Source organism: Lethenteron reissneri, chromosome 26 (genome assembly GCF_015708825.2).
Source record: "Lethenteron reissneri isolate LAM-NWPU_2019-01 chromosome 26, ASM1570882v1, whole genome shotgun sequence".
NCBI classification, from domain to species: Eukaryota; Metazoa; Chordata; class Hyperoartia; order Petromyzontiformes; family Petromyzontidae; genus Lethenteron; species Lethenteron reissneri.
The window spans coordinates 5,747,943-5,864,812 of record NC_083804.1 but is presented as its reverse complement, the minus strand read 5'-3'; the positions used below and the strand labels follow the sequence as shown (position 1 = coordinate 5,864,812).

Here is a 116,870-nt window from a genome sequence, read left to right as displayed (position 1 = left end):
TGATACTTACGTGATCGAACCCAAACGCCGTTGTTGCGATGAATAATATTGGTCGCGAAAGCCTACGTGTTAAACTCACTCCCAATCCAAATTGCGATTAATAACATCCAGACAATGTTACACATGATTAAAGCTTCATTAACAAATATATTTATGCTGCATAAGCAAATGCATTTGTTTGTATGTATGTCTGTCTGTCAGTCTGTCTATCTGTAAGCTTGATGGCCTGGCTCAGCAGTAAGTACTTTTCACTGTACACGGTCAAGTGAGAGATCAATCTGATAGGCAAAACCTGGTGACCTTTGACATTGAATCAGACCTCTGTACGACCTCTAGCCTGGGTCAAAGGCGCGGCGACCGCATGCTAATCGCAACGTTTGACGCACAAGCAATGTTTCATTTCGCGCAGCGAGTGAAGCCGCGTGCACAGCGTACACTGCTTAATTTCTCAAACAGAAGAGAAGGCAATATGTGGAAGGACAGGCGTGACAGATAGGATGCCAGATAGAGGGTGAGTCATGCACAGAAATAAAAACGTGGTTAAGCTGGAGGGAGTGGTGGGGGGGGGGGGGCGAGTGGAATATGAGATATGCAGAGAGAGAGAGATAGGTTTTCTTGAGGTTGAAAGAACGGCTTGAAGGCGATGGCGAGAAGGGTGCGATATCGAGGAGTTTGGGAAAGACAAAATAAGTTATATTATTCCTCCCCATATCTTCACACGGAGTCAAAGTCAACAGTGATTTCCTGAATTTCGATTTAAAGCTTTAGTGACTGCAGGGATTCATCTTCTTGGTTCTTTCGGTAAAGTCACGTAGAAGGGAAGTAATAAAATAATAAAAATAAAACATAATAAAATCATTATCACGACGTTTCGGCCACAACGCAAGCAGCCGTCCTCAGGTGAAGACCAGGTCTGTCGGGGAGACAGCGTCTGAATTAAACACCGCCACGCTGACAGACCTGGTCTTCACCTGAGGACGGCTGCTTGCGTTGTGGCCGAAACGTCGTGAGAATTATTTTATTATGTTTTATTTTTATTATTTTATTACTTCCCTTCTACGTGAATTTACCGAAAGAACCAAGAAAAATTGATTTCCTGCTCAAGCGATGAACGTCGTGGGGCTTCATCTCCTATCAATAGGCCTGAGCCAGTGATGGCAATTCTATATGCCTCGAGCGTGGGCGAGTCGATAGGTAGAACGACCGCTGTTGATTTCCCAACAATAGTGGTACTCACTCGTTTTATTGACCCGTGGATGGCTGATTGAATGAACCTTGCCCCCCGCCCCCCGCCCCCCGCCCCCCGCCCCCCGCCCCCCCCCTAACCGAGGTTTGAACTCGCAACTTTCAGACTCTGAACCGCTCGCTCTACCGCTGGAGACGCCTGGCCGGATGGAGAGGGCTAACAAAAATGCAAATGCGGAGGTGAACAAGAAGTCAGGCTATAAAATGCGAATTGTAGGACGGAATAAAACAGCGCCAAGACAAATAGAATGGGGATTCAAGGGAGAATTGCAGGAGCGAGGTGAGGAGAGAACCACGTGCGTGAGAAGGGAGAGAGAAGGAGGGGGGTTCATCGAGAGACAAGGAGAGAAATATGGAAGTGAACAATGAGATGGCAGACAAGCGTACACAAAGAAGACGGAGAGGAATAAGAACACAAATATAGATTAGAGAGACAAACGAGGAATGTGAAATGATTGCGGAGCTGACGGGTGTGATTCATGAACGTGGCAAATCCGCGATCAGCGGGACAAGTTCTGTCGCCGGACTAAACATATCCTACGGCCGCTATGCCGGCACATGAGCAACGTCCAGCTATAAACCCGGGCCCGGTGTGTGTGTATGTGGCGTGTGTATATATTTGTTTACATTTCTCCCATCTCACTACATCGATATGTCTCGTCAATATCTCTTCTGTCAATCGTCAACATTCGTGTTTGCCCAAACTCAACAGTCCTGCACACATGCGTGTCTCAGGAACGGAACCCGCTCGTAAGTCGAGGACTGCCTGTACATCACTCCCACTCTCATTTGCTCTGACACACACATGCACACGCCCAACATGTATATGTATTTTTTTTTATTTAAAGCTTTCGTGACTGCAGGGATTCATATTCTTGGTTCTTTCGGTAAAGTCACGTAAAAAGGAAATAATAAAATAAAAAGAATATAAACAATCAAAATTCTCACTTTTTTATTGTTTATTTTATTTTATTATTTCCCTTCTACGTGACTTTACCGAAAGAACCAAGAATATAAAATAAAAAAATATAAAACAATAAAAATTCTCACTTTTTTATTGTTTTATATTTGTATTATTTTATTATTTCCCTTCTACGTGACTTTACCGAAAGAACCAAGAATATGCATATGTATGTTGAACTTCTTTTGTACCGTACGTAGCCAACCGTGCTAATCGGAGGTGCGCGGTGGGAAGGACAACGAACTGAACACAAACATCATTGACGAGTTTCCCCTTGCGGTGCACACCACCGTTGTCCCAAATTAAAGCCGGCACAGAAAACCCCGCACTTGAAGCAAGCCGCTATTTCTTCTGATACGCACTCAATATGTGTACACACACACCGTCGAAAAGACTCTTGGGGAAAATGTTCTTCGCGAGCACCTATGAAGGCGCGGCGTGCCACGCGCCAAGGGGCTGGGTGACCAGCAGAACCACGGTGCTAAAATAAATGAAAGGAGTGAGCGAGTGAGTGAGCGAGAGAGTGAGCGAGAGAGTGAGCGAGAGGTGGGGGTTTACATAAAGCAAAGTAAAAAAAATATTACGAAATGATGAACGAAGCAAAGTGCCGACTACACCGAGCATCTTCTTGTTTCCACTGATCGTAAAAAAAGAAAGGAGTGAGGAGTTGTCGATCTGGCACGGGTGGTGCGCGCGCGCGTTCCATCCCAGGGGCGTGGGGAAGGAAATTGAGCGTGTTGTGACGTCACCATCTCGTTCATCGTCGTCATCTCTGACGTCACCACAACATCATGATCATAAGGGACGTCATTGACGACAGCACGTGGGACTGCATTCGATGGTTCTCTTAATCTAATTCTAGATTTGAAGCTTTCGTGACTGCAAGGATTCATATTCTTAAGTTTTTATCGGTAAAGTCACGTAGGTAAAAAAATTAATAAAAGTAATATAAAAATAAAAATCACGACGTTTCGGAGGCAACACAAGCTTCCGTCTTCAGGTAATCTAGGTAATCTTCAGGTAATCTCTTAATCTAGTCGACGAAAACGGTGTTCGTGTTAGAGGTGTGCAATTAAATCGCCTTCCCTCCCCAACCCACCGCGACTATTATGATGTCAACAAAGCAGTTAAATTAGTAAATATGTTCATTAACTACACGTCGACAATTTGTGGTAGTCGTCTGTGTATCGCTGCGGTCTCCATTGAGTTTACTAATTCATCTGAGTCTGCGTCTTCATTGACGACGAGTTATATTCGGCTCGTCATCCTCACGCGTTTGGGCCTTGGTTGGGTAGTGGTAGTAATAATAATAATAAGAACAACAACGTAAATTTGCAGAATATGTTTCGGTCACTAATTGCGTTCACGAAATTTTAGCCAGCGGTCTGATGATGTCTCTGACGTTAACATCGCCGCCGTAACATTTACGAACAACACAAATTAACAACCGTCTCCATTGATCCCACCGTGAACGATCAGACGTACGGAGCACGCACGACCCCATGAATATTGATGAACAACGGCTGCCGTGTCCCCATTGACCTCGCCGCTGACATATCGCGTGGCTCACACACACACACAGATAAAGATCCCCCGTATAGCCTTAACATAGTGTTGGGGCAAGTGCTGTTGGCGAGTAGCACCTATAAAGGCCGGCGCGGCACACGAGAGGGGATGGGTGGCCAGCATCCACGCCCGGCCGCCTTTGTCTTCCCAATGGCGATGCTTACCCATTGCCACCCGGTACTCATTTGAGGCTGAGTCTACCTAGGGGAGGCCCAGGGCCGGTTCAGAAAATTGTCAACGGTGATGGCCATGAGTGGGAATCGAACCCGGGTGGCCAGGTTCGTAGCGCAGCGCGCTAACCGCTGCGCCACCGCTCCCACACGCTACACTCACACCGCACGCCCTCTTTGTCAGTCCAATTCTGTCATTAAAATCTCCCGAGACCGAACCCAGAACCCCTCCTTGCTGCGAAGCGCAAGTGTTGTTCCGCCGCTTATTAAACGCAGCGTGTACACGTGTACTCGTCAACAACGCATTACAAACGCAGCATATTCAAGTGTTTTTTTTGATAAGTGAAGGCGTTTAAAACCTGTCGAGTGGATGTGTCATCGTATGATGTATCAACTGTTTTAATAACGCAACAAACGTAGCGCTTTGTTTAAAACGTCGTCGATAATTGAGGACACGTTCAACAAGTTTGGCGAATACGTTGCCGAAAATGTTTGTATCCACATAACGCCATCGAAGACGGGAGAGAGAGAGCACACACACACACAGAGCGTTATGCGTCTGCATTCGGAGGTGCTCAAGATAAGGCCGATATATCTACGCTGGTTTTGTGTCGCTATTCCAATTTCCCTGGTTGTGAAAATATGATAATGGTATATAAGAAAAATAAAGCAAGTTTTAAATTGAATAGGGGGAGGGAGGGAGGGGAGGGAGAGGGGGATCTTCAATGGTGAACTTGAAAGTGCTGTGAGTACTGTAGTACTGTAGACGTTTATCTGGCACTTTGGGGGCATGAGTTCGTCACGCAAACCACGAGAAGCAGACGAAATGTACTGCGGCACTACGAAGGGGCTGCCAAACCGCGGTGAAGATTTCCACGTGATGAGCCACTTTATCGAGCTATCATTTGTGATTGGCCAGATCGCTTCTGTAAAAGAAGCGAAGAGGTCAGTCGGCTTTATTTGTATATTTTAAGTTTTTTTTTATTTCCTATACTTTTCCCTCCTATCGTGTTTTTTGAATTTGTTGTAACGTTCTGACTTGCCTCTACTGGGCATCTGTGAAAAATAACTTTATATCGGATTCCTCCAGTATCAAAACACATTCTGATCCTGAACGATGAGGTGACACTTATTCATACTAATGCCCTTAATGCGACTCGCGTAATTATTTATTCTGTAATAAGTGGCTCAAGCTAAAGAGCTATTCACAATTACTCGATTCTGAGACACAACTGATTTTTAAAAAAATACAATTACATAATGGCCTATTTAGAGCCAAACCTGCCCACCCATTCACCTGGCAATGTGCGGACCTTTGTCAGTGCCGGATAAAGGCCCTACCCCATACCGTGTCGGTCATCGGGGTTGTTTTTACCACAGGTGCGATACTTAACCCCGCTGGACAGGTGAAAGGGGGACGCCTGGGCGGGTTCAGACATCACTCCCTCGCGACGTTAGCCTCGGCCAGGAGTCGAACCGCAGAATTGAAATGCGGTGTTTTTTCTGGAAGACTGCTGTTTTTTTCCTGGATTTTTCTGTTGCATGTAGTCACTTTAAGATGTTTCTTGTTCATGTTTTTTTTGTTGCGGTTGCACCCGAGTCAAGAGCCGCATGGCTCATGGTTATATACCTAATACATGAAACTGAAATTGGAAACTGAACCCTGGACAACCGAGTTCACAGCGCAGTGCCCTAAACACTTGCGCCACTGCGTTACTGCTCCACCCCTCCACTGCGTCACCGCCCCCCCCTCTCCACCCCTCCATCCCCATCAGATCATCACGTCTATTGTATCATGATATTAACGGGCCGCTTGTTGGAATGGAAACACACCCACGGTGTGACGCATAACTCAATTTACAAGCGTGTTCATGACTGTCGGCTCGAAGGCATGTGCCATTTATTGTAACCCCTTACCCACTCAACATCTGGCCTCGTGGTATATATATATATGTAACGACTCCAGGAGACACTGCTCTTTTCGTGGTTCTTTATTGACAACGCGTTCACTTGACAGCGAAGAGCCCGACTCCAGCAGCAGCCACCGAGCATCTCCTCTCGGCCCCTTCTATCCCAAGCGTGGCCATCTCCCCTTGGTCCTTGGCCACTCTCGAAACCTCTCGCTCGCTCTCGATCCTTTATCCGCACCTGTTCCCTTCTGTCACTTGGCCGCAGCACCCTATTCTCGATCCTTCTCGAAGTCCCCAGATCGTTCCCCTGTCTGTCCCTTAACCTGTCATTACCCCCTGTGGCCGCTAGTCTCCTGTACTGTCTTTACAGATATATGAGGGATGGGTTGCCACCTGTTCTGGTTTTTCCAGGATCGTCCTCTATTTGTTGAGGGTAGCTGTCCTGGGGAAATCTGTGAGCCTTCCCGGAACATTAAACATTGAAAGGCCAATGCTTTGTGCCAGCTATGTGCAATTCTACCCCCTTCTGGCATTGTGAGATATATCTCTTCTTGGTAATTATTGAGGACCATATATATGGAGGCACGAACCCATTTAGTGATTTGTGTTAGCAGCATGATGTTACAATCCATTCTCATCCATACTTTAATTTACTACATTCACGACTGGTGGCAAGCGTCCATGGAAAGGTGTGTGTGTGCATAGTTCGTACATTGAACAAACCTTCCTCAAAGAGCTTCCCTGTAAAATGTCTCAGCGCATTGCAACTTCAAAATGAATTTGCATTGCCTTACACTTGAAGCAATGTGATTAATCATGGCCCGCATCGCATCCTGAAAATGTATGTAATCCCAGACATGCAATGCAATTATACAACACAATTTGGATGTATAAAGCGTCTAAATGTGTCCGCGTGTCGAGACGCTCAACGGAAACAGTGAGCATATTTATTTCGTGACGCAGTCGTTTATAGGCAGAGGAAACAAGCGAGGAAGCCATCGAGTCCGCACTTGCACGGGGCCTGGGAGAGTCAACACGGGCGGCTGGGAGAAGCTCCACATTGTAGGGGGGCAGCACTGGAGGATGAGTGACCTCCCATTGGTCGAAGGTTGACTGGAGGCTTCGTGGAGACAATGTTGCCTTCCTGAGTGACGAATCTCTATCACACAGCCTAAAACATTGATTGGGCTTCTCTGGACTTTTAGGCGCTTTACCCGAAGGGAAAGGTTTGGTGTTAAATTCGCCACTTTCCGAACACTCAATCAGCACTGGCCGAGACCCTGGGTTCAAATCCGGATGACGTTCCACCCCTCGATTAAACCAAGACCATTGGATCTAATTGATGGTATCAACTCATCACCAGTAATCGACATCTACTGAATTACTGTTATAAACGAAAAATATTAATAAAATATATTTAACAATAGATATATTTAACAAAAAATATATATTTCACAATATAAATATTTAACAGATAAAAACAAATTTGATTCATCTAACACCATCGCTTGATTTTTTTTCTTAAACAAATAATACAGCAGTCCAGTATTGCTCACTTCGAGGGTTAAAAGTTGGTTCGACAGAGGCGATAACAAAAATAAAAATTGCTTTACGCCTTTGTGTCACGCAATAAATGCGGGATGGGAAATGGCAAAGCGGGATAGGTCACAGGAAGCAATGAGATACCCCCGTGACGTCAGTGAGCACAGCAACGCGTATCACCAACGCCGAGTCAACAAGCTCGAACACTGCACTGACCCCCGCATCACGCCCACTCAGATCCAGTGGCTTCACTCGCGCACAATATCCTCAGCCACGACAACTCCGCTGCTGGATAAGGAACCTCTCACCTCCTCACCAAGTCGTCGGCATCTCACGCGGTCCAAAGATGCAACGAATCCGCTGGCAACTGCGCGCAAGCACGTTCCATTGATCCGTCTCTGCAGTGGGCGTTCCCTCCGTTGAATGCACTCCACTCTTAGTCTCGACCACGGACCATGAAATGTAATCTGACGTACCCGTGCGGCACCCACCACACAGCCCGCTGAACCGTCGGTGGCTCTGTCTGCTCTACTGGTGCCATGTTCCGGAGCCCGCCTTGCCCGAGTCATCCGCGCTGTCGATCCCCTTGCCTCCCTTCAAGTCCAGGCTCAAGATCTTCAACTTCTCTGCTGCCTACGGCTGTCCGTTTATATGCACAGAATAAATGACTATGCATCCTTGACCCAGGATGTCCATGTTGCACAGTTGTTGTTGTTGTTATTTATTGTAGCATCTTCTTGGTTATTTCGGTAAAGTCACGTAGAATGGAAATAATAAAATAATAAAAAATAAAACATAATAAAATAATTGCGTTGTGGCCGAAACGTCGTGAGAATTATTTTATTATGTTTTATTTTTATTACTTTATTATTTCAATTCTACGTGACTTTACCGAAAGAACCAAGAAGATGAATCCCTGCAGTCACGAAAGCTTTAAATCCAAATTTATTGTAGCATCCTTAAGGCGCGGTTGTTCTTCCTCCTCGGCTGCTCCTGTTGCCTGTCAACCTTGCTCGGTCGTTCCTGCGATGGACTCAGAGGTTGACACATATATCCAACGTCTACCGCCGCGGCATTGAGTTTCTGTATAAATCCACATCGTAAGGCAACGGACTGCGTACACTTCAGAAACCGTGCCTCCATCCCAAGCGACATCTTACAAACGTTATCCTTACTCAATTAAGTGCATGAACTTTGCCAAGAGGGCGATGTTATGGAAAATTGGGCTGGTTTGATGTTGTCCGTGTTTGATGTGGGGGAGAACACCGGAGTGACCTGGAGAAATACCCCACGTGTTCATGGGGAAACCATTTCAACTCGAGTATACTCAGACTGAAATGAAGTAGACAGTTATTTGCTTGTAGTACAGCTTTGCATCTCAGGCTCCGTACACCAACTGATATTTATTGCAGGAATGCGTTGCGACAGTTTAGGGATTAATTTTACAAAGGAGCTGTCGGGGGCTAAGCTCCGGAAACATATATCTCCCTTCCCGGAGGTCCTGGGGGTTGGAGGTTGGGAGGCACAGACAATATTGGATGAGTATTCGATCCCTGCTACAGCTGTGATATAGTAGAACTCGCCAATGGTCCTGACCATGACCTGCTATCGAACCCGGATTTTAAGGTTTAGTAGTGAAGTGTATTAACCATCCAGACAAATCAACCTCAACTACTACAACCAAACTACAACCACCAATGCATTCATGCAGCCACTCCCAACCATTCGCTCGATCTAAATAAATAAAGCATCCAACATAAACCACCTCACTCCTTTACAATCGCACTAAATCATCTGTAACCACTCTAATCCACCCACCACCATCCACAACCACCAATTAAGCACTTACATACCTCGGCCATCCTATACCCCCTCCTCCCCCATCCAATCCAACTGCACAACCACCCACAAATGATCACATTTGCAAAAACCCAACCCAACCACTCGCAACCACTCGCAACCACTCGCAACCACTCGCAACCACTCGCAACCACTCGCAACCACTCGCAACCACTCGCAACCACTCGCAACCACTCGCAACCACTCGCAACCACTCGCAACCACTCGCAACCACTCGCAACCACTCGCAACCACTCCCCACAATGAGCCCAACAACCGCACGGCCACTTCCAGCACGGCTCTCTGCAACGCGCCCACTCCACCGCTGCGTGCGTCACCTCCTCCAGCCATCGCCACTCTCCGCCCTTCACTTTAGCTCGCTTTTCATCTCATGCGATTAGAATATTATTTTTACTCCTGCCAAACCGATACGGTGTCCTGTTGCGCGCCTATCTCGTCGCGATATCGCGGGCGCCCGCTCTCTATATAAGCGGCGTGGAGAGGGGTGGGGAGAGAGAGAGAGGCAGTCCAGATAGGCAGACGGCTGGAGGACGTTCATTCATTCAGCTGCTTGCTCCTGCGCTGATCCATTCCGTGATTCATTCGTGCAGCTAAGAACGTTCACCCATTCACTCAGTCGTTCACTGGTTGATTTGCCCCGTGCGTATAATAGCTGAAACAGCCTCTCCAACTTGGTAAGAGCCGTGTTTCCGTTAGGTGAAAGGGTACACCGAAGAACGCACATTTACGCACTCGCTCATTCAGCCCTTCATTGATTGATTCATTCACAACACCTGTGAACACGGTTCTGCCTGGTAGGATTGGGTTTAACGCTCGTCTTCTCAGGTTTCGCATTAAGAACATTCGTTCTCACTCACGACTTGTAAATACTCCTGGAAGGAGTAATCAGTTAATTAGGTCGTTTACAATTAGCTTCGAGATTTGCAGCAATCGTACGATCAATCTGTCCAGCTTTCTACAACCGGAGAACACAACGCAGCTCCACAATTCGGTTCGTTGACGCGAAGTTTTGCCCGCCTCTAAAGTGACAAACCAACTTGCATGCATCGGTCGATTTGCGTGCGTTTCGAATTGATCGTTACGAGCACACCGATGAGTTCCGTCAATTCGTTAACTTCCGACGTCTATTTTAATTAACACACACACACGCGCGCGCGCGCCGCGCTTCAATTTATAACCCATCGCTCAATTCGCTCGATCTCTCAAAAACCTTCCGGGCGATTTTTCACCTTCGCTCCAAAAAAATGTTCCTGGACCAAGTCCTCTGCTGCAACACGCTGGGCCGTCTTTGCTCCTTCCTGCCGCTCTGCGACGCCTCTTCCCGCAAGGAGCTCGGCTCCAGCGGGTCTCGTCAACGTCGGTGCGGAGGCGAGACCCTTCGCGGGTCACCATGGAGGTGTCAGCAACAGCAGCAGCAGCAGCAGCGGCAGCCGAACGGTGTCTGCAGCTCTGGCCCCGTGAGCAGTGGACCCCACTACTCCTCGGCGCCCCAGGGTGACGCGGACACAACGGGAGCCCTCGCTAGGACCTTGGCTATGATCGAGGTAAACGTGGCGGCGAGGCGATGTCGGGGAGAGTCGGGCTGTTTTGCCTGGCCGGTTCAGCGGCAGTCCGAGACGATTTGAGTTTGCGCGGAATGCATTCAACGGGTATTCGTCGGTCTCTCCGCATCAAATAATTAATGTTTGAGCCAATCGGTACTAGAGGGGTTTCAAGCCAACACCCCCGCGAGCGTGTTTAAAGAATAAAAACTCTGCTTGAGTTTCCCACCATTTGGGTCTCATCAGCTCATCAGCAGGAGCCAGACTTGCTGAAAAGTTGTCCTGATGCTGGGTCACTAGAGGTCATTGGTAAGGATACTGCGTCTGAACCACGGTGGCTCTGTTCAAAGCTAAAACACTAAATCAACATTGTGTTGTAACCATTCATTCCCACCACCGGCAAAGGTTGCAATGCGCGCGGGAAACTGACACAAGTCATAGCCGCTAAATGATCGACCGTGATAATTATTATTTTTTTCTCTCTCTCTAATCATGGATGCACCTCGAGCCTAAGTCCCGATCTGACGATGCATATACGCGGAGCGCACCAACCCGTTCGGAATTTTGCCCAGCAATCATCGACTAGGGAGGGTCGTGACGAGCGAAATCCGGCACGCGGTGTCAATGCCATCGAGGCAAGATACCCAGCCGTGGCCTGAGCCGACCAATCAGCCTCCGGTCAGTCTCACGCGCGCACACACCACCATCCTACACGTGTCGGTGGTGTGTGTGTGTGCCCGCAAGTGCAGTGGTTCATGTGGCACGTGGTGCGGCGTGTGGTGTCGTGTGGCTGCCGTGTGGTGTGGCTGGCGTGTGGTGTGGCATGGTGTGGTGTGTCATGATGTGTGGTGTGGCATGGCGTGTCGTTTGGCGTGGTGTGGCATGTTACGTGGCGTGTCGTGAGGTGTGGCACGGCGTGTGGTGTGGCATGGCGTGTGGTGTGGCGTGGAGTGGCATGTTGCATGGCGCGGTGTGTCGCGTGAGTGGCGTGTGGAGTGGTGTGGTGCGACATCTGGTATGGCCTCGCTTATGGTGTGGTGTCCCCATGCTGCGGTGTGTCGTGCTCACCCGCCCCACCCCCCCCCCCCCCCGCTCTGCAGGCCAATGAAGTGAAGGGAGTTCGCCTGCGCTGGCGAGGCTCAGAGCCGCTCATCGAGTTCTGCCTGGATCTTCAAGGGGAGGTCTCCGAGGCTGAGGCGGTGTCTGCAGGAGTCGAGGAAGCTCCCGGCGGCGGCCAGGAGGCCCGGGCGACGATCGAGGGAGCGGCAGAGTCGTGTGGAGCACTCAACCCGCTCGTGCCATTCCCGACGCACATTTTCCACCTGGAGGAGGTGTTCGCTGCGGTGCGGTGGGACGACGTCTCGTCTTCGGAAGTGAGTCTCGTCGCAGGCTCAATGTCGTCCGCGTCTGAGCCGGAGTTTTTTTTGTGCGTGTGTGTTATCCCAGCACACCACATCCACTGTCATTGTCATCGCCGCGGCTGTGGTTTCTAGTCACTGCGCCGAGCTCAGTTTAGCCGCAACTCAGAAAATCATCGGTGAGAAAATGCATCTCGTAGATTCGTGCAATGACATTCATGGGAATATACCAAATGAAGCGGATCGGTCTTGCTCTCGGGTTTTACCATTTAGTATTTAATTCACACGCGTAAAAAAAAAACACACTAGGTTTTGTTGGGAATTAAACAAACCACAAAATAAACATTATACCTATACGATTGAGATGGATTGGCGTCTATTAGCGAGCGTTAAATGCCCGTGTCAAATCCAGTGTACCACCACCACCACCACCGGGTTAGAATCCGAGCAATAACCAACAGTTCATCAGGGATCCTCACGTGCGACTGCTCAAACAATCCGTCACGTGACACACGTGGCCTCTCGTCACATCATTTGACTCATCTCGCCATAAATGATCAGAGTAATGAACACATTGACACCGCTCTTCGTGGTCTATGGCCAGAGGTGCCTGTCCATGGAGCTACTCAAGATGCATCGTTTTGAAAAAGCTCTGCAGTGACCAGTGTCTTTATTTCGTACGGGGGGAGGAGGGGTGGGGGTAGTTTCTCGGTAACGTTTCTGTGCTAATGTCGAGGTTGGTGAGTGAAACATTTGACAGCTCCAGGAGTAAATCTCTGAAGCGCAGCCAGCGAATGATCTCGGCGGGCAGTGACGTATTACGATACATTCAGTATTTATTTATTGGTTCGGCCACAGGGTAGTTTAATGGCAACATTCTTGTCATTATCCCTCCACCATCCATTACGATTGACACGTTAATTTAGTATTACTATTATTATTATTCATTCGTGGAAATGCATTGATCAAATGCTTACCAACACATCTCTTCGCCACCGTTGCAGGCTTTAAAGATTTTTCACGACTGGGTGTAACACCACGCCGCATTTCCTGCGTGACAGAGCGATGCAGTGGCAGATGCTAACAGTTCCAGCCGAGGCTCGAGTAACACGATTGACGTTTCGTCGGTGGTGAGATTAAAACATTAATTCTCAAACATTTTTGCAGAGAGACAAATTAGAAATGAGTCTCTAAGTGCAATTATCTGACATAAGCGAATTCGCGTGAGAATTCATGAGCAGGAGCCAAGATCACGTGTGCACTTTATCCTTTGTATATATTAATTTACCCGTGGATACAAATAACAATTTAAAAGCATTTTACCGCGTCATTTAGTGGATGATTCAATTATTTATTTTACAAAAAATGTACATGGGCATAACACCGCTTCAGATTAACACGACCCGCTGATGTCGGCCATTGCCGGGAAGTTAACTTAGGTGGCAGTGCTTATAGCGCAGCGCGCTAATCACTGCGCCTCCGCTCCACCCCACCGCATCTCCACTAGAGATTCCAAAAGCGATTTTGACTACCATCGACAGCCCCTAAACGCCTGTCCAGCGATGGTATAAAAGGACATGCCTGGGTCAATAAAGCCAAGTATTACATCATGTTGAAATTCCCTGCTGTGGCAGAATAACAGGAAACATTGTGCTTTTATGGGATTCCATTTGCTTCAATCTGCACGAGGTGGGGGGGGGGGGGGTTATGCAAGCTTCTCAGCATGCCTCGTGGAAAGCAGCTATCAAATGGATTATTTCACACACACACACACACTGACGAAAAACCCTACATCACACCCCGCAGTCACGAGCCCACCTCCATCTCCGCTTTCCCTAACACAAAGCCAATAGAGAGTTCCCGTGTAGAGCCAACACAGACTGCAAGTGTCATTTAGCAAGCACCGATGAAGGTCTGCACGGCACACGAGAGGCCAACATCACGCCCATCCGCCTTTGTCTACCCAGTGATCATGTTTTCATACAGCACCAGGTACTCATTAAAAGCCGACTCAGTCCAATGACTTATTTGAGATATTTGCTGGTCTTATCGGCCACGGCCGGGAGTCGAACTCGGGTTGCTGGATTCGTAGTGCGGTGCGTTAACTACGACTCCACCATCGCTTCACATATCCCCACAAAGATCACCCATATAGCTGGGGGCAAGTGCTGTTAGCGAGCACCTACGAAGGCCCGGGGCATGGCACACGAGGGGGTGGGTGGCCAGCACCACGTCCGGCCGCCTTTGTCTCTCCGGTGACGATGTTTACACATCGCACAAGGATACTCATTTGAGGCTGAGTCGATCTAGGGGATGCCCCGGACCAGTGTAGATAATCGTCACTGGTGTTGACCGTTCGTAGCGCTACACTACGCATAAACACACAAACACAAACACGTGCCTCCCTGCACCGCAAACAAAAAGTATAATCTCGATTTTCCTTGTTTTTTCTCCAGGATTTTTGCTCCGAACTTGATGAAGGCAGGAGGGCGTACTTCTCTGAGCTCGCTCTTCAATACAAATAGTAAGTCACCGCGTATACAGGTACCGCAGTACAAACAAAAAAAACACACAACACCGGTAATGCTGTAAACAACCTTCATGAAGTAGATTAACTCGCTAAGTGTGGTCGTCCTGCGGGATTGAATGTCACCGATTCTATCATGCACTTTGGGTTGGCCCACGGGGGCTCGAGAACAATTAGGGTTCGTGGGCCATCTGTGCGAGCGATTATTTTGTTTTCACCGACCACAAATAGAACACTCGTTTCGCGTCAATTGGTCAATCATCCCAATGCCGATTCTTCCAGAAACAGTCAATATTGGATAAAGGATTGAGTATAATTACGCTATTTCCTGAAGCTAGTGTCCATATGGCTAATGATGTGGACTCCACCCCAAAGCGGCGTTCTTCTTTGCAAGGGGCGCGCGGGCCACTGAGGACCCCTGGTGGCCTTTAGTGCGGCCCCGACAATACACAACACGTGACAACACTCCTCAATCGTGCTGCTGGCAAACCCCAATGGTTTCAAAATATGCGGCAGCCCTCCTCACACTGATGATGTCTTGTCGGCAACAGTGGCCCCCCTCTGAAAATTAGTGAAGAACACTGCCCTAAGGTGTCATCTTCCAAACAATAAACTTTAATTGGGTTCAGAGCTTAATTTAAGCCAGGACCTGTCCAGGGTTGAGCTTCGGAAAATACCTCCCATCCCCTCCCCCGGGAACTTCAGTACTGCTTAAGCTATGAACTCTTTGAAATACAATATATGGTGAGTGGTGATGAAGCCGACTGGGGGCCTTAAGCCTCAGTTCTGGTTTGCTACCATCACGTGACTACATATTCTCAAAAACGATACAATCCAATAATATCACAGTTAATTCTAGATTTGAAGCTTTCGTGACTGCAAGGATTTTTAGGTTTTAATACCCTCTACGGGGAGGAATTTCACCTATCTGTTCGTGATTTTTATTTTATTTTTATTTTACTTTTATTAATTTAAATGTTTTTACCTACGTGACTTTACCGAAAAAACCTAAGAATCCTTGCAGTCACGAAAGCTTCAAATATTAGCACCAACCCAGTTAATATCGCACAACCCAGTCCACTCCATCAGTGTCAATTCTTCATCTCTCCTCGTTCTCCTCCGGCCCTACCCTTGCAGCCGCGAGCCGGCGCCCGCGCTGCAGTACTCGGCACGGGAGAGCGCCGCGTGGCGGAGCGCCCTGGAGGCGGCCCTGCGGAGTGCCCCCGGGGCAGAGCCGGAGCTCCGCGCGGCCCTGGAGGAGCTCACGGTCACCGCCTACTGCGCGAGCGAGGTTCCGCAGGCGAGCCACGTGTCGCAGCTGCTGCACGGTGAGCGAGGCGTGCCGTGCCAAGCCGAGCCGTGCCGAGCCGAGCTGAGCCGTGCCGAGCTGAGCCGTGCCGTGCCATGTCGAGCCGTGCCGAGCCGAGCCGTGCCGTGCCGTGCTTGCGCGCGACGGCCATGGCCAATCTCACAACGAGTACTGCCCCACAATGAAGGATGAACACATCATCGTCATCGTTATTATTATTATTATTTGTTTAGGTGGTGATGCTGCTGCTACGTTGGCAGTGGTGATAAAGCACTCGCAACAACAACAAACACACAAACTTCGATTTAAAGCTTTCGTGACTGCAGGGATTCATATTCTTGGTTCTTTCGGTAAAGTCACGTAGAAGGGAAATAATATAGTTTTATTTTATTTATTTTATTATTTACCTTCTACGTGACTTTACCGAAAGAACCAAGAATATGAGACACGCAAACCCCCAGTACCCAATAATACTATTGTTGCCCTGTAACTGCGTTTTGTGTTTAGTTTGCTGTCCTTCCCCAGCACATTCGCTTACTAGGGTTGGCTACGTGCTGTGCGAAAGAAGTTCAACAGCATACAACATAAAAAAAATTATATGTATATAATAGGTGACCTTTACAGGTGATGTTTAAGTTTCAGGTTTAGTTTGTTTTAACCTGGAGTGAAATCAAAAGGCCAGGTGAGGTTCATTTACAAGAGTGAGTGTGTGAATGAGTGGGTTAGATGATGAGTGAGTGATTTCAAGTTCAATATTGTTTAACCAATTGAAAACTACAGGAGACCAGGATATAGAATCATTTGCAAGAGTGACCTGGGTCAACCTGAACTAAGCATTTTTGTATTTTAGCAGGTAGTGTCCACTGAGCTATGTAGCCCTTTTTCAGAAGCGACCTGGCCACAAATGACAGCTCAACGAAGTTGGCTTATCACGTGGAAATGTATAGCAGCCAAATACTCTGAGCGCGTGTTGTTGATTCTAAATGTGGAGGGGATAATCGGAGCACCCTGAGAAAAATCCACGCGCCCACAGGGAGAGAGACACGCAAACTCCAAATATACAGCAGGCGCCAGGGTCGGGATCAGGATCGAACCCACGACTTCCTGCATACCAGGCGAGGTAGTTAACATCTCCTAGCCACCGTGATGATGATGAGAGAGAGAGACACGCAAACTCCAAATATACAGCAGGCGTCAGGGTCGGGATCAGGATCGAACCCACGACCTCCCGTATACCTGGCGAGGCAGTTAACATCTCGCCACAGGGTTAACCAAAGTTACCAAGGCAAGAAAACAAAGAAACAAAGGAAGCAGAAAAGAAATCGAAACAAAAAAAATCAACAATGCATTTAATTATCATAGCGTTTTCCCACACGCAAAGCACTGCGCAGTAAAATATCAACAGCGACGAATCTGACGTTGACGAGCCCCAACCCTGTCTCTCTCCCTCTCTGTCTATCCGCAGGTCACACCGGCTTCTCTCTGTGGCCCGTGCCGGGCACTCCGCCCGCCCGCGCCCTCCTCTCGGCCCTGGCCTTCCGCGTGCTGCCCTGCTCCCTCCACGCGTGTCCCGGACAGCGTCGCGCACCCAGCGCACCGCACGTACGGCGGAGTGAGACGAAACCGCACGCATGCACGCGGAGATAATCATGGGGGGGGGGGGGGGGCGGGGGAAGAATAACTAGTGACGTGCGTGGTATTCGCTCGCTCTCGTAAAGAGAAAGAGAGAGAACGACTCGGACGCGCAAGAGGGAAGAACCACAGACAAGCAGGAAGGCGTTGAGCTGGCGCCAACGATTGCCCAGGCTCTGCGGTCCTCTATGCAGCCAATTAATGGGCGTTTACATGTGGGAGAAAACTGGAATACCTGGAGGGTTTACCACGTGGGTTTGCCATATGCGCGAGGGAGAAACACTCTATCCCATACTGTACTCTATTGCCTTCTCCTGGCGAGCCACGGTATAGGACCTCGACGCCAATGGAAAAGAGTTTGGTAACGGAGGTCCCATGATGAAGGAGTTTGGTAACGGAGGCCCCATGATGAAAGAGAGTTTGATAACATTTGTCCAATCCACCAACCGTCGCCTCCGCAGTGCTGGATTACAGACGTCCGCCACCACACCTGTGTGTGTGTGTGTTTCTCAGAGTGTGACTGACCGTTTACATGCCAGTGTGTGTGTGTGTTTCTCAGAATGTGGCTGACCGTTTACATGGCAGTGTGTGTGTGTGCATGACTGTCATAGCATATGTGTCGGTGTGTATTATACAGATGCTTATCTTTGTGTGTGTGTCTTTACGTATGTGCATGAATGTCGATTTACATGTATGCACGGGCGTCAATGTGTCTGCATGTTAGATTATGGTTCAGCCTCTGACAAAAATCACCTGGGATGTGCCCAATGTTTTGTCACATCTCTGTAGCTAAGCAGGGATGTTGTGCCTGGATAGTTCTTTGGTTGGGTGACCACGACACACGCTCGGCTGTCACGAGCCGTGGTAGTCCGTAGAGGGCAGTGCGGAAAAGTCCATTGTTGTACTGCACTTCTATCCGCCCACCACCTATGGTGCCCACCTACAACCCACGGTGACCGGCGTGGTGAAGTATGATCAATCTATAGTATGGAATGAATGGTGACTCACATTCGTGCAAAAAAACAAGTCGTTGAAGACTGCCGTGGGTCCGTGTTGCCAGCAGAGGGCGGTGCAGAAAAATACATCCGTTGATTTGTCAAAATGCTCCCACTCCGAATCTCCCTGCGTCCACCTCACCGCACTGACCAGCACGGTGAGGTGTGGTCAAGACAACCGCCACGGCGCGGTGAGGGCCTCGTAAGGCGGTTGATTGAACAGAAGGGCTGTTGCGTGTACATTTGGGGAGGCGTAATGCTGTCATCTATTGGTAGCAGATGGCCATTGCTGCCCTATGCTACCAATACCTCGACCTGAATGTCAACTGGTGCATGCATTTCCCTTGCTCTAGTTTGAAGATTATTAATGAAGTCTTGCACACCCTCTCCTATTGAAGCACACGAGGGATGGTTGTTATGGAATTGGTGCGTAGCTTGAGCCCTTGAGCCCAGCGCGTGGATGTGTTGGTCAGCCACGCTCTTTGCGTGCCGTGCCAGCCGTCATTGAACCCACAGGTTCTCGCTCGAAGCACTTGGCCCAACCAGCCTGTTAAAGGCGATATGGGGGTGGGGGGACGTTTGCCTTTGTTCGCGTGCGCACAGGGACGTGTGCGGACTTCTGCTCGGGCTCGTGCCGCTTCTCACGATCGGCCCAGTGGCGCGTGCCGTGCAGGACATGGGACTCGCCTCTCTGGGCTCCTCAAACGCCGACGTGCAGCTCCTCGCAAAGGTCACTTCCTCTCCACGGAACGCAATATCCACGTGCCTGAAACGGCCGCCACAATTCAAACTGTGTGTTCGATGGTCAAACAGAACAGTTCCTGAAGAAGCACGTGGAGCGAGACCTCAGGCGTCACGCCGCGTAACGCCAAGGCGCGTGGTAGCGACGTGGAACGGAACTGGCCCAGCTGCTTGCGGCTTCTACTCATAACGGATGGCGACGATTCGTTCCTGTAACGCGAGAAAAATAGTCTTTCGACCGGAGTTGAGAAGGGGCTCCTGACCTCCACGTGGGATTCGATACAATAGTTAAGGGAAGGAGAGGGGGGGGTCTCGATGATGAGGTGTGCGCGCAGCTCGTACACCGCAAACATTTCGTGCAAGAGCGTGCCTGTAAATCGTCAGAGAGAGTCAAACTGTCAAAATGCACATTGCATTGCCCGACTCCGAGAGCGATGTGAAAATCCTGGCAAGCATCGCTTCCCGAAATTTCCCCGTATGTACAATTACGCAATACGAGTTGGATTTATATAAGCGCCGTCTAAATGCGACCACACCTCAAAGACGGGTGTCTTTGCTCTATCGAGCGATGCGGTCAACCGCAGACGGAGGAAACAAAGTCTTGAGCCTCCACATGGCCGCTCCACTTTCAATCTCGCGAGGATATCCCGGCAGAAAAGTGAACTTCTTATTCCTGAATCCAGCCAGAGGCAGCCACTTCAACAAACAAAACAGCAACATGTTCCCACGACCACGCCGTCCGTTGCTTCAGGTCCCTGTATGGATAGTACAGAAAGTTTCTCCGGGGAGAAACGTCTGGACTATGCAATAGTTGGTTTGACTCACTGCAGCCACTCTCTCTCTCTCCATCGCTTCTCTCTCTCTCTGAGGGTGGCTTGGACAGATTGGGCCGTGCGAACTGAAGGATCGCTGCGAAGAAGCGACTCTTCTTCGCAGTCGCTCTTAAAACAAAGGGCTTATTATTAATTCTAGATTTGAAGCTTTCGTGACTGCAAGGATTCATATTCTTAGGTTTTTTTTCGGTAAAGTCACGTAGGTAAAACATTAAAATTCATAAAAGTAAAATAAAATAAAAATCACGACGTTTCTATTACTTGTTCGTGTTGGCGGGGTGATTGGCAACCGTGTAGTATTGCGTTGGTGGCCGAGGCTGGTGAGCCAGGTTGAGGGGTTGCGGGAGCGGCGCTGTGGACGTTTCGAGACGCCACCAGCGGATGAGCGAAGCGTCGGGCACTGCCGGGCGACGCTTTCCCACCGTTTGGCTTTGGTAGCCACGGTCGCTCGGTGGGGAGCTGCTTTTCATCAGTCGCAGGTGTAGTAGGTGGACCGCAAATGGCCAAGGTGGTATGTTAGAATTGCTACCGAATTAAACGTTACAGGAGGGAACAATGGGCATGTCACAAGTCGTCACAACTTCTCCATCTGTCACTCGGGTAGGTAACTTTGCTCGTTCCCCGAGTCGATGGCAACTGCATACCAGTTCTACACTTGCTAGTAGAGATAGTGGTATGATAGTGGTATGGTGATGATGGCTGTGGTGGTCACGGCTGTGATTCTAGTGGTAATTATGGTGATGTTTTATTTTCGTAATTATTTAAATTACAGAAAGTATGCGGCAAAATTGCATCTTGGGAACAAACATAAGGCGCTGCCACAGCAGTTAGACTACAGCGTGTAGGTCAAGAACGTGGATACGATGGCTCTCATTTACAGAGATTGATCATCTCGAGTTTCACTTGGGTCTTCAAAGTCATCAAGGTCAATAACTTCAGGCAGCCTATGCGCTTTAGAGCGTGGTGCCATGTATTGTAGTGCTGCTCAGTTTAAACTCACGATGATAATGCCATTTATTACTCAGTTATGTATTATTGACCATATTAAGTTTTAACTAGTGGCTTTCTAACACCTCTTCATTTCAGCGATGTTGTTTAACTGCAACTCTTGTGACAGTGAAGCTGATATATTTTCCATTTGATTGCGAGGTCAGAAAATGTAAAATTAAACTTCAGGATCTGCCCGTAGTTTAGTAAAGTATTATTAACTTGAATACTGAATTCAGTAGCAAATAAGACTGCCGTATACATTTGTAATTACAGGGCGTTTCTAGAGATGAAGTTGTTATTGACTGGCCTTGCCCAAGAAATATTAGGATTTTCATGTAAACTTGAATTTTTTAACTCTTCTGGGAAGTTTTTCACTGGCAAAATGATTTTAATTTAAAGCTTTCGTGACTGCAGGGATTCATATTCTTCGTTCTTTCGGTAAAGTCACGTAGAAGAGAAATAAAAATAACAAAAATAAATCCCTTCTATATGACTTTACCGAAAGAACCAAGAATATGGCAGAATTATGTCAAAAATTGCCAATAGCATAGCTGATTACTGACAACACAAATTAGTAGAAGGACACCCTGATTGGAAGTTCTTCCGATTGTTAGGGATTTTTAAAAATTGAATACGAGACACCGCAATCCTCATTATCCGCGTGCTGTACAACCGTTTTAGTGCAGATAAGAGGAGTAATGTAATTCCACCCCAACTTCACTGCGCAATAAGTGTAAGTCCACCCTTCGTGCAGTTGTCCCAATACGGTAGAGCATTAATACAGCATTCCCAGACTTCCCCGCACAAAGGCAAATTTGATCTCGATGGAATATGATCGTGTGAGTAACGAGCCCTGCGTTGTGCCCACGTTTCTCGCAGAGTTTCTACAGCGTGTGCGAGTTCGCACTCCGTCAGGCGGGTCTCCCCGTCTGCTCGGAACCCGGAGACCCTGTGGGTCCCCACGACGTCGCCATCACAAGCCTGGAAGACGCGCTGTCTCATGCGAGGTACATCATTGTCAACTCACGAACGGTGCACTTGGCCGATGGCCGGGCGCACCGTTTGGTCTTTTGATCTCGTCAGATCTCAGAAGCTAAGCAGGACCCGGAGCCTGTTTGGTGGATTGGATGGGCGAGAACTCTGTATAACGGGTTGCTATAGGCTGCTGCGGGGTTACGTGGTGGGCAGCAGAGGGCAGTGCAGCGTAGCAAAATCCATTGTTGTTACGCTACTTCTTTGCTCATCATCTTCACTAACTGACCAGCGCGGTGAAGTATGGTTAAATTACCCTCATCCAGCGGTGGATTGGCAGAAGGGCTGCTTGTGGGTGGGGAGCGGTGGCACGGTGGTTAGCGCACTGCTCTGTATACCTCGCAGCCTGAGTTCAACTCCCAGCCAAGGCGAACGTCAGCGGCGGAGTGCTCTCTAAAGCGGTTGTGCGCCCCACCCCCCATTACTACAGCAGCCCACACTGGCCCAGCGTGGTGAAGTATGGTCAAACAAGCCTCGCAACCGACAGCTTTGGGAGGCCTCCATCCAAGAACTAGCTCAACAAGGGCAGATGAAAAGGCTTCACAGCATGGTCAAAACTGCGGCATGTCATCGCAACACCGTGCTGTAGATTGCACAAGCAGGCAGGTCACCGTTTGTTTGCACACTTATTCCAATGAATACCTCTGCAATTCGCAGTGATTATCAATAGGCCGTTATTACGTGAAACTTACGTTTCCACGAAAGTGGCGAGCGTGCGTCGCCTCGCATTCGAATGTGAAAGTGAACCAGACCGTGCGTGCGCTTGCCCATCGCGTGGCCAAGTGGCGTGACGCTTTCACGTCAAATCTCACACCACTAGACGGACGTCGAGAGAGAGAGAGAGTATTGCCCTTTTAACGCCGTAGAGCCAGATTAGTATTTAGCCCTGACATTTTACGGCACAAAGAGGAGAGCGTCTACATTTGTTCTGCAGCAAAAAAAAAAAAGTTACCCAGAGTCTCTTGTTTTCCTATCACAGCTCGACCCATTGCCTAAAACTCTTCACGAAGGTCACCCGAGAATTTCACCTTCCAATGTCACGTCGCCTTTCAACGGTCATTCTGTTTCCAACGGGGACCGCTTTCGTCAATATTTGCTAATTTAGGCACGGGCAGCAGCTCGCACACAAAGGCAAAGGTCCCCCGCACAGCCCACGCACGCTCCCGGGTCAAGTGCTCTGCAGCGAGCACCTTTCATGGCCAGTGAGGCACGGGGGGGGGGGGGGTGGCACGCGCGCCGCCCGGGCCGTTGTTTTTTCACCCAGTGCTGTCGTTTAAACTGCACCAGGCAGTGAACTCGTTTAAGGCTGAGTCAACCTAGGGGAAGCCCAGGACCAGTTCAGATACGGGGCGAACTGATGTTAGCCAGGTCACCATGTTCACAAATACCACCTCCCGCCCCCCGGCACACAAATTGCTAGCACAGTATTCAAGTAATTTTAGCCACCCCTGCTTCATGCTGTTGTTGAAGTATCTGAGCTTTGTCCGCACGCGGTATTGCACCAGACGCGATCAAGACGAGCACGTATATAAAAGACTGCCCCCGTGTCAAAAAGCACTCGATTCACAATTAGAAGTTTGCAAGGTTCAAATCACCATTGTCATCGGCTATGATTAATCCACTGCTGGATGAAGGCTTCCCTGGGCCGTCGCCATCTCTCTCTCGCGATCGTGCGATACAACGATGCATCTTGGGCAAGCACGCGAGTTTGATTCCAGCTGCTCCATCGCTGCGTCGATCGTCCTCTCGGTGTGTTCCCTCCGTCTTGACCACCACCATCAACCCTCAGGGGGCCGATAAAAAATGAGTCCCACTTTGTGGGACGTCAACGTGGTTTTTGTTGTTGTTGTTGTTGTCAATAGAACGCAGCGATGTTCATTAGCCGGGCCGCTCGACAATTCCTGCATTTTACGGAACGGAGGTGTGGGCAAAGTTTGGCCGAATCAACTCCGTGCGCTGGAGTGGCTTCGTCCTCATATTTGAATTTGCGCGATTCTGCCGTTGAAATTCGATGAAGATGTTTGCACCTTTGTACGGCTCTGCCCTTGCTACACCGCAAATCCGTTCTCTTTGGCCTGTGGAAATAAAGAATTGCAGAATGCGGTTTGCTAATGGCGGAAGAGATCCGAAGTAAATTGGAATTCTTGAGTCTAGCGAGCCTTTCACACAAACGGTCATTGTGCCAAGGCGATGCGGGGCCGATAGACAAAGAGGCTTAACGAATCATGAGATGTGTAAGTGACGAAAAGCAACCGTAAAAATGTATAGCCTTGCATTGGAGATTGAGCCTATGAATTTAAATAGCATGCGAAGGTCAACGTGGCGAATTAAGAGACCCCCTTTGAAGGCCTGAGCAGAAAGAGACCTCATGAAGGTTAAAGCTTTAGGAATTAAAAAAAAAGAATCATTGTGACTTGCGCATTCACAACCATTCAACAGAGCTCATAGCATATGTCATACTCAAAAAATATGTCATACTCAGAAAATGCGCTTTCAAAAACCGGGACTTAGGGGGGGATCCATTGCTTTAACGGACTCTCACCCGATACAATTAAAGGGAACATTGCTGCTATCGGACAAAGAGGGTCGTTTTTGGAGGACGCAGTCAGGGTAGGTTTAGCCCACGTGTGCCGGCATCATCGTCCAAATTTACCAAATTTTACTGCCCGTATTCTCCGCATTACTCGAAGCACCCCCAACTTTTGCTCTACATTGCAACCCGGAGAATACGGTACGACTTGCAAATGACTGAACGGTAATCGGGAAAACCACAACGCAAACCTTGCTCCCCCGCCCCCCCAACTGGCAGACGAATATACACAGCTGCTGCCACTGGGGTGGAAGAAGGCTTTGGGGAGGGGGGGGGGGTCCCCTATGGCTGGACCCCAGCAGGGTAATAGAATGATGGAGATGAGCTGTGATTCTAGATTTGAAGCTTTCGTGACTGCAAGGATTCATACTCTTAGTTCTTTCGGTAAAGTCACGTCGGTAAAAAATGAAATAAAAATTAATAAAAGTAAAATAATAAAATCACGACGTTTCGGAGGCAACACAAGTCTCTGTCATCAGGTGGGACCGTCACAGCCAGATTTGCTGCATCAAGTGAGGCATTCAAGTGGCGACACCGTGACGACCGCTTTACCTTCGACGGCTTCTTCGCTGCCGTTGCTGTGTCCCGCAGTTGGCAGGCAGCGGAGTGCACGGCGCGGCGCGGCTGGGCCCTGCGCTATGAGCCGTACTCCCAGGGCGTGCGCACCCTGCGGGATCCGGCGAGTGTGGCCCAGGCTGTCGCCGACCTCCGTGACCGGCTCTACCCAGCCTACACGGCTCTCAACGAGCTCTCCGTGAGCGGGGCCGCGTGATGCTCCAAGTCTCAACTCGTCCGCCGTAGTGGGAGAATATTAAGGAGGTTTGTTGTTGTTGTTGGCGTTGGCGTTAGATTCGATGGACAAGCCTGATGAAAAAAGTGTTATGGCCTGCTAGCCATCAATAAAGTACTGGCTGGCTCAGAAATGATTACCTGGGACTAAACGATGACCAGTATGAAATTAAAGCTGTGATTCCAGATCGAGTCAGTATTAGGGTATGATGGTAAGGAATTATTTTAGGGATGGACGCGTGCCAAAGGGATATGTTTAGAGGAAACGGTAGGGTTAAGGGTAGGTACAGCATTTAAGTTTGAGTGATTGCGTGGTTAGAACTGGTTGCCTGGGTTTGGTTTCGGAGAGCGTCAATGTCGTGTTAGCGATCAGGGTTCATAAACCAATCATACTCTTGATTCATTCGGTAAAGTCACATAGGTAAAGAAAATAATAAATAAATAAAAAAAGATAAAAACTAAATAAATTAAATCACGACGTTTCGATTGCAACACAAGCAATCATTTATTGACGAAACGTCGTGATTTTATTTATTTATTTTTATCTTTCATTTTTATTTATTATTTTCTTTACCTACGTGACTTTACCGAAATAACCAAGAATATGGATCCTTGCAGTCACGAAAACTTCAAATCTAGAATGGACCAATCATAGGCAAGCAGTTTCCACTGTCAACAAATCTCAAGCGGGCAGCTTCGGTCCCTATCATCACCTTAGAGAGCCGTGCCAAGCCCGACTGCTAAGCCACCAAACCTACGACTGCGAGCACGTGCGTGCCACGTCGCTTAGGTATGCAAAGTAACGGTGAAGCATTTCAATGAGCCCGGTCCCAGAGAAAGACATGCTGCTCCCATCTGCTTCGTAGTACATAGTGGAACCGTATGCCAGAGGTAGGCGAATTCACGTATAAGTATTTTAACAACATGACTTTGAATCCACGTGTCCATGTATTCTAGCAACTAGATTCTAAAGCTTGGGGCACAAGCTGTTTGAAATTGCTCACAATCATATGTAATGTCTGACATAATATTGCCATTTGCACAACACTGCTATTATCACAGTGTCTTTGATGTTAACATTTCAGCGGATCAGATGGCACATCTTATTGCTCGTAAATTATTAAGGTGGCATATGCTGTGTTTTGGTACGCGTCTGTATAACACTATAACGATCAGGCATCGTCATTCACATTGTGCGAGCGACTGGAATATGATCCCGACCAGGATCAATGATCTCAGATTTCACAAGCACTGTAAGTTGATATCACTTGTATGGTTGTCATAAACACACACCCGAGTCCCATCTTAATGGTTCTTAATCAGCAAGCTTATCTTAGATTGAATATTAAACGAATTACTTGGCGATGTCGCATTGGAGGGCTATCGCCAGAAATGTTGCCCATTGTATATTTTTTCTCGCATGGCGGTGTTATTGACGAATGTGTGGAGTTGTATTTGATTGAACTGGAAGATGTGGCTGTATCGAAGAATGCTGAAAATCCCATGGACAGCCAAAACCACCAATACACAAGTTCTGCAAGATATGGGCACTGACAGGCAACTGCTGAAGACCATCATTAGCAGGAAGTGTTACTACCTAGGCCACATTGCCCGAAACGACCACAAATACCAGCTATTAAAGCAAATCCTGGAAGGAAAAATCGAAGGGAAAAAACGACCAGGACGGCCAAAAACGACATGGCTCAGTAGCATCAAAACATGGCTACAATTAACAACAGCAGCACAAACTCTACACGCCGTGCTAGACCGGGACCAATATCATCGTGAAGTCGCACACGCCGTTAGGCAGCACTCAAGAAGAAGAAGAACTGGGATACCATAATAGAGAGGGGTTTTTTTTGGGTTAGATCGCGTAAATATGAATGTGCCGCTAAACTTGCCACCACCACCCGACACAGCCAATTATTAAGGTGTATCACGTCAACAAAACATGACAATTGTTTATTGATACAGCAGCACACCGGAGTATTTGAGAGTAAACTCACAACATTTGCAATTTGAGCACGACATTTCGCCGGTAATTATAACAGCCAGCCTCATTAGGCGGCAGCCAGAACATGGAATACCATTGTTATTTTAGAACATGTTCAATGTGTGTGTCAGTATCCTGCCCTGTGCATCGCTGTACCCTTTTAAACACCCCGTTCCCGATTTTGTCTACAACGCTTCGTATGTCAAACTTGAAACAAAAACATGAATACAGACTCTTTAAAATCGCTTAACCCTAATCTGGTCATTTCTTTCCGAGCACTGTCGACATGCAATTGGAGTAAAATTAAAACGGGCAGAATATTTCCCCGGTTACGTTGTGAATTCCGGTTCACCAATGCATATGTGAGTCACATGGACATTAGTGCTCCTTCAAACTCGCGACGCAACATTACATTTGACCTTTAGGTAAATTTCAAGTGGTTTACGTAATGCATTGAAAACCCACCCTGACAACAATACATCTCTTGACCTGCACACAACTTCCTCCTACATAATGCACGATCCTACCCAACCACACAAAGCCTTCAACTACCTCCAACATACTCCATTCCCATGACACCTGTGAACTTAATTTTAGGAGCGTTCACCTCGAGACCCCACATTGTCCATCTCTGGCACTTACATTTGCCAAGAGCTACATTGCCTCGGCCATTGTCATGGCTGACAAACCCAAAGCATCTGCGTATTGTCAAATATGTCAAGTGCAAATAACCCAATGCCACAATGTCTGTGGTTTGCTGACTTGCCTGTTCATGCATCAACTGGTGACCAATGCTTTTCTGGCATCTCAGCAGCCAACGCCACGCATTGCTCCTCCTCATACTTTGTCACATTTGAGCTGTTTTGCTGACGTTGAAAAAATATATTTTACGTTCGTTTTTTCCCCACTTAAGAAATATCTTCCCGTTATAAATAACAATTTCTGCTACTACTTGATGTTTATCATTGATCTCGCCGAGTTTTTACAGTCTCGTCTTATTTGCTTGGAGAGAAAAGGCAGTCGCGGCAACTAGATCCTCTTCATCGCGATAACTTGTTGAGCGTGATGTGGTTCAGTGAAAGTGTCAAAACAGCTGGAAGTTTCTCGACTCTCAACCAAATCGCGTTTCACTTTCACGGAGACAAATCCCAACGGCAGCATCAGGCGCGACCATTGTACGTACACCTCTATGGCTTTTACCGTGAAGTCACTTCATTGCTTAAATAGTGAATTGTATAAGTCGGCAATTTGTTCACGTTCCACATTGAAGTGTTTGGCAGTATGCCGTAGCTTTTGTATTTACAACTAAAGTGAGACACCTTTTAAAGCCAATTCGCTGCATTAAAAAGGCCGCTTGACATTGGGGTTGTCACCTCCGAAGTCCAAACATCTCGGACGCGTCATGGGAAGAAGAATACCTATCTCGCGATGCCATGAGAGAGGCTGAACAACTACATGTGTATCAATGCTCAGTCGCAAGTGGGGTATTATGACCCCGTGGTAAACGACTCGCAGAAGATTTTCCCAGAGTGGCCACCTCAAAAAAATAGGACCAAGTCCTTTGAAACCCAGGACAGGCGTGTGACCCTTCGCCGCAATGAATTGCGTGTCAACATTTGCATAATTTAGCAAGCTTGTTGTATAACGGTGTTTGCGTGACATTTAGACGGGGGGGGGGAAGGGGTAGGAACGTGCAGCCGCTTTTGATGGCTCGTGTTAAAACTCGGCGACTCGGTGGCATTTAAGTGTTTGCCCGCGTGAAATTGTTATTCACACCGCTCCGTTTTTTTCCCCGTGCATAATGTGAATGCGACCGACCTCGCTACATCAATAAACAACGTTCATTAAAACGCACACGTCCATACGTTTGTCCTGCATTTACGCTCTCCTAAAAGGCTATTACTGTATAGGTGGTCATCGCTACTTGCGCGGAGAATGATGTTCCATCTCGCGAGTCAGACCTTGGCCGCCTCCCACAGCTGTCTGTGGGCACACCGCTAGGTGCAATAGAACCGTCGCCATTGGCTCAGACCACGTGCGTGTAAGAAGGGCTCGCGAGTGACGTCATCACATCTACCCCTCTACTTCAGGAACGGAACGGGAGGAGTTCTCCCACAAGTCTGGCTGTCCGCCGGACGATGCCGGTTGTGATTACTGGCGACACGTCGCACTCACCGGTGCGCTGTACTCGTAACGGATTGGCACGTTTTGTTTACGTGACAAACCTTACTAATTGGCTGTGTCGGGTGGTGGCGGATTTAACGGCATATTTATATTTACGCGATCTAACCCAAAAAAAAACTATTATGGATGTATGTACTGTATGTTGAACTTCTTTGCACCGTGTCGTGGTGGGGGGAGGACAATAAACGAAACGCAAAAAGCACTTTTGAAGATATTCGTTTGCAATGTAGCTCCGGTGGCTTCCAAATATCGGAAGGAAGATCGTTCCAGACGGCCGCAGAAGCGCGTCTGAAAGCGCGCGGCGCGGTGAGCACCGTTTCTGTTCGATGGCTAGCAGCTAAAAGTGCAAACCAGAATACTGCTGTGATGACAGTAGAGTCCACATGCGGTGTGAGTGGACTAGTGGCCACGGGAGGTAATGACAGGGGAGTCAGCTGTGAGTGCGAAGGGACTGGTGGCTACGGGAGGTAATGACAAGGGTGTCAGCTGTGAGTACGAAGGGACTGGTGGCTACGGGAATGTTCGAGAAGGGAGCGTGGTCAGGCGAGGGAAGAGGACGGTGGAGTCTGCCAGTGGAGCGAGCGTCCAGAGCCAGCGAGAAGTTTCGAGAAGGGGGGCGTGGTCTCGTGTCGGTATAAAAGGGGGAGATGTGCGGGAGACTCGGGGCTGTTGCAGTGGGGGTCTCCGCCTGATGTCAAGTGAACGTGTCTTCAACAAAGTGCCATCTCAAGAGAAGTGTATCAAGTCGTCATTACACTTTTATCCAACTCCCTATGCAGATCGCATCGTGCAGTGCACGTTGCACACGTGTCACCACGCTGCGGGTCCACTGCTGGATGAGGGCCTCCCCGTACGTCGTGGAGGTAATTTGACCTTAGTTCACCACGCTGTCTAGTGGCGGGTTGGTGGAGGTGGGGAGCATACATTGTAGAGTACAACATTAGACGCTTCTGCAACGTACTCTGCAGCAGAAGCCTATACATCACCTAAACTAAACTGAAACTATTTCAGAAACGACCTGGCCACAAATGATGAGCTCAACGAAGCGGCTTTTCGCGTGAAAATATATCTAAACGCACGTTGTTGATTCTAAATGTGGAGGGGAAAACCGGAGGGCCCGGGAGAAAATGTCACGCGACCACGGTGAGGGAAATGCGCAAACTCCAACTATACAGGCGTCAGGATCGGGATCTAACCCACGACTTCTTGTATAGCAGGCGAGGTAGTTAACATCTCATAGCCACCGTGGCGAGATGTTAACTGCCTGTATAGCAGGCGAGGTAGTTAACATCTCATAGCCACCGTGGCGACCTGCTGCGCTCAAGATAGCCGCACATCCAGGCGCTATCCAGGCTCAAGCCTACTCATGTGCAGCCACGGGAGTAGATTGTGAAAATCACAGAATCGCGTGGTCCTAGGGAGCCCTTCATCCAGCAGTGGATTGATTATGGTGGATGATGATGATGGTTATTGTGATAACACAGAGACAAAGATCCCCCGTATAGCCTTAACACACTGTTGGGACAAGTGCTGTTCGCGAGCACCTATGAAGGTCAGCACGGCACACGAGGGGGTGGGTGGTCAGCAAACCGCGCCCGGACGCCTTTGTCTCCCCAGTGGCGATGTTTACACACTGCACCCGGTACTTATTTGAGGCTGAGTCGAGGTAGGGGAGGCCCAGGACCAGTTCAGATAATCGTCACCGGTGTTGGCCAGTGAGCTGGAATCGAACCTCGGGTTCGCCAGGTTCGTAGCGCAGCGCAGCTAACCGCTACACTACCGCTCCCCCCCCCCCATTCATCGATATACACACGCACGCACACACGAATTGGAAGGAAGAGACTGCATTGACAGGATTCGTCTGGTTAAAAAATCTTGACGAGCAAGGGAGAGTGAATGACGATGCCGAACGTGGTCTGGGATGGGTGGGTGGGTGCGTGGATGGGTGAGTGGATGGATGGATGGGTGAATGGATGGGTGGGTGCGTGGGTGGGTGGATGGATGGGTGGATGGATGGGTGGATGGATGGGTGGGTGCGTGACTGGATGGGTGGGTGGGTGGATGTGTGGGTGCATGGGTGGGTGGGTGGATGTGTGGGTGGATGGGTGGGTGGGTGGATGGGCGGGTGGGTGGATGTGTGGGTGGATGGGTGGGTGGGTGGATGGGTGGGTGGATGGGTGGGTGGGTGGATGTGTGGGTGGATGGGTGGGTGGGTGGATGTGTGGGTGGATGGGTGGGTGGGTGGATGTGTGGGTGGATGGGTGGGTGGGTGGATGGGTGGGTGGGTGGATGTGTGGGTGGATGGGTGGGTGGGTGGATGGATGGGTGGGTGGATGGGTGGGTGGGTGGATGTGTGGGTGGGCCGGCGCGCCTCTTCAAGCGTCTCCTTCACAACCACCACAACAGTGGCAGCAATTGCCACGGCAACAGGCTCTATATATATAAATCCCTTATCTGCCAGCAAACAGAAGGACATTGGCTGCGTGGAAGAGGGAGGGGAGGGGAAAGTGAGAGAGAGAATGCAGCACGAGAAGGACAGAGTGAGAGTGTGTGTGTGAGAGAGAGAGAAGGAGGTTCAGTTTTTAAAAAATGCATGTCAACCGAGTGACGCAATTGAGCAACATCACATATATTAATGGCATTTAATCAAATGTATATTTTGTTCACACTTGTCGACGTGCAAAGGATTTCCTGGAGACCGAGGGGGTGGGGGGGTGTTTAAAATTGGGTTGCGTGGAACCGCTTGCAAAAATCAAAGAGTAATAATGAAACACTTTCACAACGAAACATCTGGCGTGGCAGCGGAGATCATCGTCGACAGGTTACGTATGCCGCGTGTCAATTTGAAAGTGGGTGATTAAAGGGCATCTTACCGTGTAGCGTCACGTACAGGGGTGGCAAACGTAGGGTTAATATATTTACGTTTACAAATCACGTACGGTTATTTCGTACATATATATTGTTTTACAAATTATAAAACGGACTTCCATGAACATGAATGCATGCATTAATTATCTTTTTAAAATAATTTAGGAATACAACAAAAAAACATTTTAGGTATCATTTTTGAACATCCATCAATTCCGCTTTGTCTCCATTCAGGGTTCTTGGTCGAGTTTTGATAAGGACGGATTTTAGATGACCCCACAGGAAAAATAAAAATAAATATTAATAATGATAATAGATACAATATTAACTTAAATAATAAACAATTAAAACTTTTAATGCCAGAGTTAAAATACATTGAATAACCCTTTGTGTCCTGACTTTTGGCCCACCCTGTCTATAGCCCTTTTGCATCACTGCTCGTGTTTATGAGGTCCAGGCTCAAGAAAGTCCTTTTATTATCCTCTGTACTATGACTCACTGCCTCTCAGCAAAGTCAATATGCCCATTGCTTTTGTGCAGAATCTTAAGATATGGTGGGATTTAGACGCTATGAAGAAATCCACATTGTATTGCAGCACTTGACTTGTGAAAAGTACAGCTTTAATGTCTAGCTTGGTAACCAGATTGCGTTTTTAAAAGAGTAAAAGCACCTTTATTTTCGTGATAAAAAAAGTAATGATGTGCGAGAAATATCACTTCAAAGGTTTTATATTAAATAGTTTAATTATTTTCTGAGCTAGACATCAAATGTCTAGCTTTGGCCCATTCGGGCCCTTCCCGTTTTGGCTACTGCATATCTCAACGAACTACATACACTGCATTTTTCCTTTCCGAAACAATATAAAATATAGAGGTGCAGCCCTGTAATTACTTGCTCACACCACCGCTGACAGAAGGGCCTCATCCAGAGGTTTTTTTTGGTGTTGCCTCCTCTTCCATGCTGGCCATGGCTTCAGCTGCTGCTCTGGGAGTGCCAAAAGGCGACCTCTAAATTGCTAATTCAGCGTGCTAACAATTGCACCGTGGCAATATCACTCTTAAACACTCTCCAGCTCATAAATTATACAAAATGTTATCAGTAAATGGATGAATTAGTCACACCGCATCACATTTATGTCACTGTAAACATTACAGAAAATTCTTCCGACTGAGTGATCAATCCGGATGCAGTCCAATTTGCTGGACATTTATGTAAATAAATACTCATCAGGCCACGCTCATTGCTTGTAGTAGTTGGTCCAATTTAAATGTTGGGTTTTAGGATTTAAGTGATCAATACCGAACGGAATCAATTATGTACCCTTACTGATTATCCTGGTATGGTTAACCTAAGTGGTGAGCTCTTTTCCTGCCACGTTGGCTAATGGTTCTCTAGTTGTGTATGAGTGGCTGGTAATATGTACGAGAAGCTCTGATGTGACAGGCCGCCTGTCCAAGCCTCCCCAGCGAACTAAGAGAATATAATGGGCCCCATTCTCACTCTTTGTGACATTCTACACCCACAGATGTGGAGGATTAATATAATTTTGCTTGGACCTCGGCAGAGCAGTGTGGTGCTGTAACGATGAGTGGTAACCATAGCCCGAAAACAGATGCAGACCGCATTGGAAGCCAGTCGTCGTAAAAAAAGACACACATACGCATTTAAAACCAACAATAAAAAGTAATTTAGAGTCTAACCCTTATTGTCATTGAAAAGAAAACAAGAACAACAATTTTAACATCCAAGGGTCAGCTTGCTAGATTTGTTTTGGAACTTTCCTCATAACAATATGGTGGCGCTCTGGGCACTGAAAGTTCGCATTCCAGTCAGGGGTTGTATTTAGCTGACCATTTCTCCAAGTTATAAATATGAATTTTTTTAAACCACTTTGTGTGAGGCCAATAATTGCCACCCTATGAGGATGCTGCCCCCTGCCAATGGAATTGAGAATCTCCAGCACTGGATCAAAAGCAGGGAGACACTGAGCTTCGTGTACTCTGGTGTGCAAACGTAAACACGATGTTGCATATGCTGCCCCTCTCCACTACTCTCCAACAATGGAACATTCCACATCCCATGCCTTGCCAGATCACATGAAGGGCATCCCTCGCAAGGTGACCACGGTAGTACATCCCTTGAATTTGTTTCGACTTGTAAGGTCTTGATCCTGTGAGACAGCCCAGACTCAGAGAGTGAAATAAGTAGCCACCTCTTGTGAGAGCCTTGGCTGATTTATCCTCTTGTGGAGATGTGAAGGACAATCCACAGCTTAAGATCAAGTAAAGCATCAAGTGGAAAGGAGATCCACAGAAAACTTCTGGGAATAGTGTGGTGATCCTGCATGACAGCATCACAGCCCCTCGGTACACAGGAGTGTGCTTTGCAAAGCTGGAAGAATGCCCTGATGCTCCCACTTTATGTGGAGGACTGTGCTGATTTGAGCAATGTATGGGGAATGTCTCGCCTTAATGTGTCGTGAAAGGTCATTGCAAAGGAATATCCAAGAGAATTACGTTAATGCCTTAAAGTCAAAACCAATGCAACACACTCGTTGACCTCTGTGTGACCCTATCCACGCAATCTCCCGACAATTCCCTACACACTTTGGACGCCACTCTTGTGATGCTTTCGTTTTTTTTCAAACCTTTGTTAATTTACTACGACTGTACGATGACCTCCCCATGCAATGTCGGATCGTGAGGGTCCATACTTCACCACGTTCGTCAATGTGGGTCGGTGAAGGGTGGGGAGAAAGGCGGGGGGTTCCCTAGGATTGTCTTGTACATCATTGGGACGTTTTCTCCCGATGCGTTCCATTCCTCGGGCAACTCCCTTTCGCCGAGACGACCAAAATCGCCTGCACCACGGCCGATCTCGTCAGATCTCTAAAGCTAAGCAATGTTGAGTCCGGGTGATGCTTGGATGGGCATCCACCGTGTAAAAGGCAGGCTGTGATAGGCTGCTTCGGGACCACGTGATGGAAAGCAGATGCCGCTGAAGCAAAATCCGTCGTTTTACTGGACTCCGTCGCCATAAACTGCACTCTCAGAAGGCCGCGTGGCTGATAGGATTTGTAAAAAACAACTCTTATGTGGATGTGGAGGAACCAATAAGTGAAGAAGGCAGATTGTAAGCCAATGTCGTTGGTTCGTACTGCCCGGGGTAGAACATTCAGAAAACTTGGTGTACATCCCGTCCATGTTCATTGACACTCTTCTGATGTTCATATTTTCGAGATATTTCAAACCACATTAGTTCCCCCCCCCTCCCCCGCATATAACATTGTCTATCAAACATCCTTTCTCAATTCTAGATTTGAAGCTTTCGTGACTGCAAGGATTCATACTCTTTGGTTTTTTCGGTAAAGTCACGTAGGTGAAAAATAAAATTAAATGAAAACAGCTAAATTAAATCACGACGTTTCGGGCGCAACACAAGCGTCCGTAATCAGGTGGGAAAGCATGGCCTACTGCTGATGCAACACATGGGAATTCCAATTCCCATGGGTTGCGCCCAAAACGTCTGATTTAATTTGGTTGTTTTCATTTATTTTATTGTATTTTTTACCTACGTGACTTTACCGAAAAAAACAATAAGTATGAATCCTTTCTCAAATATTGACAAAGGTGGTACTATGTGTTTTTTGTGTGTCTTGCATATTTACAATAAAAAAAATCAAATAAAGCAAAGCTTCAAACGTTGATGAAATCCACAGAGGTATACACACATTTATACAATTAACTGTGAATAACAGTCACCTTCACAACTTTATAACGAACAACAACAACCGCCACCGAGCGTTCCGTTTCTTTTCTTTTCAATTTATTGTTCGACGCGTTTGATATAGACAACATCGAGATGCACAGGACGAGAAGTTTGGCTGTTTTGGAATCGAGAGGGGTAAAGATCACAGCCCTACAGAAGTAGCGAGAGACATTGTCACGAGACACAACATTGTCAAGCACAGAATGGAGTTTGTTGTTGCGCGCACAATACAATACCCCCTTAGAGACAAACATACATTTTTCCAGTCACGGGTCTAACAAATTCCAATTCCCATGGATTCCTGCAAAGAGGGGTGTGCGATAAGCGCAGGGTTGGGTCCAGTGATGTTAGCGGTTTTACATTTCACATCATCGAGATGAACAATCACGACCTTACAGTAACGTGAGAGAGAAAAATATATATGTACATGTGCACATCGTTTCCAAGCCGCTGTTGTGATAATTCACCAAAGCAAATGAAACCCCGGGGGGGGGGGAATTTTACGTTCAAGTAATTAGCGTGTTTACCCTGCGTACTCCAATGTGTTCATAAAGCTTGCAACACCAAAAAAGTACCCTTCTCAAAAGCTATGGGTTCGTACGATGCATATATTAATGTACAGACAATATATATTATTTTTATTATTATACAGTCATGGCTGCATAATGTCCAACCCCTATGGGTTCCATGTAATAGTCTTCTGTTCATCACCGTGATAAACAAAACAACACCTCAGTTAAACATGAAAAATATGTGTATGTATATACAGCGTAACGTCATATATCTGACTTGCTGTAGACTGAGGAATGTCAGGCGGAGAAGCGAAAAGGTCGGATTGTTGTGAACATCTCGGTACATTGCTCAGCGTTCCGTATTGTTGTTCTGTGTTGATACGAGACGTTATCCTGCACATTTCAGAAACGTGCGTGTTGAGTATTTGGCTGCTTTTCATTTCCACACGATAAGCCACCTCGAGCTATTATCCATGGCCAGGTCGCTTCTGACAAAGAGCTGCATAGCTCGGTGGGCGTTAACCTGGTAAAATGGAAAAAAAAAGTTTCGATTTTAGTTTATGGGCTGCGTTCATTAACTGCAGCTGATTAGGCCCCGGGAGATTATGGGTGTGTCGAATATTGGCACGTGCGCGTTCAGGTGGCCATCGAAATCGCTCTCATGTCTGGTTACCGCTTTTAAACTATGATGGCAAGGGCCTTGAGCAGATGCGCTCTATAAATGCAAACGGAGACAAGTTATACTAACGGGTGGAGTTACGATTGCCCCGTTGTGGCTTTACTGTTGTTGTCCGGAGATACGTCGTCGTCGTCGTTGTTGTTACAAGTACCAGGCTGTCTTGACCGAGACTAACTTACCGCACAGTTTGTGAGCTAACCAGGAAGAAAATAGACAACAGGCGGTAAAAACTAAAAACTACAGAATGTATAATATCTGCACTCCAAGGTGTTCGTAAAGCCGTGCAACATTTCCCACGCAACTTTCGTCGCCATTTTTTGCCCGAAGTTTGGAATGAATGGCTGTGCCCAGTGGCTCGGTGGGTAGCTGTCTCGCAGGGGGCATAATGGTCAAAGTTTAGCGCGCCGATGGATTCAGCGCTCATAAAATATCTCTGGCTGACTTCAAGTTATAACTCAGTTCCCAAGTGCAGCGAGGTTCATGAAATATGACCACTCGGCAAGGCAGTTGTGCTGCATAGCCCCCCCATGCTTTCTTTGGTCGTACCGCACGTCATTCCGCGTGATGTCAGACGTTTTGCGCCACACGCTCTTTCAGGAACTGCGTTTACAAACCGTGAGAAACGTTGGACATCACGCCGAACAACAGCGTGCGGTAACAACCCCAAAAAACACATTGGAGAGCCATGTGCACAGAAATAAATTCTGTGCACAAACCATATGCGGCGATTGGTACGTCGCACACCACTGCAGCATTACTCAATGTTTATGATTAAGGTAAAACATATTTTTTTCAGAATTACAGCCTCGATTCTAGCGCGACTTGTATCTCCATAAATCTTTGACATTGAATCGACGAGGACCGTGGAAACATGAAAGCAGATTCACAAAAGTCACATGGCGCGTCGCTCGACCCCTCACTGCAGCGATGACAGTTAAACGTAATGGCACTCGAGTAATTTACAGCCTTCAGCAGCATCGCACCGGTACAATAGCTATATCCGACACGCACACACTAAACATCTGGACTCACCCCCCCCCCTCATCCCCACCCACAATCACACGTGAACAAAATAATCTATAAGCTATAATTAACCCTGCAGGAAAGAAGGCAGATAAACCAACGACCCAACAAAGCCACTTTGCCATTGCTTAGTTGAACCACATTCAGTGAAGATAAACAGCGGCCGCTTCGATAGATCTTCATTGTCACTCTCCCCTGGCGGAAAAGTGTTTTTTTTTAAAGAGACCTACTGCTGTTTGATATGCCGCTGTCCGATCCTCGGTACATACAGCTAACGAGAGTTGACATTCTTCACCCAATGCCCATTCTACAATTTAAACCTACCTGTATACTCTTAAAGTAATCATACATCACTCAACACATGGGCTGCTCTCCCCTCTTCCAGAAGTGTGAGATCTTCTCCTTCCCGTGATATGTCCTGGTGATTCTTGCACCTCAGAGGTGGCAACCCTTTTTGGGTGCCCGGATTCAAACCGAGGTTCCCAGCTGTGCCAAGTCGATGCTTTGACCGCTAAGCCTCCTGGTTACCTCTCCCGAGGGAACACTTTCTTTAAAATCAGGGGCGGCCCGTCCATATAGGCGAACTAGGCGATCGCCTAGGGTGCCAAATTACAAGTGGGGCTCCAAATTTGAGGAAATAAACATACAAAAAAATAGAAATAAAAAAACGACGTCATTTTTTCAATTCCCGTGCACGTACCGAGGGAAATTGATTGTATATAATTACATTCTGAACATTTCTGAGAATCTATTAATTGAACAGACGAACGTACAGACAAACCGAAAAATGATGCCTCTGTTTAAACAAGAAGAAATACGCTTAAAAAAAGAGACATTCAACGGAAAATAGGTGCGACGTGGCTTTTTTTTACCAGTCTACCAAAAACCTCGGGTTGGATCTGCCCTTGGGGTGTGGGGATGCGGGCGCCGATAGAGTGGTTCGCCCAGGGCGCCAGGCGCTGGCAGCAGCTTAGTCTAGGGCGGCCCCCTGCTTTTGGGTGCATCAAAGCACTCCTCCTTCTTCCTCCGAACCTTGGCGGTGTGACCGGAGAAACGACGTTAGGATGGACACCGACGACGCGGCTCCGAGCAGATTCTATAACGAGTGCATATATTTAGAACGCCCGAGTTTAAAGCGGTCCGACGAAGGTGCGTGTCTTGATCGAGGGAGCGTTTGTTCACGACGGGTTTCCTAGCGCAAACACGCAGCGTGCGCAGCGAAAACGATGCACAACAGCAGAGGGGTTCGCAGTGTCCCACGTGGGTCATCACGAATATCGACACGATATTATATCACCGGACGGGACACTCGTGGAACAAACATGTGCGTACGCCCACCACGTTTTGGGACTAAAACTTGCACTTTGCTCATGGAATATTTACGATCTATAGCGCAAGGATTGAACAGTGTCATCGTCTCAAATAAAAAAAATAAAAATTTAATTCGCAACGCGTGGCGGCTTCTACACACCTTATTTTCATTTTGTTTTGTGTGCCATCGCATTGCGAGTGACGCGGCTATAAATGAAGGCAAGTATACAGCATGTTCGTGTGCGCGGTGACGTGGCCGAGCGGGTTAGCGCGCTTGCCGCTGGTTTGCAGGGGTTCGCGGTTTCGAGCCCCACGGCCGCCCTGGTTAATACCGCGGGCGTATTAACTGTAACAATGCGCGTCCGCCAGTTTCACAGTGGGCGACAGAAAAAAGATCCCTTCGAAGGAGAGTAGGCCACGTGCGTTGGCATCAGGGTCCAAAGTTTGCCAAATAAAAAAAAGGCCCACAAATGGCTCCATTTGGTTAAACATCACAGCAACATTGCCCGCCCCCTCCCCCCAGTACGGAAAAACGTAGAAGACCCCCACCACGAAAAAGTATTGAGACTCATTGAGGCTTTCGTGGGCCAATGCATGGACAAACAAAAAGAGTTTCTCCGTTTTTGTACCTTTTAGATCTCGCATCATCTCGCCCCCCCCCCCCCCCCCCCGAGTTGAAAAGAGGCAAAACGAGTGTGGTTTGGTTCAGGAACAGTTGAGGGGAGATTGTCAGGCGGGATGGGAGAAGCGAGAAACACGCCGGGATTGTGTGCCGCTGCGATTGGCCGCACGGCGAAGCCGTTCACTAGCAGTGGGTAGAGCATGTCTAGCAATAGTGTGAAAAAGGCAAATAGTGTATAGTGCTTTTTAATTCGCCTGTAAATAACTACTAATCAGCTGTGGTCAGAATAGATATGTTGAGAACAGAAGCTTTAGCATGAAGGCTGCTATGGGGTCATCCTATCGATAGACGGTAGGCGGATATATAGTAATGCATATGGCTAGCAACAAAGCAGCTTGCTGTGTAACCTTTCTTTCTTGTTGCTACTTACTAGGCTGGAAACAGTTCTTCACCTATTGCTGAAGATCGATTGTGGGTAGCGTGCTCCTCTCGACACGGCCACGGTGTGGTTACGGAGCAATGTACCCGGAGGTTTAAACGAGAGCTCTTTGCGATCGCTGTCACAGTCTCACGGACGTTTGGCGTAGAAGACTCGTGTATGGCGTTTTTTCTGATGCATGTGAAATTGAACGCATGGATATGTGTGCGTGTGTGTGATGTGAGGAGCGGTGGTGTAGCGGTTAGCGCGCTGCACTACGAACCCGGCCACCCGAGTTCGATTCCCGCTCAGGGCCAACACCAGTGACGATTATCCGGTCCTGGGCCTCCCCTAGGTCGACTCAGCCTCAAATGAGGACCTGTTGTGGTGTGTAAAAACATCGCCACCGGGGAGACAAAGGCGGCCGGGCGTGGTGTTGGCCGCCCGCCTACCCCCTCGTGTGCCGTGCCGGCCTTCATAGGTGCTCGCTAACAGCACTTGCCCCAACAATCTGTTGCAGGCTACACGGGGATCTTTGTCTGGCTGCGCCGCTACCACCGGTGAAAGCAAAGAGCAACACAAATTGGTGGTGACAACTAGGCGAGGTCTGGTGACCCCCTCTGTTACCAGCACGAACACCTGAATCGTTGAAAGTTTTTTTCTGCACCAATCCCCTGTGACCCCCCCCCCCCCCTTCACTGCTCCCCCCTCATGGGGCCTTCCAAGAAAATTAAATGAAAAACTTCCTTGAAAATTATCAACGACACCTCGTCGCTTCGCAGACCTCAAGTGTAGCCCCCCTCATGACTTTCACAGACCCTTGACGATGCCCGCAACACTCTATCGTAATTGAGAAATTGCCATGTGAGATGCAGTACCCTGTTTAAAATGTATTCAAATACGTATATAAATGCGCTGTGCCACATCCTAAAGCTTTGATTATATTGATTATGGGTTCAGAAATCTGCGCGCCCATAATTGTTGCTACTCTAACTACGAATGAAGCGTCCTATGTAATCTGCTTTGATATTGTATTGTTATTTACAGCTTGCTTTCAATCCACTCCCCATACCTTGTCGGTCGTGGGGGTTGTTCGACCATACTTCACCACGCCCGTCGGGGCAGTCTGGTGTAGGAGCATTTCAGGACCGATTTCAGACATCATCCGTCACCGACGTTAGCCGTGGCCGGGAATCGAACTCGGGCGACTGGGACTCATAGGGCAGCATGCGAACCGATGCACCACCGCTCGCTCGATTGATCGACCATCCAGAGTCGATAAAACGAGCACGTCTTGGTTCAGGCTGCAGAACTTGGGCGCGGGGTAAGTCAGAAGTTATTGGCGCTGTGGTAAATGAAGAAATCACCATTCTCCAATGGCATTTTAATATCACTGGCTCAGGACAGCTTATGGAAGTTGCGCTATTGTTTCATGTGAACTTTGATGGTGGGGGGGGTTTCGTAAAATAATTCAAGTTGCGCGTCGAATGTGTCGCGGACAAACTTGCGCTAACTTGTTTAAGCTCTCTATTGACAATCTCATCCATCTCAGGGAGCGCTTTGTTTAATGACCCCCAGTTACCGGTGGTGATAGTCGTGGAGGAATTTTTTGATAGTGGAAGTCTGTGGGGGGTGGTGGGGGGGACTGGGAGGGAGAGGGGACAAGAGTATTATGCAATTTAGAATATTTATGTTCAAAAATAATTCAAAGTGATTTCCTGCTCAAAAAAGCACTGAGACCAGACCCATATCCCGCTGCTTATATCTCCCTGGTCCGGCAGTGGAAATTGCACATTGTCAGGGCATGGGCTGAGACGTTGCACAGGGCAACCACTGTTGACTTCCCCACAAAGTGGTTCTCAATTTTATCGTCCTCCGGAAGGGATTATGGCCGAGTCAACCCCCGAGCAGAGTTTGAGCAGGTCAGGTAGGTACTGATCAGAATGTTTTGTTCCATTTCTCTGTTTACTTACGGGGGGTCTGCCCCCCCCCAACCCCCGCCCAACTCCGGCCAGCCGCGACAAGCCGGCACTGCCATTTGACGCGCTCTAAACGGAGAGGTTAAAGGTTACCGTGGATCAGTACATGCGGGTGCTGGCCAATCAGAGGGGCCTTCCTCTGGCTGCCCCCCGTGCTTTGTCAGTAACCCCCCACCCCACCCCGGTCCTCCTGGTCGCACCTCGCAAGCTGTGGCCTCCAAGACCTCGCATCTCCTCCACTGATCTCTGGGCGCCTGTGAACAGAGGGGCACATACACACGTGTGATAATAATATTGTTTGGTTGATAAGGGGCCGTCCATAAATGACGTCACGCTATTTTTGGACGATTTTTGACCCCCCCCCCCCCTCGTCACACGGCGTCACAAAAAGTCAGACCCCCCTCAAATAAGACGTCACAAAGCTCTGCCCTCCCCCCCCCAAAACCATATTTCCATTTTGAAAATAAAACATGCATCAAATCGCTTTAAACTATTGTCATTGTAGTGCGTATTTAATGTGGCGCTGCACTCTGATGTTGTAGGAGAAAACATTTATTAAAAAGTCCATTTAATTAAGTAGAACGTGTTATCTATATTTATTCAAAGTTGCGCATTTTGATGTGACGTCACATTTCTCAAACCCCCCCCCCCCCCCTCGTCACACATCGTCACAAATGTCTGACCCCCCCCCCCCCCCCAGGTGCGTGACGTCATTTATGGACGGCCCCTAAACACTTCCAACAGGGAATGCTATATAATCCTTCGTGCTACCCGACTTTGGAATTCCATCCCATTGTCTCTTTGCCCAAGTATCCCACAGCCTTGTGCTTTGCGCCCACGCTCAACAACCGCGATTAACAAAACAAAACTCAGGACGAAGGAAACTCCTGGCAGGTGGGGCGAAACGTCGGACATCGTGCCCAACGATGCACGGGACGAGCCGAAAAAAAAATCGGGGAAAGGTCGTACTACGATCTCGCAATATCCGCAGAGGTGGAAAAGTCAAATATCAAAACCCTGACACATTGACAACCAAGGGAGGGCCTAACATTGATTGGATAGCGTGTTCACTTATGACGGGTTACATACCGCAACACTGTACGGGCGATGACAGCTCTGTCAACATGTCTGGGGAATGAGGCCATGGTACAAGGTGGAAGTGCTTACGAATCTGTAACCGATTCCTGAGTCGATCTCAAAAGAATCTTAAAACTATTTCCATCCTTTATGTTTCATTTATGTTTATCCCATTGAAGTACCCCAAGGTCAGTGCTTCAAATAATTTTAAAACTACAGGACTGAGGCTTCAAAAATTAACAATATTATTTTATCCATTTTAATGGCTTTTAAGACCGCAAACTGAAGTATTTTTTTGCTAAAAAATTTTTTTTCGTATATAGTGTATTGAACATGTACACACTTCCCCTCGCTCTGTGCGGGTTCAGTTTCTGCGATTTCGTGTATATATGCAGCCAACCTATGCCTACCCAAAATTCGCTAAATGCGCTATCCAATTCACTCCCCCCCCCGCCCCCCGTTCACTCACCGTGCGAGATTCCATCCGCCGGCGCCACGCCCCCCACAAAGTCCCCGACGGGCAGCAAGAGGCGGCGGGAGGACCTCGCTCTGCCCGGGCGTGTCGGGGACGTCACCGGCGACGGCGGCGTCTCCACGGACCTCCTCTCGTCAGCCTGCCCCGTGGTCTCATCGCCGCCGGGCGAGGCCGGTGCACGGACCGTCGTCGCTGGGGTGTGAATAAAAGGTAACCACGTGTTCCCCGCTCGTCAATCGGTCACATTGACCTTTGCTCTGGTTCGGTAAACAACAAAACGAATGTGAACAAATGACACTTAACACGTAGGCTTTCGCTACCAATATTATCTATGATAATGGAGAGGTTGTTATTTTTTTGGGTTAGATCGCGTAAATATAAATGTGTCGTTAAACCCGCCACCACCCGACAGCCAATTATGAAGGTTTTTTCACGAAAAAAAATCATGCCAATTCGTTACTAGTACAGCACACCGGTGTGTTGGAGAGTAAACATTGTAAATGTTGTGTGTTTACTCTCCAACACACCGGTGTGCTGAACTAGCAACGAATTCGCATGTTTTGTTTACGTGACAAACTTTACTAACTGGCCGAGTCGGGTGGTGGTGTGTTCACATTTATGTTTACACGATCTAACCACGAAAAAATACCTCTCATGGACAAATTACACTTGTATACCCGGGAGAGTCTCACTGAGTCTCAAGGCACTTTTTCGGGAGGGCCCTGCCAGTTTTTAACTGTTGCTGTGTGGAATTCCAATTGAGTAATGTTTCGGCATTGTGATGTCAAGGCCAATAACCCAGTTTAATTTTATGGGTTTTTTTGTATCTATGGGAGGAAACTGGAGAAACCCAGAGGAAACCCATGCCAAACGGGGGCAGAGAACATACAAACTCCACACAGAAAGAAAACCCAAGTCGAGAATCGAACCCAGGTGACTTCTTGTTGTTAGGCACGAGTATTACCATTCTTCCATCCTGCCACCTCTGAGGTGCAATAATCCAGGACGTATCATGTGAGCAAGAGTGGTGTCGTAGTAGTATTATTATGCTACTGACAAAAAACGGGTAGTTAAAATGCCTTGGGAAAACTTACGGATTTTTGGCAGGATGGCAACTGCCACAAACAAGTGTACGATCGTGGAATCTTGGGAAAACCAGGACTAGTGGCAGCCCCAGCCATGACTCGACCCACCTGCATCGGAGAATTTGACTCCATCCGCTCTGGGAGAGAATTCCGCCGTCGCCTTCCGGCACGCCGGGTTGACGAGCGTGGACGAGCCGGACTCCACGCCGCAGTAGACGTGCGCCAAGCTCGTCGAGTGGGCCACCGAGGGATGGTGGCGGCGATGACGATTGGCAGCCGCGGCAGGAGGAGGAGGAGGCGGTGACACGGCAGGAGGAGACAGCGCAGCGGCTGCAGCGACGTGAGGCCTCACCGCGACGTGCTTGTTCTTTTTCTTGGGCAGCTTCTGCTTGGCCATGGCGAGCGAGTAGTACATGCCGAAGTTGTTCACGATCACGGGCACCGGCATGGCGATGGTGAGGACGCCGGCGAGCGCGCACAGCGCTCCGACGAGCATTCCGGGCCACGTCTTGGGGTACATGTCCCCGTAGCCGAGCGTCGTCATGGTCACCACGGCCCACCAGAACCCGATGGGGATGCTCTTGAAGTGAGTGCTCTTGTCTTCGCCGCCGTGGGACGCAGCCGGAGCGGAACCGGCGCCCCCGTCGAGGTCGCCGCCTCCGAGGCGCTCGGCGTAGTAGATCATGGTGGCGAAGATGAGCACGCCCAGCGCCAGGAAGATGACGAGCAGCAGGAACTCGTTGGCGCTGGCGCGCAGGGTCTGGCCGAGGACGCGCAGGCCGACGACGTGACGCGTCAGCTTGAAGATGCGCAGGATGCGCACGAAGCGGACGACGCGCAGGAAGCCGAGGGCGTCGCGCGCCGCCTTGGACGACACGTGGCTGAGGGCCACCTCCAGGTAGAAGGGCCAGATGGCTACGAAGTCGATGATGTTGAGCGTGTTCTTGACGAAGTCGGCCTTGTCCGGGCATGACGCGATGCGCACCAGGAACTCGAAGGTGAACCACACGACGCACATGCCCTCGATGTACGTCAGCATCGGGTGCCGGTCGATGTAAATGTCCATGCCGCTGCTGGTAACGGTGGCGGTCGTCGTGGTGGTGGTGGTGGCGACAGCGGTGGTCGTGAGAGGGAAACCTGGAGAGAGGGTAACAATCTTGAGAAGAATGGCAGCTCAAATTTCGATTTAAAGCTTTCGTGACTGCAGGGATTCATCTTCTTGGTTCTTTCGGTAAAGTCACGTAGAAGGGAAGTAATAAAATAATAAAAATAAAACATAATAAAATAAAATAATATTAAATATTATTATGTTTTATTTTTATTATTTTATTACTTCCCTTCTACGTGACTTTACCGAAAGAACCAAGAAAATGGCAGCTCAGTCAACAGACAGGTTCAACTAATCGCGAGCTGCGTGACACTGAGAAGGACCCTAACGAGTTGCGGCGTTTTGAGTGTACGCTCGGGCAGGGATACCTTTGCTCTCTGAATATTTTCCTGGCACACCCCATTAGAGCCACAGCTCTCATGGGGTGTGTGCCAGGTGTGGAAAGATCTTCTGGGTCAATTGGCTTTTGTACTCGGGTAAATTTTTGACACTTAGTCGAGTGTGCATTTGTGCATTTTGCAACGTCAAAAGTTAGGTGCAATGTGAGTTGATATGGCCTAGACTGGGGTCGCATCCATGCCATATGCTGAGAGGAGAGTCTACATTTGTGTTTTTGTGCGGTTACTTTGGCGATTTTGACGCAGGTTTTAAACAATCCTAAATTGCAAGCTGATACAAGATTTTCCGTGAAAAGCCCATGCTGGTGTAAATTAATGCCTCTTGCAAACGCATGGGTATTTTTCACGTCTGTCATGTGTGTTGCAATAATACGAGTACTGTTAGTACTTTACGTGCTTTCTTCAGGTCTATTTACCATTTTGACTCTCACACTTTCATTCCATTTTTCGATTTAAAGCTTTGGTGACTGCAGGGATTCATCTTCTTGGTTCTTTCGGTAAAGTCAAGTAGAAGGGAAATAATAAAAATAAAACATAATAAAATAATTCTCACGACGGGTCTGTCGGAAAGACAGACCTGTTCTTCACCTGTCGGAAAGACAGACCTGTTCTTCACCTGAGGACGGCTGCTTGCGTTGTGGCCGAAACGTCGTGAGAATAATTTTATTATGTTTTATTTTTATTATTATATGATTTCCCTTCTACGTGACTTTACCGAAAGGACCAAGAAGACTTTCATTCCAATTTGTCCAAGCGAGGACATTTCGCGAGACGAAGTGTCCGTCCACAACCCTCGCGAGACAATGGCCTGCGGAAGTATACATTACAGAACTAATTCTGAAATCTGTACCGATGACCATTTTCATCCAGACAGTCGGCAGTGCACTTTGTTAGCCCGCTTGTACCACGTAAAGAGATGTTCTCCCCTTGACTGTCACACCCATATATTTGTTTTCATGCGCAGAGGTTAGCAATTTGCATTAAATCAAGTGAAAATCTTAATTTATACGTCACTGGGTTGTTTTGCCGTCATTGCTGACGGGGATTAAAACGACGAATTAAGCACACTTGAGAACCCTGTTTGTATACGGGAGGACAACTGGAATCAACCGAAGGCCCTCAGACTCAGTGTTCTAACCTCTGAGCCACGCGGTCACCTCTATCTTTTTTTTTTATTATGCAATTAAGGGTTCTCAATTGCGGCGTCAAGGGCCCGTTGCAATTTGTGAATAATCCTCTGAACCTTCAAGAAAAAAAAGCACCAGGATTCACAACATCGAGGCACCGCGTGTGACACTGGTGACCTGTTGCACAAATGAAATGCGTGAGTCAGAAAAAAAATACGAAATTTGCCAATTTGTCCCAATTTTGTTGTCGGTGTCATGTACAAAAGGCCCTATTATGATCGCTCTCTCTCTCTCTCTTAGAGCAATTGAACCCTCCGCGTTAGAGGCCGAACAGGATATGAGAGAACTACTTCTGAGGCCCTTTCGCGTGACCTCTATTCACACGAGAGGGGAGTACTTTCCCCACCCTGCTAGGGAGAGCGAAGTTTGCAATTACACCGAGAAATCATCGCTCCCCCCCCCCCCCCGACTGCCAAACCAATTCCCATTTTGCAGCCCACCTGCTGAGTCTACATTGTGCCACACAGGGACAGCTGCCACGGGGGGTGCCCTTTCAAATGTGTCGAGATGTGACGCGATATCAAAATCGCTCGCGTAAAGGAGAGGGATTCTTAAAAAAAACAACGAATCAATACCATGATAGTCAAACTGATACTTTCAATTATGAGAGCTGTGACGTAGGGAAATTGAGTGTAAAACCCAGACTTTGTGAATGTTTTTTTTTCTTTCCGTGCAGTCATCGGTGAGCAGATGAGACCTTTATACGTCGATTCATCCCACGGACGTATCGAATTAACGCACGTTCATCAACACCACTACGTCCATCAACAAAACTACCTTTAAATATATAATCGGCGACGTTTCAGGCAAAGGACCTTGTTAGTTGTCTCTTAGGTCATGTTCTTTGGGTCTGTCGTCATGATCATTGTGTTATGATCATTGTGTCATTATAAATATTCAGGGTACTGAGTTATGAAGAGGTGCAAAACGCGGCTCCTACAAAGGCCTTTTCATGAATGCGAACCCCATTTATTTTCACCCGTTAATGATCGATTAAGTGACACCTAATTATCACTCTCACCTTCCCCGAGGTGTGTGCACATGTCTTCGACAATGCTTAGGCCGTAGCGTGGGCGTCCTAGTTGTGTGGAGATAGCAGCTGCTGAGTTGGAGTTAAGATAAAGCACAGGTGGCGTGTTCCAAAAAAGTTAACATTGACTAAATACAATAAAAATGTCTGTTAGGGGATGGTGGTCACAACATGCAAACAGTAGATTGGTGCCACGCTGACGAGATGCTAACGACCTCGCCTGGTGCCTGGTATACAGGAGGTTGTGGGTTCGATTCCGACCCTGATGCCTGCTGCTGTATATTTGGAGTTTGCACGTGTCTCTCTCTCCCTGTGGTCGCGTGGATTTTTCTCCGGGTTTCCCCCTCCCCCACACATTAAGAATCAACACGCTTTTAGAGTATTTGGCTTCTATAAATGTTCACATGATAAGCCACTTCGCTGAACTGTCATTTTTGATGGCCAGGTCACTTCCGAAAAACAGCTATATAGCTGAGTGGGCCTTACCTGGTAAAATAAAATAAAAATTGTTTCGTTTTAGTTTACGCATACATCAGACGGATAACTGCAGGGAGATTCTGGATCCGACTGATGAATTAAAGAGAGACAACCACGCCCAGGATGGCGTGAAGAACAACTTATGTGCAGCAGTGAAACGGAAGAAAAACATCACCCGGAGCCTTGAAGGACTGGAGGAATTCATTCATCCAGGAGTGGGAAGACGACAACGTTCAGGGGCTCAAAACAGCTTCATCTCACGTTATGCTGCCTGTAGTTCTGATACCTTCTGATATCATATTATGTCATGCTTCCAGAAGGTTATATGATATCTCACGATATGCTGCCTGTAGGAGTTGTGATATTATTCCATGATGTGCTGTCTGTAGGAGCTCTGACATCATCTCACTATAAATTCTTAGAGTTAAATCAAAAACATTTTGTATAAAATGTAAACCCATGGCTTAAGAGCTCGAGCAGAATGCACGATGGGAGAAAAAAAAACACGTCGCATCTCCTCACTCATTCACATTCGCGTTTACGATGTATTTTAAGTTTGTTTAGCAATTATGGTGCCCCAATTTGGGGGTTTCTATGGACCCCCCCCCCTGCCACGCTACGTTTGGCGACTGTAGAAATTTCCGGTCGGACACATTTTTTTAAAATCCTTTATATCAAGTTTGCTTGCTTGCTTAGGACCGTGCAAATACTTCGGTCGTTTTTTTAACCCACTTCCCGTGATCCAATCGAGCTGACATTTTGCACACAGACTCGTTGTGCGTGACAATGCATTTTCGTGAAAAAATGTTTCCAAAATTTTACACGGTTTAGGGGAAAATAAATAAATATTTATTTTCCAATTGCTTAATGCTGCCAGACAATCATCTGACCCATAGGTGGCAGCCAGAGGACGAGAGGACTCTAGCCGCCCCGATGCCACGCATATTAAGGATTTATAGTGAAAAACTTTGTTTTTACGGGTTAATTTTTTTAATGTGAACAACCTCACCTTGTGGAGCTTGGATCACGCCCATCAGGGAGACGTTGGAGGAGGATGAAGAGGATGAGGAGGAGAGCGGGTGGTGAGTGGTGGTGGCATCTCCGTGCGGCCGGTGAACCACGATGTTGAACGACTCGTGTGTCTCCAGGCAGAACGTGGTGATGGAGACCATGATGAAAAAGAGCGACGCGAAGGCGATGAACTGGCGGAGGGGAGGAGACCAAGAACAGACGTTTCGCAACGCAAGTTTCAAGTTGATTTTGTTTAAGCATGTGACCACTCAAGAGGGCCAGGATGAGCCTCAACTATAACACATTACTCAACTGGACTATATATTTATTTATTTTACCAGGTAAGGCCCATTGAGCTACAGTACATACCTCTTTTTCAGAAGCAACCTGGTTGCCGCGAATGATGGCTCAACGAGTGGGCTTATCGCGTGCAAATTTTTACAGCAGCCAAATACTCTAAACGCGTGATGTTGATTGCTAAATGTGGAGGGGAAGCACCGGAGGACTCGGAGAAAAATCCACGCGACCACGGGGAGAGAGAGAGAGCCACGCAAACTCCAAATATACAGCAGCAGGCGTCAGGGTCGGGATTGGGATCGAACCAACGACCTCCTGTATACCAGGCGAGGTCGTTAACATCTCACCACAGTGGCGCCCACGTTTGCAAGACTCAGCTGGGTCATCAAAGTGATGGAAGCCAAATAAAAATAAAGTACAACAACGACGCAAACAGAAATCAGCGCAAAATCAACTATCATGATGAATCATTTGAACAAAATAAAACGTCGGTTTTCATAGCCAATGCGTTCATCCACATTTTATATTTGGACGTGGCCACGCAGTGGTTTTATGACAATATTATTGTCCGTAACCCTCCACCACCCGACAAGATTGTCGCCACGTTTACAAAGAGACGATTGTTGCTGGCAGTAGTAGCATTAATAAGCCGAATGAGAAGCTCAGAGCAGCTTGAGAGGGAGACGTCGTGGCATGTGGTGCCACAACGACGGGGCCGCTCTGCCGAACCAGGGAGCCGCCCGGCTTCCCCCACCGCACTGCCCCCCATCACCCGCCCCACATAAGCACACACCCGCACGCATTCCCCCCCCCCCCATAGAGCTGGAAGGGAAGGTCACCTGATCGACCGGTTTTTATCCGAGAGACCCTTATCGGGATTAATTCTCACGGTTTCCGGCGATCAGGGAATTGGATGACCTCCCCGTGCTACGTGGCACCGCGGCGCTGCGGCCGGCCTTAATATGGTAGGTCGTGGCGTGGGGCATTCGGCCACCGCGGTTGAGGCGCATTTCCCCCCACACACACTCCCACGGGTCGACGGGGCGAGCAGGGGAGGCACGGGACAGCATGAATAGCGGGGTCACAGGGGCTGTTGCGCATAGTCATGGAGGGTTGGGATAATTGCGCTTGAGCGCGCAGGCCCCATTGTTAGGGAGGGTAAGGGATTAAGTAGGATTTACGCCTTGCACGCGGCACACTGATTAGCATATCAACAGCACCCAGAACCGCCGTGCGCGTGCCAGAGGATCGCGAGCCCATTGTTTAGCGCAGCATCCCCTTGAAGGTAGGGAGGATAAATAGAGGGGCGCAGAGGGAAAATAGCTCTCTTACTCCAGCGCCAGGCGACCAGACGCAGCTCGAGCCAGCGACCCGGACGTCCGTGCGACGCACCGAGGCACGCGGTTAACACAAGGATCAGCGGACCGCCGTGGACACTTAACAGTGAGTAAGAAGGGGAATTAGAATCATAGCCGATAAATAGGGAATAGGTGCCGGTTTAGTGGAATAGGCCAGCCTCGTCGACTCACTAATTCAACATTAGTTATCAGGTAATAAATCATTAATAGCGAAGCGTGGTCTCGCGTGATCTTGTCGTGCAGTGTGAGCGTGTGGGAACGCGTGTGGTACTGTGTGTGCGTAAGCTCGCAGCGTGCGTAATCGGCGTCCCCCAGGTGCGCGATCATAGCGTAATCGGCTGCGCATTGTTGTACGGTTTATCTCGCGCGCACGGCGGCGGCGACTTTAGTCGTTGTGTCGGCGTGTGCCCCGCTTGCGTGTGCTCGTTACGTGTTATAAGTGTGAATGCGTGTAGTACGGTGTAGGCGTAAGCTCTCGTCGTGCGAAATCGGCGTACCCCAGGTGCGCGATTGTAACGTGAGCGGCCAGCGCGGCGCAGAGAAGCGCAAGAGTGAGTGCCGTACGGAGCTGTGTGTGTGGGTGTGCGCGTACGTAATTAACCATGCCTGCTACGCGGACCCGCGGTGGAGTGGAATCCTCGGGCGACGGCTCCCACCCCATGGGTGAGGAACTTAGCAGCGGTTCGCTTAGCAGCGGGGGGGCGATTGATGATGCTAGCCCGGCCGTTAACATTATCGAGGGAGGGATCTCGGGGGCTAGCGACCCCCACAAATTGGTGTCGGAAGCGGTACGGACCCCCGCGTTACCTCACGCTAAAATAAGACTAATATTTACCGGCCGGGGGGCCCCTTCGTGGAAGGCATTCGCCCGCAATCTCTTAGGGGCCAAGGAAATTAATGGATGGACGGACGCGCAGGCAGTACGTCAACTTAATATGAATCTTGATGGGCGGGCAGCCGATTTTGTAGAAGCGTTACCCGCGAGCGCACAGACACAGCTAGAGGAGCTGATGCGCCGACTCGATCAGCGGTTTGGCACGCGTGACGAGGAGGAAGCAAAATCGGCCTTAGAGGCGCGCCGGCGCCAACCTGGCGAAGATCTACGTGATTACGCCGAGGATGTGCGCGAGTTAACAAAGATCGCACGCCCGGGGTACGCAACTGATGTTATTGAGGAACTGGCCGCCGAGAAAATCCAGCGGTACCTGTCTCGCACGGCGTGGTGGCAGCCAGACATGAGCTGCCCACGTCTTCCCTTTAACGCCCTTGTCGAGCGCGCACGTAAGTGTGAAAGAATTCACAGCGAACGCGCGCAGCTCCGGGGGCTGGGACGAGAGCGCGCCATTGCGAGCCTGCTCTCGGAAGACGAGGAGGAGGAACAGGAGCTCGCGAGGACGGTAAGGGGCCGGGAAAGAGAGCCTCCAGTGTCCCGCGAGACAACCCCGGGATGGGTTGCCGGTATACAAACGGGTATAAAGGATGTCTCCGGCCAGGTAACCCAGATAGACAACAAGGTAACTCACGTAGGTGAGAGGGTAACCCAGGTACGCGAGGAAACGAATAAAAATATGACCCAACTGCAATCCTCCGTTGAGACCATCCGATCCGAGATGGGGGAACTAGACTCCACGGTAGGAGGGCTAACTGGAAGGATAGCGCGACTAGAAGCAGAGTATGAGCAGCAGCGCACTGGGGGAGGAGGGAGTGGGCAGAGAGCCCACTACGGAGCCGCCACCCCTCCCCGGGCATGTTACATGTGCGATCGCCGAGGGCATCTAGTGAGGGACTGTCCTCAGGTCGCCCGAGCTAGACAAGAGCTAAGGTCAAACACTAAGGCCCCCCTAGAGAGGGGACCACCGGGGGGTGAAATCGACGTAGCCCCGACACAAACAAGCTGTGAGAATAATGGCGAGCGAGTGATCTCCACACAGGTTCCAGCAACAACGCCCACAGAAACGGTGACTCCTGGCGACTGGCTGCGGGAGCTGGTGGCGGGGATCACGGGGGCCACGTCGCTGGTGGAAGGGGAGGTAAACGGAGTGCGTACCCGCATCCTACTGGACACGGGGGCGGTGGCCTCGCTCGTGAGCGCAGCGCACTGCAGCGCGATCGGGGTCGACGTGCGTCACCTGCAGGCCCCGGACCGCGCGCTGCACACGGCGAGCGGAGCCGGAATGGGGCTGCTGGGGAAAGCCACCCTAGAGGTCCGCATAGGCAGCCAGGTATGCACGCAGGAGTTCTACGTGTCGAGTGCGTTGTGTCACGAGTGTATCGCAGGCACCGACCTCCTAGAACGGTTGGGACTCAACGTGCAACCCCGCCAGCGATGCGCCACCATGGAGAGCAACGGCGAGCGGATACCGTTCCTGGGACGAGAACCAACGCGCCGCCGCTTTGCACCTGTGGCCGCTATCCTGGCGACGGCAGTCACCATCGGCCCGCTCACCGAGATGCTGGTGCCGGTGGCAACATCCCCCACCGACCCCGCGCTCCGACCATCAGGGGAGGTAATGCTAACTCCTCACCCGGAGTTGGCAAAACGGTATGGGGTTGTGGGATCCGCCACGTTGGTAAACGCAGATGGGGACCGATTGTTTATGCAGATGTTTAACCCCCACAATACCCCCGCGATACTGCGACGGCGCACCCCGATAGCCACAGTACACCCCCTGCACGCACGCCACTCTAACGACTCGGTGTTCGCACTCTGGGCTGAGGACCCCGGTCGTCCTGAGGGTGAGCAGGACCTGGCCTGGCGAGTCGGCCCGACTCCCCGAGCCGAGGTCGTTCCCCTGCTCGACGCGTTACATGTACCATGGGCGGACTTACCTAAGGGAGAGGCCGATCGGCTGCGCGAGTCACTGCGGGAGTATGCCGACGTGTTCAGCGAACACGACTCGGACGTGGGTCGGACCGACCTTGTTAAGCATCAAATTGACACCGGTGCAGCCCGACCCATCAAACTCCCTGCGTACCGAGTGGGCGCACCCGAACGCGCCCAAATCAAAGAGGCAGTTGGGGACATGCTTCGCGATAACATAATTCAGCCCTCGGCGAGCCCCTGGTCAGCCCCGGTGGTACTAGTAACGAAAAAGGATGGGTCAACCCGGTTCTGCGTCGATTACCGTAAACTAAACGCAGTCACGCTCGGCGATGCCTTCCCCATACCTCGCATCGACGACACCTTCGACAGTCTCGCAGGAGCGCGGTATTTTTCCACCCTCGATCTGGCATCCGGTTACTGGCAGGTGGAGATGACGGAGGAGGATCGGCCAAAAACAGCATTCACCACCCCGATGGGCCTGTTTGAGTTTCGAGTGTTGCCGTTCGGACTCACCAATGCGCCCGCGACGTTCCAGCGGCTGATGGAGTTGGTGATGCGGGGCTTGCATTGGGAACAGTGCCTGATTTACTTGGACGATGTGATAGTGTTCAGTAGATCTTTGTCTGAGCATTGGTCCAGGCTTCGAGAGGTGTTCCAGCGACTGCGAGCGGCTCATCTCAAGCTCAAGCCACGTAAGTGTTACATCGCACAACGCGAGGTGGGGTACCTCGGGCATCGCGTCAGCGAGGCAGGCGTGCACACCGATCCGGAGAAGGTACGCGCCGTAGTGGAGTGGCCACGGCCAAGGAATCTGACGGAGATCAGATCATTTTTGGGGCTTGCCACCTATTATCGTCGATTTGTAAAGGGATTCAGCGAGATTGCACGCCCCCTCACCCAACTCACTTCCCCTAAGCACCCCTATCAGTGGACGGGGGCCTGCCAGACGGCCTTCACCACTCTCAAAGACCACCTCACCCACGCCCCCACCCTTGCTTTCCCCGATTTTACCACCGATTTTATTTTGGACACCGACGCCTGCAGCAGCGGGCTGGGCGCGGTGTTGTCACAGGTACAGGATGGGACGGAACGAGTCATCGCGTACGCCAGCCGGACCTTGAGTGGGGCCGAGCTGAACTATTGCGTGACCCGCCAAGAGTTGTACGCCGTGATTTTCGCATGTAAGCAGTTCCGGCCGTATTTGTACGGCAGGAGATGTCGCGTACGCACTGACCATTATGCTCTGCAGTTTCTTCTTACATTCAAGGAGCCGCGGGGGCAGATGGCCCGGTGGTTGGCGCAGTTGCAGGAGTACAACCTGCAAATCGAGTATCGGGCTGGCCGGACGCATGCAAACGCGGACGCCTTGTCGAGGCGACCCACGGTGTACGCCGAGACGAGGGCGGAGGAGGCCTGCCCGTGTTTCACGGGGGGACGCTGCCGGCAGGCAACGGACCCCCGAGAGGCCGCGGCCACTGACCCCCCCCCAGCGAGGGAGAGTGCAGTGTGCGCCACAGAAACCCTCACAGGTGGCACTGAGGATCCCGTCGACCGCCCGGCAAGCGCGGGACCCGCGGCTCGGGACCCGATCGGACGGATCCAGGAGGACGTCGGCTGCGCCTTCCCGGGCCTAAACGACGAGCAGCTGAGACAGACCCAGCAGCGAGATCCGGATCTGGCGGCAGTGGAGGCGGCACTGCGGGAGGAAAAGAGCGCCCTACCAGGACCCTGGAGCGGTTTGTATGCCCGGTTGTGTGTGCGGAACGGAGTGGTACGGGAGTTAACCGAGGCCGGCCAGCCGGGGTGCATCTGTGTTCCTGCCCAGGTGCGACCCCAGCTGCTACGGCTGGTGCATGACCACCCACTCGGGGGCCACGATGGGGAACGACGCACTCGAGAGACCCTGCGTCGCCAGTATCTCTGGCCCAAATTGGCACAAGATGTGGCCGCCTGGGTGCAGGGCTGCCGGGCCTGTCAGCAGTGTGGGCAAAAGCCGGCGAGGTACCAGGTACCCCTGAGGCCGTTCCGAGTCAGTCGGACGAATCAGTTGGTCGGAATCGACCTGCAGGGGCCCTTTCCACGATCCCACCGGGGCAACCGATATATTCTCGTAGCGGTGGAATACTTCACCCGCTACCCCGTGGCGGTGGCTATCCCGGATAAAACAGCCCTTGTAGTGGCCCGGGCCTTCGTGGAAAACTACGTACTTAAGTGCGGGATCCCCGAACGAGTCATTACCGACCAGGGTAGTGAATTCGAGGCCGAACTATTTCAGGCGCTGTGCCGAGAGTTCGGGATCCAGAAGGACCGAACCACGGCGTATCACCCCCAGGCGAACGGGATGGTAGAGAGGATGAACCAGACTCTGGCCGGGAAGCTTAAACGCATGGCGGCCGCGAATCAACAGGACTGGGACGAACACCTTCCCTATGCCCTGTTCGCCTACACCACCGCCGTTCACACCTCTACAGGACAGACCCCGTTCCTAATGATGTTTGGTCGCGAGTCTCGCCTGCCCGCAGATCTGCTGTTCGGTGTTCCTCCGCCGCAACGGGAGGAAGGGAGCCACCCCGTGGAGCACTTGCTGGAGACCCTGCGAGGGGCCAGGGGCCGAGCCGGCCCGCACGGAGAGGCCGCGCACCAGCGGCAAGAGCAGGGCGCCCGACCCCGTATGGAGCCCCCCTTCTACACTGCGGGCTCCGAGGTGTGGCTGTACACTCCCCGCGTCGGTGCCGGACAGGTGGGGAAGCTGACCACCTACTGGCGAGGACCCTGGATTGTGAGACGGCAGATCTCACCATGGACGGTGCTGATTCAGGGAGGAGAGAGGGGCCGGGAGATGGTGGTCAACATCCGCCGACTGAAGCCGTGGCGAGCAGCCCCCGAGGGGGGGAGCCCCGCCGTCCAAGTACCCCGAAACCCCGGGGTCCCCCCACCCCCCGTGCCCGGGGGCCTCGCGCAGTACATGGGCCCCACGGAGCCCCGGGCTCCGAGGGGCCCCGGGCGGGGCCGGGGGCGACGAGGACGGCGACCCTTAAACCCCACCGCCTCTGAGTTTGTTCCCCAGCCCGCAGGTGCCAGAGGCCGAGGGGAGCCGTTGGAATGGAGGAGGAGACCACCGCCGGAGCCCCAGGAGACGGAGCCGCCACCCCCGAGGCCAGCCACAAGGGCCGGGCGAATCCCGCGGACCCCGCGGCGATACCTCGTGGGGGCAACCCAGGCGAGGTGCTCCAGTCAACCCGGGACGGGGACTGGCACCCCGGGGGGCTATGTGGTGCCACAACGACGGGGCCGCTCTGCCGAACCAGGGAGCCGCCCGGCTTCCCCCACCGCACTGCCCCCCATCACCCGCCCCACATAAGCACACACCCGCACGCATTCCCCCCCCCCCATAGAGCTGGAAGGGAAGGTCACCTGATCGACCGGTTTTTATCCGAGAGACCCTTATCGGGATTAATTCTCACGGTTTCCGGCGATCAGGGAATTGGATGACCTCCCCGTGCTACGTGGCACCGCGGCGCTGCGGCCGGCCTTAATATGGTAGGTCGTGGCGTGGGGCATTCGGCCACCGCGGTTGAGGCGCATTTCCCCCCACACACACTCCCACGGGTCGACGGGGCGAGCAGGGGAGGCACGGGACAGCATGAATAGCGGGGTCACAGGGGCTGTTGCGCATAGTCATGGAGGGTTGGGATAATTGCGCTTGAGCGCGCAGGCCCCATTGTTAGGGAGGGTAAGGGATTAAGTAGGATTTACGCCTTGCACGCGGCACACTGATTAGCATATCAACAGCACCCAGAACCGCCGTGCGCGTGCCAGAGGATCGCGAGCCCATTGTTTAGCGCAGCATCCCCTTGAAGGTAGGGAGGATAAATAGAGGGGCGCAGAGGGAAAATAGCTCTCTTACTCCAGCGCCAGGCGACCAGACGCAGCTCGAGCCAGCGACCCGGACGTCCGTGCGACGCACCGAGGCACGCGGTTAACACAAGGATCAGCGGACCGCCGTGGACACTTAACAGTGAGTAAGAAGGGGAATTAGAATCATAGCCGATAAATAGGGAATAGGTGCCGGTTTAGTGGAATAGGCCAGCCTCGTCGACTCACTAATTCAACATTAGTTATCAGGTAATAAATCATTAATAGCGAAGCGTGGTCTCGCGTGATCTTGTCGTGCAGTGTGAGCGTGTGGGAACGCGTGTGGTACTGTGTGTGCGTAAGCTCGCAGCGTGCGTAATCGGCGTCCCCCAGGTGCGCGATCATAGCGTAATCGGCTGCGCATTGTTGTACGGTTTATCTCGCGCGCACGGCGGCGGCGACTTTAGTCGTTGTGTCGGCGTGTGCCCCGCTTGCGTGTGCTCGTTACGTGTTATAAGTGTGAATGCGTGTAGTACGGTGTAGGCGTAAGCTCTCGTCGTGCGAAATCGGCGTACCCCAGGTGCGCGATTGTAACGTGAGCGGCCAGCGCGGCGCAGAGAAGCGCAAGAGTGAGTGCCGTACGGAGCTGTGTGTGTGGGTGTGCGCGTACGTAATTAACCATGCCTGCTACGCGGACCCGCGGTGGAGTGGAATCCTCGGGCGACGGCTCCCACCCCATGGGTGAGGAACTTAGCAGCGGTTCGCTTAGCAGCGGGGGGGCGATTGATGATGCTAGCCCGGCCGTTAACATTATCGAGGGAGGGATCTCGGGGGCTAGCGACCCCCACAGGCACGTTCGGGGTCAGTGCAGTCGCGACAAGTCCAAAGCCCCCGGTGGCGAGGAGCATCGTCGGTCATGAAGCTTGGCGGCGACTTGGGGAGGCACTCAACCATGGCTTGACTACGGCTGCTCCTGATGATGATGATGATGTATTATGTATCGCATATTGCATATTACATTCCTTGCCTATTGACTCTACATCCCCTCCCCACCTCGTCCATCATTCAACCACCCTGTCCACCCCCGATGGTGAAGATATTTTATTTTATTATTTTATTATCAGCATCATCATCATCATCGTCGTTGTGACACTGGTTCACCCAGGATAGCCTCGCTGTGTCTCAATACTATTTTTCACGAGGATCCGGCCACATTTTTCGCAGTAGGGGCGACGGAGAGGGGCGAGGTTACTGCGGTGTGCAATCCCAAATTGAGTAAATTTGCAGGTGGATCTTCAGCATTGGGATGTTTGGCGAATACCAATTGCAGCGGTTTGCGTGTGATACGGGAGAATGACGGGGGGCTAACGTGCAAACTCCACGCAGAAAGTCACCCGAGTTAGGAATCAAACCTCGGAACCTTCTCTCCGTGAGACACAAGCGACACCCTGTAGCCACCTCTACACCACCACCACCACCAAATATATAGAAAATCAATCTCCCCTACAATGATGACCACACGGCGCTCGGCGTAGTAAGAAATAAAAAAGCAAAAGAGGCCAACAAAACATGCCGCTTCCTTCCCTTCTCAGCCTTACCCTGGCAGCTCGTGACGAGTAGGGGTCCTCGAACAGCGCCCAGACCCTGCGCTGCCAAACTCCGCAGCAGCGAGCCTTGCCCCCTCTGCCCGAGCAAGGCGACGTGCACGCCGTGTCCTCAAGCCCATCGTCGACTCCTTCCCCGAGCGAGGCGCAGTTGTTGTGGTGATGCTGCTGCTGCTGTTGCTGCTGCTGTCCGCCGGCGCCGCCGTTCAGGTAAGGGCTCTCGAACTTGACGAGCGCCTCCTCGGCGTCGCGGTGATGCCGGTAACTCATCCAGCAGCACGCCTCGATGTCCGTCTCGTCGATGCCCCAGTAGGCGAGCTCCTCCTCGAACAGCGGGCCGCACACCTCGGCGGGGCAATGCAGCTTGCCCGTGCGGTAGTAGTTGAGGATGATGGCGAACACGATGGGGTGACGGTCGAAGAAGAACTCGCCCGTGTGCGGGTCGTAGTTGGGTCCGCCCGGAGCGCGCGAGTCGGCGAGTCGAGCGAGCCGCGTGCCCGGCAGGGTGCGCAGGGTGCCGCGGTAGGTCTCGTGGCGCGTGCCGCCCACGTTAATCACCACGCGCTTCTCGCACGGCGGCGACGGCGGCGGCGGCGGCTCGTGTTTCCTCATCATGGCGTGGCGCTTTAGACATGTCAGCGCTCGCCGGGCTGTCGTTGTGGTGGTGGTGGTGGTGGTGTTCGTTGGTGCTGGTGCTGCCGAAGTTGGGGTGTTAGGTTTAGTGCCGGGAGTGGTGATGGTGGTGGTTGGTTGGTGGTGAGCTATTGCTGCGAATGGAGATGGTGGTTGGGATTTTGGTGGTGGTGGTGGTGGTCGTGAGAACGAATTTGGTGGTGGCTGAAGCTTAAGTATGGCAGCGACTTCACAACACCACCAACAACTATCCCGTTTCACAAGGCAAACGTCGCCCCTACCCCCAAATCACGACCCACTTCCCCACCTCTGTCCCGCCTAACTCTACTCCCCTTTCGCCTTGCCTAGCATAGAGTCAACGCATCCGAGGCTTGACCCCGAGTCGCTACCCAAATCTCGCCAGCTCTCTTATTATTTACAAACTATCCCGATCACGCTGCACACAAGGATGAAGCCAGACCACCAGGTGCCCGTCTTCCTCTCGCTGCTAACCTCTGCTCTAATCTCTCCCCCCCCTCTCCTAAGTCATTTAATATTTCCTCCGTATATCGTGTGCTCCCCCCTCTCTCTCTCTCTTCATTCCATCTTAAGCTCCCATATACGGAAAAAAATAGTTCACCTTTAATCTCTCCAGCCAACGTTATACCTTCCGCTTTCTCCGCTCACTGCTATTCTAAAATTTCCTGGTCTCTGTTTCTCTTTCTTGCTCGTTCCTAATGCGCCTTACCTCTCTCTCTCTCTCTCTGCGCTGTCTTCTTGATTTCAGTCCACGTGTCCTCACTCCAAGCCCCTATTAATACCTCTGTGTCCCCGCCTCTCTTTCCTATCCCCTCCCTCCTTTTCGCCCTATTCTTGACCTCGCTCGCTTCACCCTTCCCCACCGACTCGCTCGTTGTGTCTCTCGGTGTGTTTTTTGTTGTTGTTGGTGGTGGTCGTTGCTATCTCGTATGTGGAAGTTCAACTCTGCCTGCCGCCAAGAGACGCACACAGGTAAACGGGGGAGTCACATTGCTCGTGAGTGTGAGCACGTGTGAGCATATACACACAGACACTGCACGGCACGAGGTGAGGCACGTGCGTTGTTGTTGTTGTTGTCTTTGTGTGTGTCCGTGGCTGTGCTTCTTTCGTGTGTGCGGGTCCACATGCGTGTGTCTGTGTGTCTGTTCGTGGTCTGTGTGCGTGTGTCTGCGTCTGTGTGCGTGTATCGTGTGTACTTGCGTGTCCGTGTGTCAGTATGTATATGTGTGTGCGGGTCTGTACGTATGCGCGTGCACTTTGTGCGTCAATGTATTGTGTCCGTGTGTCTGTGCCCGCTAGCAGCACTTGCCCAGCAAGCAGTTTGCCAGGCGAGCCTAGGGATCTTTGTCTCGATTCTCTGTCTCGGCGCGTCCGTGCGTCTCTTCGTGCGCGCGCGTGTCAGTGTCTATGCGTGTGCACGTGCGTCAGTGTGTCTCTGTGTGCGCGTGTGTCAGCGTGAGCCTACGTGTCTCTATGTGCGCGTGTCTCTCTCCATGTGCTGCGCGCGCGTGCGTGCTGCGCGTGCGTGTGATCTGCCTGTTGATCGCCCGCCTCTGGAGAGAAAGAAACCAGAAAAAAACACCCCCAATAGAGAAAACAGTGAACGCTTTCGATTGCCCTGTCCTGGTTATGGGGTTAAGGTTTGCGGGTTTTTTTGGAGAACCCCATTAAATAATTGCCCTTTTAAATAAAAATAGAAGAAACAATGATTATTAAGCCCCTAGTTTATCTTTCAATAGATATATTCTCCACATTGGCAAACCCATTACGAAATGAACATAAGAGCTCCACCTTCTGTTTTGTTTATGCACGCACACACATGCCAACATTCACGCGTAATATACATATATCCTCTGCATTTACCAGGATACGTTTATACCGTGTACACTACGTAATCATATACAGAATACACAATTCTTATATACACACCAATATGCATAAACGTACTCGCACACACAACACACATTTCTCAAAGCATTGTTGTGGATAGGCATACATAAATCAGCATAGTCTATGTACACGCACGTTCATATACACCCGTGTACATCTAAGAAGGCACCGATGAACATGAATACACACAAAGACTGCCCCCACCCCCTCAGCACACAGCCTTAAACAGACTGATGCGCAAGTGTTGTTAGCGAGCACCTATTAGACACGCACACACATGAAATCGCTCATCTTAACACATGCCCATGCACTCGGATATGAACACATACGTGACCATACACACACACACAACCACGCACACACAACCACTCACACACAACCACACACACACAAACACGCACACACAACCACACACACACAACAACACACACAGATACATTTACCAAACAAAACGAAATCCTAAATGTGCCACTATTCAGCTTCACGTACTATTGAGTCAAGTCTCCTACATACATGCGGTCTGTTTGTACGATGTCAACACCAACAACAACCGCATGCTCCCAAATACACAACAAAGCGCGAGCACTTGCATAAAACACCACACACACACACCTACCTAAAATAAATGTGCGTGTGAACACAAAGACAAAGATCCCCCGGTATAGCCTGCAACAGACTGTTCGGGCAAGTGCTGTTAGCGAGCACCTATAAAGGCCGGCACGGCACACGAGAAGGTGGGTGGCCAGAAACCACCCCCGGCTGCCTTTGTCTCCCCAGTGGCGATGTTTATACCCAGCACTAGGTACTCATTTGAGGCTGAGTCGACCTAGGGGAGGCCCAGGACCGGTTCAGATAAATCTGCCGTGAGCGTGAATCGAACTCGGGTCACCGGGTTCGTAGCACAGCGCAGCTAACCGCTACATCACCGCTCCCCACACACACAAACACAGCCTGTACCACACACACACACGGCATTACAAATTCTCACCTCGAGTTAGAAAACAAAAGCACCCAGCGACTCTCGCTCTCCTCTCTCTCTCTTGCCGCGTCTCTTGCCGCGTCTCCTGCCTTCCCCGATAGCCGACAGCACGGGAGTCTTATGAAGCTGGTGACTTGCTGCTGCTGCTGCTCCGGGCGACGCACGTTGGGAGGACTTGGTCACTTTATGATTTCAAATTTTTCATCTCTTCACCTCGGCGGCGGTGGCGGCTGCTGTCGCTGCGATGACACCGACCAGGGCGACGGCATCGTTGTGCGCTCTACCTCTGCGGTGGCTCCGAGTCTTTGAGTGCCATATCGATTTACGTTTGATTTGAAACCCTTATTTCTAATAGTAGCGTTGTTGTTGTTGTTATTGTGTCGCCGACGACGTATTCGCTGGGGCGGCTAGAGTGTGTGAGAGAGAGAGGAGAGAGAGGAGAGAGACCTGTGGCTGAGAGGACCACGAAGGGGAAATCTGAGCTGCTGCTGCTGCCGGGCTGCGCGTGATGTCACTTACACGCACGCGCGCGCGCGCACGTACATACAAATACAAAGACCCCCCCCCCCGCCTTCGGGAAAGCCTCAATAGACTGTGAGGTCGAGTGTTGTCAGCGAGCACCTGTTAAGGGCCAGCATGCACACAGGTGCGGTGAGTTGTTGCCACCACGACGCCGGGCCGCCTTTCTCTCCCCAACCCCCACGTTCCCGGGGCTGATGTTTGGACAACCGCAACAGGTACTCGTCTTGAGGTCGTGTTGACCTGGGGGAAGCCCAAGATCGGCTCTCATTTCGCTCGCGCGCACCTCCGATTCGCACGGGTTGGCTCTGTACGGTGCGAAAAAAGTGCAATTTACGTACATGTCAGCCGTGGGCGGGAATCGAACTTGTGTCGCCGGGTTTGTGACCGCAGCGCCACCGCTCCTCGTACCCACAAAGACAAAGGTCCCCCATATAGCCGTTAATAGACGGTTGGGGCAAGTGCTGTTAGCGAGCACCTATGAAGGACGGCACGGCACACGAGGGGGTGGGTGGCCACACATACACATACACGTGCTCGTATTCACACACACACACACACACGTGCGTGACCCGTGTGCGTGAGTGACCCAATACGAAAACATTTTAACCGCGAGGCCCAGCGCTTTCTTGCGTTCCGCCCACGCACGCCTCCTTTCATCACAATGGATGTATGTGCAATGAAGACGCGTTATTGCTCGAAACGTCGCCTATTGATTTTTTTCCCCATTTGACAGCAGTGTTATTGACGTTTTTGTTAATTGTTATTGTGTACCACTACTAACCCAGCAGCATCACCACATAATGCATTTTATCACAATAGCACTCATGTATGCGCATTGTATAATGACTTCATAATCGTCACCTCGTGGCTTGTACAGAATGCTGAGTAGATGTGAATAATTAAAACATATATAGCTTCAAGGTCATTAATGATCATTATCTACCATTGTAAACATATCACAATGCAAAGGATTGCCGGGAACATATATTAATGACTGCATCTATAGAGGAAGCAATGGTTGCTAGGAAACGCTTTTGCAGCTGACCGGATTACGATCATGATCATAAATAGTGAGTAGCTGTGGCAGCAGCTGTTTCGTACGCTACCCTCATCATGGTCACCGCAGCAGAAGAAACAGCAGCAGCAGCAACAACACCGCTGTCATCACATTCCGGCTCCAAACAGGTGGTGTTTATTATTATTATATAACGTATCGTGAGGTTTGGACGTGCCGTGAGTTGATTAAAACTTTGCCTCCTGCCGTCAGTGTGGACAGCGAGTCGCCGTTGCGTGATCGTCAGACGACGGCGCATTAACACTCCGTGGCGGAGTGTTCAGTGGCGAGGGAATCGAGCAGAGGGGTTGGGGAGAGAGTGGTCGCTCAGGTGCGTTTGAGACGGCTGCAGTGAGACGCACATTAACGGAGTCCACATGCAGAAACACGGATAAGCATCTAACTAACGGAGGACACATGCTTGCAGAGAGACTACATTCAGCACCACATGGACAGCGGTCTAGCCAAGGGAAGACTTCAGACTCGGGGTCCACATTCAGGCCCATGGACAACGACCTCACGAAAGGAAGACTTCAGGCTCAGAGTCCACATTCAGCACCATGGTGAAGTATGGTAAATGTACTCCCCATTACTGACACGGCATGAAGAGGCCGTCATCGAGCAGAGGATTGACAAAGGGTTGTAATTATTAATCGACTGTTCGGGTGGGGGGTGCGGCGTTTGTGTCTTTCACAGAGACGCAAACACAATACATCTCTTGGAGTCCAGATGAACTTCAGGAGCAAGAGTGCACACTGACACGAGCACTACACCCGGTGTGGGGCAGTGGTGTGACAGGGACTGCACGCTGGGCCCCTTTAGCCGACGAGAATGGGGCGGCTGAGCCTCGGTGAGAACCGGGGTGGAGGAGGAGGCACCTGGGAGCCCAGTGAGTTTCTCGTGGATAGAAATAGAGGAGAGAGAGGGAGGGAGGGAGAGAGAGAGAGCGACGCCCCCTTCGAAGCAGCACTCCAGACCAGATAATTGCCACAGCGGCCCAAGTGAAACCCTCGCTGACCCATAGACACCTGCAGGCACTTAGGTGGTCGGGGACAGCTACCGAGGGTGCCGGCCCCTCGCTTAATAATACATGGACATGCTGCTTGCGGGGCACAGGTACTGCGCGTGCCATGGGAACGATTAAAGTTGAATCTTTCAGTTACTTGGAGGCACGCAGAGATCAACGATAGCAGTAACTGTGCTTTAGTAAAATAATTTGAATTAGCAATAATTTTGGCTGCCAGAAAATAAGACCGCAGGAGCAGCTGATGAGCAATAAATGTTGGAAGAATTTGCACCGTTAGCCTTACTGGGCCATATCGGCTGGAACCAGGACACGTGGTCCACTTGCTTCTGGAGCGAATAGCTCACTAGTCAAAGTTCACCTGGCGGGCCACCTTCAGAAGCCGTTGTTACGTCATGGGCGTCAATACCGAAGAGAGGCGCGCAATCTATGGCATATCCCGCTCATCTTCTTGGTTCTTTCGGTAAAGTCACGTAGAAAGAAATTAATAAAATAATAAAAATAAAACATAATAAAATAATTCTCACGACGTTTCGGCCACAACGCAAGTAGCCGTCTTCAGGTGAAGACTAGGTGAAGAATAAGTCTGTCAAGGAGACAGAATCTGAGAATGATTTTATTTTGTTTTATTTTTATTATTTTATTAATTTATTTCTACGTGACTTTACTGAAAGAACCAAGAAGATGAATCCCTGCAGTCACGAAAGCTTTAAATCGAAATCTCCCGCTCAGTTAAACTTCAGGGCTGTGTTTTCGACAATATTTATACCGTACAGCTCGAATCAATACAGATTACATTATATCCCACTAGAGGGCAGCATTATTAAGATTTAATGCCTCCGTAAATAATATGACGGTTTTGAACCCAGACCTGCGAACGATTGTATCTAGAGGTTCTGAACGGTGTTGAATCCAAATGTTTATTTTAATAAAAAATACAGTATACATATACAGTATATACAGTATACGTATACTGTATTCAGTGGGTCGGTCAATGTATTTGGAGGAAGGTTTTAGGCTCGGCAGGGCAACCTAGAAGACAATCTTACAGGACAACAATCGAAAGAAACGCCTCCCACAAGCCCTGCCTCATATAACGAGAAGTCCCGCCCATTAATGACAAAGTCCCTCCCAGTAAAAAGGTAGCTCCACCCATTATAGAAAAGATTCACCAAGGGGCCATCCATTTAGTACGTACGCATGGAGGGGGGAGGGGGGGTTAACCAAAATGCGTACGCTTGCGTATGGGGGGGTCTACTAACAATGTACGTACGCATAGTAAACGTTGGGGGGTGAAGCCTCGATAATAATTTGTCTCCACCCACTATAGAGAAGCTCCACCCACTACGAAGAAGCTCCACCCACTACAGATAGCTCCACCCACTAGTCAGAAGCGCCACCCACTATAGTCAGAAGCTCCACCCACTATAGTCAGAAGCTCCACCCACTACGGAGAAGCTCCACCCACTACGAAGAAGCTCCACCCACTACGGATAAGCTCCACCCACTAGAGTCTGAAGCCCCACCCACTACGGAGAAGCTCCACCCACTAGAGTCAGAAGCCCCACCCACTACGGAGAAGCTCCACCCACACCCGTGAAATCCCAACCCAAACGAGGTCTTGCTGCAATGGTATAATAGGAATAACTTATTTAACAGTCTGATTACTATATTTCATTTGTTCAGATATACTGGCCATGCAATTACTGTTAGCGAGAACCTATTAAGGCTTGCATTGGCACATGAGGGGGTGATGTGGCCAGAACCACGCCCGGCTGCCTTTGTCTTCCCAGGATTGATGTTCACTCACCGCACCAACTGCTGTACTAGTTTATGGCTGAGTCGACCTAGGGAAGGCCAAAACCCGGCTCAGATAATCACCACTGATGTTAGCCGTGGCTGGGAATCGAATCACTACGCCACCACTCGCTTGAAGACAAAGACACAGACCCCCCGTATAGCCTTAACAGACTGTTGGGGCAAGTGCTGACTGCGAGCACCTATGAAGGTGAAGCACAGCGCAGGAGTTGGTGGGTGGCCACATCCGCGCCCGGCCCCCTGTGTCTCCCCAGGTGCACACGCGAACTCGTAAGCAAAAACTGCAAAACCAGTGCAGCTTCAAATCCTCCCAGCCTCCTTGCGCTCTCTCTCCCACCCGCGTGTGTCACCGTGTGCCCCACCACCCCACCCCCCATACCCCGCACTCCCTTGCACCGCCCTCGATCCCCATCGCGATAATTTCACCTCGAAATAATTCGGTTTATTTCAGCCATCTGCTCCATCCGGGACACATTGTTAAAAATAACAAAAACTTTTTTGGCGTATCTTTAAATGTAATTAATGACACCCCCGGTAAAACAACTGAAACATTGTGCGTTTTGTTGTTGTTGTTGTTTATTTGACACTTCGTTAAGGTTCTCAAATAGCGACGACAACGAGAGCTCGTGACTACGTGGGGTTACGTGACAGCCACCGACAAATGTACAACACGACAACGGAGAGGAGGAGGGGGTGGGGGGAGTGAACAATTTTAAATCGTAGATTTCGCGGCCTCCCCCAAATCGGTGTCACCACGAGCGAAGCGGTGGGGGCAGCAGTGGGGGGGCATGGGGGAGGTTTTTGGGGGGTTCAGTGACCTTGGAGACACGGCGACACGATGACGCACGGGGTCACCCAACAACACAGCTAGCGCGTGGGAAATTATAGGGTTGTGTTTGTTGTTGTTGTTGTGGTTGTTGTTGTTGGTCTCCAACGACTCGTCAAGGTCAGAGGTGTCCACAAAATCATCCGAGCAAGGACGCGACGCCATTCAACGACAACGAATGTCTCGCGCAAGTTGCCAGCGCCGATTCCTGGCAAGCGCGATCTCACCGAGTGGGACAAAATCCGGAGAGAACTTTGACGGACACACCTGTATCTAAGTGTGTGTCCGTTTGAGGATAGGTCATGATAACAATCTGCTCAACTAAACTCCACTTGCAACACACGCTACGAATGTGCACAACGCGCGTATGGATGCACTTGCAATTGGCTATGGCATTGTCCGGGCAAAAAAAAAACCGCACACAAGTGCGCCGGAAACGCACGCTCAAACACTCGGACGCAGACTTTTTATGGACAAGGACCCCCCCCCCCCCCCCCCCCCCCATATAGCCTTAACAGACTGTTGGGGCAAGTGCTGTCAACGAGTAGCACCTATTAAGGCCGGCACGGCACCCGAGGGGATGGGTGGCCAACACCACGCCCGACCGACCGCCTTTGTCTCCCCAGTGGCGATGTTTCCACAACGCACCAGGCACTCATTTGAGGCTGAGTCGACCTAGGGGAGGTCCGGGACAGGTTCGGATAATCGTCACTGGTGTTGGCCGTGAGCGGAAATCGAACTCGGGTCGCCGAGTTCGTAGTGCAGCGCAGCTAACCGCTACACTACCTCTCCACACACGTGTACACATACAGCAAACACATACACACACATACACACTGCAAGGTCAAGGTCATATCATTTCGAGCCAGCAGTGTTGCTAGATCGGGGAAAATGAAACCTCCAGAGAACAATAAACGGAAACGATCTCACAAATTGAGATGGAATAGCCTCCACCAGATGTTTGGGGAAAAAAACAATAGACTTCTGAGTCCTATTTATTAGAGTAGTTTTTTTTTTTTAATAAAGGTGACCACGAAGCAGATGGATTCATTTAACTTTGCCCGCATTGTGGGGGTGGGGGGGGAGAATTTTAAATGCTCATAATCCCAAAACGGGTTTTAAAAATCCAGTTTTGTTAAAATACCTCCAGACAATTGTAACACGTAAAAACGTTAACATTTCCTTAACGCAATCCTAAAATCCACCGATATCTTGCAGGTAAAACTTATTCGTCGCGTCGAATGATAGAGAATTACAAGCTCTGATTTTGAAACACTCATCTGGGATTTAAAACCTCCGTAAATGACAACACTGGTGTGAGACAGCTACCAGGACGCGTTATTGTGGACACAGTGACACGAGAGACGTAAAAACAGTATTTTTTTTTTTACATGACATCGAAAATGTTGAAAAAGGGGTCGCAACGAATATATAGGCGTGAATAAATAGGCAAAAACCCTGTGTAGGCTGAGAGATGCAGGAATTGCTGCAAGGAGAATTGGTGGAGAACAAGAGCATTGTGGTGTACATCGTGAGAGGCTACAAGGGAGAAACATTATATTTGTAGCGGGGAGGAGGGCAATTTACAGACAGGTCAGCGGTGTTCAAAACAGATCAGCGACGTTACTCTGCAGGCGGTTACCCCACACACGACCTCGGCATGATCCACCGTTCCGTGTCCCAAGTCGCGCTCTGCGTGCTGGCTGGGTCGTCATCTGCGATATCAATTCCATCTCTCTGCAGAGAAATGTACACGCACTGACACCCTACGTTATATTTCACTACCACCGGTGGACTCGGCTTCGATGTAACACTTGCTGACAAAAAACCAGAATCACGGAATCATCTAGTCGACGGGAATCTACTGACAAGAAAGTAAAGCGGTTATTTTAAGCCGGTTTTATACAGTGTGTGCGCAGCAGTAGGCTCGTTACGCGGCGCACCAGCTACCCATACATAATGTGACACCGAGTGGCGGCTATTTGTGTACAAGTCGCGTCTCTCCACAATTTTTACATCGACGGATCCGTCCCCAAAAGGAGCGATGCCATCCGCCGGCTGGCCAAACACGCGTGATCTCGGCTGCTCTTTGCCATAGCGCACAGCGACACTTTCTTCACCGGCATCAAATTTAGGCGGGCTTGCTCAAGAAGTCCAGCGCGGCTCTCCGTCGTGCACGCGGCCGCGTTGTTTCGACGCGCTGTCCCGACGTTTCGCTCCGCGTCCAGCACGAGGGAGGCTTGTCGACACCTTCGGCGGAAGAGGCGCTCTCCGAGCAACTTAAAACGCGCAACGGAAGAGAACACTTTAAATGTGTGCTTGGAAACGCGTCTAGAACAGCGGCTCTTGTGCACCTTTTACTGCACCCTTGCACCCCCTTTGATTCTCCATCGCTAAAACATGTATCACGTCTATAAGTACATCGGGTTTTGATGAAACAACGTAGTTGTGCTCACGTGCCCGTGCTCAATTCGCGTTTCGATGATTTGCCTTCTAAAGAAACCTGGCCACGTCTCGCTCCGCCAGAAAGAGCATCTCGCACCCCCAGGTTAAGAACCACTGTTCTAGAGCGACACGTACATTGCACTTGATGCTCTTTAAAGCGAAGTTCCGACCGATGACGAACAATTGTCTTCGCATTTGAACACAACCGTCGTTATATATTTTTTTGTCTTCTTCAATCTAAATAAACGTCTCCCCTTTATGTACAACTGTCGATTGTGCACTCTCATAACCGTGAGCATTTTGTGACGCGCCACCGCCAGCGCCTCGCCGCGACGCATGAGACGCCGTGCACGCCAAGACGCGCGCGGAACGTCAAAAGTCACCGGGGGGGGGGGGGGGGGGGGAGGCGAGTGTCCGGAGAAGACCCCGCACGTGCGCAACGAAAGGAGAACTCTCAAACTCAACGACACGCTCCACGCTTCTCGCACCTCGTTCGCGCCGAACGCAGGCGATCGCGCGAATCTCGTGGCACGGTTTTTGTTGGGTCCAGTTAAGCGTTGAGTTTGAGAAAATCCCCAAGACGGAGTGGCTTCATTGCAAACTGCTCGTAACGGAATAGTGTAAACGCATGACACGGTAATAAATTATAACAAATAAAAAAAAAACGTTCATATACGCCAGTGGCGGGTCCCATGGCTCCAGCTCATGCAGTAAGGTCACCTCGGGTTTTGAAATTGCGGGTGACACAAGGCCGTGATGGGCTCATTGAGAGAGTATATAGTCTTGGTGCTTTCGGTAAAGTCACGTAGATAAACAACTAAAATCTAAATTCAAAGCAAAAAACCCACGACGTTTCGATCGCAACACAATCGGGCGTCGTCACCTGATGATGACCGCTTGCGTTTCTATCGACGTGACTTTACCGAAAGAACCAAGAATATAAATTCCTGCAGTCACGAAAGTGTTAAGTCTAAATTCATTGAGAGAGTATTATGGGAAAGTGGAGGCAAGGCTTAATGGCACCAGTGTGGGTGCAGTTGGGCTGTTTCTAGACCCCTTCGCTGGGGAGGCTGTGCGGATTTTCTTGGCTGATAAAAAAAAAACCTGGGGCCTGGAGACACGCCAAGCGATATCGGTATGGGTGGATCGATGTGTGCGCAAGCATTGCATCGTGACAAATTGTGCTGCTTCCTCTTATGACTTCCCCCTCACCCGAATCCCACTTTCACGGAACCTCGGTTTCATTCACAAGAAAAAAAATAACAACAAATATGTCGAGGCAGATTTATGCTTGATCCATACCCCAAATACTGTAGGAAGGTATTTGGACCGCAGTCAGTTTCTAAGTCAGATTCTAAAGTCTACGTGGTTCGATCTCCAGCTCTTGCGGGATTCCGGAATAAAGCCAGGGTCGTGTTCCGAAACTCATTCGTGCTGCGTGCACGTGAGTCCAGTCCTGAGTAACATCTTGATACAGGCTCCCAAAGGTGTGGGTTTTGAATAACCATTAATACGGGATTTGGTCTCGTCACAAGTACTACAGGCGGTTTGAACTGCTACTTGACCGACTGTTGGTATTGTAAACACGGAAACAACATATTTAGGTGTCAGGCCTCATCGAACGAAACAAATCAATAGCTACAAGTGCTTTTTAAAATACAGTGCTGTATTTTACAAGCTTTAAAACAAATACATAGCATCCACTCGTATAGCATTCTGGCTGTGACAAGCAGAAGATTCGACCTCAGCATTTGTAAGGAATTGGCCCCATTTGAAGGTCAGCGATGGGTGCAGGGTTACGGTTAAATCGGCATGAAACCGAGGATACGTCAACATTTTTTGCCATGAAACATGGAACTAATCGTCCAAAAATGATTGGAGAGTCTCAACTAAACACGCGTTTATTTCCGTATGTTTTGTGCGTGTGTTATTCAACCGTGCGGTGTGTTGGTATTCTGAACGCACGCAGATATATACGGGGTGGGCAAAAATTGTGCGACTCACGGTGTGCGAAGTTGTGCTTAATACATCGCCCGATGCCCAGCGGGGGTGGGGGGTGGTTGGAATTTCTAAACAAAACAAACCACGATAGAGTTTTTTTTGGGTTAGATCACGTAAATATATAAATGTGTCGTTAAAACCCGCCACCACCCGACACAGCCAACATCCAACTAGTAAGGGTTGTCACGTAAACAGAACGTGCCAATTCGTCACTAGTACAGCACACCAAAAAAAACCCTCTATCATGGATGATATTGGTCGTGAAAGCCCACGACGTGTTAAACTAAACAAACAGAACCTTCAAAGAGCAAAATGAGTCAACGCAAGGAATGTGTCTCGTTAGATCCCATCCCCGACGCAGGTTGCAGACAAACATCATTCGACGACCGACCGGATGCCGAGGCTGACTACCGACGGGAAAGTCCCGTCCAGAGGTGCCCTGGGGGCCCTGCGTGTCCTGCGCAAGCCGACGTGAAACGACGCTTCACGCCCGCGTAACCGTGGAAGTTCTCAACTTTGGTTCATGGATGTGGGTGCACATGGAGCGTAAACATTTTCCAGGTTGCCGAGCCGAAAAAATGTTGTGCTATGCTTAGTTAAAAAATAATCCGCCCGTGCCGTGTGCATGTATGTTGAACCCATTTTGCACCGCATGTTGCAAAACATGCTAATGGGAGGTGCGACTTACGCTGCAGGTTATTACTTAATCACGATTCCTGTTTGTGCGATCCGGTGTTTTGATTTCTCACGGAGCTCAGTCGTTTTTTGGGTTTCATTTCTATTTGCTTCTTTGCTGTTCTTTCCTTTCCAGTAAATTGTTTTTGCTTTTATCATTCGGGTGACTCGGGTCGCTCTTCCATAATGAGACAATATGCTGGTCTCCGAGAGCCGTCACACGGTTAAGCAAAAATAAACGTGAAACTCCAAAACCTAAGCCGGAGAGACTCGGCTGATATTAAGCCCTGCTGTGCACACGTGGCATCACTGGGTACGGCTGTACAAGAGGTCACATGGGGTTTTGCAGCGGAGAAGAACTAAACAAAGTCTGCATTGAAAGGTGTGCGGAGATTGAATAACAAACGTGTGCTTTATTGGTTGATGAATGTAAAAGTTAATGTGTATCCTTTACTTAACACGTGTTCATATTTCTCTTGTTTTGCAATCTCTAGCATGTCACATGGAATGTCATCGGAAGAGCAGGCTGCACTCACTTCTCTGTCTCCTGCGTTATTTTGCTGTGCTTTAAAACAGTTAAAAATATGCGCTATGATTAGTTACATCAGAATTGCAGTCATCAATGCACCGCACTATGAACCGGGCGGCTTAAGCTCAATCCCCGGGGCACGGATAACATCGGTGGAAAGTTATATTTGTTCTTTTTCCTGGAACCTCCACTTGACTGACTCACCTTTAAATGGATAAATACATCGATCACGGAAACACGGGCGATGTCTCAACTGTCGTACGGACACTGGAAACACGCTGCGATGCTCATTTGCCAATAGAACACAAAAATCGAATCAAATCAAAAATAGAGAGAGAAAAAAAAACCTTTTAACCCACGAAACCTGAAAAAAACAACAAAAAAACCCTCTCCAACCCAAACCACCTTTAGCTGTCGGAGTTGAGAATATCCCCCAGTGCAAAAGACCGGCCATAACGGTTGCCGGGCGCGACCGTGTCCAAATCCGGCGAGAATCCTCCATCCTCCTCGTTTATCCTGCCGGACGGTGGCATCGACGGCTTGCGCGCCGGCGGGGCCGGGCGAGCCGGGCGCGCGGGGCGACCGGGGCGGGGCGGCACGGGCCGGCCGATAGATCCGGCCACCAAAGCCGCCGCCGCCCCGGTCGGGACGGCCAGCGAGGCCGGAGGCGGCGGGGGGGGCGGCGGCGGCGGCGTCAGCGCGGCCAGGGAAGCGGGGGTGTTGGTGTCCGCCTCTCCCTCCCTGCGCACGGTGACGGTGCCGACTCCCTGCTGGCTCTGCGCCTGCCGGTACCCACGGCTGTGCAGGAGGCTGGTGGAGTCGCGCTCCTCGAGGGGCGAGTTCTCTTCCAGGATCTTGCGGCGGCGGAAGGAGACGGAGGCGAGGCTGCTCGGGTCGGGCCGCCGCGCTCGGATCACCTGCACGAGGATCACCAGCGGCACGGGCAGCAGCGCCAGCACGATGAGGATGGAGAGCATCGCCAGCGCCCACGGCGGGTAAGGCAAGTACTCCTCCGTGGCCTGTGTGGGGCGAGAGCGGGGGCCGTGGGGAGCCACGGGGGGGCGGGGAGGGGGGCAGTGGGAGGATGATGCCAAGAAGTGGGAAGAGAGGGGGCAGATAATTTTGATGAGGGCTGGGTAAACAAACAAAAACATATGCACAAGTAACTACAACGAAGGAGTGTTTATCGAGTCCATATAATAATAATAATGCCATTTATTTACACAGAAAGACACACCGAGTTTCGTGACTTTGATCCCAATAATGATGTTTTCAGCATCTGGGAGCCAATTGCATTACCCATTGAACACCCGCACATATGCGGCGGTAACGCACAAAGCACTGCACAGATTACTTCATTAATCCACTGCTGCATTGCCATCTCGAGGCCACCTCGCAGCCCAACCCGGCGGTCTAATGGAATCGGCGACCCGAGTTCAATTCCCAGCCACAGATAATGTACATTTTATCATCGCTGATGAGGCAAGTTCAAGTTCACTTATTAGGTATAGCCCTGTGAGCCATTTGGCTTTTGAATCGGGTGCAACCGCAACAAACAAAAACATGAACAAAAAACATCTTAAAGTGAATATGTGACTAAGTGCAAACAGAAAATCCAAGAAAAGACACCAAAACATTGCAGAAAAAAAACCGTACACCAACGCTGTGTGCAAAAATCCCAGTGGGATGCAAGTCCAACAACAACAACAACCACAAGACAACTTAGATTAAGGCTATCAGTCTAACTCTGTACTACAACAAACAAACATGGCTAAACCAATACATAGAGGTGGCTGAGGATGGTGCGGGCCAGACCAACACCCGCGCCCGCTCCACCATATTTAACAGACGCTCGCCAACAGCTCTTGCCCCAACCGTCTCTCGAGAAGGCCGCGCGGCGGGACCTCGGTGCGTGTCGCACCGTTTCGCGGATCCATGCGTGATACCCAGGCGTCTGCATGCACATCTGGGTCACGCTGGCCACCAGCATGGCGATCATGGCGAGGGGCGAGAAGTAGCGCCACATGTAGTAGTATATGCGCGGAGGAGCGAACCCGATCATGTCCTTGATGTCGTCCATGAACCTGCGCGCCGCTCAGCACAAAACAGATGTTTGGTCTGCTTCCCCAGTTTTGTCGGTGCCACGGCATGAGACGAGAGACCCATGCAGAGTGGTCTCTGTGTGTGTGTGTGTGCGTGTTTGTTATTGTGTGGGGAGCGGTGGTGTAGCGGTTAGCGCGCTGCGCTATGAACCTGGCGACCCGGGTTCGATTCCCGCTCACGGCTAACACCAGTGACGATTATCTGAACCGGTCCTGGGCCTCCCCTAGGTCGACTCAGCCTTAAATGAGTACCTGGTGCGGTGTGTAAACATCGCCACTAGGGAGACAAAGGCGGTCGGGCGTGGTGCTGGCCACCCACCCCCTCGTGTACCGTTCCGGCCTTCATAGGTGCTCGCTACCAGCACTTGCCCCTACAGTCTGTTCAGGCTATACGGGGGATCTTTTGTTTGTTATTGTGTGTACGTGGGAGCGGTGGTGCAGTGGTTAGCACATTGCGCTCCGATTCCCGGCGACCCAAGTTCGATTCGTATGTCGATTGTCTGAACTGGTCCTGGGCCTCCCATAGGTCGATTCAGCCTCAAATGAGTACCTGGTGCAGTGTGTAAACATCGCCACTGGGGAGATAAACGCGATAGGGCGTGGCCCTGGCCACCCACCCCCTCGTGTGCCATACCTGTCAACCCCTTATCAGTGCCCTACCTTGTTACAGACCAATTCAGACCTTATTGGTCACCTAGTGCTCCTTATAAATCTCTACGTTCATTCTACAAAATACTATCACAAGGGAGAAACACAAACAAATAGACAAAAATTATGTTCCAAAACAAAAACCGTTTTACGTATTAATTTTGATAATTGGTGCCAATGATGATACTTATCATGTTACTGTCTGCGATCTTGCATGCTGATGCTGCTGTCTGCTTGATATGTGGATGCACACACTCACGTTGTAAATGTACACCAATAAACACAAAAAAAGCTGTCTCACGACTTTTTTTATTTGGCCGAGTGAATTTTTTTTGCCCGTATTGAAACGGCTGTACACCGTATGGACCTGAAAGCTCAATTTCCCTGTACACGAATACGGGCTATAAACCGTATGGGTTGACAGCTATGTGTGCCGTGCCGGCCTTCATAGATGCTCGCGATACAGCACTTGCCCCAACAGTCTGTCAAGGCTATACGGGGGGATCTTTGTCGCCGCGTGTGCACGCGCGTGTGTGTGCGCGCACGTGTGTGTGCACGCGTGTGTGTGTGCACGCGTGTGTGTGTGTGTGCGCACTTGTCAGTGCCGTATAGCCAGGCCACGGATGTGTTCTCCAGGATGACGACCACAGTGAGGGGCAGCGTGGCCGAGTAGTCGTCAAACATCGTGACGAAGTAGTTCCCCGAGCGCTGAACGAACACCAGCCCCACGAGGAACGACGCTGCACACGTCAGGACTGTGCGGTGGGGGCCGAGGGGTGGGGTGGGTGTGGGGGGCGGCGGGGGGGGGCAGAAGGGTTGGGGTGGTGGGGGTGAGAAAAAGAGACGAGTGGTCTCAAATTAAACTAGCCAAAGATAAAACCAACACGTGCTTCATTTCTAAACTAGTAAACTAAACAATTTTGTTGTTACCAGGTAAGGGCCGCTAGGCTATATGACTCTTTTTCAGAAGCGACCTGTGCCACAAATGATAGCCCAACGAAGTGGCTTATCGTCGTGTGGAAATTTATAGCAGCCAAAACCTCTAAACGTGTGATGTTGATTCTAAATGTGGAGGGAAAAACCGGAGGATCTGGTGAAAAATCCACGCGACCACGAGGAGACAGACATGAAAAATTCTAATACCTAGGGGATCAGGATCAGCTTCGAACCTACGACATCCTGTATACAGGCGAGGTAGTTAACATCTCACCACCATGGCGAGATGTTAGGGATTCTGCTGCCGAATTTGTGTTGGCACGCTACATACATCCCGCCTGATTTTGTCTCCTTGATTAAACACAATAATATTGATCGGATTATAGGAATACTAAACTTAATTTGGAGCTTTCGTGACTGCAGGAATTACTCTTTGGTTCTTTTGGTAAAGTCACGTATAAAGAGAAAATAATAAATTAAAATAAATTACATACTAGCATACGACGGGTCGCACCCAGGGCAGGTGGAATTGGCATCTGCATTCGAGCGTCACGAATTGATTAGCACCGAGATCTGGTTTACGGACATTGTGCTGAACTTCATCACAGAACGCAGTACGGTTTTAGTTTTTTGGTACGGACGTGTGGGCTGACTGAGAATCACACGCGTGTTTGGATCTGCGGGGACAAGGGGGCGGCAACCACCACCCCACTCCCCGCCTGCGCGCGTACGTGTGACGATCTCCTTGCGAATCTTGAAGGTGTCGACAATTGGCGTGACGAGACCCTCCATGGTGCCGAACATGGAGCCGAGGCCCAGACTGAGCAGCATCATGAAGAACATGAGCGACCAGAACGGAGACATGGGGAAGTGTGTTATGGCCTCCGTGAAGGCGATGAACGCCAGGCCCGTCCCCTGCACCGCCTGGCACACCACGCGAACAAGAGACGGACCGATGCACGTTTACCACAGAGCGCCACGCCAAACGAAGGCATGTCATGCCTCCATCACACGATGATGCTGTTATCATTCCATTAGAACCCCTCTTAATGACGGTAATTGGTTCCACGAAACCGGCCGTTAAGTGATTTGGTTAAGTGAGTAGATCTTTCCACTTCAAAGCACATGAGACAATGAATGTACACAATGACCTAACGCTCATGAATAGACGTCGTTGATTGGCTGAGGCCTGGTCAGACCACTTTGGAGCTTGCCGATTGGCCGAAATTGGCGGTCGCGTGCTCGTCGTAAGCCCGTCGTTAACAGGGAAGTGGTCGGTAAGCGAACACACGTGGCCAACCGTGCTAATTCGGAGGGAGGGAAGGACAACAAACTAAACACAAAAGCAGTTCTAAAGAAATGGAAATTACATCGAAGACCCAAAGCCTTCTCGGATGCCCTGTGTGCACGTGCGTGCATCCTTGCGCGAGGTGTGAATGAACGAATGCGTGCGTGCGTGCGTGTGTGCACGTGCCTTGTTGAGTTCGTCCTCCAGCAAGCAGGGCAGGAGCCCCAGGGCAGGGAAGTCGTCCTTGTGTACGATTTTCACCACGTCGTACACGCTCTTGTAGTCGTCCACCGAAGGCTTGCTGAGGTTCACGTAGCTTGGGATGAGCGTGATGCTCACGGAGCCCGAAGCCACGAGCGACATCATGTGGGCCCAGTTTCTGCGGAGAGGTGATGGGGAACGGTCGCGTGAATTCTTAACTCTGGGTAATTGTCACGATGATAAAGAAAAAAAAGCACAAATTCGGACAGAGTTGGGTATACTGCTCTCATTGCTGGAGTGGAGAATTCAGCGTCTACCCCCTTTGGTCACGTGATCCTTCCGTGGCAAACACGGATGAACTAAGGTCGCGCGATGTGAACCCAGGTGGCGCTTGACAAAATTCAACCTCAAGCAGTCAAGACGATTGATGATCCACCACTCACTGATTCAGTCAGTCAGTCGCCTCCTTTTCTCTCTTCTATCACTACCTCCGCCATGGTTACCGCTCCCATGAACGTCACTCATTGATTCCTCCACCCATTTTGAGGACCCAGATTTAACAGACTGACTGACCTTTGACAGACACCGTACGTAGCCAACCGGGCCTGTTTAGCCTCGTCCATAATGTAATCATCGATCACACTGCAAATCACAACACTTCTCTTGCTGATTTCTTTCCATGCACGGATCCACTTTGAAAATTCCCTCCCAGGTTTTTCTAACCTAGCTCAATTCAAGAAACGTACAGTTTTCATTGACTCTCGTCTACTGCACATTCATCAGTGATTCTGTTTGTCGCTGGCCACATGCCATTTTTCAGCCTTTGGGCCTGTGCTCAGAAAACCGTGATCATAAACTCGATTAGAAACTCAGCTAAACTATTTTTTATTTTACCAGGTAAGGCCCAATGACCTATATAGCTTTTTTTCAGAAGCAACCTGGCCACAAATGATGGCTCAACGAAGTAATTTATCACGTGGATATTTATAGCGGCCAAATACTCGAAATGCACGTTGATTGTAAATGTGGAGGGAAAAACCAAAGGACCCCGAGAAAAATCCACGCGACCACGGGGTGAGACATGTAAACTCCAAATTTACAGGCGTGAGGGAAAGGATCGGATCCATAACCTCCTGTATACCAAGCGACGTAGTCAACATCTCGCCACCTTGGCGCCCCTAGAAAAAAAGTTTTGCTGGCTGTCTGGCTGTCTGGCTGTCTGGCCGCATGGCCTGCGCATGGTGGTGACATCACCGCGTAGGTGTGACGACGCCATCCGCATCCGCATCCCACACCTCCCCGCAAAAAACACACCCTGCACCCCGGCCGTATTATCCCGTAGGAAATGCACGGGCAGCGCCAGTTACATATACATATATAAAAAAAACACAATAAAAACAACCCACAAAAAAAACGAAAGCACGACGCGTAAAAAGGAGCGCAAAACTAACGTAAAGGACGGTCAAACAAAAGAGAAGGGAGAGAGCGAGCGCCGCACTCGGTGACGCAGCTCTCGTTCATGACGTTGGCCTTGAAGCCGAGGATGGCGAACACCACGAGGGTGGCGAGCAGCGACGTCAGGAAATTGATGACGGACACGAGCACGGCGTCGAAGTGGCAGTTGTTGTCGCGCTTGTTGTACGACGAGAAGGCGATGACGCCGCCGAAGCCCAGGCCCAGCGCGAAGAACACCTGCGTGGCCGCCTCGCGCCACACCTGCGGCTCAGCCATCATCTCCAGCTGCCGGGAATTAGGGTCGCGATGAGCCCGGGGGTCAAGGGTCAAGAGGTAGGGGTTAGGGCATATTCAATTATGTGTATGCAGGTAATTCAGTTTTGATTTTCCAGCTCAAATGAGCATTTGGGGCGCCACAGTGGCGAGATGTTGACTACCTCGCCTGGTATACAGGAGGTTGTGAGTTCCTATCTCGATTCTGACCCGTGTATATTTGGAGTTTGCGTGTTCTCCCCGTGGTCGCGTGGATTTTTCTCCGGGTCCTCCGTTTTTTCCCTTCGCATTTAGAATCAACCCGCTGTTTACAGTATTTGGCTCCAAATAAAATTTCCACCCAATGATAATCCACTTCGTTGACATCTCCTTTGCGAGAGCCAGGGCCGCTTCTGAAAAAGAGCTGCATAGCTCAGTGGGCATTACCTGGTAAAATAAAACATATTTTTAATTCAAACATTTTTATTCAGGCGTTGCTCACCTCGTGTTTTACAGCCCTGAACAGTGGTGGAAAGTCCACATTCCTTTGACGGCTGCATGTCTCTGCCGAGGACCACGACTGCCGACTTCCTCACGAAGTGCTACTTGATAATTGGTTTTTTACCCTTCTATCTGGCAACAAAACTGACACCTTTTTTACGAGGAGTCATGTTTGCATAGACCACAATACCTGCAGTCATAATGCAAACAAAAAACATAACTCTGATAATGTGCACTGTCCTTAAAGTTGATTGGTCCACACCCGAGACAGCTTTCCTTAGAGCCTAGTCTCACATGGGTTGGACCAGATGACGCCAAAAGGCGCACAACTCAAAGACAATGCACCATCAGAGTATGAGAGCTCGGGGTAAGCATTTACACCATTGGAACCTCATTTGCCAGTAAAACTATATTTTTTTTACTGGCAAATGAGGTTCCAATGGTGGAAGTGCTACTTATTCTGTCGGCTCGTACATTGGGTTGACTCCCGAGTTAATCCCGCACAAGTGATCAGAATAAATACATTTGTATACATCATACGAGTATGACTCCCGAACAGTAATAATTTTACCAAGCAGAAAGCTTGGTAAAAAAAAGAAGCAATGCTCAGTAAAAACTACCTCAACTCCCCTATATGTAATTTCACATGTATTATTATTACCTGGGTTTACCCAGGCAAGCCCGACTGAGTCTCACGACTTTTTCCTGCTGCTGTGTGTAATCCCAAGTACGTAATTAACACGAAATTCATATTCATTGGGTCTATCGGTAAAGCCACGAAGATAGAAAAATAAAAAAAATAAAAAAATCTTTTTTTATTATTCTATCTACGTGGCTTTACCAAAAGACCCAAAGAATATGAATTCCTGCAGTCACGAAAGCTTTCAGTCAAGATCTACACGTAATTATTTTGCATTGGGATGTTTGGCCAATACAAGTTACATTTGTATCGTTTTCTTTTAGCTGTGGGAAGAAAGCGGGGAACTCAGAGGGAACCCATGCAGAGCAGAGGGAGAGAACACACACAAACGTCGCGCGAACAGGCGCCCAACCCGGGAATCGAACCCAGGCGCTGCTTGCTGTGAGTCCACAATTGTTACCACTGTGCCACCCTGCCATTGAAACAGACGTAGGTGAACGTATTTATATTAACAGGTATAGGTGAATAATAGCTTAACCAGACTTCACAATGCCCCCCCCCCCTCCCCTAGTCAAGCCTTTGCAGTGCCCTGCCTGCCCCGAGCTCTCCTTCAATACCCGTGCTCTGCGCCATGTGCACTGTGCATGTTCATTGGGGCACCAGTCCCGTAATTGCTTGCGTACAGGCTGTGTGCAGAACACAATGGTGACCACAATTCAGGTCTATATAGTGTCTAAAGACAACTGAAAAACAGAGTGGCATGTGCATGATGTCTACTTCAATATATATCGTGCATATGTTTTCTAGATAAGAGATGGTGGCTTTTTATACACTTGCTATAAAACAAAGACAAAGATCCCCCTTAGAGCCTTCACGGACTGTTGGGGCAAGTGCTGTTAGCAAGCACTTGCTATCCACACACACAAACGGGGTACTGGGCATCTCTCTCTCTGTGGAATCTCAATGTACCCTCTTGGTTGTTTATTTATACAATGGTTTCCAAAACGTCCGTGTATATATTCTTAGGTTTTTTCGGTAAAGTCACGTTCGTAAAAAATGTAAAATTAAAATTAATAAAAGTAAAATTAAAATAAAATCCCGACGTTTCGGATTGATACAGCAATCGTGCTGTGACGGTTCCACCTGAAGTCGGAAGCTTGTGTTGCCTCCGAAACGTCGTGATTTTTATTTTATTTTTATTTTACTTTTATTAATTTTCATTTAAATTTTTTTACCTACGTGACTTTACCGAAAAAACCTAAGAATATGAATCCTTGCAGTCACGAAAGCTTCAAATCTAGAATGAATGTCCGTGTATATGTTTTATAACGGTCTTGATTTGCGAGAGCTGGGATGACTGCTTCAGTTTCCATTTAATCGAATGCCATTTCATCATCAGTAAAAGCCTGTCCCTCGCTGTAATGCCGATCTGATTGACGGTACTTGATACACATTTGTCATTGCCTGGGCTCTGATTGATAGTGTGCATGCGGAGTCAATGCGGGAAAAATTATATTTCCTGAATCCATCTCGCTGGCTTGGTTGGCCCCGAGTCCAGCTGCTTAAGATTACACGCGGCCAATTTATATACGCGTGTGATCACGGCTAAAGGGTGTGTAATCCTTCTTCAAAGCAGTTCTATGTTCATTTGCACACTGGGGAATGATTGGGGAATCGTTCCGCAAGCATTTCTGTGCAAACATTAATGTGAAGACAGGTCAGCTAAATTTGTACCAACAGCCAGTCATGCATTCTACGGTGATTGTGCACTCTTATTTCACTTGGGCCGAGATTTTTTCACTTTTTATTTTCCCACGTAGGAGGGAAAACTGCGAAATGTTTGCGTCCGCGGGAATATAATTTTACAATCGAAATAATAATGATATACAGCCCTGTGCCAAAAGTGGGCACTGCCGAATATTGCATCTTGTTGAACTGTCAACAGAATTGGGAGGAATGCACGGTGATATAGCGAGACCCAGCGACGTGACAAATCGAGCAAACTCCATCACCTGACAGGCGACGCGGAAAAATGATGACAAGCAGTGAATGAATGGGTGGAGATTCTTATTCTTCACAGGAAATCATGTTTTTTTAAAGAATTAAAACATACTTCAAAGAGTTCCTCTACTAACACTGAAGCTCTCGCATCACGACAAGTTAAAGGCAATTAGAAAATGCACGCTCATCACAAGCTGTGAAGATGAAGGAGTGTGCTCTATGAAAACGGAGCGCACTTGCCCATCGGAGTCAGAATCCGAATCTTTATTTGACCATCACAGTTGGAGACTTCAGCGCCATGGCAGGTGAGAGATGGATCGACGATTTGTTCATTTGTGACGGGAGGACAAATGGAGTGAGACCAGACGCTATGATTTGCAGCTCATCCGGGTGATGGAAGTGCTCCTGAGAAGGGGATCAACGGCCCTGAGCTGTATCCCGAAATGCATGTGGCATTAGCTGCTACCTTTGCAAATTCACCAACACTAGCAAGGCTGGCAACAAGTTGTTAACTACTCCCGGGAGCTGCCTTCATTTGATATAAACTGTGCACGCATACACGGGGCCTATGTTTTTGTCTCACTCAATACTTCCAGAAATGTGTGATGTCACGTGTCACGTGATCGCACGTCACAGACATTTGTGCGTCCTTATTAAGAGGCAGTTTATCTCAATGGGCAAAGGAAATTAAACGTAAGTGCTGCCCCTGAGGATGTCGTGCTATCCCTAGGCACCCTCCACTGTTCACGTGTGTGTAAACAGTGGCGAGGACAACGCAGGGTGAGTTGGACAATGGCGCGTGTCAAAATCACTCCCAGAAAACGGTGACCCGGACTGTTCTGGACTGAACCGGAGCAATCCGTGTCATGTCTGATTGGCCTCTGGTGTAGGCCAATACGTTTCAAAGAAATTCTAGATTTGAAGCTTTCGTGACTGCAAGGATTTATACGCTTAGGTTTTTTCAGTAAAGTCACGTAGGTAAAAATAAATAATAAAATAAAAATAATAGAAATAATAATAGAAATTAAATTATTATTATTTGCCATGTATTATCAGCGCATGTTTGTTTGCATGTTCACCGCAAGTACGTGTGCTTAACGCAGACATGATTCCTTCCAAAAGGTGTCTATCTGGTGTTTAAACATCTTAACACCTGTTTTATTGCCAGAAAGGGTAAACACATATTCTGATCTTTCACACTTTGATCCTGGCAAAAAAACGGGCCCCACGATAATGTCGTCGTCACCTTGGGCATGAACATGTGGCGGATGCCGTCCATTGCCCCATCGAGTAAAAGTCCGCGCACCAGGAAGCAGAAGAGGACCAGGTACGGGAAGAGGGAGCTGAAGTACATGACCTGGCCGCGGCACACAGAGGGAACTCGCATGAGTGGCAGAGCAGCGTCGTCGACGCGAGGCGTTAGTGACGGCAAACGCTTTCCCTGTGTACGTTGAACCCCTTTCGCACCGCGCATAGCCAACCGTGCTAATCGGAGATGTGGAGGGGAGGGGGAGGACAACAAAACTAAACACAAAAAGAGCAGTTCGAATTAACAGCATTGTCACGTGTTGGTACGGTGCATAAGTAGCGAAGCAAGGGGCAGCGTTGCCAAGTTAAGCGGTTTTTGTTACGCGTTCTAGCAACTTGTTGGGTTTCCCACATGGTCATATTTTGCCAAAGCAACGAGCGACAAATCTAACGACTTTCTAGGACAAGGGCGTCATGCAGATTCAGGAGAGATTCAAGCAATCGGTTTCCTTGCCGACACTTGCGGTTGTACGGTAAACGGATAACTTAAAGAAACGGTAAATACAGACGACGCATTCCGCATCTATGACCCACATTCGACAGCTTTTGCTTCCTCGGGCACAATTCCACCAATACACTGGCCAGGTAAGAATAACGACATCTTTGTGAACGTGACAATCTTGTCATGTGGTGGAGGGATAAAGCCATACATTTTGCTACAGACCATGACCATGTGTTCTGGTCCAAAAACAAATATGTATGTTGAATTGGCTCTGAAATTTTTTTGTTTAACGCGTACACTTTAGCGACCAATATTATCCATAATTGAGGTTTATTGGATTAGATCGCGTAAATATAAATGTGTCGTTAAGCCCACCACCACCCGACACATCCAATTAGTAAGGTTTGTCACCTAAACAAAACGTGGCAATTCGTTACTAGTACGGCACACCGGTTGTGTGTTGGAGTAGTAAACCTACAACATTTACAATTCTAGTACCATATTGTTGTTTCTTTCGGTAAAGTCACGTAGAAGGGAAACAATAAAATAATATTGTTTAATATTTGTATTATTTTATTATTTCCCTTGTACGTGACTTTACCGAAAAACCAAGAATATGAATCCCTGCAGTCACGAAAGCTTTAAATCAAAATTCTAGTATTGTGACAGTTCGCCAGTAATGACAACAACCAGCATCATCAGGCGACAGCCAACAACTACTATTGTGGCTTTGTTTTTGTTACAAGAGCCCCACAGAAATGTTGCAGACCAAAGCCCAAACTCAGTGCCCCTGGGTTCTGGGAAGGGGAGAAGGTTGGGCTCACACTGCCCCACTCACGTAGGGGACTGCGAGTAGTGGGACCGTAGGTTTGTTTGTTTTGTACACGGGGGAAGAGAAGGCCAGGGAAGAGGAACAAAAGTACAGGGATAAAGATGTGGGGGAAGGAGGGGGAACCTACGTTTTCCGTCGGCTTTTCTTCCTACCTTCCCCGAAGACTGGATTCCGCGTATCATGGCCAGCGCCACGATGAGCCACGCCGCAAAGAGGCAGAGCGTCATGCGCCAGTTGAGGCCCCCGCCGTGCGAGATGCTGTCGGAGATGTCGAGCGCCTGGCGGTACCAGTAGTAGGTGGTGGCCGAGCTGCGCTTGCACTCGGGCTCCATTTCTGCGTGGTGGACAATGCCAATTGCGGCGTGCGCGTGTGGTGGACAATGCGAATGTGATGTGCGTGTACGGTGAAAAATGTGGATGCGCGTGTGTGGTGGACAATGCGAATTGCGGCGTGCGCGTGTGGTGGACAATGCGAATTGGTGTGCGCGTACGGTGAAAAATGTGAATGTGCGCGTGTGTGGTGGACAATGCGAATTGCGGCGTGCGCGTGTGGTGGACAATGCGAATTGGTGTGCGTGTACGGTGAAAAATGTGGATGCGCGTGTGTGTGGTGGACAATGCGAATTGCGGCGTGCACGTGTGGTGGACAATGCGAATGTGATATGCGTGTACAGTGAAAAATGTGGATGCGCGTGTGTGTGGTGGACAATGCGAATTGCGGCGTGCGCGTGTGGTGGACAATGCGAATTGTGGCGTGCGCGTGTGGTGGACAATGCGAATGTGATGTTCATGTACGATGAAAAATGTGAATGTGCGCGTGTGTGGTGGACAATGCGAATTGCGGTCGTGCGTGTGCGAAAGTGCGGAGAGCGGTGGCGCAGCGGTTAGCGCGCTGCACTACAAACCTGGCGCCTCGAGTTTGAGTGAACTTGCCCCGACAGTCTGTTAAGGCCATACGTGGGATCTAACGGTTAGCGCGCTGCGCTACGAACCCGGTGACCTCAGTTCGATTCCCGGCTGCAGTGTGAATATCTGAACGAATCCGGGGCCTCTCCTGTAACGACTCAGCCTTAAAATGAATGCACAATGCAAATGTGTAAACGTGAGTAATGGTGAGACAAATGCAGCTTGGTGCTGGACGCACCCTGACGCAACCCAGAAATTTGCGGTGGCCTCCGAACGCGAACAAAGAAAAACTGTCATGGGCGCCCCCGATGTGATGCGGGCACATAGGGGCACGTGGCCTCATGGGCGTGAGGGCCGGAGAGGGAGAGAGAGCACAGTGCAGCACCGGTGATGTTGCCGTGGTGGAGCACGGGGCAGTTGGCCCAGGGCAGCGGGTACTGAAACGAGTGGAAGAAGTAGTAGAGAGCCCAGCTGATGATCACGTTGTAGTAGAGGGCCACGAAGTAGCACACCTGCCACGGGGGGCGGGGGGGGGGGTCCACGCGCAGACAAGGCAGGGACACGTAAACGAGTGTTGCGTTATTAACACACGTGGCAGCGGTGGCTTTCGCGGCCAGACAACAACGAGCTCGTTGTTCTGCGTAACAATGACGCTCACAGGCGAGCGCACCTTGCGTGTCCACACGCCCGCTGGTCGTGTAGACACCTCCTGGGGTAACCCAGAAATGCGTGGTGGTGGTGGTGATAGCCTCGTTGTCGTCGTCGGACTCGAATTTGTAAATGACGCGGGTTTACGCTCCAGCACACAACCGGCGTGCTGAAGTCGTACAAACCAATTAGCACGTTTTGTCTACGTGGCGGAACCTCACTGATTGGCCGTGACCGGCTGGTAGTGGGGTTAATGACACATTTATATTTTACGCGTTATTATGAACACGTAGGAGCCCGCGCGCTAAGCTGTGTGCGCTGGCTCCTGTTCACACGACAACAGCGAGGGATACAAACCCCATTCACCGCCAGCATGGGGGAGTGAGGGGGATGTGAATGAATGGATTGATAGATGGATGAAATTCTCACTTGTAAACTTTCAACCGCCACCAGAAAACATTTAAAAAATCAAACGCCTTTCACGTGAATTACGAGAAACGGGAAAATTGGGTGCAGGCTGGGAAACCAATACAAACAAATCAGAAAACAGTCGTGCCTTCCTGCTGTTTTGTGTTGTGATTTCTTGCCACCAGATTCCAGCGGACACTGTGGATTTGAACCAAGTCCGAGGGCCGGGAGTCCAATCCCACTGTGGCACAACGGCGGGCACTTCTTGCAGCAAACCAGACAGGTCATTGGGTCAGTGGGAGAGGCCAGCTCCAAAGGTGATCCTAGCGTGCTCAAGAGGCAAGGTAATTGGAGCTGCAGGTAATAGGGTCACGCATCAAGTGGTGCTCACCTACACACAGCTACATTGTGCATATTCTACGAATGTGCACGCAACGGTATTTGAGCCAGTTTTTACACACCAAGTTCAGCTTTGCTATAACTGTGCTGTTGACCGAACTGCGCGTTGGGATCTACGGACGAAATGCACCTTACAGATGTAACATGTTATTCCTGCACCGTCCTTGGTGAAGGGGCTGTCACACGCTGGGTGACGCAAGCATGGGAAGATGCCACCGCGAGCAGTATCTCTACCCAAAACACAAGTGAATAGAGTACAAACAGATACTTGAAATCGCATAATGATGCTTATCTGAAATGTATGTTTGTTAAACTTTGTTTCGCACCGTACGGAGCCAACCCTGCTGATCCGACGTGCGAAGTGTAAATGTAATTGCATTTACTCATTTATAAGATGTATTAATACAATAAACTATCATGCTGTGCCCTTCAAAGTCATTCGGGTGGTTAAGAGGCGTGGTGGAGTGGGATGTAGCGGAGGGAGATGGCTGTAATCAACACTTCAAAATAACCAAATCTGCGGATCGGATTTTAGCTCGAAGCGTTTCCACCGAGTCGGAGACATGGGCCCATTGAGGGGGGTTAAGGTGAACTTTAAGAAGATATTGGTAACATGACAACTTAAATTGGCAACAATAAGGTTCACACTCAAATGCATAATCATTGTTGTCATGATCATTGTTGTAATTAGGTCATTGCGTGGTGCTAAACGCGACTACAAACTCATTGACGAGTAGTTAAGAAAAACAGTATCGGCAGAATTGTCGTTGGCATCAGCAGAAAATGAGAATGCGGAGGTACCGGGGGGACATTGAGTCTCTTTTGCCCTGTCGACTTACAAAATTGGCACACACCAAAAAAAATGCAGTTGTGTGGATGTGAACGTTTATTTCGCACACAACGCAATGTGCACGGACGACGTGGCAGGTCAACGAAATGCGCTGCGCGAAACAGCAGCCGGTCAGCAAATTTGCACCCAGCGGTGCGCCGCTGTTACCTTGCATTTTTACTTTTAAAAGTGCGCTCTCGCGCAACTGAGAATGTTTTGCCGCCGGGACTAAACCGGGGGCTTTCTGGCTAGCCAGCGGACAAAGCTGGGCCAACCGGCGTCGGCCGCTTTCAGATGGGCTCTCCTTGTCTTGACGGCATTTATACAGCGCCTTAACCAAGAATTGACGACGGCACAAACAACGTGTCGACGTGACGGCGGAGATGTAGCGAATTAAATGGATGAAAGGATGCAATGGGTGGCGAATCTGTAATGCGTGAATTCGGTGAAAGAGGAAGTGATGACAGTAAATAATGATGATGAACGGATTGAATGAATGGGGTTAATGAGTGCTAGCCATGCAATGAGAATACGAAGAGGGAACAGTAGTGGTGGTGGTTATGAAGGTGAGATTAAGGGGTCTGCGGCCGTCTGGAACGCTCTTCCTTCTGATATTAGGAAGCCACTGGAGCTCTGCACTTTTAAATCATCATCTAGATTTAAAACTAATTTCTTTAGGACTGCTTTCTGTGTTCAGTTTGTTGTCCTTCCCCCCTGCGCCTCCGTTTAGCGCGGTTGGCTACGAATGGCGCGATAGAAGTTCAACGTACATCAAAACGAAAATCACTCGACACAACGCTTTTGCAGAACGAAATAAAAAATACAGAATGCACAGGTGCAACTCTTAGTACACAGCAGAATTCATGTGTAGAAATATATATAGACTCAGGGCACCGAACGCAGATCACATCCAACCACAGAGGCGTATACACCTCGAACCACAAGCAGGCCATTGACTCAGATCTGTCAGGAAGATTTTTTTTGCGCAATAAAGTGTTGAAAACTACCGTTTGTATTTTTCGTGTGAAAGACTGATATGAAGGAAACAAATCATTTGGTGATGCCACCGCTGCATTGGCAGTGGTGCACAAGGACAATTGACAACCAAACTTAACACAATCGCCAATAGCACTGCCGACAAAATACACACGCATATAATATGCACATATATAATAGGTGACGTTATTGGCAATGGTCCTTCTCCTGCTATGAAGAAGGGTCATTACCAGTAACATAACATGTGCTCGGAAGAAGGCCCATCGCTCGAGACATCACCCATGATATATTTAATCTTTTACGGCCAAAGCGTAATTGATGAATGAGTTTTAATGCTTCAATATTCGTGAAAGTTCACCAGTCGAGGTAGGGTGACAGCCACAGTTTGTGTCGAGGGGCAGGTAGCACGCCCGTACCTGTAGGCACGTCCAATTAGACCGTGTCCAACCAATGAATAAAATATGTGAACAAGAGAAAAGATGAAGCAGTGACGGAGGTGGATTGACGATGATTGATGACGATCATTTGCCAGAATGAAGAACGTGATTTCATGATGGAACATATAAGCCCGTCTGGCCACGTTTGCTTCTGAACGACCAATGCACCTCCTCCTCCTCCTGCTGCGACAGGCATCGCTTCCTTGGTGTGCACCTCTTTTCAAGAGTCAGAGGCTCTGTTTCAGCTTGCTTCTGTGAGTTCAACTGCAGCTCTCTGACCCATACAGCTACACCAAGCGTCACTCCTGTCTCAGACGTATGAGACGAAACAGCCGCGGCGTCGCCAACGATCGCAGGGCCGCACCGCTCTCCAGAGGTCGCAAACGGGTTTTGATTCCTTACCCGTACCGTACCCGGCCGCACCAGGGACGCAAATGGGTACCCGTACCCGTACCCAGCCGGGTACGGGTACTCGTTCCCTACCCGTACCTGTACCCTACCCGAAATGAGTGACAAACGGTGACTCACCAGTGACTCACGGCCTACCCGTACCCGTACCCGGCCGCACCAGGGTCGCAAATGGGTACCCGTACCCGTACCCGGCCAGGTACGAGTAGCTGTTCCCTACCCGTACCCGTACCCTACCCGAAATGAGTGACAAACGGTGACTCACCAGTGACTCACGGCCTACCCGTACCCATACCCGGCCGCACCAGGGTCGCAAACGGGTACCCGTACCCGGCCGGGTAGCCGGGTATCGGGTAGGGTACGGGTATTGGGAACCCGATTGCTACCTCTGCCGCTCCCCTTTAATGAAAAGCCCGTGAATGTGGCGCACGCACCATGCAGCTGGCAAATCCGATTCCGCCGAGCTTGGAGTTGATGTAGCTCCACACCCCCACGCTGCCGCGGCGGATCAACTGCCCGGCGGCCAGCTCGAGGAAGAAGAGCGGAATGCCCAACACGAACAGCAGGATCACGTACGGGACCAGGTACGCGCCTGTCGCGGGGAGAGGGAGCGGTGGAGGTGTCGGGAGTGGGGTCCGGGAAAGGTGTGCGAGCGTTAGGTGCGGAGGTTAGAGACAACAGGGGTGAGCTGCTATCATGAGCATTGTTTCGGCAACAACAACAACAAGTCAGAGTGCGTTCCGTGCTCACCTCCTGTTTGATAACCCTGAGCCAGTGCTGGAACGCGCTCATTCCTCGAGCAAGGGCGAGTCTGTCCACAGGGCTACGACTGTTGACTGGTGGAAGGGTCTCTACTTGAGGGAGCTCTTGAGAGCCCCTCTAGAGGACATTTGGCCTACTCTTCCACGCAGGCCAGACGCCTTGGAAGAGGTGGAATTATCTCGCCCATTATAATCAAGTTAAATGTGTGAATGACAAAAATAAATATTTCCAAAAGTATGGATAAACTCTTAAAATTCTGCCGTGTTTTTTTTTTATAGCACTTGGTTGAAGGTAAAAATATGCGGACTTAACAATAACAAAATTTTGACTAATTTATTCAGAGAAGCAATACCGCAGGCAGGATATGTATTCAGAAGACAGATACAAGATTCAGATTCAAGATAGATAGGAGACATTCAGAAGAAATACACCACATGCGCTAGGAATAGGAGATATACTCAGAAGAAATATAGAAGAGAGATAGGAGAACGTTGTAATCTGAGAGGCATAAGCGAGAGGAGGGAGAAGTACAACAATAAAAGTGTGTGGATCGAGTCCTTAATCCATGCAGTGCTGCATGTACTTCACTCCCCGGCACACATTCCCTCTCCCCCCCCTGGTCATTACAGGGCCTGTATCCTGGCCGTCATCTTTATTTCACACAAGGCATGTGATTTAATCAGGTTTATTTTGGTTTAATAACTTCATTTGAAATCCACGGTGGCCTGTTGTTTTTTTTTTTAAGTGAGCGATGCCACGGGATGGATTAGATGGAGATCACCGGCTGCATTGAGCCTGCGGAGCGAGCGAGGGTTGGACCGCCTTGTCCTGGTGCTGCCGTTGCTAGACGTGATGACCTCACGTTCCAGTGACTCAAGAAGTCCCAGCAGAGGCATCTCGCACATTGTGATATGACTCACGATTTAGCTGGTAATAATAATACAAAATTACAGTGTGTGTGCTGCGATAGTGAAATTTTGTATGACCGCAGACAACTACTCTGTGTACGCGCATTTTGCTCGTGTGATTAAGTGAATTGAATGCCCATTGGGGTCAATGTATACCAAATGGAGTGGGATTGGGTGGATTTTCAACTGGCGTTTCTTTTTTTACTCAGTGAAGCCGTGAACCCTGATTAAGAACGTACTGTGGTTGCAGCTCTGCTATGCCCCGTCACGTCCGTCACATCACTGGACTTAGTTTGTGTTCGCATAATTATTAGCATCATCGGGAGCAGGGGCAGCATTCATATCTCTCCACCGCTGTATGACGGGCTCTCCAAAACCTGGCCAAACCTCATGGTCCCGTGATGCCCCAATCCATCTCATTCCTGCTAACCCGTGCGCCGCCACTTCCCCACGCTTAAAGTATCAGTGATCAACCAACAAATCAATGTGGCATGTGACGTCATCTGCGTGGGAATAAAAAGGCTTGACCTTTTAATATTAATTTAGCACCCAATCATGGACCAATCCTCTGCCAATGTGCCCGGTTGTAAATAGGTTAAATCCGATGAAGAAACACAACTTGATGAAGAACATATCGTCCATAATGGAGCACTTTTTCGAAAGTTGTCGTGACTTCCCCGTTACAGACAGACGGACGCATGCACTCACGCACGGACAGACAGACAGACAGATGGACGGACAGAGAGACAGACAGACGGACAGACAGACGGACGGACGGACGGACGGACAGACGGACAGACAGACGGACGGACAGAGCCAACCCATCAACGCCACTTTTCGGCCACAGGCTTTGGAAGGCTCTTTGAAAAAGTGACGCACGTACCTCCCCCGTTCTTTTGGCAGAGGTAGGGGAACCTCCACACGTTTCCGAGCCCGACGGAGAAGCCCACCTGGGCCAGGATGTACTGCAGCTTGCTGCCCCATGCGGGCCGCTCATCCTCGTCGTCGTCCGCGTAGTCGGCGGCCGCGGCGGCCGCGGCGGCCGCGGCGGTTCCAGCCGCCGCCCCTTTGCCGAGGGGGCGGCCCTCCGCGATCGACGGGCTCTTAACGTCGGGCCGCTCGGCATGTCCGAGCAGGTCGGTCACCGACTCGGTAACGTCCGCATCCCTGAGGACCACCTTGCTGTTTTTCCGCATGGGTGCCGCACGCTCGCCCACCACTCTGCAGCAGCGTTGTTTTTCCCCTCTGGGATTTCAATCGCCCGGAGTGTCAACAGCGCCAAGGTTGACGAGCCCGAGGTGTGTGCCAAGTTGAGATCCCAGAGTCGACAGTGCAGGAAGGTGAGAGGTTGCAGCACGTTTAGAGCCGGATGACAAGTTCGCCGCTCGTGATCCCGGAGTTGGGATCCTTCGGAGCGAATCCCAATGTTGACAGCAGGAACCTGAGACGAGCGAGCTGAGAGCCCAGGATCGAAGGCCAGCAGATGCGTCCTCAAGGCTGAGAGTCCAGAGCTCAGTTGAAGCGAATGGTCCGGAGTTCACAGCGATTGACCTGAACAGCAGCCTCGGGTCCTTGTCAGGCTTCAGCGGAGACCTCCACAATGTCTTGGCTGCGGCTGTGTTGAGACGAGACATTAAAATCAAGGTTAAAATAATAATCGTCCATTGTAGTCATATTAAGGTCAGGCTTTTGCTTTGAGATGTGGTATCAAGAATGCATTTTGATGTTTTGGGTTTGGATGTGCACATCAATACTTTCATAATGCATTGATTCACTTAGTAAATTACTACTTAAACTGGACATGGGATATATCCAGATCAATATGGATCCAGGGCTTCGGCAGGATTTTCCAAATCCGAATCTAAAGCCCTGAAAGCACCAGATATGAGTGGATCACGGGGCATACACTCCGTGCGCACAGTGAGGTGAAATAAATAAATATTCCATCTATTGGAGAGAACACATCGTTCTGTCATAATATATTTCTACTTGAAAAAGAACAAAGCAACATTCGTTTCTCAAAACACTTTACAATGATAGATTACAACTCATAAATGTATTTGTTTAAAAAAAATATATGAAGCTCTTTGTCAACACACTGCTGGATGACGGTGTCCCGTTGCCAGTTATCGGGTTGTCTGGCCATACTTCATCACGCTGGCAATGTGTGTTGGTGTAGGGCAGGGGTGGGGAACGTCCGGCCCGTGGGCCGTATCAGGTCCGCGAAATCATTTGGTCTGGCCCTGCCAAGGCAACCGCAGGCGGGACTCAAAATTCAATCAATCTAGGAGCAAACCTGGAAAAGCAGTTGCGAGTAGCAACATCATCAACACCAGCTAACATCACGCGCCTCACCCAAAGAGAAGCAGTTCCAGCCATCACATTAGGGGTGAGTTAATTAAATGTTTGACCAAATATAACAGGCAGATTTTAAAGTTAAATAATTTTCTATGGCCCGCGAATGATGTTATAAATATCCAAATGGCCCTTGGCAGAAAAAAAAATTCCCCACCCCTGGTGTCGGGGGAAGCCACTGACTGCTCACTTCAGTCATGGCCATGGATTTAACTCACGCCGTTGCATTTGTAGCGCAGTGATCTAACCACCACGCCACTACCGTCCCCCACACACGTTGCTGAAATACCACAGCATACTGCACAAAAACCACGGAGCGCGAGTTGACATTTGATTGGTTAAAACACGACGTAGTTCTTTGTACGAAAAAGCTCCGTTTCAATTCACGCGGCATTTTGTCAATTTGAGCAGTGTCAGAGTGACCTGCATTCAGAGCCAGTGCCTCCGGCTCCAGCATTATACTTTTAACCGGCAGATGGTGGTAATCACAAAGATATACAACCGTGCCTTGGCTAACTAAATAAAATAATAATTCTCAGCCCTCTGTCAACCCTCTGAAGAATGAAGGCCTCGCCATGCCGTGCCAGTCTAAGGACAGCGTTATTTGAAAGTGAACATGCGTGATATGTAACATTCAAATAACCATGCGTGTACAATCAAGCCATAAAATAAAATGTAGTTACTGAAATCGTTTTTTCGTTGCAATTAAATTATAATGAGGCAAAACGTAAAGGTCCTGCAACTGCTCGGTCACACCACTACTAGTGGAAGGATCTCGACTCGAGGGAGCTATTGAGAGCCCCTCTAGACGAGATTTGGCCTACTCTTCCACGCAGGCCAGACGTCTTGGAAGAGGTGGAATTATCTCACGCATTATAATCAAGTTAAATGTATGAATTACAAAAATAAGTATTTCCAAAAGTATGGTTAAACTCTGCCACGTGGCCACCAGAGCTCTTAAAAGTCTGCCGTGGTTTTTATTTTATAGCACGTGGCTGAAGGTAAAAATACGCGGACTCAACAATAAAAACAATTGTGACTAATTTGTGGCTGTTATCTTAGACATCGACAACCAGTGGTGGTGGAAGCGTACATTGGCCGCGGCATGGCAGCCTCTTGAGCCAAAGCCTCCTGGCCATCTGTGAAAAAGATCTTCATAGCTCATCCGATTCGTCCAGTCCAAATAAAGATTCTGATCATGACAGAATGTACGGTCCTTGCCTATAAACGTCTCGCAGTTCGACAGCACCGCATCAACACGCAAGCCTGCACGCCTCTGCTGCCGTGATACTGAATGTCTAACCCCGGTTCCGCGTGTACTATTTGTACTATTTAAACCGATAATGCTGCCGTAACAAACAAAACAAATTGCTCAGAGAAAGGTCCTAACGCCTGGTGGCGCGTGTATAAACATACATTTCAATTATTATTTATTCACGCGGACGGACGGACGTCGGAAAGATGCGTCATAAAAATCCGCGTGTTTATTTTTAGTTTTTTTTGCTCAACACCCACGGGCAGCGAGCAGTCAGCACCGAGGACAGCGCAAAAACAAATCGTGACGTCCACGAGGCACGAGGCAGCTTCTGACGTCCGATGGGCGCCGCCCTCCTCGAACTCATAAATAATTCACGGCAGAGCGCGCACGCACAAGATCACGTGTCGCGGACGCCGCAGTGAAACAATAATAAAAAAAAACCCCGTCAAGTGTTTAACGTGGAAATGTACGGGCTTGCCCGAAGGTGCGTACCACTCCGGCAGCGATTGAGGAGGCTGACGTGCAGCAGCAATAGACGGAGTGTTGCCAACGTAGGACCATCCAAGAGACGGCGACGACTTGGGTATGGCTTCATCTAGCAGTGGATTGACCATGGTTGTTGTTGTAGATGATGATAGGCATACAGTGGTTAATGCAGTACGTGTCATCGCTTTTGGGTGTGGTGGCACACGTCTGCGATCGAGCGCTATGGAGTCAGTGGTCTGTGGCTCACTGCGTTCTGATTTGGCCAGGGAATGGCAGTACAGCAAAGAGGATGTATTAGTCCGTAGGCAAGAGCAGAAAACTTGTGTGTGTGTGTATATATACTCTATATAGTATGGCCACTATGCTCAAATAACTCTTACGACCCATACGGCATGGGGAGGCCCTCATCCACCAGTGGATTGACATCAGGCTGCACTAATACGACTATCCACTGAGGTTGCAAATATCTGAACCAGTCCTGGGTGTCCCCTAGGTTGACTCAGAGTTAAATGAGTACCTGGTGTGGTTGTGTAAACATCACCCATCAGGAGACACAAGCGAGCGGGCGTAGTGCTGCTCACACCGCTGCCTCGTGTGCAGCGCCGGCCTTCATAGGTGCTCGCTAACAGCACTTGCCCCAACATCCTACAAAAAAAGCTCTCTTTGCCATATATAGCACACACGACATTAGCCAGAACCTGCGCTCTTTTTGACCTTGGGTGTCTCCTTATCCCCCCGCCTCCTCCCCTCTCTGTTTATTCCACTCAAGCCTTCCCCCTACCCTCTCCCGATTGCCCTTGATCGATGCCGGGCCTTCTACGTCTCCGTTGCCATCTAGACGGTCGCACCGATCGCCGAACATCTCAGCCAGAATACATCGCACATTATCGCCACGCACGAGCTCGCGACACCAACGTTTCTCTCCCGAAAGCCCGTTCACTCAACCCCAAGTCCCTCCGCATTTTGACCTGTAACTGCAGCGACACGCTTGTCTCATGCTGAATTCTCTCTGATCTCAAACCCGTGAAGCCCCTTCCCCGGATACCAACCAGTGGCACCGCGAGGCATCAGCTAAACTGAACAATAACCGAGGGCCCCAAGCAACTCAAGGGACCCAATATTCATGAATAAATATATGTGTAGCAAACAGCTGCTGAAACGTAAATCCAAATCAACATAATTAGCCAAGTAGCTTCAAAAAACGATTGATCGGTCTCATGTCGACATATCCAGCATCTCCCGTCTCTAGTATCACTGTCTCTATTTTTGTCTAAGTTTCTCATATCTGACGACATCTATACCCCTTGCCTATATCGCCTGTCGTCTCACTTCGGGGTTTATGCACTGAAAGGGGGCCCACCAACAACATGATTTCTGCTTCGGGTCCGCAATGGGTGAGCACCACCGCTTGCTGCTTCCTCTATCAGCGCGATCGCTCTGCTGGCGGTGGTTGGGACATAATCCTCTACACTTCTTCCACCTCCCAGCCCAACACAGCTGGCTTTTGTTTAGTTTTTTTCTGGGCTCTTTCGACGACGACCTGCAGAACCTGGAACAAACCCCTCCTGCCACAGCCAGCATTAAACCTTCACAACATATCACAAGTAACCAAGCAGACCCACATTATCGCAGAAGACACAAGTTCATGTGTTGCACGATCCAGGCTTTAATTTCAGCCGGAGCTTTCTGGGGGAATGGGATTTGGAGGTTGTGGTGAGAGGCGTTGCGGGGTGGGAGCTGGAAAATATTCCATGAGAAAATAAGCCCTGCCAAGGCCAATGTTGATAAACTGCATCTCGTGCAGACAATGCCCTGCCTGCCACGTGCATTGGCGAAACCCGCCTCGGAGAAGGCTGGCAGACAGATTCAGGGAACATCACCGTCACCGCAACAGTCTGTGAGCATTTCACATCCAAAGGGCACACTGCCTATACACTGACGTGGACACACGTTCATCAGGGGTCCGACTTCACCAGTCCATTCTCTTGCAACCAGGCGGAGAAGAGACTTGTACTGAGTCTCGGAAACCAACACACAGCGTCAACCTTGGTTTCCCCAAACTTTCTGTTCAGATGTATGTACGTTGAACTTCTGTCGCACCGTACGTAGCCAACCGTGTGCAGACAAGCACATGCCAGCCCAGTGCGCATCCCCCAGTCAATGCGTGTGTATGTATAAACACACACGCTGCCCGTGTGATTTCTTGTTGATTTAATTACCTGATCATGTTTTTTACACATAGGGCATTTTATATGAATATATATATAGTTTATGTTGGCATTCTCACATAGCCCCCTTCACACCGGCAGAAAACAGGATACACTCATACTGCCCAGGCCTTTAGTTTCCTGTCTCCTAAAGGCCTCTTCAAAATTCACCGTGCTGGTCACGACAACGGGTCTTGTTAATCCGGTCACATTCAGACAACTGGCGTGCCCCCCCCCCCCCCTGTTGAGCCTTTTCACACACTCGGAATACTCACTACGCTATAGTGACAAAAGACAAACGTTGACTCTCTGGGACACATTAAACATCTTCAAGCGCTGATGACTCTTTGCACCTCGGCGAAGTCATCATCTGGCATAGCCCACCGCCCAACCCCACCTACGCTTTCTATTACATGCAAGATTCTCCCTTTAATCCTCCCGTTAAACCGCTGACAGTAAAATAAAAGTCATTTTTAAAATTAATATATTGTTGTATGTCTCTCCGTGTATGTCTATCTCTCTCTATGTCCTTTGTGTCCCTGTCAATGTCCTTCTGTCCATCTCTTGGTGTCTTTGTCAATATCCTACTCTGTCTTTTCCACTGTCCCTATCTTCGCCTTTGTGTCTTACACTCCATATTCTTGTCTGTCTCTTTCCATGTCTCTGTCTGTCCCTTTGTCTCTCTCCGTGTCTGTTTCTCCCTCTCCGTGTCTCAATCTATGGGTGGCCCGTTGTTTGTCTCTCGGTGTGTCTCTCAGTACGTCTGGCCCTGTCTGTGCTTCTAGAGCAGGGGTGGAGAACGTCTGGCCCGCAGGCCGTATGAGGCCCGCAAAATCAAAATTTGGTGTGGCCCTGCCAAGGCAACCGCAGGCAGGACTCGAAATTCAATAAATCTAGAAGCAAACCTGGAAAAGCAGTTGCGAGTAGCAACATCATCAATACCAGCTAACATCACACGCCTCACCAAAGAGAAGCAGTTCCAGCCATCGCATTAGGGGTGAGTTCATTAAATGTTTGACCAAATATAATGGGCTAATTTTTAAGTTAATAATTTTGTATGGCCCGCGAATGATGTTATAAATATCCAAATGGCCCTTGGCAGAAAAAAAGGTTCCCCACCTCTGGTTTACAGTATCTCAATCTCTCCACGTTCTTCTACTCACTGCGTTTCTCTCCCCTATGTCTACGGCTGTGTTTACCTGCGTTCCACACTAAACGTGTGTGTGTGTCTCTCTCTCTCTCCGCCTCTCTCTATGTCTCTGTCTCTTCTCTCGTGATTCTCAGGTCTCCGTGGAAGTGCATAAGGCTCGGATAACCAAGTTGTGGCTTCTTAACGACACACATTTAACAAATATATTGCCAGCAGACAAGATAACTCAAGTCGCTGAAAAAAGGCCACGTTGATTAAGACAAATGCACACCGACCAACTGATCGATTCTGAATGATAGGATAGACAGCATCACTAAGATCAGACGAAATCAAGATCAGTTAGAAATCCAATTCAGGTGGTGATTGACTCGTCAAGATGAGAAATCATTGTACAAGAGGCGCGTGCCTCTAATTAACTCCATAATAAAGACGTGTTTTTTTATCACCGTTAGCAAAATTTAATTAAAACAGTCTCCGCTTGGGAATAAAACTGAGGACCTTGTAATTCAATTGGGGACATCTACACCGGCTGTCATGGCCTACTTTCTACCTTGCAAGTGACGATCGTAAATGTGCAAGGTCGTGTACAGCCCGTTTTGTCAATCTACTGCAGGTCGCGGGGGTTATTTTGACCGTACCACCTCACCACGCGGGTCAGTGTGGGTTGTTGAAGGCGAGGAGCATCAACGACACAACACAGAACAACAATTGATTTTGCTGCACCGTCATTTCCTAGCAATGTAGCCCTGCGGTAACCTGCACCACTTGCCGTCAGCAGGGTGGTTGCCCATCCAATCACTATCCAGGCTTAACCTCGCTCAGCTTCTGAGCTCTGATGAGATCGGATACATTTTGGGTGATGTGGTCATGGGCATGGCACAATTGATTCCTACGCTTAGGATAACGACGAGATTTTACACGGTATCGTCAAATCGCGGCAAACCTACTTTTTGACAAAATTAAGGATTCGTGCTGAGGTCACATTCGAAACCACGGCACGTTTGGTCTGATCACATGATCCCCAAAATAATGCACCCTTAATCCTTGAGCACAGGCCAGAGATTTCCTTTGGTCAGTCACAACGAAGGCGACAAAACGGTGCTGTTATAAAATAAATTCGCGAATGGCGCTGATATTCCAATGGTTTTTGTTTAAGATTTTCAAACGTCAATCGCTTGGATTTGATCATCAAGGTCACCGGCAATTACCTATCCACTGCTGTATGAAGGCCTACCCAAGCCACCGCCATCTCTCGTAATGTCTATGGATATATAAAGAGTTAGGTACCACTTAAAATGTTGCAATCTCAGGAAAAATCTAAAATCTGTTCTGGTGCACGGGGATTAAAGTAGTAGCAAACCATGCCGCATGCACATCTTTTAACATGATTTTCGTTAATTAAGGTACTACTCGCTTAATTTACACAACAAATTTACGTGGCAGCAGCTGCTTAACCGCAGCCATGTTGTTCCGTAAGACCGGCTAAGTAATAAAGCTTCACCGATGAGACGTGAGCACGTGCGTACGCTGAACTTCGTTCGCACCATACGTGGCCAACCGTGCTATAATCGGAGGCGCGGGGAAAGGACAAAGTTGGGGCCCTGGGGTGGCACGCGTCGCAAGAAGGGACGATGTTGCCGTTGGCCAGACAGTGACGGAGTGGAGTGGCGAGTTCGGCTCGTGTGTTCGTAGGCGCGAGGTGGAATTGTCACATCGCAGGATCGTGAGAGATGGCAGCTGCTTGGGGGAGGCTTTCACCCAGCAGTAGATTGACCATGGCTGATGTTAATTATGCTTTATTGTATTTCTATGAATCACTCGTACAGTGACGTCTCAACAGAATTAGGCTCGATATTATGTTCAAAATGGCTTAATCTCTTAAACGCTCGTCCTGCAACAGCTGTGGATTATTTCACGACAAGAAATTCATCCTCGTTGCCATGTCCAATCAACAACGAGTGTAGAATTAACAGCGCCATTACTCTTCCTCTTCTCCCTTTTGTTGTTGTTGTTGTGTTTCTCGGCGCTAAATTCGGAAAGGTCTTGAAGCGCCCGTAATTCTGAGCTCGCGAGCGTAAACAAATCGCAGGGAAACGCGCGAGTTTTCAGTCAACGTTGCTAGGCAGCGGGATGAAATACGATAAAAAAAACACGCTCGGTTGTGGTTGAACACACCACACAGGTGAGTGGCGCGCACGCGAGGTTCGCCGCAGCACGAAATGCGCCACGTGGCACTTTGCATGGGCGGGTGATAGGACGGGGCGCTGATTCGAAGCATCCATCCCTCCAAGATCTGGACGCAGATCCTCCGCAAATGTGACATGCTTCGTGCGGGGGAAGTGTTTGTTATGAAGCTGCACCGGGGGGAGCACAAGGCGGTGGTGTGGTTTAGTGCCCGCAGCCGGCGTGAACGTGCGAGTTACATCCGTGAGTGTGCGTGTGTATTTACGTGTGTTCATTGCTTGCGTGTTTGTGGGAAGCAGCGGTGCACTGGTTAGGGCACTGGGCTGCAAAGCTGGCGGCTCGGGTTCGGTCCTCTGCCAGGGCCAACATCAGCGACGAGTGATATCTGGGTCTCCCATTGGTGGACTCTGACATAATTGGGTACCTGGGGTGGTGGATAACATCAAAGGTGGCCGGGCTTCCTTGCTGGCCACGTGCATTGCGCCATCCAAAGCAGGTGCTGGCGACAAGCAGTTTCTGGGTGTCCCATTGGTGGACTCTGACATAATTGGGTACCTGGGGCGGTGGATAAACATCAAAGGTGGCCGGGCTTCCTTGCTGGCCACGTGCATTGCGCCATCCAAATATAGGTGCTGGCGAACAGCACTTGCCACAACAGTCTGTATGGCCATACACAGGTAGCCAGGTGGGTGAGGAGACAGCAACGAGCAAGAACTCCTGAGTTGAAATCCAGGTAGCCACGCACCATTAAAACCGGGTTCTCAAGTTTAGCGAGTGGATGACCTGGGCCTGTTCATCAATGACCGATCTGCATCCACCATATTAAATACGTTTTTGTTTTGTTGCACTGAATTATAACTTGTTCCAGTTCTGACAATTAAACAGCTTTGGCTTATCTTCTTGGTTCTTTCGGTAAAGTCACGTAGAAGGGAAATAATAAAATAATAAAAATACGACATAATAAAATATATTGTTAAACATAATAAAAATATTACTTTATTATGTTTTTTTCCCTTCTACGTGACTTTACCGAAAGAACCAAGAAGATGAATCCCTGCAGTCACGAAAGCTTTAAATCGAAGCTTTGGCTTAACTGATGTCGGCTGAAGTCGTGACACTGACCTTTGCAATAGTGGCAAAAGGAGAGAAAACGTTGTCCTGAGTTGACATCTCGAAGACAACGCATCCAAAGAAAGATTCCCATCACAGCCAGCAATGCAAATTGTCAACGTTTGGCCAACAATATTGACATAGCATACGCAAATGTAATATAAACACCCTTATCGGCAGCAGCACAATGTCACACATGGTGGCCAGACGCAATGGAAAATGTGCACACCGTTCATCATCACTGCCGTAAGATTCAGCGAAGTGCAAACTACCCGCGCCTCTCGTTGGCATTGTGCTTCCTGCCTTAATGGATTTGTGTTTCGCTGCGAATGTATCTCTAATTGTGCGTTCACAATCTTGTTCTTGCTAATCGACGCTTGTGCGGCCAATTGTTGTACAATTAGAACGGTCCCCAATAGGGAAATTGGGGGACGCCAATAAACTTTGGTAGAAACGCGTCTGCGGGATCTCCACACGCATTCATATGTATTGGTATCTATAGATGTACTGATGTGTATTGATATCTTTAGATGTATTAACTACGTAGCTTGATATGTGAGCAATAACAATTGATCTTTGTACATATTGAGATGTGAACAAAAAAGCAGCGTATCTTTGATACGGCCTCGTTATTGGACACATAATCAATGCCGGTATATCTTTCTGTGACTACCGCCATCGCAATTAGTTCTGGGCAATTACAATCACGTTCCCACCCTTGTAAGCACTTGTCGTGTTAATCCTCTGATAGATGAGGGCATCCCCGCGCCGTGGGGTTATTCTGCCATACTTTACGTCAGTGCGGTAAGGTGAAGGCAGTGCGCGTAGACATGACATCATAAGCACAGCACAACATTTTTTTCTTTTCTTTGGAATTGCCTTCTGCGGCTTACAACACAGCCCCACAATCGACCTGCAGCAGCCTTCTGCGTGTGGTGGTGACCACTCCAAGCGCTATCCAGGGTCAACCGCGCCGAGCTTCTGAGATCGGACGCCATCGGGCGCGTTCCGGGTGACTTGGTCAAAGGCCCGTTTTGAGTTCGTAGAAGCAAATATGCATCTGAAAGGGCTTTCGGACGGTAGGGCCAGGCGATCGTTTAGGCCAGCGGTCGGGAACCTATGGCTCGCGAGCCATATATGGCTCTTCCGGTGACGGCATGTGGCTCCCGGACAATTTTGAGTTGAAAAAAATAATAGTAAAAAAATAATAATAAAATCAGTTTGGAACTGATTTTAAAATACTTGTGATATTGCTTAATAATACTGTGTCATTTGAAAGTAAACAGAAATTAGTTTTGAAGTTAAAATTTCTCGGGTCACGGGTCCCGTGACCAGAAGTCGCATTAAAAGTAAGACATTTAATTTATTACACGTTAAAAATACTATATGGCTCTCAATAAAATATATTTAGAAATATTTTGCTTTTATGGCTCTCCTCGTCAAAAGGTTCCTGACCCCTGGTTTAGGCGTTAAGCTGTAGAGGTGGTGGCACAGCGGTTCGCTTCGGTTCCCTGGCCACGGTCATCATCAGTAGCGAGCGGTGTGAGCAAACAATGCCACGTGATGGACAAAGCAAGGGGAGGCCTTCATCCATGCTTGTGTTTATATTTTTACGACGACACATAATAGACTCTGCAGGACGCATAATTAAGAGTGGGTTTTTGCTGTGGTTTTTATTTTATAATTGTGAGGTGAACTTTATTATTTATCTCTATAAGATCAGAGGCAAATACAAAAAAGTGATCACAATGTTTTTTTCTCAACCGTGCTGGAAATAGTTCAACACAATTAAGGTGGTAGGACTAGTTTCTGTGGCCAGACGACATCGCAGTTACTCTTGATATGGATTTAACATTTTATTTTGAGTCCGTAATTGTAACCAGCTGCCAGTTTATTTTATTTCCAGAACCCTCTATAGAGTGTATACCTTTGAAATTGGTCTGTAATTTGATTGTATTCCATCACCACTGTTGCAAACAAAGTAAGACTGCACATGTCTGTTTTCTAACGTGGGAAATTGTAACCAAGAAGTGTAACACACATCCGACTGATTTAACAAAAAAAAGGGAAAACCACTGTTTTAAATAATGGTCAGATATCCGCAGGGTTCACCCTATGGCCAAATCACCTGCAATGTGCCTGCAGAGGCTCGTCAAAATCTCATGAAGCTAAGCAGGCCTGAGCCTGGAAAGCATTTGGATGGGTGACCCCTATGTATAAAGCAGGTGCTGTAGGCTGGTGCGGTGGCTATATTGTCAGCAGAAGGCAGTGTAGCAACGTTGAATTGTTGTACTGTACTACATCAATCTATGCTGCCCACCTTCACCAACCCGCGTGGAAGCGTAACCAAACATTCCTCATGGCTGGCTCAGCATTTGGAAGGCCCTCATCCAGCAGTGCACTGACAAACAGACAGTACATGCCCTAAGGACAGACCGAGCTGGAAAGGCGTTTAAAGAACCAAGAGCCTTCCCAACATCCAGATGACAAAACATTTTAGAGAAAAACGGATCCTGGGATTTCAAATCGATTTAGAATTGGGGATTTGACATGACAACAGAGATAAACTGCTCGTAGCGAAATCATTCACAGCCGTTTAAAAGACACAATAATTCAAAGTAATATTTGGCTTCATTTTGTTCAGATATCATCATGCAATCGATTCACAGAACCACAAGCGTCGTCATCATCAACCATGACCGATGCATTGCTGGATGAAGGCCCTCCCCAAGCCAGTGCCTCCTCACACGAATACCTGTGATGTCATAATCCACCAGCTCCTGCAAACAATCGGGTTTCACCACTCCACCTCCTCAGGTGGGAATCCTTGCGGACGCCCTGGCAAGTTCCTTTCCGTGATCAAAATTCAGCTTTCCAAAAAGCACTCCGACCTGCTCTGGCCCATCTCTAGATTTAATGTGCTAGATCAATGACAACATTATACATACATTTTCTAAATCTATGAAGAATCTTTGTAAACTACTCAGATTGAAATATGAGTTAAATTTGTAAAATGCAAATATTGAGCAACCTCGGTTTAAGACTCTGCGGATGGGCATTATTGTTTGAGGCAAAATAAAAGCCTCTCCCAGATGTGGTTACCAGCTTGAGGGGAAGACCATAGATTTCCAACTCCTTTATAAATCCACTGCTGAACGAAGGCCACCCCATACCGTGTCGGTCATCGAAGTTGTTTGACCATACTTCACCGCATTGGTCAGTGCAGGTTGGTGAAGGAGAGGGTTATCGAGCACCGGCTCAGATATCAACCACCACTCGTGTGGGCTGTGGCCAGAAATCAATCTCAGGTCGGTGGGTTCATAGCGCAGTGCACTGACCACTGTGCCATCACTCCACCCCAACCAGATATTACGTCCAAATACAATTCGAAAAAACGTTTTTTGTAAAATAAAAACCAGGAATTGTCCATATCATTGCAATCTCTATTGGCAATATCTACAACACGACCATTACTTTGGCACTGATAGATATGCCCGGCACGATTGTGTGTGTATAGATGGTGTTTGCGTTTGTGTGTGTGCGCAAAGGGTTATTTTGAGTTAGATCATTTGAAATGTGGTGATGTTTAGTCAGACGTATTAATTTATTTTAAATGTCACAAGAACGTATGAAATAGAGGTCAACAGCAATGTGCACACCTCATGATGTGCAACCCTCCACTGCATCTGCCTACATGCATAACTCCACATGTACAACATTCACTTACTTAAACATGAAAGCCTATAACCACATCAGACGCTAAGCAGGCTCGAGCCTGCATAGGGCTTGGATGGGTGACCATTATGTACACTTCTGGCAGTGCAGCAAAATCCACTGTTGTACTGTGCTTCAATACCCCCACATCTCGACTCCCCGTCCTTTACCAAACCCACAATGACCAACCTGGTGATGTATGCTCAAATAATTCCCATGATCCATCCAGCGTGGTGATGCTCTCATCTAACAGTGGATTGACCATGTAGAGCGCATGGAAACACGACTGTCTAATTTCTATCGGTTCTAATCCCAACCCTGATGCCGGTATATTTGGAGTTTGCATGTTCTTTCTCCCCATGTTCACGTGGATTTTTCTCCGGGTCCCCCGTTTTTCCCCTCCACATTTAGAAACACGCGTTTCGAGTATTTGGCTGAAATAAATGTACACATTTCGTTGAATAATCATTTATGGCCATGTCGCTTCTGAAAAAGAGCTACGTGGCTCAGTGGGCCTTAACTGGTAAAATAAAAAGTAGTAGTAGCTAGTTCCACGGCGCTAGAATTCCCGGTGAACCAGGTTTTCTTCCCAAGAATCACGGCTTTTGGGATCTGAACCTTCGCCAGGACCTCTCTTAAAGTTGACTTTAGCCTGAGCCTAGCGCATTGATGTGGCTGGCGGCGATCAGTGTCTGGCCATTTGGGACAAATCCACGACACGCCAGTCAATTGGCGGTTAAAGAGAGCGAATAGCGTCGTCGTCACGCACGATCTCCGTTGATGGCGCTGTTCATGGTAAATGTCCAAATGATGGGCCACTTTGTTGAGCTACCGTTTGTGGGCAGGCCGATGCTGAAAAAGAACTTAATATCTCAGTGGGCATTGCCTAGTACAGGGGTCGGTAACCAAAATAACAAGAAGAGCCATTTCTTTCCAATTCGGTACAAAATTCAGTATTTCAAGAGCCGCAATGCATCTGAGTACATACGTACATATCGTCAAGAAGCAGCCCGTAAAGAGCCGCATGCGGCTCCGGAGCCGTAGGTTGCCGACCTCTGGCCTAGTAGAATGGGGATGGTTTTGTTTTATTTGTATGTATTCGTGTGATTTGTTTACTTTCCATTACTGTCGTGTTTTTTATTACCCGCATCTACTGGACATCTGTGAAAAAGATCTTTATATCTCATCGGATTCCTTCAGTATAAATACATATTTTGATTCTCATTCTGAACACGGTCGTTTTCCCGCTGGGAGTTCTGCCACCTTAGTTTTCCGAATTGTCACCTTTAGCCACCATTTCGATCGCCCCTCGATGAGCTTTGCCGGGAGAAAAAATATCAGAATAATTCTCGGCATTTTCGTTGAAATCCTGGCACGCACACACACACACACTTTGCACGACGCCCTTTTGTCGCTCAACTCTATCAAGAGGAATTGCCGTGGTGCTGCTAAGCACCGCCAGAGTAAGATGATGCAATCCGCGATATTAGCTTTGAATCAGCACATTCCTACCTTTGCAATTTAAATGAAACAAACTAGTCTGGGATCCTTTTAAGTGCTGAAATGCATCATATTTTTTTTTTATAACCAATCGACTGGCACCCATTTGACAATGAAGGACGCCAGGCATGCGGCCTTTTAAAGGTGCGGAAATTCGCAGCAGTGACGCGCATCATGACGGTGATGACGACGACGATGACGTCATAAATGGCCGCTCAGCTTAACCTGAGATATGGTGGCTTTATTCATGTATTCAAATTATAAGAAATGTACGGGCTATGCTATTTAAAACACATATATATTAATCAAAGCAATAATCAACTGCTTCATTTATTAATTCTATAACAAATCAATAGTTTCAGCTGTGCATGTTGCGTGTGATACAATGTCATTTGTTCCAGGATTTTATAACAAAATGAACACATGAGAAATTGGCCTGTAGTTATTTGGATTATGTAACATTCCACCTTTGTGTAATGGTCATTTCTAGAATAATGTTCAATCACTACGCACTGTGATTGAAGCAAATTATAAGTTAAAGAAGTTCCCGGATGTATGTTTATGTTGTACAATGTGTTGTTCGGCATAAGGTCCGGCGTTTTGCTCCACCTGTCGAGAGCCTCTTCAGCAACTGAATACAGTCTACACAAATTCAGTTCCTGAATAAAAATTTAATTCAGTTATTGAAGAAGCTCCCCGCACGACGCACGGTAACAACTCGTAGACACATCGGACAGCAGTACAGCACAGCCACGAAAGCCTACGCAGTAAGTTAAAGAGGCATCTTGCTACTATTTCAACGGAACTCCATGGCAATCTCGGGACATTTGATGGAATAACATGAGGTGCGACTCAGCTGTCAGAATCCAAAAAGGCGATATCCCTCTCTACCATCCACAGATTCTAAAAGGTCTCAAATTATAGGAACCACACGGCCGTAATGTATGTGGAACTTCTTTTGCACCGTTCGCAGCCAACCCTGCTCAGTATCGATGACCGAAGGTGCAGGGGGTCGTCAAGGGAAGCGATGGCGAGGAGAGGCTGATGCTGGCAATGGCAAATCTCACTTCAACAAAGTGGGAAACCGAGGGCCTCGAAGACATTCCCATAATCCACGTTGTCGCCATTTACAAAGAATAGAATCCCATTAAAATTTCATTTTTAATTAATTTGACAGACAACAAAAACCTCTTTTGGGGTTTTTTTGTTGAGCTGCCGATTGTTATTCTAAAGCAAATTGATTTGGTAAGTCAGGTCTACTTTCTGCAGTAATTTCTGGACCTTTTGGAAATTGCACCTCGATTGGGGTGTGTTTTAGATAAGTGATGACAGGTGAGTGATGCATCCAGGTGAGATAAGAGAATGCATGAAATATAAGAGGCAGGTTATGGTAAAGAGAGTCATTCAGATGAGAGACAATAGGAGATTCGCTCAGACAATATCATAGATTATATGAATAAATATGGGTTCAGAAGGGATATGAGAGATGATCGGACATAAATCCATTTAGTTAAGATACGAGATGCATTCAAATGAGATACAAGATACAGGAGATATACGCATTCAGATAAAATAAAGATATGAGATGTATTTAGAAAAGGCATGAGAGATGAGAGAGACAGGAGGGGCATACGGGATAGCGATAACAGCACATGAGTACTGGACTCACCAAAGTCGCCATACTTCTCCAGCCCCCCCCCCCCAACACCGACCCCCAACCTCGATCCCCACGCATCATGTGACCATAAAGGCTACACAAAGCACGTGACATTTCACGTATTTATTTTATACCTTCTTATGGAATGTTTCACACATTCTTATGGAATGTGTAGAAAATGTTAACGTATTTTGAAGCAAAAACAAAATGTTATTATCTGTTTTTCACATTTTTGAGTTTTCACCTTGCAGCTGGAACCTAATCGTAAAATACGGCCGGATACAGACCATCGGTGCATCCGATTGATCGGTATCATCAGTCTTTATTTTCAACGTTTTTGGCGGTCACCTTGAGAATGGCGGCCATCTTTGTAAATAATTGAAGGGCCCCATAGCCCTAGGCGTCAGACACTGTTATTAGGACCGGGCAAGTGCCGCCAACTAACTGAGGAATTGCCAATGAACATTGCATTGTTATTGGCTCACTTTACATCTCTCTTTCTCTTTCCCAACGTTCGTCCAACAGTTACAACCACATGCCCAACGTTGACCCAACGTTTGCTGACCTCTAGCTTTTGCCAATGTTGGTGACTTTATTTTAAAAGCCACAAATATTTCACCATCCTGCAGCACTATTGGTGGCCATCTTGAAAGTGGTGTCCATCTTGGCAATACTGTCTACTCACGTGTACTCTTATGTGAAGCCAATGTTTGTCATAATCACCATGAGCCGTGATCAATCCACTCTTGGATGAAGGCCTCCAAGAGCGATCGCCATCTCCCGTCACTTATCCGACCGTGTTTCTTTCGCAAAACTATGGTCTAATCGTCATAAAACCCACAAACATTTCACTAGACCGTGAGCCGGCTCCTACAAGTGGTGAGGAAAGGAGGGAAAGATAGACATTTCAAGTGTGAAAGGAGGGGCAAGCTCAATGAATGTTGCACTCTGACAACAAAGGCAAAATATTTCAACGTAGCGTGGCACGCGAATGGGTGGTGTGGCCAGCTCCACACACGATGACACACCCTGCCACCTTTGTCTTCCCAGTATCAATGTTCACGACCACACTACCACCGTATGCGGAGTTCACCGAGGGTGGGGGGGATACAGGTCGAACTCAAATTAAACCTTTGCCATTGCGCTAAACACACATACACAGTCGCCCTTTGCTTGTCACACCGAGACGAATATCCGTGCTCGCTGTACATGTCCAGAATACATTGCAGCATAGTGCCGACACCATTTGAATAAAACATTTGCGCCCAGTTGTCGATCCCCTGCTGGTTAAAAGTCTCCCCATGCCGTGCAGGTCGCGAGGGTTATTTGATCTTCCTGGTCGGTACCCGTTGCGGGTGGTGGGGTGGGATTGGGGTGGGGGGAGACCATTCCACATATCACCCGCCACTGATGTCAAGCCTTGGCCGGGAATGCAACTTTGATGGCCGGGCTCACAACGCGTCGTGCTAACGAACCACTGCGCAACTGCTCCGTAATGACAATACAGCGCGCAAAATCGAATATTGCTTTTCGATTTAAAGCTTTCGTGACTGCAGGGATTCATCTTCTTGGTTCTTTAGGTAAAGTCACGTAGAAGGGAATTAAAACAAAAATTATGTTTTATTTTTTATTATTTTATTACTTCCCTTCTACGTGACTTTACCGAAAGAACCAAGAAGACGAATATTTCTCCATAAATTGTATGAAGATTACGAGAGATGAAAAATAATATACTCTGATCCTGGCAAACAAAGGTCCCATATATATTCTGAGGCATTCATCCGGTAGTGGACGTAGCATGGATAATTATGATGCTATGCATTATTGAGATACCTCTCTATATATATACATGCATGACGAAAGCATTCATTAGAATATGTCACGCACAGTGCACCAGAGCCCAGATATGTTACACGAAGTGCATATGAACAACGAACGCATAGCAGACAAATATGTGCACTGCACATTGTGACAGTGCGGAGCAGCACGTTTTGCATCATTATGACATTATTATTATTGTGCATTCCAGGAAAATGTCATTAGACTGATCGTGCGTTACCAGTGCATTGGGCGAACGTACAACGACACGCAGTCGCTTCGATGGGGTTGTCGTTATTGACGGATATGACGAATTAGGACACACATGTTCACTCATAAAAGCAACCAGCAAAATCTGCGCTGTCGAAGGGTAGTGGCCCGAAATGTTGAGATAATGTGTTCATCCCAGAACACATGAAGAAACCATAGCATATATGTGTGAGTGCGAAGCCTGCTCTTGGTTACTGCTGTGTCAAGCAAGTGCAACTGATATAATTTACGATGCACCACAGCAACGCGCATACATCGTTTGGAGCATGCATATTTGAATAATGATGCAATTAGAACATTACGTAAATAGATTGCAAAATCTCTACTCACATCACAGCATACGCCGATGCAATATGCGAAAGCGAGCAACACACACGCGTTATCATTCGCTACCGGCACTACGCTTTATCTGTATGCACAGACGTCGCACGTGCCCTGGCAGCTTTGCGTTCGTGACACACGAACCACAGCCAACACATTGCATTGAGCACAGGTGCCACAGTGTGTGCGCGCGTGTGGGTAACGGGAGTTGAGAAATCTCATGGTCACTCACGTGCCACACACACACACACCGGCGGCGGCTCAGAAGAGGACTTTGTAGGAGAGAAGGGTGGGAGTGGGTGGGTGGGGGCACGGCAGAGAAGGGCATTGAAGGGCAAAGCAGGACCCCGGAAAACCAGGAAGAAAACAATGATGTGTATACATGAATTTCGACATCGATTTTTTTTCACACGCGTCTGTCATCGGAACTATTCGTTAGACTTATCATCATTGCTGCCCCCCCCCCACCTCCACCGCGTTACAGAGAGACAGAGAAACATAGCCGAGGCGATAACGCTTTCAACCTTAGTCGGAAAGCGGAAGGGCAGGTTTGTAAATAGAAACAACCCACAGATGAAGGAAAGATCAACGACGACAACTGAGGAAGGGCGTGAAAGGTCAGTGGGTGGACCTGCGGGGCAAAGTTGGGCAGCGACAAACCAGGATGGGGAAAGGGGCAGTGGAGGAGGGGGGGGGGCATGGATGGGGAAGGTCATCTCACCTTGAGGAGCGCACAGGGAGACACGGGGGTGGTGGGTGGGAGGGGCAGTCTAAGCGAGCGGCAAATTCCAATCGTTGGTGTCGCCTGGTCCTCCACTAAAACCTCCCCGTCTCTGGCGAATAAAAACAACAGCACACGCTTCCCTACCCCTACACTCGTGTATATATCTCTGCTTAGCGCTAATGGTCGCTATAAACGACATGCCATTCCTATCCTAGTTTCCGATCTGATCTCTCATTACCTCTGCGATCCCTCCCTTTTCTCTGCAGCTCGTCTATATATTCCCCACTAATCTTCTTTTCTCCTCTCTCCGAGCTTATAATATTTCCACGCTCTCTTCAGCCTGTTCTCTCGCTCTCTCTCCTTCCTCTCGCAGCCTGGTTTCCAATCAGTTTCTGCTCGCCTCCACTGCTCGTTTCACTCCCCTTGCCTAGAAATTTCGCTTCAAAGTGTCCCACCACCACCACCCCCACCCGCCCCCCACTCACCTTTTCCTTGCAACCTGAGCCTCTCGCCTCCAACTTCGTCTCTGGAGCACTCTCACCTCTGGAAGTCTTTCTCGATCTCCTTCAAGCGTGCGTGGACCACACGACGACGCACGTGCACACACACGAAGCAACACACGCAGTGAGCGCCTGTTGAGTCAGAGACCAACGCCACGATATATACCTCTCTCTCTCTCCTCCTTCCTGCGTGCAACAACGATCACGGCATCGAAGACGACGATCTTGTTAATGTCGCCGTTGGATTCTACTCGATACTGCGGCAGTCAAATAGGCGCACCGCGGGCGACGATGCTGACCTTCGCGTCCGACGAAGATGAAAATCGGAGCGCGCGTGATCCACGGCGTGATCGTGCCGGTCGGCGAGAGTGAGAGGGAGGGGAGAGAGAGAGATGTAAAGAGCAGAGGGGAGAGTGCGCAGAGGAGAGCGAGGGATTTGCGGAGAGCGGAGACGGTGGTGGGGGGGGGTTCACGCGTGGGCGGGCTCGCGTGCGCTCCGTGACGATCCTGGTCTGCAGAGACGACGGCTGTGATGCTGTAGTCGGTGAACATTATTGGGTCTTGTTATTTTAATGCGAATATCATTCGATTTTCCAGCGTGACTAAAAGTACGAGCATCGTGATAATTAATAATGATTTTTTTTGTTTGTTTTATGGAGCGGTGGCGCACGAGTTAGCGCACTGCGTTTTTACTCGTGAACTCGGTGTGTTGGGGTTTGAGATTCTTCAGCCACGCGGATGACGTCATTGACGAGTGACACCTGAACCCGTCCTGAAGGGCCTCTCTCGCATGCCCAATATGTTGTGCGGTTCGCCTTCATCTGCAGCAGTGTGTGTGTGTATACAGTGAGGGGAAAAAGTATTTGATCCCCTGCTGATTTTGTACGTTTCCCCACTGACAAAGAAATGATCAGTCTATAATTTTAATGGTAGGTTTATTCGAACAGTGAGAGACAGAATAACAACAACAAAATCCAGAAAAACGCATGTCAAAATGTTATAAATTGATTTGCATTTTAATTAGGGAAATAAGTATTTGACCCCCTCTCAATCAGAAAGATTTCTGGCTCCCAGGTGTCTTTTATACAGGTAACGAGCTGAGATTAGGAGCACACTCTTAAAGGGAGTGCTCCTAATCTTAGCTAATTACCTGTATAAAA

General features: G+C 49.2%; 3 protein-coding genes and 1 long non-coding RNA gene across 9 annotated transcripts; 2 read left to right on the top strand and 2 right to left on the bottom strand.

The window, feature by feature from the left end:
- The first annotated feature begins 9,776 nt into the window (after positions 1-9,776).
- LOC133347546 (tryptophan 5-hydroxylase 1-like) lies at positions 9,777-29,254 on the top strand. The gene is given in 9 exon segments (XM_061559902.1): positions 9,777-10,798; positions 11,896-12,168; positions 14,610-14,677; positions 15,818-16,008; positions 17,455-17,564; positions 17,566-17,591; positions 19,220-19,346; positions 22,060-22,187; positions 25,394-29,254. Coding segments are annotated over 9 exon segments (1,404 nt in total). The 5' UTR covers positions 9,777-10,498; the 3' UTR covers positions 25,575-29,254.
- An 11,342-nt stretch (positions 29,255-40,596) lies between these two features.
- Positions 40,597-64,744, bottom strand: LOC133347544 (potassium voltage-gated channel subfamily C member 1-like). Its single transcript, XM_061559901.1, has 6 exons — positions 64,265-64,744; positions 60,730-62,939; positions 50,796-50,988; positions 45,695-46,723; positions 44,496-44,693; positions 40,597-43,203 (listed from the first exon to the last, which is right to left on the bottom strand). Exons 2-6 carry the CDS (start codon positions 61,348-61,350, stop codon positions 43,073-43,075), a joined length of 2,172 nt encoding a protein of 723 aa, XP_061415885.1. The 5' UTR covers positions 61,351-62,939; positions 64,265-64,744; the 3' UTR covers positions 40,597-43,072.
- LOC133347545 (uncharacterized) lies at positions 64,712-68,077 on the top strand. Of its 2 annotated transcripts, XR_009755728.1 has the most exons (4): positions 64,712-64,992; positions 66,045-66,162; positions 66,259-66,404; positions 66,528-68,077. It is a non-coding gene; the product is annotated as an uncharacterized LOC133347545 (long non-coding RNA). The 2 variants fall into 2 exon arrangements; XR_009755729.1 differs by lacking the exon at positions 66,045-66,162.
- Positions 68,078-69,222: 1,145 nt separating this feature from the next.
- LOC133347543 (sodium-dependent neutral amino acid transporter B(0)AT2-like) lies at positions 69,223-116,143 on the bottom strand. 5 transcript variants are annotated; one of them, XM_061559896.1, is made up of 13 exons: positions 116,010-116,116; positions 115,696-115,774; positions 95,340-96,071; positions 93,221-93,378; positions 89,047-89,173; positions 87,908-88,089; positions 86,420-86,530; positions 81,823-82,064; positions 80,310-80,502; positions 79,567-79,759; positions 78,495-78,654; positions 77,071-77,233; positions 69,223-76,168 (listed from the first exon to the last, which is right to left on the bottom strand). In XM_061559896.1, the coding sequence occupies exons 3-13, from the start codon at positions 95,650-95,652 to the stop codon at positions 75,557-75,559; spliced, it is 2,454 nt and encodes an 817-aa protein (XP_061415880.1). In that variant the 5' UTR covers positions 95,653-96,071; positions 115,696-115,774; positions 116,010-116,116; the 3' UTR covers positions 69,223-75,556. The 5 variants fall into 5 exon arrangements, with proteins under 5 accessions (XP_061415880.1, XP_061415884.1, XP_061415882.1 ...); XM_061559900.1 differs by having other exon boundaries at positions 115,752-115,774; positions 116,010-116,044; XM_061559898.1 differs by lacking the exon at positions 115,696-115,774 and having other exon boundaries at positions 116,010-116,143.
- Between the last annotated feature and the right edge of the window lie 727 nt (positions 116,144-116,870).

Coding starts and splice junctions, on each gene's coding strand:
- LOC133347544 (XM_061559901.1), bottom strand. CDS start 61,350: ATGATGAGGAAACACGAGCCGCCGCCGCCGCCGTCGCCGCCGTGCGAG. Junction 46,724..50,795: donor CGTGATCCAAGCTCCACAAG/GTGAGGTTGTTC, acceptor CCCTCTCTCCAG/GTTTCCCTCTCACGACCACC. Junction 44,694..45,694: donor AGTCAAATTCTCCGATGCAG/GTGGGTCGAGTC, acceptor TTCACACCCCAG/CGACGACGGTCCGTGCACCG.
- LOC133347543 (XM_061559898.1), bottom strand. CDS start 95,652: ATGCGGAAAAACAGCAAGGTGGTCCTCAGGGATGCGGACGTTACCGAG. Junction 80,503..81,822: donor AACGAGAGCTGCGTCACCGA/GTGCGGCGCTCG, acceptor ACCTCTCCGCAG/AAACTGGGCCCACATGATGT. Junction 79,760..80,309: donor TGGAGGACGAACTCAACAAG/GCACGTGCACAC, acceptor GTGGTGTGCCAG/GCGGTGCAGGGGACGGGCCT.